Source organism: Microtus pennsylvanicus, chromosome 12 (assembly GCF_037038515.1).
Source record: "Microtus pennsylvanicus isolate mMicPen1 chromosome 12, mMicPen1.hap1, whole genome shotgun sequence".
In the NCBI taxonomy this organism is placed as follows: domain Eukaryota; kingdom Metazoa; phylum Chordata; class Mammalia; order Rodentia; family Cricetidae; genus Microtus; species Microtus pennsylvanicus.
Genome location: NC_134590.1, coordinates 64,439,574 through 64,582,837, shown reverse-complemented (window position 1 = coordinate 64,582,837; position 143,264 = coordinate 64,439,574). Strand labels below are relative to the sequence as shown.

General features: G+C 44.0%; 3 protein-coding genes across 10 annotated transcripts; 1 reads left to right on the top strand and 2 right to left on the bottom strand.

Annotated features, from left to right (window-relative positions):
- Window positions 1–22,524: 22,524 nt before the first annotated feature.
- Window positions 22,525–41,643, bottom strand: Patz1 (POZ/BTB and AT hook containing zinc finger 1). Of its 7 annotated transcripts, none has more exons than XM_075944052.1 (5): window positions 39,401–41,643; window positions 37,957–38,020; window positions 32,241–32,412; window positions 25,329–25,466; window positions 22,525–23,970 (listed from the first exon to the last, which is right to left on the bottom strand). In XM_075944052.1, exons 1-5 carry the CDS (start codon window positions 40,669–40,671, stop codon window positions 23,552–23,554), a joined length of 2,064 nt encoding a protein of 687 aa, XP_075800167.1. In that variant the 5' UTR covers window positions 40,672–41,643; the 3' UTR covers window positions 22,525–23,551. The 7 variants fall into 7 exon arrangements, with proteins under 7 accessions (XP_075800167.1, XP_075800170.1, XP_075800168.1 ...); XM_075944055.1 differs by having other exon boundaries at window positions 25,329–25,401; XM_075944057.1 differs by lacking the exon at window positions 25,329–25,466 and adding an exon at window positions 36,761–36,852 and having other exon boundaries at window positions 23,832–23,970.
- Window positions 41,644–70,201: 28,558 nt separating this feature from the next.
- Window positions 70,202–95,942, top strand: Drg1 (developmentally regulated GTP binding protein 1). The gene is made up of 9 exons (XM_075944051.1): window positions 70,202–70,436; window positions 71,701–71,824; window positions 75,157–75,332; window positions 85,518–85,587; window positions 88,659–88,828; window positions 92,072–92,202; window positions 93,875–94,042; window positions 94,211–94,333; window positions 95,499–95,942. The coding sequence occupies exons 1-9, from the start codon at window positions 70,395–70,397 to the stop codon at window positions 95,596–95,598; spliced, it is 1,104 nt and encodes a 367-aa protein (XP_075800166.1). The 5' UTR covers window positions 70,202–70,394; the 3' UTR covers window positions 95,599–95,942.
- A 5,261-nt stretch (window positions 95,943–101,203) lies between these two features.
- On the bottom strand, window positions 101,204–142,248 carry Eif4enif1 (eukaryotic translation initiation factor 4E nuclear import factor 1). 2 transcript variants are annotated; one of them, XM_075944049.1, is made up of 19 exons: window positions 141,968–142,248; window positions 141,205–141,318; window positions 131,121–131,194; window positions 127,722–127,849; window positions 122,300–122,586; window positions 121,581–121,782; window positions 121,145–121,320; window positions 117,325–117,460; window positions 116,946–117,125; window positions 115,453–115,685; window positions 110,517–110,588; window positions 109,965–110,148; window positions 108,644–108,723; window positions 107,967–108,106; window positions 105,890–105,974; window positions 104,453–104,585; window positions 103,047–103,391; window positions 102,458–102,622; window positions 101,204–101,925 (listed from the first exon to the last, which is right to left on the bottom strand). In XM_075944049.1, exons 2-19 carry the CDS (start codon window positions 141,283–141,285, stop codon window positions 101,687–101,689), a joined length of 2,940 nt encoding a protein of 979 aa, XP_075800164.1. In that variant the 5' UTR covers window positions 141,286–141,318; window positions 141,968–142,248; the 3' UTR covers window positions 101,204–101,686. The 2 variants fall into 2 exon arrangements, with proteins under 2 accessions (XP_075800164.1, XP_075800165.1); XM_075944050.1 differs by having other exon boundaries at window positions 142,152–142,223.
- Between the last annotated feature and the right edge of the window lie 1,016 nt (window positions 142,249–143,264).

Genomic DNA, 143,264 nt, shown 5'->3' with positions numbered 1-143,264 from the left:
GAAGAGCGGCAAGTACTCCTGACCTCTGAACTGTCTCTCCAACTCTCCTGAGGTGTTTCTTTAAAAAAAAAATTGTGTCAGGGTTGAGAAATGGTTCAGTGCTTAGAAGCACTTGTTCTTGCAGAAGATCCAGGTTCAGTTCCCCTCGCTTAGCTCAAAAGCAACTGTATCCAGTTGCAGGGATCCAGCACCCTCTTCTAACCTCCAGACACCAGCCTGGCCCATATCACACATGCTGACCAAACACTCATACAAATAAATGCCCCCTCCCAAAAGAATTTGCATGTATGTGGAGGGCGGTACCACGTGGGGTGTGTGATATGTGCCTGTGTGTGTAGAGAAGGGAGCCAGAGCAGGATGTCTCAGGTCTTACTGCCTTGAAACAGGATTTCTTACTGAAGCAGAAGGAGGACACTTAAGCTGGGCTGGCTGGCCAGTGATCCTCCTGAGAACACACTCAAGTTCCGGGGACCCTCCTCTCCATGCTCTCCAGTGCTGAATTATAAGGCACACATAGCCATGCCTGGCTTTTAATGTTTGTGCTGAGGATTTGAACTCAGATCTCATAAGTGCAGAGCCATGTCTTCTTAAACACCTCAGTTGATAGTGTGTTTGACCCCTAACAGCACAAACTGGGTAGGGGAGTACAACCCTGTAATCCCAGCTCTGGATGTAGAGGCCGGAGGATCACAAGTTCAAGATCATCCTTGAATATGAGCACAGGGAGTTTGAGACTAGACTAAGTTGTATGAGACCCTGTCACAAACTTTGAGCTGGGCGGTGGTGGCTCACGCCTTTAATCAAGGCCAGCCTGGTCTACAGAGCAAGTTCCAGGATAATCACAGCAGTTACACAGAGAAACCCTGTCTTGGAAAATGAAAAGAAAAAAGAAACTAAGAAGGAAAGGAAGTAAGAAAAATTACATAGCTTTCCCATTTATGAAAACATGCTCATAGGGCCATAGGAAGACCGGATACTGTAAACTTAGCTGTTAAGCATGAGATAGTTGGTAAGTATAGACCAGAGGTATTTAGATTTTATTATTATTTTTAAATTATGTGTATGTGTGTGTTGGGGGAAAGGGCTTGCTAACTGAAGAAATGGCTCATGAGTTAAAGAGCAATAGGTGCTTTGTATCTAGGCCTGGGAATCCAACACCCTATTCTGGCCTCTGTCATACCAGGCATGCAAACAATATAGACAAATGCAGAAAAACATCCATACAGGCCTGGCGGCAGTGGTGCACAACTTTAATCCCAGTACTCGGGAGAAAGAGGCAAGCAGACCTCTGTGAGTTCAAGGCCAGCCTGGCCTACAAGAACTAGTTCCAGGACAGGCTCCAAAGCTACAGAGAAACCCTGTCTCAAAAACAACAAAAAACAAAAGCAAAATTCCATACACATAAAATAATACAAAATGCTGGGCAGTGGTGTCATGTGCCTTTAATCCCAGCATTCTGGGAGGCAGAGACAGGCAGATCTCTGTGAGTTCGAGGCAGCCAGAGATAAACAGAAAAACCCTGCCTTGAAAAAACTGAAATAAATATAAAGCAAGATTTGCCAAAACCTAGCATGAGCATAGCACTGACTTACACAGAAGTTTATCAAATACTTTATGAGCATAAAGTTTGAAAAGAATCTGTGCTTTACTTATAGTGATGGTGTTAAAAAACATTAAACAGCTTGGCAGAGGTGGCTCACACCTTTAATCCCAGCACTTGGGAGGCAGAGGCAGATGATTCTCTGTGAATTCGAGGCCATCCTGGTCTACAAAGTGAATTCCAAGATAGTTGGGATTATGTAGAGAGACCCTGACTTAAAAGCAACTTGGGATAGCCAAAAAAATTGAATGAAAATGAGGACACGACCACTCCTAGTTATGGTTGAGGAGAAGATTTTGTTGTAGATGTGAGGGAGAGCTCAACCAGGGGCATCTGGAAGGTCTGGAGGGTCCAGACTGAACAGGGCCATGAGAAGGGACAAACATAGGACCTGTTTACATATAGGAAACTACTGGAAGCCAGGCACGGTTAAAAAAAAAATGCCGGTAATTACATCACTAGGAGGCTTGGCAAGAGTATCCCTAAGTTTAAGGCTGTCTTGGGCTATGTAGTGAGATGCTGTCCAAAAACAAAACCAGAAGAGAGGGGAGCAAGGGAGAGAATGAGAGAACGAAGCTGGCAAGATGGCTTATTGGGTAACAGTCCTGCAAGCTTGAAGACCTGAGTTAAGAGTCCAGGCATTAGACTGAAGGAGGACATTGAGTGTCTTCCCCTTTCATGCCACAGCAACTCTAATTTCCCATAGTGTTTGGCAGCCTCTTGTGATGGTCTTCACACAGGCTTCAGGAATGGGACAGCATGATAGCCCTAATCCTGGGGTCTGAGGCTCTTGAACTAGCTCCCTGGAATTCTTGTGACTAATGCCGCCCCCGCCCCTCCCTGCTTTTTTTCAGGTCCTCTTGAGTACTGAACATGCACTCCATTGTTAATTTCCAGCCCCTTCTTCACTTTCTTGATAGTCCTATGTACAATTTTTTTTTAAATATTTATTTATTATGTATACAATATTCTGTCTGTGTGTATGTCTGCAGGCCAGAAGAGGGCACCAGACCCCATTACAGATGGTTGTGAGCCACCATGTGGTTGCTGGGAATTGAACTCAGGACCTTTGGAAGAGCAGGCAATGCTCTTAACCTCTGAGCCATCTCTCCAGCCCCTATGTACAAAATTTTAAATCTTGCTAAACTTCAGTGTGCTCTTAAATGGTCTTAATACCCTAGTGGAAAACTAATAGTCCATAGAGCTGTCTATTTTTGGACTCTTAGTTTTATTCATTGAGGTACACACATCCTCTATACCAGTACTGTATAATTTTATTAGCTGTATAAATGTTCATTTTTATTAACCCACACATTTTTATTTTATTATTTTTTAAATGATTTTCACTGTGTCACTGAGGTTGGCTTCAAACTTCCAATCCTAGGCTCCAAGGAATCCTCCTGCCTCAGCTTATCAAATAGCTGGATTTATAGGTGCATGCTGCTTTATCTGAGTCATTTTTATTATTCCAAATATGCTTGTGATTTTAGTACTGTATACAGTAATCTGTACTTTGTGTTCTCCTTTTTGCTTTTCTTAGCTCATCAACTCCTTTGTGGATCACTCAAATAGTCAGTACTGTTACCATTTAAAGTAGTTAAGAAGTGTTTGTCCAGGGGCTAGAGAGATGGCTCAGCGGTTAAGAGCACTGACAGCTCTTCCAAAGGACCTGGGTTCAATTCCTAGCACCCATATGGCAGCTCACAGCTGTCTATAACAGTTCCAGGGGATCCTTTGCCCTCATACAAACATACCTGAAAGCAAAACACCAATGTACATAAAATAGTAACTAAAAAAGAAGTGTTTGTCCTACCGCCTAACTGCTGTGGTTGGCTTATTGCTTCATCTGTTGGTTTTTAATATACGACAAAGCCTGGCCCCATATTATGAGATCTGTACACAAACTTCTTAGGTATTGTTTCCCCCCTGGATGTCAGGGAGTGCTAGCGACTGCTTTGGGCTGCTCTGTCTCCCGTAGACAGACCCTTCCTGACAGATGTGGACAGAAGGCCTGCTAAGAAAAGCTCAGGAGCCTTGCAACAGTGCTACATGTTTTGTGGTAAATTGCAACCATTTTCTCTCACTCTCTTTCTTTTTTGTTTGGAAGGGTTTTTATGTTTGGTTGGGTTTTCTGTGTAGCCTGGACTGTCCTAGAACTCACTATGTGGACCATGCTGGCCTTAAACTCAGAAATCTGCCTGCTTCTGACCCCTGAGTGCTAAAATTTAAAGCCTTGAGCCACCACCACCTGAATTGTAAGGATTTTTGTTGTTTTCTGAGACAGTATCTTTTGTAGCCAGGCTGGGTCAGACTGACTGTGTTGATGAACTGACCCTCCTGCCTCCATCCCTCAGTGATGAGATTACAGGCTTGTGCCACCATGACTAGCTTTTTGTTGTTTGGAAGTAGAAGCCCAGGATAGCCTAGAACTTGTATTAAAACTCTTATCTTGTATTTCCAAGTGCTGGGATACACACATGAACACCTTTTCCTGAGATCCATTACTGACTGAGAGAACTTGTCTTTTGAATCTCTCGGGCTGCCAGCAATTTCTAGTCTGTCCTGTGTTTACAGAGGAACTCCCAGACGATCTAGGCCCTGTTGAAAGAACCTGGTGACCTCAGTGCTAATAGAAATAACCTTCACTCCCCACCCTTGCCAAGTCCTAGCATGGCTTACAGGCTTCCACATGACTGGGACAGCAAGGGAATAAGGAAAAGACAAACTCACTAACAAAAAAGCTTGGATTGGATGCACTGAACTGTCTAATGGAGAAGCCTCAGCATCCAGAAAATTAAGCATTTTTACTATACCCTGTTGAACAAGGAGGGCAGGGTTATTGCATGAAGCTAAACAAAGAGGCAGGTTTAGCTAATTTTGACAGGAGCAATCTCTATAGGGGAGGGGTCTTCAGGCAGTAAACATGGAGGACAGGGAGCTATGGTGGGCATTTTCTGCATACACTGTCAACATTCCCACAGGCACCAAGAGAGAAGGAATTGCCATTTCCTTGAGCGTAGTTCAGGGAAGACTTTCCCATTTTTCCATAGCTGTGCCCATGTTAAACAAAACACATTCAGGCCGGGCGGTGGTGGCGCACGCCTTTAATCCCAGCACTCGGGAGGCAGAGGCAGGCGGATCTCTGTGAGTTCGAGACCAGCCTGGTCTACAGAGCTAGTTCCAGGACAGGCTCCAAAGCCGCAGAGAAACCCTGTCTCGAAAAACCAAAAAAAAAAAAAAAAAAAAAACAATACACATTCATTCAAGACTTCATTCATTCAGTGCTTCCTCAGCCCTGCTCCCTGCCCCACCCCCGGATTTCCTTACTATCATTACTGAACACTCTTTCCCTTTTGAGCAACAGAAAGAATGTGCATCTCAGTAATTTTCCCATGGACAGTTTTGAGTTCCTTTTTACTTTCTGAAAAAGTTGGCATTCCTTTTTAGGCTCTGTGCCCATTTCAGTAAAGTTGTTAGTGCATAACTATTTGTAACAGAGCTGTTTGAGCTAGCATGGACTATACAAGGTGAAATTAAATCCTACAGGTGAGGTAGGCAAGGGTAATGTAAATTTCAAGTCCTGGCTACTTGGGAGACTGAGGCAGGAGGATCACAAGTTCAAGGCCTGCTTGGGTACCTTAGCAAAAGGAAACTAAGAAGAACTGAAGATGCAGCTGAATGGTAGAGCACTTACCTAGCATATATAAACTCATGACTCAGTCCCCAGCACCATGTTTACAAGAAAAGTCAGGGCTGGAGAGATGGCTCAGCTGTTAAGAGTACTGCTGTTCTTCCAAGGACCCAGGTTTAGTTCCCAGCACCCACATGATGGCTCACAATTATCTTTAACTCCAATTCCAGAGGATCTGGTGCACTCTTATGACTTCTGGGGCACCAGGCTTGCACAGTCATACAAGCATACTCATACACATAAAAGTTAAAGATTATGTGGAGATCCAGTGATGATTGAGGCTTGAAAGTACATGGTTTCAGATTTATTTCTTGTGAGTGTGCTTGTGCTAGTGTACTGCCAGAGGTCAGCCTCAGGGAGTGTTCCTCAGACACTTCCACTTTGGTTTTATGAGACAGGGCCTTCTCATTGATTTAGACCCCACAGATTAGGCTGGGATCCACTTGTGTCTGCCTCACAAACACTGGGACTGTAAGCAGTGCAGGGGTACACCTAGCTTTTTTTTGTACATGGGTTCTAGGGATCAAGCTCACGTCATCATGCTTTCAAGGCAAGGACTTTATTGATAGAACCATCTCCCCAGCCCTAATATTTCTTGTCCTGGATGAACAATATTGGTTTTTTTTTTTTCAGTGCTGGGGAGTGAAAAAGGGTCCATGCATGCATGCTAGGTAGGCACTGAGCTACATTTAATTTTTTCTTTCTTTTAATTTTGTTTGTTGGCTTATATTGTTTGCGTGTGTTTTGTTTTGAAACAGGGTCTCGCTATGTAGCCTTCACTTGCCTGGAGCTTGCTATGTAGAGCAGGCTGGCCTTGGACTCAGCAGTCTGCACAGCCTCCTAAAAACAGGGATTAAAGGCATGTGCTACCATGCCTAGCTTTACATTTAGCTTATTTATGTTATTTATTTATTCATTTGGGTTTTTTTTTTTGAAACAGGGTTTCTTTGTCTATCCCTGGCTGTCCTGAAACTCTCTATATAGACCAGGCTAGCCTTGAATTCAGTAATCCGACTGCCTCTGCCTCCCAAGTGCTGGGATTAAAGACATGCACCACCACAGCCTAGCTTATTGATTGTATTTTATACATGCCTTGTATGTATGTCTGTGTACTATTACATGCCTAGTGCCCACAGAGGTCAGAAAAGGGTACCAAATCTCATGGAACAAGAGGCAAGGATAGCTGCTATCTTGGATTTTCTGAACAGAACTTCAGTCCCCTGCAAGAATAGCAAGTGCTTTTTAACTGCTGAGCCATCTCTCAAGCCCTGGCTTCATTATATACAACTTCCGAGAAAGCATGTGCAAAGTTCTAATTTTCCATATCCCCCATGCTTGCTCCCTTCATCCCAATGCAACTCTCTAGCATAACTGGGTTAGTGTGCTAGTGTAGTGAATAGTTTTTTTTCTTTTTCTTTCTCTTTTTGGTTTCTCAAAACAGCGTTTCTGTAGCTTTGGCGCCTATCCTGGAACTAGCAACTAGCTCTTGTAGACCAGGCTGGCCTCAAACTCACAGAGATCTGCCCGTTTCTGTCTCCTGAGTGCTGGGATTAAAGTTATGCTCCACCACTGCCTGGCCAGTGAATATTTCTAAGCAACTCTGAGTGAGTCGTGACCTAATATCACACTTCATATACAGTTCTTTTTAAGAATCACAGCCGGCCGGGCAGAGAAACACAACTTCACTCTGTAGATCAGGCTGGCTTCTGCCTCCTGAGTGCTGGCATTAAAGGTATGTACCACCATTTAGCAGGAGTTTTTTTTTTTTTTTTTTTGTTTTTTTTTTTTTGGTTTTTCGAGACAGGGTTTCTCTGTAGCTTTGGAGCCTGTCCTAGGACTAGCTCTTGTACACCAGCCTGGCCTTGAACTCACAGAGATCTGCCTGTCTCTGCCTGTTGAGATTAAAGGTGTGTGCCACCACTGCCCGGCTTTTCTACTTGTTCTTGATGTTCTTTCCATTGGATGGGAAGAGTGTGCTTAATTTTTATTGCTGTTGGAGGTTTTATTATACCTAATGTTGTTCTCTTTCTGTGTATGTGTGTCTGGGGGTGCATGTGCTCCTTTGCACGTGTGTGTGTGTGTGTGTGTGTGTGTGTGTGTGTGTGTGTGTGTGTGACATACTGTGCATGCTAGGCAAGTGCTCTGTCATTGAGCTTTTTGTAGAAACAGTATTTTCTGGCCATACATTCTATTATTTTGTTGTTTGGGAGTGGGGAAGTTAAGATAAGGTCTTGCTATGTAGTCTTTGCTGGTCTGAAATTTGATATGTAGACCAAGCTGACCTTGACTCATAGAGATCTGCCTGCTTCTGTCTTCTGATTGCTTAGATTAAAGGCATGTACTAACATGCTTGGCTTTTATTTTTAAAAGTGTGTGTGCATGAGTCTGTGTGCACCATGTGCATATAGGTACTTGTGGAGGCCACAAGAAGCTGCTGAGTCCCCTGTAGGCAGAGTTATAGCTGTTTGTAAGCCATCTGACATGGGTGCTGGAAATCAAATTCAGGTCCTCTGGAAGAGCAGCAAGTGCTTTTAGCCATCAAGTCATTTCTTCAGGCCTCAAGTTACATTTTTTTGTCTGTCCCACTTGAGTCACATGAACCTACTACACACCACTTTGTCCAAATGCTTGACCTCTGCTTACCAATTCTTCCATGTTTTCACTGTACCACGTGAGGTTCAGGATTGGAACAGTTTATGTGGTGCTGGGGACTGAACACAGGGCTTCCTAACAAGCGTTCTGTGAGTTGAGCTACATTCCCAACCCCTTAGTAAACTGCTGACAAATGGATGGATGAACTCCGCTATTGTGCAACACTCTTGATGGGGAGATGTGAGCAGATGTTTTCTCCTGATTGTGAAGTGGTGACAGAGCAAAGTAAAGGGACCACCAGAGTCCAGCCTGGCAAACCAGTGAGTTTATTTTTAATCAACAAAAACTCACAGTGCATCGGTAGCAGCTGGAACTATGGAGCTCATAAACAACAGGCAGCTGGTCTGGTCAGAGCTGTCTCTCTCCAGTTCTTACTGCTTATGTATCTTGGGGACAACCAGACCTAGTTAATCTGGTCAGTTTCAGGAACTTGCTGAAACATTTGCGCTTACTTTCTGAGTTTTAATGAGTTTGCTTTCGAGATGGAATATTTATCTCTACTACCACCACCCAGAACATATAGCATCTTCACATTTTCCCTCCAAGATGCAGTGTTTTATCCAAGGACATTACTATACAACATCCATACGACTTTTCAGTCTCCTGAATCTTAAAACTGCCATTTCAAATATGTAGTTGGTAGTGTGGAGGGGGTGGGATGGTGGTGGTCATCATGGTGATTGAACCCAGGGCCTCACAGATGTTGGACCAGTACTCTTCCATGAACCCACATCCTAGCCCGTGTGTTTTGCCTAGCTGAAGAATATCATTCCACCCTCGTGGCTCCCCTTTCTGGTCTTTTCTGGTCAGATGCATTCAAGCACTCCTGATGGCAGAGGACTGGAACCAGAGGCAAATTCTGGGAAGAGAAAATAGAGCATTATGGTGAAATACTCTAGCCAGTTCAAACAGGTTGGAGGAAGAAGAGGACAGTTTGATGTAAAGAAAATGGAAATGTAGCCTACTGTATAAGGATCAGGGATGGTGGCTTCACGCCTCAGGTGGGTCCCCTGGTCTGAAGTACTGTACAAGCAGAATTCCAACCACTTGAGTCCACCACTGACTCAGCATTTGTGAAGACCAGACTCCACATTGAGAGCAGAGATGAGCTCCCTCTGCATCTAAGGGAAGGCAGCCTGAGGTCAGGCATAGTCACAACAGGCAGCCAGAGCTGTCAAAGTCTTGTTTGGGTTCCTACGCAATGATGGCAGAACAACTACACAGCTACATGAAAAAGAAATTAGACACATACATTATACCTTAACAAAAATTAACTTACTATCATAGAATAAAATACATAAAACTAAACTTGAAACTCTATGGGAGAAAGGGTGTCTAGATGGAGGGTCAGTGAGATGGCTCAGCAAATAAAGGCAATTTTGCTAAGATTGACAACCTGAATTGAGTATCTGGTCCAAATTGTAGAAGAGAACAAGTTCCAGCAATAGCCCTCTAACATTCACATGTGTGCTGTGACACATACATGCACACACACTGCTGCGGGAGGACCTTCCGCTCCTTCAAGCCAATAGTCGCTGAAGTACGAGCCCATTGGCTGAAGGAACACACACATGATTACATGGTTTTTTTAAAAGTCTAGATGACTTGGAGTATAGTGATTACTTGTAGAGACACCATGCCATGGTGATCAGTTCCAGCTAAGAGTCACTTCGATGCCAAGTTCAGAGCTGACCCAGGTTGTATAACTAGACAGAGACAGAAAAGCAAGGGGGAGAATGCCAAAAGCATGACGCATGAAGGAAACCATTGGTAAGAATTGATAAGATGGGCTTAATGAAAATTACAAAAGTTTATGCTCTGGGAAATACAGTATCAAGAGAACGAGAGGATGAGCCAACACACTGGAAGAAAATATTTGCATGAGACACAGTTGACTAAGGACCATTATGCAGAATATACTCAGAACTTTGTTTGGTTTCCCAGACAGGGTTTCTCTGTGTAGCCCTGCTGTCCTGGAACTCACAGAAACTGCCTGCCTCTGCCTCACAAGTGCTGGGATTAAAGGCCACGACTACCTGCTTTAGAACTTTTTTTTTTTTTAAAATAAGATCACTTCACTAGCCGGGCGGTGGTGGTGCACGCCTTTAATCCGAGCACTCGGGAGGCAGAGGCAGGTGGATCTCTGGGAGTTCGAGGCCAGCCTGGTCTACAAGAGCTAGTTCCGAGCCGGGCGGTGGTGGCGCACGCCTTTAATCCCAGCACTCGGGAGGCAGAGGCAGGCGGATCTCTGTGAGTTCGAGACCATCCTGGTCTACAAGAGCTAGTTCCAGGACAGGCTCCAAAACCACAGAGAAACCCTGTCTCGAAAAACCAAAAAAAAAAGAGCTAGTTCCGGGACAGGCACCAAAGCTACAGAGAAACCCTATCTCGGAAAAAAAAAAAAAGATCACTATATAACCCAGACTGTCCTAAAACTTTTTCCTAAAAAAATAAAATAAATACATTTTTGCCAGGAAGTAGTGGCACTTGCTTTTAATTCCAGCACTCAGGAGGCAGAGACAGGTGTTCAAGGCCAGCCTGGGCTACAGAGCAACTTCTAGGACAGCTAAGGCAACACAGAGAAAACCTGTCTCAAAATACCAAAAACAAAACAAGATTTGTTTTAGATTTATTTATTTAGGATTTTTGGAGCCAGAGTCTCACTATTATACCCTGACTTGCCTGCAGCTCACTATACAGACCAGACTGACCTCAAACTCACAGAGATCCACTTGCCTCTACCTCTTGAGGGCTAGGATTAAAGGCATGCACCACTATGCCTGGCCCTAGGTTTAGCTGGGTTTTTTTTTAATTTTTTAAAAAATTTTATGTGTATAAGTACTTTGTCAGCAGATATATTCCATTCCAGCAGTGTATTCCATTCATGTGCCTGGTGTCCACAGGTCAGAAGAGGGCTTCAGAGATTCCCTGGGAACTGGAGTTACTGATGGTTGTGAGCCAGCATGTTCTCTGTAAGAGCAACAAATGCTCTGACCCACTGAGCCCTCTCTCCAGCCCCTGCCTTAGAACTTGGAATTCTCTCTCGTCCTTTTAAATGCTAGATTACATACAGGTATGTGCCGGCACAGGTGACCTAAACTACTTGTGACACTAATTTTTAATTCTGTCTTTGATGAGACAGGATCTCTGCAACTCAGACTGGTTGTGAACTCACAAAAATCCTCTTACCTTAGTCTCCTACGAGCTAGGTTTAGAGTAAGGACCACTAAACCTAGCATATTTTATTGAGAAAAGTGCTATACAGCACTGAACTATATACTCTTAAAATTAAACAATGACCCATTTTAAAAATAAGCTAAAAACAAGGCTGGAGACATGGCTCACTGGTTGAGAGCACTATCTGCTCTTCCAGAGAACCCAGCACCCACATGGCAGCTCACAAGTATCTGTAACTCCAAGATCTAACACCCTCACACAAACACAAAATAAAATAAAAATAAATTATTTAAAAAATAAGCAGACACTGGGCGGTGGTGGCGCACACCTTTAATCCCAGTATTCGGGAGGCAGAGGCAGGTGGATTTCTGAGTTTGAGGCCAGCTTGGTCTACAAGAGCTAGTTCCAGGACAGGGTCCAAAGAAAGCAACAGAAAACCCTGTCTTGAAAAACAAACAAAACAACAACAAAAGCAGACACCAAACTGCTGAGCCTTAGTGTCAGAGCACTCACCTCAAATTCAGAGGCCCTGGTTTCCATCTTTAGCGCTCAACTTTAATCAGGAGGTAAAGGCAGGGGATCTCTATGAATTCAGAATCAGCCTTGTCTACATGTAATGAGACCCTGGCTCAAATAACAAACAATAACAAAAAGTTGTGTGTGTGTGTTTATAGTAGAGGAAGGATCTGGAATTTGGAGCCACCTTAAACTGCATATGAGTTTAAGACTAGGCTGGCCTAAATGGTACCACATCTCAAAAAAAAGGGGAGGGGCTGTGCGGATGGCTCAGTGGGCAAAGTGTTTGTTACATAAGAATGAGACTCTTGAGTTTGCATCCCTAACACATAGAAGTCAAGCACAGTGGAACAGGTCTGCAGTCCCAGTACTGGAGCTCACTGACCAGGATGCTAGCTGGTGCAGCCAAATTGCCAAATCGGTGAGCTCCAGATTCAGTGAAACCCTGTCTTAAAAAACAAAAATGTGAGGAAGAGACCGATATCAGCCTCTGACTTCCACATGTACACACATAAATGCACCCACCCACAAGAAAAAAGAAGGAAAAGGAAAACTCAACATGTTCCTACCATATGACTCAGCAAGCATGTTTCTTGGTATTTATACAAAGTAGTTGAAAGCATATGTCCGCCCACCTAGCTACACATGGATGCTTATGGCAGCTTTATTCAAATTTGCCCAAACTAATAGTGCTAAGCTGAGGACCAAGTCTTTAACACACAGGCAGGATTTTTAAGGACATTCTAGATCCAGACTATGACATCTACCTTCCACGAGTCACCCAGGAAGGGGATCTTTTTTTAAATTAATTAATTAATTTATTAAAGATTTCTGTCTGTCTCTTCCCCGCCACCGCCTCCCATTTCCCTCACCCTCCCCCAACCAAGTCCCCCTCCCTTGTCAACCCAAAAAGCAATCAGGGTTCCCTGCCCTGTGGGAAGTCCAACGACCACACACCTCCATCCAGGTCTAGTAAGGTGAGCATCCAAACTGCCTAGGCTCCCACAAAGCCAGTACGTGCAGTAGGATCAAAAACCCACTGCCATTGTTCTTGAGTTCTCAGTAGTCCTCATTGTCTGCTATGTTCAGCGAGTCTGGTTTTTTCCCATGATTTTTCAGACCCAGGCCAGCTGGCCTTGGTGAGTTCCTGATAGAACATCCCCATTGTCTCAGTGTGTGGGTGCACCCCTCGCGGTCCTGAGTTCCTTGCTTGTGCTCTCTCTCCTACTCCTGATTTGGACCTTGAGATTTCTGTCCCGTGCTCCAATGTGGGTCTCTGTCTCTATCTCCTTTCCTCGCCTGATGAAGGTTAATATTCAGGAGGATGCCTATCTGTTTTTCTTTGGGTTCACCTTCTTATTTAGCTTCTCTAGGATCACGAATTATAGGCTCAATGTCCTTTATTTATGGCTAGAAACCAAATATGAGTGAGTACATCCCATGTTCCTCTTTTTGGGTCTGGCTTACCTCACTCAGGATAGTGTTTTCTATTTCCGTCCATTTGTATGCAAAATTCAAGAAATCATTGTTCTTTAGTGCTGAGTAGTACTCTAATATGTATATATTCCATACTTTCTTCATCCATTCTTCCATTGAAGGGCATCTAAGTTATTTCCAGGTTCTGGCTATTACAAACAATGCTGCTATGAACATAATTGAGCATATACTTTTGTTGTATGATAGGGCATCTCTTGGGTATTTTCCCAAGAGTGGTATTGCTGGGTCCAGGGGTAGGTTGATCCCAAATTTCCTGAGAAACCGCCACACTGCTTTCCAAAGTGGTTGCACAACTTTGCATTCCCACCAGCAATGGATGAGTGTACCCCTTTCTCCACAACCTCTCCAGCAAAGGCTATCATTGGTGTTTTTTATTTTAGCCATTCTGACAAGTGTAAGATGGCATCTTAAAGTTGTCTTGATTTGCATTTCCCTGATTGCTAAGGAAGTTGAGCATGACCTTAAGTGTCTTTTGGCCATTTAAAGTTCTGTTGAGAATTCTCTGTTCAGCTCAGTGCCCCATTTTATAATTGGGTTGATTAGCCTTTTACGGTCTAGTTTCTTGAGTTCTTTATATGTTTTGGAGATCAGACCTTTGTCAGTTGCGGGGTTGGTGAAGATCTTCTCCCAGTCAGTGGGTTGCCTTTGTGTCTTGGTGACAGTGTCCTTTGCTTTACAGAAGCTTCTCGGTCTCAGGAGGTCCCATTTATTCAATGAGGCCCTTAGTGACTGTGCTGCTGGGGTTATACGTAGGAAGTGGGCTCCTGTGCCCATGTGCTGTAGAGTACTTCCCACTTTCTCTTCTATCAGGTTCAGTGTGTTTGGACTGATATTGAGGTCTTTAATCCATTTGGACTTGAGTTTTGTGTATGGTGATAGATATGGATCTATTTTCATTCTTCTACAGATTGACATCCAGTTTTGCCAGCACAATTTGTTGAAGATGCTCTCTTTTTTCCATTGTATACTTTTAGCTCCTTTATCGAAAATCAGGTGTTCATAGGTTTGTGGGTTAAAGTCAAGGTCTTCTATTCGATTCCATTGGTCGACTTCTCTGTTTTTATGCCAATACCAAGCTGTTTTCAATACTGTAGCTCTGGCCGGGCAGTGGTGGCGCACGCCTTTAATCCCAGCACTCGGGAGGCAGAGGCAGATGGATCTCTGTGAGTTCAAGACCAGCCTGATCTACAAGAGCTAGTTCCAGGACAGGCTCCAAAAACCACAGAGAAACCCTTTCTCGAAAAAAAAAAAATTCTGTAGCTCTGTAATAGAGTTTGAAGTCAGGGATGGGGATGCCTCCAGACGATCCTTTATTGTATAAGATTGTTTTGGCTATCTTGGGTTTTTTGTTTTTCCATATAAAGTTGATTATTGTCTTCTCCAGATCTGTGAAGAATTTTGATGGGATTTTGATGGGGATTGCATTGAATCTATAGATTGCTTTTGGTAGAATTGCCATTTTTACTATGTTGATCCTCCCAATCCAAGAGCAAGGGAGACCCTTCCATTTTCTGGTGTCCTCTTCAATTTCTTTCTTCAAAGACTTAAAGTTCTTGTCAAATAGATCTTTCACTTCCTTGGTCAGAGTTACCCCAAGATATTTTATGCTATTTGTGGCTATCGTGAAAGGTGATGCTTCTCTGATTTCCCTCTCTGTTTCCTTTTCCTTAGTGTATAGGAAGGCAACTGATTTTTTCGAGTTGATCTTGTATCCTGCCACATTACTAAAGGTGTTTATCAGCTGTAGGAGTTCTATGGTAGTTTTTGGGGTCGCTTATGTATACTATCATATCATCTGCAAATAACGAAAGCTTAACTTCTTCCCTTCCAATATGAATCCCCTTGATCCCAGGAAGGGGATCTTGAGATAAGCATTTCAACATGAATATTAGAGCTGGGATTATAGCTTGATGGTAGAACCTTTACCTAGCATTAACAAGCCCCTGCATTTATACGCATACAGAATGAATATTTTTATTATTTTTAACGATTGATTTTATAATCATATATGAGTGTTTTGCCCGCATGTATGTACCACATGTATGTGTACCACATATGTGCCTGATCTCTATGGAGGTCAGAAGGGGGCATCAGATAGACTGGAACTAGAGTTAGAGAGCTACCATGTGGGTGTTGAGAAATGACTGTGGGTCCTCTGGAAGAACAGCCAATGCTTTTCACCACTGAGCCACCTCTCCAGCCCAAAGGTGAATCATCTTATGTCTGTAAACATTTTAAATGAGTCTTACATAACAGAGACTCAGTTCTGAGAGGTTTTAAATTCTGTGTTGTTTGTGATACCTGTAGTCAAACCCGGGTTTTATTCTTGACCTTATACCAAGTGCTCTTACTACTGTGCCAACATTTCAAGTTCCTGTTTGGTATACATCAAACCACCCAATGGAAAAGAAGGGTTGGACTTGTTACAACTGTAAAGTGCTTTGTATTGATTCAGGGTGAGGCATGCAAGTAAGCCAAGTGCAATTACATTTCTGTCCAGTCTTTTCTATGCATCCTTTTTTTTAACATTGTTCAGGCCTTATAACAGAAGCAATGTTGTTTTCTTATAGCTGATTTTTTATAGCTTTAAAAAATTTATATTTTTAAAGGAATTTTTATGATTTAACTATTTTATGTGTAAGATCCCCTGGAACTGATTTACAGACAGTTGTGAGCTGCCATGTGGATACTGGGAATTGAACCTGGGTCCTCTGGAAGAACAGTTAATGCTCTTTACCTACTGAGTCATCTCTACAGCTCTAACTTTAAACATTTTTTAAAGAGCCAGTCATTGGTGGTGCACACCTTTAATATCAGCACTTAGGAGGCAGAGGCAGGAGAATCTCTGTGAGCTTGAAGCCAGCCTGGTCTACATAGTGAGTTCCAAGACAGTCAGGGCTGTTACACAGAGAAACCCTGTCTTGAAAGACGACAAAAAAAAAAAAAAAAAAAAAAAAAACCACCAAAAAAATCTTTGAGTTACTCTGTTTTAAAGTTTCCACCAGTGGGATTCTTAGGTCAAGGGAGGTAAATATTTTGAAGATTCTTGACAAGTGTGTGATTTTGTTGTTACTTGTTTTTAAGATAATGTCTTATGTGGCCCAGGCTGGGCTCATATTTGCTATATAGCTGAAGATTACTCTGAACTTCTGACCCTCCTGCCTCTACAAGTGCTGCTATTGCAAGGGTACATCACACCCAGTGTTATGTGGTGCTGGAACCCAGTGCGGGGCTTCCTGCGTGTTAGGCCAGCATTCTACCCACTGAGCTGTATCCCTAGCCCATTCTTTTTTTTTCTTTTAAGGGGGAGGTGCCATCTACAAAAGGACAGGAGGAGTTGAATCCCTGAAGGTAAGAGTAGGCCCAGGAGGAAGACAAAAAGAGGGAAAGCAGCCACCAGGGGGCAGCTGGGGACCAGACCAGCTGGCAAAGTGTTCTCTATGGCAGGCAGGAATCATGGAAAGCCTAAAGCAGTATGTGTATCTGTGCTGACTAGGGCTGTTACCCTTAGGCGGTGTCCACATCTGAACATACACTGATTTTTTTTTTTCCGAGACAGAGTTTCTCTGTAGCTTTGGAGCCTGTCCTGGAACTAGCCCTTGTAGACCAGGTTAGCCTCAAACTCATAGAGATCCGCCTGCCTCTGCCTCTACCTCTGCCTCCCGAGTGCTGGGATTAAAGGCGTGTGCCACCACTGCCTGGCCCACTGATTTAGAAGAGAATGAAGCATAGGGCCTGGTGTCCAGGTCTGAGCTGATGCTGGGGGAGTAAGGGCTCATCTTTAAAGAAAGGGAAATCCATTAAACAGAGAAAATAAAGAAAAAGAGCTCCCAAGACTCCTTGTCAGGGTTGGAGCTGACTGTTCTTACCCTGTAGGATGGACCAGTGTATTCTAGTTTCAGTTATTAGTGAGAAAAATTAGCTCAATGTGTATTGGGGGGGTAAGAGGGCAGAGTACATTACACAAATAGGACAAGGATGACCTATTTGGAGTTCCCAGTCCCCATTTATAGCTTAAAACATTTAAGATGTTCTCGAACCCTAGGGTGGGATGAATCCTGGAAAGGAGTCCCAAGTAGTGGAATGTCTACCCATCCTGGGCTTCCATCTCTCCCTTGCGTCCTGGCTGGGCCTTTGCCCTGGCTTTGCAAAGAGGCTCTGAGGTGAGGACTGTTAGTGAACCGCTTGGAGTTGAGAGGCCGAGTTACACTGTTATCCTGGCATGTAGCTTCAGGAAGCGCTCGTGCAGACTGACCCCTTTGTCCTGGTAACTGGCCACCTTTTTCTAGAAGCTCTTCTGTAATCTGACAAGGCCCTTTCTCCCATGGTAGGATGAAGGGGTTTGTACTTTGATGTCAGTTGGTATTTGTACTTCAGAGCAGTTTGTCCCACTGAGCCCCTCTGCTCCTGTCCACCCCACATAGGTCTTAAGCATACTCTAGAGACCTTCTCCAATGCCATGACTTTCTCAGACCTGACTTTTGGCTTCTCAGCTTCTGCCAGCACATCAGAGCACTTGTTTCCCCTATCCCTGTCGTGTTTCCTCTTGTAAAGACATTTATTTATGCATGTCTCTTGCCCCATAGAACTACATGCGCTCTCTCTCTCTCTCTCTCTCTCTCTCTCTCTCTCTCTCTCTCTCTCTCTCCCTCTCTCCCTCTCTCCCTCTCCCTCTCCCTCTCCCTCTCTCTCACACATACACACACACACACACTCCTAGGGCAAAAATTAAGTCTTTCTCAGCACATGGTGGCCATTCAGAAAGGAGAGCTGTTGAATGGATTAGTGACTGTGAAGGGTCAGGTCACTGAGATGTGTTGTTTTTAATTTAAAATTTTTATGTATGGCTCTTCTTCCTGCTTGTATCTGTGTACCACATGTGTGCCTGGTGCCTGAGACAGTCAGAAAAGGACACTGCATCCCCAGGAACTGGGAATGAGCCACCATGTGGCTCTGGGAATCAAACACAAGTCCTTTGGAAGAGCACTGGTACTCTTAACCACTGAGCCATCTTTCAAGCCCTCAAGATGAGTTATCTTTACATCCCATTTTCAAAGAAACTTGGTCTTATATGGGGAAATAGTCATAAAAAATGTTGTAGGATAGCTTGGTGGTGATGGCTCATGCCTTTAATCCCAGGACTTGGGCGGCAGAGGCAGGTGGATCTCTGTGAGTTCGATGCCAACCTGGTCTACAGAGAGTTTCAGGACAGCCAGGACTGTTAACACAGAAAAACCCTGTTTCAAAAAGCAAAACAAAACAAAACAAAAACCCCACAAAACAACAACAAAAAGGAACCACAGGCAAAGGAAGCAGCATACACAAGCCAATAGTTTACCACCATCCTAAGCAAAGCTGTGAAGTTAAAGGGCTGCCAGGGCTTTAATCCCAGTATTCCAGTACATAGGGAGTACAAACCAGTGGAAGCTACTTGGTGAGACAATCTCAAAAAAACCAAAACAAACAAAAACCCCTAAAGGTCTAGTGAGATGCCTCAGGTGCTTCCTGCACAAATCTTAGTTGGATTGTGGGATCCATAGTGGAAGATCAGACTCTAAAGGGTTGTTCCCTGGGATGGGCATAGGGCTGCTACCCTTTTTTTTTTTAAATGTGCGTTGGTGTTTTGCTTTCATGTATGTGTTTGTGAGTGTGCCAAATCCCCTGGTTACTCGTGTTACAGTTATGATCTGCCATTTGGGTACTGGGAATTGAACCCAGGTCCTCTGGAAGAGCAATCAATGCTCTTTAACTGCTGAGCCATCTTTTCAGCCTTTTGTGCCACCACCTTTAATCTCCATATTCAATAGGCAGCAAGCATCTCCATTCAAGGCCAGTCTAGTCTACAGAGCTACACAGAGAGACCCTGTCTCAAAAAAAAAAAAACAACAAAACAACAACAAAAAAAAAAAAACCAGGGTAGAAAGTGATTTGTGTAGGCAGCCTTGGTAATGAGCACATTGGACCCCCTTGTCTGTGCCCCCATAGAGCAGCCTTACTAGAGGATATAGCAGTGTACTGCCTGGATCAGTGAATTGATAGCAGACCACAGAATCCCAAGCTTTGGGTTTCAAATAAGTCATGAACCTTGAGCCTGCTAGCAGGAGGCCAAACCCTGGTTCTGAATAAAACCAGAGACCCTAAACAGGATTAGATCGAGCAGAGCAGAAGCTGAACTTGCAATAAAATGGCAGCTGGGGACCCAAATGCAGTCCAACCACAGAATAACTTATTTAGTTATAACACCCAAGTGCTTTACTTTTTAAAACGTTTTTGTAAACACAGCCCAAGCTGGCCTTGAACTCCCTAAGTGGCTGAGGCTGGCCTTAAACTCCTGACCTTCCAAGCGCTGGGCTTTTAAGCATCCGCCACTACACCTCTGCAGTTTTACATGGTCAAAAATAAATAAATATATTTTGGATAATCTGTTTCCTCTGAGCAGTGCCTCATACTCCTGCTACCGACTTTTCTTCAACATGGTACATCATCAAATTGTAAGCCAGGATAAACACTCCCTTCCTAAAGGCAAAAATGCTTACCTGTTGGTGCCTGCAGGAATAGCAGTCAGTCCTGCTCTTGTTCACTCTCCATTACATTGAAGGCATCTGATCAGAGGTGGTTGAGATAAATTGAAAGGAAGTTTTTTGTTTGTTTTTCTAACTAGACCCAGGTCTCTCTGAAAGTGGTAGTGTAGGGGTCTGAACTAGGTTGGCTGTTCATGGGATAACCATGAACCACAGCATAGTGATGGTTACCTGAGAAAGGACAGTGCTTAGGAGAGCAGCAAGAGTTAAAGAAGGCTGTGGAAATTGGAAGATGCAGACATGCAGATTAAGATGGGATGGGACATGCTGTGGGCAGAGCTAAGAGGACAGGCTAGGGGTAACTTGGGGCTCTAAGCTTGTGCAGTCTGTGTGGAAGCTCCAGTTGGCCAGGGCAGCTGGGGTAAAGAAAGACCAGTCCCCATGGGAGGCTGGGTGCACCGCTGGACTCCGGTCTCCCTGGATTGCCTACTGCTGTCTGGTGCAAGCTCTTTACTGCCTGAGTGGATATGAATCATACATGGACAGTTCAGGCAGGTGCTTGGCACCCCTCATGTGTCATTATTATTAATGATGACTGCATTTATTTGGAACAGGGTATGACAGGGAAAATGCCATAAAGGCCTGACATATTAAAAAAGAGAAAGAGAGACCAACAAGTGGGGACTTGTCCTTGGGGAATACCAAGTAGGAAGCAAGGGATGACGTGGGAAATCCAAAGGTAAGTTAGATGTAGTTATTTTGTGGGGATGGAGGCACTCTAGGCTGCTAAGAGAAGGATCAGGAAGCCTGTCTTGCTAGGTATCCAGGTTCTAATTTGCTGGTGATCAAATTTGTCCATAGCAATGTTCACTAGGACCCTTTCTGACATGGGATCTCCCTCACCTTCACAGGCTAATCTGCCATAGGAGCTGAGTACAGGACCTCTCTCTCAGTCTCCGCCTGTTCATGGCCCAGACCTTCCAGCAGTAGTTGAGCTAGCACTATGGTATGCCTGTGGACAGATCTACCCTTTACTTTAGTAAGCCCAGGGAAGTCTGGGGTATGGTCCCAGTCACCAGGGTGGGGTGGGGTGGGAGTGGGAGGTGTCATTCTAAGTATGAAGAGCTTGCTTACCTCTGCACCTGTTTGTCACTTGCAGGAAGTGGGTGACTAGTAACAGGGCCACTTTCACAGCTGAGCTGAAGAGTAGGTAGATCCTTAGCTTGTGATGGCAGTATGCTGATGAGGACGTTGAGGCTTGAAGGTTTGCTCAGGAGCAAAAGCATGAGTTCTCTACCCTGGACAGGCATGAAGGCCATTACCCTTCATGTTTTACAAGCCTTCTGTCTGTGGCATGGAGGGTCCAGGTAGTTGGGGGCAGGCAGGAGCACCTGCTTGTTTTGTTGTTCACTTCCTGCCATGAGGCACTGATAGAAACTCCTTTATAACTACAGTCCTCACTTGCCCCGGGCAGGGCCAGGGTGTCCAGAGGCCAAACACATTTAAGTCTTGGCTCAAGGCCAGGTCTATACTTTAACATAAGAATAATTGGGTTGCAAATTCTATAATAGTCACAAAGCCACATGTCTGCAAAATTCCAGCGTGCTAGGCCAGCCTTTCTTTGCTAACTCGCATCAAATGGCCAACCCTTGATTCTGCAGTCCACAAAGTGTAGCAAGTTACCCAAGAGTTCATGTAAATGGATGACTTACTTTAAAAATGTAGCCAGAAAAACTTACCTTTAAATCAGAATAGCAATGTGATTACTATTAATGTGGAATTATGCAGTTTTGTGCTTTGTCCCTCTAGATGTTTATCTTCTCTATCACTACTTGTTTCTTCTTGTTTGGAGATCAAAGACTTTCTATTCATTTCGGGATTTCTCAAGATCCCTGCAGTATTGTAAGCCTCCCAGTCCCTCTTGTGATTGTTTTCTTTTTGTTTTTTTGTTTTTTTCAAGACAGGGTTTCTCTGTGGCTTTGGAGCCTGTCCTGGAACTAGCTCTGTAGACCAGGCTGGTCTCGAACTCACAGAGATCTGCCTTACTCTGCCTCCCGAGTGCTGGGATTAAAGGTGTGCGCCACCATCGCCCGCCTTGTGATTGGTTTTTGTTTCCATTAATTCTCCTTTTAGGGGCTCAGTTGGTAAAATGCTTGTCTTGCAAACATGAGGACCTGAGTTTGAGCCCTTGAGCCCATGTCAGTGCTGTGCACTTGTAATCCCAGAACTGGAGGTGGATTCCAGGGGCCTGCAGGCTAGCCCACTTGGCGAATTCCAGGTCAGTGAGAGAGCACCTTTAAAAACAAGGTGGATGGTTCCTCTAGAACAGCACTGGAGACTGTCCTCTGGCCTCCACATGTGCACATGTGCATATACATACACAGAACTAAGACTATCTTCTCTTCATACATTCACAACTAATGAACAACAAAACCAGCTACAACATGTGAGGACGAACCTCCTGGTCATGTTTTTCTCCCTGCCATATTCCCCCAGTTGTAACAGGTCATTGCTTTGAGGGGGCTACCCTACCTACTAGCTGTCAGCAACCCATCATCACCTTTTGCCATTTTCCTCTTACACTCCTCATTGCCTGAAAGCCATACTTAAATCTCGTAGTCAGGCCAAGGGCTGTTTTGTTATTACAGAGCTTAAAAACATACCTGGTACACAGCAGTGCAAACAAGAACTGAATGAGTAAATGAGTCCTGGAAACCTGTCTTTTGGTGGGAACATCTACCCATATGAGGCACAGGGAACTGGTGCAATGGAGAATCATTTACTGCCCCTCCCTGACAAGGGGTATAGACTGCTGATGTCCAGGTCCCAAAGACACAGTTGAAAAACTGGACTCAGGGGAGCAGGCAGAGTATCATACTAATGTTTTTAATATAGTCTGATCAGATCAATTCACATCACAAGGTCAACCTGGGCTTGCTCAAGTGTAACACAACCAAGGTACACAATGTCTCTACCTGAGGCTCTTCCACTTTCCTGGCCCCCAACACCATTGAAATCGCTTCCTGATCAGACTGGAATTTTTTTTTAAAATTTTGCATAAAACTATTTCTTCCATAGACTTCAAACAACTAGCCAAGTTTATTATGGTACATCTAAACAAAGTTTAATACTAACCCTAAAGTGTGACTGCGGTTTACAAAGAGCTCTGTGTCACCTGGGGTAGCTTTCAGTAGCAACTCACTACAACTGGTCCTAAAAATAACAAGAATAAGAATTAGAGATCAAAACCCAACAGCAAGTTGAATGGCTAAAATCAAGTAAGAAACTGGAATTTGGGGTAGATGTGTCCTCAGTAGATAAGCTTGTCCTGGCAGTGAAATGTTAGCTTCCAGTATCTCAGGAAGACCAGGACCAACCTCAAAGGGCTCTCAGAGGACACTCATACTATGGTCCATGGGATGCTGTAGGTTTCTGGCTTTCTTAAAAATAGTTGGCCATGAGAGGGCAGAGACCCAACTGTAATTTCCTTTTGAGGACATAGGAAGGGGGATGAGGAATGAAAGAAGTTGGGGGTAGGGGGCACCAAAACCACTGAGATCCAAGATCACCAAGAGCTGAATACCAGAAGCTCTCACTCAGAACTAGAAGAACCAGGACCGGTGCTGCCGGAGAGGCCTATGTAGTGTTTTCTGCCCTTGTCCCATACCTGGTCTCTCAAATATTTCTGCAGAGAGTATCGGATGAGAGTCTATTTGTTTCTAAGGCCATCAGGAGAAATGGGTGATGGACAGGGAGGGGAGTAGGGTAGGGGCAGGGATGGAGGTTAAAAATTAATAAAAATCTCTCAGCTCCAGAACCCAAAGACATCACTTCCCTCCACATTTGCAGCATTTCTTGGCAGTCCCCAGAGGCTGTTCTGTGGGGACACAGCACGTCTCACTTCCCTTCAGGCCCCATGGGCTGCTGGTCCACTTCAGGATCCACTAGAGATGACGCAAACGCTGACTGGACAATCTGAAATCCAAAGGACTCAAGAAGAGACATGTTCTGCTGGGGAGAGAAAGGTGAGCCAAGGGCAGGGCCTAGGTCCCCTAAGGGACCCCCGAGGGCCCGGACATGCACCTTCTGGATGTGTTTGTTCAAGTAGGACTTAGAACGGAAGAAGCTCCCACATTCAGGGCATGGGTACTTCTTCTCTCCGTCAGAGTCCATTTTGTTTTTAGGGACTGCCATGTCACAGGAGAAAGAGCCGTTGGCACTCTGTTTCTCTGGTGTCTTCAGGTCACTGGCGTCTGAGAGGTCACCATAGGAATCAGAGCTCTCAATCAGATCCTGATGTGAGCATTTCTGGCCTTCTATGAAAAAAAAAACAAAACAAAACAGGAAGAGATGAGGTCAGGCACTGGATCTGTCCCCTCCTGGAGGGACCATGAGAGGCCAGATCACAGGCTCTGGAGGGATAGTTGGCCATTAACTAACCTGGCAGAACCCACGGAGGTTTGGCTGGTCTGTCTAGGAGTCTAGAATGCCTATAGGAGCAAGATGACAGTGCCCGGGGCCACCAGCCTCCCTTCACTTTAAACTCTTCATGCAGATGTGTGTGTAGAGTTCACCATCATTTCAGCCTGCTCAAAGGAAGGAAGGCTAGGAGGGGGATCCCTCCTACCTCTGCCCAGAACAACCCAGAGACGCCCAATTCCTAGGTGCTTCCAGAGGTGCCTCTGGAGTAAAACTATTCTGATTACGATGAGCAGATGTGTCAGTGGCCTGTCCGCTGCACTAGGCCAGTGGCTATCCTCACAAAACAGGCAAAACTAGAACCATGAGATCCTCTACTCAGCTAGATCTTCCTGACAGCTCAGATAGCACCAACCCTTACATGAGGCTTTTACAACCTTTCCACATCTGCAGAGACCCTTCCAGGACCATACAGCCAAAGTACACAGAACAGCAACTCTGAACAACTCTGTCAGCTGGGTAGCCCCATCCATACCAAGAAATGCCCCTTACTGTCCTACCTTGCCTGGCCTACACTGGGGTCTACTGCCAAATAACAGCTTCCTGCCTGGGTCCAGAGAGCCATGCCAGGATGGGAGGTCTGTGATGGGAGCATGGAGCATGCCATCTCTACCATCTGCCATGCCCCTGGCGAAAAGGCAATAACAGCGAGACACCAAACAACATGAACCAAGTTAACAGTAAGCCTGGAACTCTTGTCAAACAAACCAACTCGAAATCAGAGGCAATCGGGTAGCTCATTTACTGCCATGCATCTCACAAATGCAGCCAGAGGCTCCTTGGAAAAGGCCACTTGTGGCAACAAACCACCGATACCATGGAAGAAGCCAGCCACTGGCTCCCACCCACCCATAGTAACAACCAAGGAGAAAGCGGTCAGCCACAGGTCCATACCATCCTACAGGGCAACAGGCAGTGGGTAGACCCAGAGTAATTCATCATGCAGTGCTCCTCTTCCGTCCCTAGGGCAACCCTGCAGGGCTCCAGACAATAGGGGCTACCCAAGAGGAAGGCTGGGGAAGAGGAGGCAGGCTGGATCAGCAGTACCCTAAAGCCTCACTCACTTGGGAGTGAGATACCCATGATAACTTTGTCCTGGAGAGCACTGCGATTCTTGCCTCCCCACCACCCGGCCCAGCGCCCCCACAACACAGTCTGCGCAGAGAAGCAAAGTGCAGAGCAAGGGGTCGCTTGCCTTTGTTGCCATAGGTCCTGGCGCAGTGGAACGCTGCTCCCCCATTCAGGATGGGTTCCTGGTGCCTGGAGACCTGGGGAAGGGGAACACCGTGGTGGGTTTTAACATGGACCTTTAAGTAGGAGGCAGAGGAGAAACCTAAACAAGACAAAAGGAGATGAGATCCCACAGCCAGCAAGAGATATCTCTCTGCTCCCCATGCCTTTTCTTTGGCAGCTCTGGCTAGCATTTCCTGGTCAGCTGCACCTGGAAGGGGTCCTCTCCTTGGCTCAGAAACATCCGCAATCACGTCAGGCCATGAGGTCAGGATGGAGAGTGCCACTGTCCATGAGTCAGCTTCTCTGGAAAGGCTATATTGAAGGGCCCAGGCCAGCCAGCTTGGCTCACTTGGTGCCTCAGTACCAGGTGATTTGAGTGATGTCGCACAGGCCCATGTCAGCTGCAGAGACCATGGCTAGAAATGTGGTCAGATAAGCATATGGGGTTCCAGCCAGCAGAAGCCTGCTTATTATCACTTACAGGGAAACCCGATGGAGACAAATGAAGTCCCCAAGGAAGCTTCCAGGGGATAGAGCATGTTGGAGCATGCTCTATTTTAATTTTTCCACCTTCAGAACAATAATTTAAGAACCGATTCCACCTTCTGAAGAACAGAAACAGGGAGTTACACAAAAGTGGCAGCATGGTCATCCCTTGTCCATGGTGGTCTTCTGGATTTGGTCTAGGAACATCTGTCAGGTTCTCGTAGGATGATCTCCAGGCATCGCAGAACTGCTCCACTTTACTCCTTGTGTGCCAGTCAGTTTAAGGTACGAGTATCTCAGGCTAGAAGAACAGGTCTTGAGCCAGTTTCCACAAATGTCACAAGGCCTTGCAAGGACGACAGCCACAGAGTCAGGCAGGCCAATAAAATGACTGACTTGAGTTTGACAGGGAGGAAGTGTGTCATCAAATCCCACCATAGTCAAGGATCAGAAAGGACCGTTAGCAGGAGCCAAAGCTTTTTACTATAATGCTCACTTAGGTCAGTGCCCTCATTTTATTCCTTTAATCCACTCCAGATCTGGCCAGCACATTTAGGTATTTCAGCTTCCATTTAAGTTTGTTTCATTACATTTATTTATATTTTTGGTTTTTTGAGACAGGGTTTCTCTGTGTAGCCTTGGCTGTCCTGGAACTTGCTCTGTAGACCAGGATAGCCTTGAACTCAGAGATCCCAGAGATCCATCTGAGTGCTGGGATCAAAGGCGAGTGCTGGGATCAAAGGCGTGTGTCATCACTGCTCCACCAAAGGTTCACTTTTAAATGCTCTTAGTGTGCGAGGGCCCAGCATGCTGCAAGAAGTACTCTACAAAGTTCCCCAAACACTCTACCTGTTGTAAATTATTATTTTATACTCATTTTACCGATTAGTAAATAAGAGACTTAGTAATTTTCATACGTGTCACATTCTTTTTTTTTTTTTTTTTTTTTTTTTTGGTTTTTCAAGACAGGGTTTCTCTGTAGCTTTGGTGCCTGTCCCGGAACTAGCTCTTGTAGACTAGGCTGGCCTCGAACTCCCAGAGATCCGCCTTCCTCTGCCTCCCGGAGTGCTGGGATTAAAGGCGTGCACCACCACTGCCCGGTGGGCATGTCACATTCTTAATTTAAAAGGCAAGACCGACTTTTCCTCCTGTTTTCCCAGCAGCTACTTGTCTACCTGTGTGATGGCTATTCTTGGTTGTCAGCTTGACTACATCTGGAATTAACTAAAACTCCAGCAGCTACGTATACCTGTCAGGGTTCTTTTTTCTCCCCTGAGACAGGGATTCTCTGCCTAACAGCCCTGGCTGTCCTGGAACTCGCTCTTGTAGATCAGCCTGTCCTTGAACTCACAGAGACCCCAACTCTGCCTCCCAAGTGCTGGGATTAAAGGCTTACGCCACCACCGCCTGGCTTTGTGAGGGATTTTTTTTAATTAAATAATTTGAAGTGAACCCACTTTTAGTATGGCTCTTCTGAGATGGGAAGATCCACCATTAATCTGGGCCACATCTTCTGTTGGCAGCTTATATAAAAAACTTGGAAGAAGGAAGCTTGTTCTCTCTACCTGCTTGCTCATACTCTCAATACCTATGAAAGGTCCAGCTAGTCCACTGTTGGACTAGCTGGACCACAGCCTGTAAGCCATTCTAATAAATCACCTTTTCTTATACACACACACACACACACACACACACTTACATTCTATCAGTTCTGTTCTTCTAGAGAACTCTGCCTAATATACCCTGATAATTTTCTTTCAAATTCTAGTAAAAAACTGCCCTTGAGCTTTAAAACAAACAACAAAAAAGTCCTTTGGACTTGTGCAATAGGGTTCATTATCATCACCACAACTGTGCGGTAATGAATGTGTTAGAATGGGCTGCCAGGAAACAGAGGGCTGGCTTATGGGAACTTTCTTTAGCAAAAACTCCTGAGGATAGCAGGTGGTGGTGGTCCTCAAGGGAAATGTGTGATTAGGAGAGTATTTCCTTTCTTAATACAGTTACTTCAAAGATTGACCTGGACCAGGTGCTAGTTGTCTGGCCTGCCTGGGGAGCTGTTTGGGCTGTACTTAAGTGCTTGGCCTGAGGCCAGACACTGGAGGACAGATATTCCTAAGAAGTAGGCTATAGCCAAGAATGGGTAGGCAAGGCTAAAGAGAAGAGAAGGAGGCTTTTAGTCCTACCCCTCCAGGTAGCATTGTAAAACCCAAACACACCCAACAGGACACAGTGGCCCTGGAAACCAGTATAAGACAACAGAACTTTCTGATGATACAATGCTACCAATTCACAAGAGAATTTTTCTTTGGTTTTTCATTCCTTTGGGGCCTCTGAAGTAGAGTGAAGCCCCCTCATGGCATGCCAGAACAAGTCTACTACAGTCAAAGTGAATGGAAAGAAAAGCTCTCTGTGTAGGGAGAGTGATCTACCAAGAAAATACAGCAGATACTCAATAAAAACATGCTGTATATTCCCAGAAACCATTCTGTGGAATATGTGGCTGGATTCCCTTGACTTTCTCCTGCTTGCGGATGGTACTACCTATAGCAAACTTAACTAGAAAGTGGCAAGAACAGACCCACAGCTGCCACTTAGAGCCCAGAGCTTAAGCATAGCAACTCAGCAAGTCAAGTGTTGGGATGAAACAGAAACTGAGTTTCTGGGCAGAACATATCTTTGAGGCCAAGTGTATTTAGCTGAAATTCTAAGCTCACCCACCTACTCAGCTTGATGTTGGGCCTCCATGATGGAAGCACTGAGCACACATGTGATTGCTGCCAGCAACTCTGTCCCTCTCCAGAAACAGAGTTTGTTATGGCGCGAGGCCACTATTCTTCAGTTGTATTTTCTCATCTGTGTCCCTGCAGAGACTGGGGACTGCCTTTTCTGTGTCCAAACCCTGGAGGGGCCAAATCTAACAGTGTATTAAGACTGCCAGGGCAGGAGAGTGGCACAGCACCACCTTGCTGCCCTCGTGCTCATCTGACAAGAGAAAGTTTCCTTTGTGTGTGTTTTGTTTGTTTTTCAAGACAGGGTTTCTCTGTGTAACCGTGGCTGTCTTGGAACTCACTTTATAGACCAGACTGGCTTGAACCCAAGAGATCTGCCTGCCTCTGCCACCCAAGTGCTGGGATCAAAGGTGTGCATCACCACACCTGGCCTCCACTTATGTGTTTGTGTGTTTATTTATTTTTATTTTATGTACATTGGTGTTTTGCCTGCAGGTATGTCTGAATGAGAGTGCTGGATCCCCTGAACAGGAGTTACAGACAGCTGTGAACTGCCACGTAGGTGCTGGAAATCGAAGCCAGGTCCTCTCGAAGGGCAGCTAAGTGCTCTTAATCGCTGAGTCATCTCTCCAACCCCCTCTTGTGTATTTTTGTTGTTGTTTGTTCTGTTTTATGACAGAAGGTCTTGTCTGGCCTAGTAATTGCCATTTAGCCCAGGCTATCCTTGAGTTCATGAGAATACTCCTGCCTCAGCCTTGTAAGTGCCACAGGAGCAGGCCACTAGGCCTGACCTCTTCTCCTTTGTGACAAGAGCTCGCTGTGTAGCATTGGCTGGCTTGGAATTTGAGCTGTTTTCTTGCCTCAGTCTCTCCAATGCAAAGATCACAAGCAATTCTGCAAGCTGAGGCCAGCCTGGGCTTCACAGTATGATGGAGGAAGGTCATTGGTTAAAAAATAAAGAAACTGCCTTGGCCCATTTTATTGGTTAGAACATAGGTGGGTGGAGTAAACAGAACAGAATGCTGGGAGGAAAAGGAAGTGAGCTCAGAGACGCCATGCTCCCCTCTCCCGGGCAGACTCGACAGCTCTGCTCTCTGGAGCAGAGGCCATCCTCCCCTCTCCCGGGCAGACGCACGCAATGAAGCAAGCCGCCAGGTCAGACATGCTAAATCTTTCCCAGTAAGACCGGTGCTACACAGTTTATTAGAAATGGGTTGAGCATCAGGGAACCCTGATTGCTCTTCAAGCAGATTAGGGAGGGTGACTTGATCGGGGGAGGGGGAGGGAAATGGGAGGCGGTTGCGGGGAGGAGGCAGAAATCCTTAATAAATAAATAAATAAATAAATAAATAAATAAATAAATAAATAAATAAATAAATAGAAAAAAAAAAAAGAAATGGGTTGATCGGGATATCAGAATTAGCCAGTAAGGGCTAGAGCTAATGGGCCAAGCAGTGTTCAAAAGAATACAGTTTCTGTGTAATTATTTCGGGGCATAAGCTAGCAGGCGGCCGGGGTGCTGGGGACACAGCCCCGCTGCTCCTATTACAACAACAGTAGGGCTAGAAAGACGGCTCAGTGGTTAAAAACAATCCTCTGTAACAGCACCCAATTTTGGTTCCTAGCACCCACATCCTGGCTCACTACCTCCTATAACTCTAGTTCTAGGAGATCCGATGTCTTCCATGGGCTCCTGTAGATACATGGTACACACGCGCGCACACACACACGCACACACACAATTTAAAAATATTCCAAAAAATGTAACAAAATATTATTGGACTAGAAGAAGATAGCTGTGAGTTCACCTGATTCAGTCTCACCTGAGACTATTCTGCAGTGCCTGGGACTGGACAAAAAGCCATGACATGCCAGGCAGGTGCTCTACCATCAATTCACAAGCCCAGCTCCAAGAACATTCATTTATTTAAGCCTGATTCCTTGGTGGCACAGGGCAAAGGATGACACAGAGCCCCCTCATCCTCTTCCACCCTCTTGTTTTGTTGGCGTCTGTGTGTTGCTGTCCGTTTGGTCTTCCAGAGGCGGCATCCAGCTTTTCCTCGCCTGAGAATGGCTGCAGCTGTTTTCTCTTCTGAGCACTCAGCACAGGTTGGTCCTGGAGGAGCGGGTCTTCCTGCTGAAGACTGCTCTCGAGCCTGTATCCACAGTCTTGGTAGGCTCTGGCTTTACTCTGTGAATGCCACACTCTAGTCACATGGCTTGTGGCTGGTGTTCAAGTCCTCTTTGCAGCTCTTGAGGAAAACTGTCCTGATGGGTGAACCTCGCTGCTGCCCCACCTGGGCTGCTGTGCAGTTCTTGCCTGAGCCTGTCATCCGGGCTGGACTTGCGGTTTTATTAACATCCTTTTCACAGCGCTCAGCTCTGCCGACTGAACCAGTCCAGGATAGGGAAAACTTGACAAAGTCCTTCTGAGGGTGCTTTTCGGCAAGTTTAGAGGTATTTGGAGGTACTCTCTGGAAGCCAGGTTAGGATGAAACGAGGCAGAAACCAGCTTTCTAAGACGCCTGCCCTCACCACCCCAACATTTGCACCTCGAGGGAAACGAAGCCACTGAAGCTGCTGAAGCCGCTAGTGGCTGCATTCAAGGCAAATCAGAGAGAGGTCTCTGGAAGGCACCTGGTTCCAGGACTCCAAGAAAACATCTACCCAGCAGTGTGCCTCACGGAGACAGCACCCTGCAGGGAGTCCTGTGCCTTGTACAAACCAGACTATCAGGAAGCAGCATCAAACCGTTATTTTACCCTTTTACAGTATAAGGAGGGGTGTCCCAAAGGTACAAGAATTCTCAGTTACTTTCTCTTAGGGTACTCAACAGCAACCCCATGAGATGGAAAGGGGAAGGCTCTTAATCACTTTTAAGAGAAGAAGCAAGGCAAGGAGAGCCCAAAGCTACATAGCAAAGGCTGAAACTGAACCCTGTCTCCTGATTCCTGGTTCAGTGTTCAACCCATTAAGTCAGATACTAGACTTACTAAAACACTGACACAAGAGGCCCCAGGAAACAACAAGCAACATGCCCAAGTGGCCAAAGCCAGCAGCAGCCTCGCCCCAACCTCCTTCAGCACAGACACTGCTTGCAAACAAACTCCCAGCACTTCCGACAGCCAACTCTACCCAGCAGAGCCTCAGGAACATGGCGGACTTCATCCAAAATAACACTGCTGCCACAGCTAGACACCACACAGGCCAACCTTGGCCTCCACGCACTGTCCTCTCAGAGCACCTTCCATTTTGCCTTTCTTTCATCAAGACCACAATCTGTTTGGAATCTTTTAAACATTTATGCTAGAAAGTTTTTGTCTCTTGCTCATCTCCAGATCCAGCCTCCTTCCCTGGCTGTTGAGTCTCATTTGCTAGCCAACCTCTGTTTAGTGTATTTGTGAATTCATCTATCCTGCCACTGTGGAAGGTGTATTTGACCCCGAGTTGGGGGATCACCTCTTTCCTTCTGTTCCCATTTTTAAGTCTCTTGGGCTCTTTTAAGCACCCAAGCCTCTTGGAAAGGGAGAGGCTTCAGACAACTAGCTGAGAGATGTGCTCAAAGCCTGGGTGAAGGCATTTCTCAGTCCGGGAAGAGTGGGCTCTCCACAAGATCAGGCCCATCCTCTAAAGTGAGGAGACAATGGGAAAATTACCTCGGTTACAGATACTGCAGAAATTGCTGGGTCCCTCGCTGTGCTTCTTCAAGTGATCTGCCATGTATGCTGCCCGCAGGTACTTCCCACACACCTGGCAGGGTACCTTGTCTTCGTGACAGGCCAGATGGGAGCGCAGACGGTCTCGAGTAGCAAAAGAGGCATTGCAGGTCTGAGTTCAGAAAGGAAAACAGGATGAGGAACAACAGACATCTCACACTTGGCCGAGTACACCAGGAAGCAAAGCCGTTTCTGTTACCTTGTGCAATCAGTCCCTTTAGAAAGCTGGGTGGTTCAGGTAAGGCTCTACTCACAATGCCAAGGGGCTGCCCTTCCTTGCCACAGTGCTATTTCATGGGATATGAGGTAGAATTGTTGGTTCTTTACCACAGACAGACAAGCTCAAGACATGACCAGTTAAGTCCTATGCTCCTCTACTGAGTGAAGAGTTAAGTATTTGTTCATTTTCTTTCTCCCCACCTTTGATTTTCCGAGACAGGGTCTCATACATCTCAGGCTAACCTCAAAGTCCATGTAGCTGAACCTGACCTTGAACTGCTCATCCTTCTGCAGAGTGCCGGGATCACAGGTGTGCACCTCTACATCTGCTCGTTCTTAACCACAAAGCACTGACTTGAGGAGCAATGGCAATAAGTGAGTTACAGTACATAAACCAGTCTTCCTGCTCCCTATCCCAGGGTTTCCCCTTATTGCTTTATTCAAAGACTCCAGTGTTTTTGCTTCATTCAAATATGACATTTGTCTTGGCCACAGGGAAATGGAAAAGGCAGGACAAAGTACAAAGATAACACTTCATAATATTCTTGTAATGTGAATTTAAAAAGCAGCTTATAAAATGATAGTGTCAGTTCTGCTAATGTGAGAATGGAGGAAGTGGGCTGCAGGCATTGAGGACATCTGTGCAATGTTATGGTGGAGAAGGGTTGCTAAGAAGAGTGACACCAGCGTGGCGGGGCAGGCTCTGAGCTCAGACTGATACAGAGACGTTGGTGTTTTGTGGCTCACGCATATAGCAGGCCCCTAAGGCAGGCTGTTACCCCTGCACACTCTAGGAATGTACAGCCACTGAAAGATACAACCCAGCACGACTCGCAGCTTGGCTCTGTAACTGTGAAGTAACGGTCAGAACCCACACCCTGAGAATGAGGATCTAGCTCCCTAGCAATTATCTCTCCCCAACATCCCTTCCTCTGTTGGGGCATGCAAAGGCTGGGGTGCCTTGGGGAACACAGAATGTCACAAAGCCTTGAAAAGAGGCAGACCCAGTGGCTTTCAAGCTATTTTGGTTCCATGGAAATGCCTCAGGGGCTAAAGTCAAATTGAACTTAAATTTCTTTTCCCTGTGTGTGCTTTGCTTTAGGGCTGTAAGAGAAAGCAACCTTCACAGTGGAGGGTGCTGCTATTAATCCGCTACCCCATCAGCTTGCCAGAAGGGAGCTGCCTTTATTTCCTGTTAGAAGTGGGTCTCGATAACCTGAAATCTCAAGGTAAGTGTCTGACCACTGTCCTCACATACACATATGTATGTCCTTACTGTACAGTCAAAGCATGAAGCTGACAGCAATGCATGGAGGTAGATGCCGCCACCATTTCCCTCCTCAACACCAGACACCTGCACCAGCACAAGCCGGCTCCTGTTCTCTGTCATCACAAGTAAACAGTGCTAACTTAAACAGGTCACCCTAGTGTCATTCTGCTTTTATGTTTTTCTTTGACAAATGTGGAAGCTAACATTAGATAGTGTACTTGCCCAAGGCTCAAATAGCAGAGAAAGGAACAATCTAAACACCCTGACCAGATCAGTCTCCAAGCCATCTTCCAGCTACACAGAGGTCTTTTTGTCTTGACCAATGTATAGCTGGGCAGACAGATGCCCTGTGAGTTGAGAACTGACCTCAAGTCTATACCCTTTCCGCTTCTGAAGGCAATACAGGTGCATTCTAGAAAGAAAGGTGTTGACACTGACCCTGTGTACTTGGGGCAAGGATGTGCAGGCAAACTCCAGCACCTGGACAACCTAGAAAGCATCTTGGCTATTCAGTCTCAAGGTTATTTATCATCATGACCCAGTGATAGGCCACAGTGAGAGGGCTGTTCAGACTCTGCCACCCAGGCTAGCGCCCTGTAAATCACAGCAAGGGCTCTCATAAACACACCTCTGGGGGAGAGGGACAGACATGTGGTCATCCAGGGACAAGAGCTAGCTCCGCTGTGAGAGTGTGGGTGCTTGTTTTCAATTTTTGAAACATGGGCTCACCATGTAGACCAGGTTGACGGTGAACACAGAGATCCACTGCCTCACTCCCAAATACTGGGATCAAAGGTGTGTGCCACCTCAACTACCAAGAACATTTTAAGCCTCAGAACTCAAACATGATCAGGTGGAACGATTGTCTTCCTCTTTCTGGAGAGTAAGATACCTTGTTTCTCTTGACAACCATTTCCCATCTTTCCTTTAAAGGCTTTGCCCTGTCGTACTTTGGTACCTAAAATAATGGACAGCTAACCCTAGATTATCCTCAAATGGATTAAATATTTGGTGATTAATTAAGCAAAATTAAAACTGAAGATGCAGCTGGCATCCTCTACCTTGTCCTCCACTCTCCTATTGGGATAAAGAAGGCACAACAGAAACTACCACCTTGATACACATCCAAACTAAAGTAACTGTTGGCTTTCCTGTTCAATTGGCCTCTGTGGCTGGAGTCCCCGGGCTTTTCTGTGTGTGAGTCCAAGTCTGGGCCAACCAGAACTTCTGACTGCACAGAACACAAAAGAGGCTAGTCACATGAAGGGGCTGAGGGAGACAGACCTTAAAGAGGAGACCCAGAAGAAAGAACTCCCCATTCTTCAGACAGGAGTAAACAGAAGGGCCCTGAAAGGAAGCCAGCCAACCAAGAGCATAGTGTGACTGCCTCCTGGCTTGAAGTGCCTACTGTGTGCTCAGCCAAGGCTCACAGTCTGCGATTGTTAACAGGCCTGTCATCACTACTCCCCACTGAGCCTGTCATGCTTAATGTCCACCCCACCACATTTTCTAAAGCTTTCAGTCCTGATTGGGGCAGCTGGAGGATGGGACCCCCCAACCCTAAGAGGCCTTAGCAGTCAGAAGACATAAGGGGTACCTTGAAAAGCCAGGAAAAAAAAATCTAAGGGTAACACATAAAGTCCAGCTCCACTGGCTTAGCTCCTTTGTCTTGAATGTTACCCCCTCCCCCATCCTTGTCTGACCAGCCTCAGACATGGGGTCACTAGAAGCAATGGAAGAGGGCTAAGACACTCCAGCCTCTTAGCTCTGGCTGAATTCCAGGCCAGGACAATGGCTGGGGCATGTGAACCAGTTAAGGAGACTCAAGCCTGAGGCTCCCTGCCCCTTACCTTCAAAAGGCTTTTCTATCAGTCTGAGTAACCGACCCTTTTCATTCTCTGTGGCTGAGGAGACCCCTGAGGTTTAACTAAGCCTAGAGTGTGACAGCCAGCAGCACATACCTTGCTGGGTCTTCAGAAGGTTCTGGCTACAGGGTCAGGTCTATGAGAGAGTGTGCGGAAGGGCAGAGGCAGGGCAGGAGCTGGCTCATACACCAAGGGACAATAATGCCAGTTGTTATAACAGACCAAGGACAAAACACACAAAGCCTCAAATGTTAGAATGAAAACTTTTATCTTCACTCCTGATCTCCCGGCAGAGTATGCAGGGCTTAAGGGACACACCAAGGGACCTGGGGGAGGGAGTGTCTATCTGCTTTGTCAGCCCCTAAAGCCATGTATCACAATACAAAGCTACTGGTTAGTTTAGTTCTGAGCAGAGCAGCTGGAAAAAAAAAAAAACCTCAACCATGAGCATCTAACTCACTAGGCAGAAATGGAAGCAGGACCTTGTGAGGAGGAAGAGCACAACAGCACAATGGACCCTTGTTGAAGCTGTGCCAGAGGCTTCTCGGGAGGTGGAGTTACTCCCAAGTGGGAGGAAGGTGGCCAGAAACCCCAATCAGTATGAGAAGTGAGGCCATGGAAAGGGAAGCACACCAGGGGGGGCTTAGCTCCTGACAATCACCAACTTCCAGAGTCACCCAGTCAAGGTTGCTTGCCCAGGGTATCCCCTGTCAAGGTAGGGGGAGGGGAGACAAGAGTGTTCAGAAAGAGACTGGGGAGGGGGCATTCAGAAAGGTGTTCCTTGCTAATCACTATTTGAGAGCTTTCAGCTGGGGGAAAGATCTGGGAATGGTGGGCAGGAACCATCTTGCTGGCTTCTCCCAAAAGCATGGTTTCCAGCCAGCCACCACTCCCCTCCACCACTCCAGAAGGACCCAGGCTAGCCTACAGGCCACTGAGTAAAGGCCCGGCTACCCTCTGGGGTTGTCCAACCCTGCCTCAGATATCCTGGCGGGGCTGGGCAGAAGAGAGCATTGCTGGAGTGTGCTGGGCTCAGGTTTTCAATGGCTGGGAAGGACTTTTTTAGAGAGAGGGAAAAGGCGGTATCAGGAACTGAATGGGACGACCTCCACAAAGCTGGCTGGGCAAAGTCCCATGATGGCAGGTCGCTAGGAAGAGGTTCCAGGGGCGGCAGGCCGCTGCTGCTCCCAACCCACACCTGGAAAAAGGGCAGAGAGTGCAGGTTACCCCCCCAGGCCATCGGGCACACCCCCATTGCCCTCTGGGATCCTCCTATCCTGCCTGGGGCTGCTCCGCACACTACCTGGGAATCAGAATGTGCTCTGTGACAACAGAGTCAGAGACGGAGAGGCAGAAAGCAGCAAGGCAAAGACAGATTCCAGCAGCCTGTCTTGAGTCAGCATCCTTGGGAGAGTCTGCCTAGCCATGCCTCTGTGAAGAAGGCTTACCCCTAGTCCTTGGAACTCTGCCCTCCTGTGCACATCCATTCCTTCCTCTCGTCTCCCGGAACCTGCGCTGGCCAACAAGTTAGAAGTAGCTATCCCTGTCAGAGACTATAGGAGTATCTCACGACACTGTCTTGAAATCAGTTGAAGACACTTGCCATAGCAGAGGGGAAAACAACCAAGAAGACAGTGGTGTATACTTCATCACACAGAAATGCTTAGAGGCCAGGAAGGAAAACTCATCTTCTAGGTGCCCATAGAGCCTCCAGACAGAATTCAAGCAGACAGGAGAAAATCCAGTCCAGCCTTCCGTATGAGATTCCACACTGGAAGAGAATGCCTTGCCTTGCTCCTGCTGTTTGCCTTGGAATGGGACCACCCTCTCCCTACCTCCAGCCTCTCCTAATGCCATGCTTTCTCCACTGATGGAACCTGAGTTCCCACTCAGCTCAAACCAGGGGAAGGGTTGTTAGCTGGGCCAGCAGAAGCCCTTTTGAAATCCCTACAGTTCATAAAAACTACTGGAAACCAGCAGCCAGGCCCAGCAAGGTGTCAGACTCACCAGGACAACACTTGTGGCAGTGTGGCCCACCAACCAGAAGCCTGCAAAGGCCAGGACAGGAAAGCTAAGCAACAGAACCAAGTAACCAAGAAAGAGGATCTCAGCCCTGGGGGAAGCAAAGAGGGCTGGGGTCTAGAACAAAGGAGGGCAGAGGGAGACACTGGAGAGACAGAGTGGGAGGTGTGTGCAAAGCAGTGGTCAGTCAGCTGGCTGACACAGCAGCCTGCCCATGGCCAAAGGCTTGGAGCACAGCAACACATTCTTCCACCCAACTCCACCCTGGTCCCATCCCTACCTGACACTTGTGAGGTCGCTCAGAAGTGTGCACCTGCTTGATGTGTCCATTCAAGTGATCAGGCCTGGAGAAGAGAGCAACAGACTTTAAGAAGAAGACATCAAAAAAGATGGACCAAACTTGGTCAGTCTCCCTCCCTCCTCCCCACCCCCCTCCTAGGGAGGACTCCACCCCAGCAAGACAAAGACAAAGTCACCACCCAGCTCTGGCTCCAAGCATCTCACCCCCCCCAAGGGGGAGGGGAAGCAAATGTTTCACTCTGATCTAGCTAACCCCACCCCACCCACTCCACCCCCAGTAGAAATTCAATGATTCCTAGGACCTGAGGCAGCAGCTTTAGAATGACACAGGGATGCCTTGCCCCAGCCTTTCTGGGAGGGGGGTGTGGAACTCATTGTCCAGACTAAAGCCCCTTAGAAGCTCTGCATTCCCCTCCCCCAGCCTCTCCCGCCACAGCAGCCAATGAATGCCACCCGGATGGAATTCAGTCCCCAGAGGCCAGGGATGGAGCCTTAAGTCCCCAGCTGGGCTGGCAGGCCAGATGCCCGCCAGAGCAGGTGGGCAGGGGCTGTCTGACCGGTAAGACTGGTTGGAAGTTGGGGCCCCTCTGAGGGAATTCCCTGTCCCTAAGCTGACACACACAAGGTCCTCAGGATTCCAGTTAAAACCAGCCTTTTATTCAATATTCTCAAACTGGAAAGAAGAAAAAAAAACAAAACAACCCAGCCCCCTGCTCCCAGGAAGTCCTCAGTTACCAAGAAGGCTCACTAAAAGTTTAAGAGGGCCTCTGCCTTTCATCTGTCGAGAACAGACACAGGACCTGTGGGCTCACTGGATTCTAGGGCCAGCAGGCCAGAGCGCGAATCAGATTCTAGTATTACTATTGCAAAACAGCCTTGATAGCCGGCTTTACGCCTCTCGATCCTAGGTCACATGAGGGGCAAAGCTGGGAACTACAGCTCCTGGCTGACCTACTCAAACCGGTGAAGGATCTGGGCCTCGGGAGTATAAGGAGTCCTAGACGCACTTGTTCAGGCCCTCCCTCCGCAGCCATTCAGGCGGGGGAAAGTCGAGGGAGGAGCCCAGCCTCCCGCCCCCAGAGGGGGCCCCACGCCTGGTGCCGGAAACACAAAGGGAACCAGGGGAGAAGAATGGGGAGGCCCAATGGCCCTGGCCTGAGGAATCCGGCCCCTTCCCGTAGGCCTCGGGAGGAGGATAGTAGTGCCCGAGTGTCGGAGAACTTGCCTGAAGGGACAGATGCAGCTCTTGGCCACACCATCTCTTAAACCATTTTGTCTAAACATGGCATGCTCTGTTAAGGTCCAGTGACCCTCCACCCCCCACAAGATCCACATCCCCAGATCCTTGTCCTGGCAAGGAATTGTCTCAAGAGGCATAACTAAGATAGTACACGGTAGAGTGTGGGGGAAGGGGCCATTCTCACCTGGAGAAGCCTTTCCCACAGCTCTGGCAGATGTACGGCTTGCCCACTGACCCATCATGGGACCTCACATGGTAGGACATGCGGTCTTTTCTCTTGAACCGCAGACCACACACCGGGCAGGAGTACGGCTTCTCCCCAGAGTGGGACAGCTTATGCCGGTTGAGATGGTACACGTCTCGGAAGATCTTGCCACAGATCTCACAAGCCACCTGCTTCCTGGTCCGGCTCCTCTTTCTGGGGCCGTCGGGGTCCTCGGAGATGGGTAGCCCATTCTCACCCAGCCTTGGAGGAGGAAGATCGATATAGCCCAACTGTAGGCTAGTGACGCCGTGCTGGGCCTCATGTTGCCGGAGCCGGTTGGCATCAGTGAACACTTTCCCGCACAGACCACATGGAAGAATGCCTGCTTCCCTCAAGCCCCCTGGAGACCCAAACATGGAGTCTAGCAGGTTGGCCTTCCTGGGGCGTCCCCGGCCTCGCTTGCCAGTCAGTGGAGGAGCACTGGATGCCACATTGGGGAATGGAGAAGTCAGCAGTTGGGGGGATAGGGGTCCAGCCACCATGGGCAAGCGGTCTACCCCAGGTAATACAGGCAGGGAAGCTTGGCCTGCAATAGCTGCACCTGTGGCCCTGGCAGCCTCTTCCTCGGGCTGCATGCTGCCAGCAATACCGTTACTGTTGGCTGCCAAGGCTGCCCCGTTGGTCATGTCCAAAGGGAAGCCCAAGTCAGAGGTTCCAGGAGGGCGAAAGAGCATGATATCAGCCCGGGCAGGGGGCACCAGGATCTGCACGTTGGACTGTTTGATGACTTCCTGGCAGATCTCGATGACCGACCTCATCAGTAAGAACTTGGCGGCCGTCATGAGCTCAGGGAAGCTCTCTAGGCGCACTACAATTCGGGACGTGTAAGCGAAGTCCAGGATGTCTCCGAACACTTTGGAACTGATGGTGTGCATCTCCAGCTCACGGCTGCCTCCAGTTCCGCCGCCCGGAGCCGCCGCCGCGCCTCCCACATCAGCAGGACCCCCGTCTGCAGCTCCGCCGTCGCCCAATTGGGCGCTGAACACAGACTCGAAGTACTCGCTGCAGGCAGCCAGTACGGCGCGGTGCGCCGGGAAGCTCTCGTCGCCCACCCGTAGCAGCACGTCGCAAAAGCGCCCGCCGTTTTTGCGTTGCTGGTTCAGGTTGTGCAGCATCTCCGTACTGTGTCTGCTCACCTGGTAGGTGTAGCAGCCCGACGGGCCGCAGGAAGCGTCGTTGACCCGCTCCATGGCCGCTGCCCGCTCCCCGTTAGTCGGGCCGGGCACTCGCCGGTCTCCAGTCCCTTCCCCTAGGCAGCGAGACGCCTTGCTCAGCGGACAAATCACACTCCCGGCACGTGCGGCCCGGTGCTGGGTAGTCCTCGCAGGTGCGCCCAGCGCACACGCCCCCTGCCCGAATCAGAACGTCTAGACCCAGCGGTGCACTGCCCCCCACATAGCTAACCCACCCCCCGCCGAACCCGGCGCCGCACTCGCTCTCCTCCTACCCGGCTCCTTTTCTCGGTCTACCTTCCAGGGGGTAAACCAGCGAAGAGGTGCGCCCCTCCTGCAAACGCGGCCACCACCTCCCCTCCCGCCCGCCAGGCGGCGCCGGCGCGCAGCCAAAAGGCGCGCGCGCGCAGGGAGGAGGAGGGGTCCGCCGCGCAAGCGCAAGCGCGCGCTCCGAGGCTTTTCCCGGGCCCGCTGGGGGCGCGCGCTGCGTCCCCTGCAAAGCGCGAGCCGGGGCGGGGGCGCCGGAGCAAAGGAAACAAAAGGCGAAGGCGAAGGCGGCGGTCGGCGCGCACGGGAGCGGTGGTGTAGGCCGGGTCTTGGAGGCCGGCGAAGGCGGCGGCCGAAGCGAGTGGGTGGCAGTGGCAGAGTGGGCCCTTCCCCAGGCCAGGCACGGGTGGCGGCGGAGCGGCGGCGCTGCGGCCCCAGGCTCAGTGCGTTCGGAACGGAGGAAAGATGGCAGCGGCTGCACTTCCTCTTGCACTTTCACCCCTGGGGGGAGGAGAAGGAGGGGGCGATACCAACAACACCCCCCCCCAGCTTGCAGAAAGAAAAAAAAGCAGTGAGCTCGGCGTGGGGGGTCTCGGTGGTCCCTGCCCCGCACGTGCGCACCGGGCTCCCTAGCCTGGGCCGCCTAGCGCCGCAAACTTTCCACTTTCTTTGTGCCGAGCACCCCCCCTCACCAAGCGGAGGATGCACGTCCCCCCATTCCCTATTTATACACCCCCCCTGCAGCTCCGCTCCCCCCCCGCGCTTCCTGCCCCCCCTCCCCACTCCCCAGCTCCGCCAATGTTAGCGCAGCCTGAGCCCCCGCCTCCCCACCCCGCCCGCGGGGCCGGGGGCTGCAGCCTCAGCGCCCCCCCTTTCCCGACCCCGACCAATACGATCCGAGCGCCGAGCCAGCAAACCAGCAACAGCGGCCCCTCCGCTGCCCGCCCAGAGTGTAGGCGAGCGTGCGGGAGGGGCGGCCAGAGCGTGTGGATCTGAGCCCCCCCTCCAGTCTGCCTTGCGCACCCTCAGGTCGGGCGGGCATCAGCACCCTGCCTAGCTCTCTTTTGATGGCCGAAATCCCCAGAAGTCGGCTGCGACCTTCTCCCGTTCTGCAGCCCTAAGAAGGACGCGGGGTCCCGGCCCGACGCAGGCGGAACCTTCTGCCCGCCTCGTACTGACCGAGGCAAATGGCCTGTGTGTCTGGATAACTAGGGAGATAGGTCGTTTTCCCCACCCACCGCTCCTTGGGCTTTGTGCCCCAGGGAGCAGTAAAGTCGCCTGCTCAAGGAAGCAACCTAGTGATGGCGATGGACAAGACGGACAAAACCAGAGGCTCCTGCACGTCCAAGCAGTTTTGAGGGAGAGTAGGGAACCTAGGGATCGAGAAGTGTCCTCGATCTTCCCCAAGCCAGAAGCATGCCTGCCGCCCGCCGCCCAACAAAATGCCGGGCACTCTGACCGCAGACCCTGCGGCCAGGCCTGAGCGCTTTGTCCCTAACCCGCCTGAGGATGCTACCAGATGAGGGTTGGACACGGAGGTTGCCTTGCTGGGGCCGCCGCTGAGCCTTTGGGCTCAGAGCCTGAGACTAGGCAAGGCACGTGTACCGGCGCAAAGTTCCCACAGTTGCAAGAGGAGCGAAATACACATTCCAAACTTTACACGGCTCCAAACTGAGCGCTTCCATTAAATGAAGCGGTGTCTGTGGAAAAGCATTCTGGGTATTAACATGCAAATGAACGGGCCAGGCTTTAAACTCGGCGCGAGGTTCCCACCACCGCGCGCCTAACTTGAGCCTAGCCACGCGCTCTCTGAAGCTTCTTGGCCTGGCACTGTAAGAGGACCCTAGTTCAAATCCTAGACCTGAGCTCTCTGGTTGTGTCTTGGTTCCAATTACTTGACTTCTATGTGCCAGTTTCTTAACCTGTACACTGGACAAAGCAGCATCTCTCTTAATGGAGAATTCACCCTCTTCAGACAGTACAGTCCAGATTTACTAGAGAAAATGATGGATAAGATTTGAGGAAAACTCCCTGACCCTAAAGAAAGATCTGTTTCATTGGGCTCAAATCCTGTTTTTGCCTTAATCTGTCGGTCCGAGCATTTTTGAGGCAGATTCTGGGAGCCAGAAGTGCTTGCTGTTGAGGGTTCCAAGAAAGAGCATACATACATCTAGTGTTTTCTAGGGCCCTGTTCTTTCTCCGGCAGGGCTGGGGAGCAGAAAGAGAAGGGTCTTATTTGTCAGCGTCCACCTTATCCACTTCTCTCCAGGTTAGAGGTGCATGTTTACATTTACATCAGACAAAGTGGAAAAGTGAGTGACTTGCCCACACCCACACTGTTGGTGGTAGAGTCAGGAGTCAATTCAGCTATGGGTCCTCCTGGCCAGGGGTCTGAACCCCGTTAGTGGCTCCTATGATTAGGCGCTGGATCTCAGTAGGCTATGTATAGAAAACTGATGCTGCCGGGTGGTGGTGGCAGCCCACCCCTGTATCCAAGCATTTGGGAGGCAGAGGCAAGTGGATCTACAGATAGGAGTTCCAGGACAAGGTTTCCTCTGTGTATTCCTTGTCCAAAAGAAAAAGGAAAAAAAGAAAGAAAAGAAAAAACTGGGTACCATATGTACCCAGAGGGCTCGCCTTGCAAAAGAGTTCTCAGGACTCCTCACCCATAGTGCTCTAAGGAAAACAAAGGATACAGCCCCATTTTGCAAATGCAGATTCTGGAGAAAGCCTAGTGACTCAGGAATTCCTTGGAGAAGTAGCTGGAGGCAAGGGAAGATACCAAAGTTGACCACGGAGTTGCTTCTGCGAAGCCAGAGATTTTCCATAACCCGGTTCTCTATCTCACCCATCTCTTGGGCCCACAGGCATCTATAATTTTAAACGTCCAGATGTTTTTATAGAATCTCAACACACGGCTCAGACTGGCCTAGAGCTGGCAATCCCCTGCCTTGGCTTCCTGAGTGCTACAGTTACAGCATACACTGCCATGGCCAGCTTCTGTATTTAACTTCGTGTGGAACCAGCAGACCTTTCCACAATGGCTGCACGTTCACACCTCCACTACACACCTTTTCATCAAACTTCCCCTCTTATGAAGGAGACTCAGAGGGGTTAAAATGCTTGTTCAAGGTGACGTGACACCTCTGGGTCCAGACTAGAGCCTCCCATCCTTTATAGCTCACCTACCTGAGCACTCATTGACTGGCTGAACCAGCCTGCCCGGTGACAAATGGGATAACTGTTTATGAAGATCTTTCCCCCTCCACTTCTGTTGACAGAGCCTATTGCCTTGTTCCCAGTTTCTAGGCTACACCTTGAAGAGAAGCAGAGCTCACAATCCCTGAGTCTGCCTCCTGCTGCTGGCCTATTGGCCCTTCTTCAGTTGCCATGGAAACTGTGTACCTCAGTTTTGGCTCTGCACCAGCTGGATAGCAAACTGAAGAGCATCATTGTCTCTCAGGCTAAAGCAGAGCTGTGGAGGTCATTCACTCATTCATTAGATTAGCATTGATTGAGCACCTACTAAGCACAAGACTTTCTTGTTTTGTTTCGTGGGTTTTTTAGATGCTAGAGAATACATTAGTAAACAAACTAGACTTCAGATCTTGCCACCAGGAATTCCAAAGCCCAGAGAAGCAGACAGACAAGAAATAAGGACACAGAAAAGTCTTCTCTTGACTTCTCTCCCCAGTCCCAATTCTCTCTTTGCTCGGACCCCCTTTTCCTGGACCACCCTCTGCAGAAGCCCAGACAAGGAAAGCCCCCATTCAGTCTTTACAGCTCTGTTCTTCTTGTCAGTTTTTCCTGGCTGTGGAAACCATAGGAATTTCAGAAAATATATGGGAGCAACAGGAAAAATTCCATAAGAACCCATGATATTACCAAGAGTTAAGAGCTCGGGGCTGGAGAGATGGCTCAGTGGCTAAGAGCATTGCCTGCTCTTCCAAAGGTCCTGAGTTCAATTCCCGGCAACCACATAGTGGCTCACAACCATCTGTAAAGAAGTCTGGTGCCCTCTTCTGGTCTTCAGGCATACACACAGACAGAATATTGTATACATAATAAATAAATAAAATAAATATTAAAAAAAGAGTTAAGAGCTACAAACCGGGCCGTGGTGGTTTACACCTTTAATCCCAGCACTTAGGAGGCAGAGGCAGGTGGATCTCTGTGAGTTCAAGGCCAGTCTGATCTACAAAGCAAGTTCTAGTATAGAGAAACCCTGTCTTAGAGAGAGAGAGAGAGAGAGAGAGAGAGAGAGAGAGAGAGAGAGAGAGAGAGAGAGAGAGAGTCTTCTGCATATATATATAATAGTTTTCTTTGGTTGCTGCTTATTTCTCTCTGTCTCTATCTCTGGTTTTTTGAGACAGGGTTTCTCTGTAGACCAGGCTGGTCTCAAACTCAGAGACCCACCTGCCTCTGCCTCCCGAGTGCTGGGATTAAAGGTGTATGCCACCACTGCCTGCCATTCTCTTTTATTTTTTACTTATTAGTTTTTAGAAAACTTTTTATTCCTATATATAGTGAACCTTGATCACATCTAATCAAAATGCTCTCTTTTATACCTACCCCCGTACTTCTCCCCCCGCATCTCATATCTTTTTATTTTTCTAATAATTCACTGAGTCCAGTTGGTGCTGTTTGTGCCCGTTGGTGTGGGGTATCTACCTGAGCATGGATACTCTGCCAGTGGCCACACCCTCCAAGAAAAATGACTCGGTTTCCCCCGGCAGCCATTAACAGTCAATCGCTCCTCAGCTAGTTTGGGAGCCCTCCAAGTCCTCGCATCCATGTTGGACTATGGAGTGGCTGGATCTCGCTGTGCAGATGATGGTAGCTGCTGTGCACTCTTGAGTGTCATGATGCTGTCAGGTCCAGTGGACAGCAGTTCACAACACCCTTTCCACTTTAAAACAAACCAAAAGGAGCTTGCTGGGTTGCCTAGGCCGGCCTCAAACTCAGTCTCATGCCTCTGCCTCCCAGATAGCTAGGAAAAGAAGGATGTTGGATTTTTCCCAACATTTTTTATTATTAAATTATCTATATGTTATTTTGTAATCTTGTTTCAAAAATGTATTTTTAGAACTAGTAAGATGATTTGGCATAAAAATGTGTTGCTGCTAAGCCTGATGACCTGGGTTGAATTCCCGGAGCCAGCATTTTGGAGACACAGAGCCAACACTTCAGGTTGTCCTCTGACCTTTGTGACTTCCTCATACACAAATAGATAAATTAATTTAAACCTTTTTGGTGGCACATGTCTGTAATCTTAGCACTTAGGAAACAGAAGTAGGGGGTTTACCCAAAAGTTCAAGGCCAGCCTGCTCTATGTAGTGAGTACCAGACTAACCAGGGCGACATAGTGGGACCCTGTCTAAAACATAATAAAAATGACAAACAAAAATGTGTGTTTTCCCAACACCTTCCAAAGCCCCACAAGGGCAAGGCCTGGGCACGGATAATAGCAGCTAATATTGTTGACTGTGCAGAATACTAAGTCTGTTCTTTGGTTTACCCTTTACCATAATCCCAGGAGGTACCTGCTCTGATGATCCCATTGTACAGACTGCTGAATGGGCAAATGAGAAAGGCAAACACTGTGGCAGCTCCTGAGGCTTTACCTCCAACACCCAGGCTTGACTAAGCGGACCCTCGGGGATATGAAGAGAAACACAGGTATGAGACAGCCAGAAACCAGCCTGCTCACCCTTATCAGGCTGGACTGACAGGCACGAGGAGCCAGCCCACTTTCTTCACCCTTGGAAAAGCTGATTTTCTGGCCACAGCAGCAAGAGGGCCCTTCAAGTGGGAATAGAACACAGTTTGAAGACAAGCAGACCCAAGTTCAAAGTTCAGGCCACAGCTTTCCTCTGCCAACTGTGTGGCTTTGGGTAAAAGATGGCCACTCCTTTGGTCCTCTCAGCCTTCCTCTGAGGAGCAGGATCGTTGGCACTTTGTTAGTATAATGTGTGTGAGTTGGTTGTTTCAGACACTCTCTCTGGTCTCAGAAACCCTGGGAATTTTGTGATCTGGGGATGACACCCAGGACCTCTAGCTGACGAGATGACTGCCTTTAATCCTAGCACTCGGGAGGCAGAGGCAGGCGGATCTCTGTGAGTTTGAGGCCAGCCTGGTCTACAAGAGCTAGTTCCAGAACAGGATCCAAAGCTACAGAGACACCCTGTCTCGAAAAACCTAAAGAAAAAAAAACAATTAGGTCTCACTCTGTAACCCAGGCTAGCCTTGAACTTACAAGTCTTCTGGCTTCAACCTCACAAGTGCTTGGGCTGCAGACATGAACCCCCACACTTGGTGTTTGTTGTTCCTGACTGAAAGGTCAAGGTTTGGGGTTTTTTTTTAAGGGGAGATAGGGCATGGAGGGGGATAGGGCGCACACACACACACACACACACACACACACACACACACACACATATATATATAATTCTCTCTCTGTCTCCACTCCCAGTCCAATGATCAACCAAAGAAAATTTTCTATATATTATAGATAAATAATATCTTTAATAATAAAATTGAATATCAAGTATTTCTTGTACTTGTGTGAGCACACATGGAGTTCAGAGGAGAATGTCCAGTGTCCTGCCATCATCTTTCCTTTAAGATAGGGCTTCTGTTTCTTCCTGAGCCTAGAACTAAGTGGTTGGACAGCAAACCCTGGTGACCCTCCTGTTCCCCATTCCCATCCCCCAGAGCACCGAGGTTACAGGGGCACATATGTTCCTGTGTGACTTTTTACCTGGTATCTGGGATCCAGACTCAGGTCCCCATGCTTGCACACAGTTGCTATTAGGAGTGCCGCATCTCCAGATCACCTCACCACCAACTTTTTGTTTTGTTTTTACTTTTCGTTTGTACATTTGTTTTGCTTTTGGTTTTTTTATTTGTTTGTTTGTTGTCCCCGCCCCCAGACTGGCCTGGAACTCATTATCTAGACACAGCTGACCTCGAACTCACAGAGATCTGCCTGCTTCTGCCTCTTGAGTGCTGGGATTAACAACACATGCCATTGAACCTGATGGTGGTGGCGTCTCACCAGGCCTTACTTTTTGTTTGGTGACTTGTGTTTGGTTTGTGCGTGTGGAGTACCTGTGGCTGCATGCTTTTCCTATGTGGGGTGCTTAGGTGTGTGGGATTGAATACATAAAAGTGCACGCGCATGCGGAGGCCTAGGTTGATGTTGGGAATTATGTTTGATTTTTCTGCCACCGCATTCATGAGTCAGAATCTGTCCCTCAAACACAGTACTCACCAACATGAACAGAGTCACTAGGGAGCGTGCACTGACTCTACTTTTCAAGGCTGGAATTTACACCTAAGCCACTTAGTTGGGTCTTTGGGGATTCAAGCTCTGGTTTTGAGGATCCTCCAGACTTTGTTTTCCTTTTTGAGACAGGCCGTAAACTCATGACCCTTCTGCCTTAGTCTGCTACATACTGAGATCTACAAGTCTGTCATTATATACAGTTTGTATTTTTCTTTTTTTTTCTGTTTTTTTGTTTTTTGAGATAGAGTTTCTCTATATTCTATTCTGGAACTGGTTTTGTAGACCATACTGGTCTCAGAGATCCACCTGCTTCTGCCTTCTAAGTGCTGGGATTAAAGGTGTGCACCACCACCCCCCAATATATTAATTTTCTTTTTTATTAACACATAGCCCTCATTACTTCCGCCTCCCAGCACCATACATTGTACATAGAAGACACTCATAAATACTTGTTGAATAAATGAAAATAAAATCATTTTGAGGGAGTAAGGGTGAGCCCAGCAGTGGAGTGTTTGCCCGGCATACGCGGGGTACCAAAACACTGAAACCATTTTCAGTTTTCAAACCAGCAGACGTTTGTCTTATCGCCATCATAGCTGAGGTAAGCCTGTTCAAGTAGCACTGCTCTGAGCATGAGTTGGTGCCGCTCTCCAGAGAGGTTTTGCACTCTATTTTAAAGCTCTGGAAACACATTTAGCTTTGGATCCAGTAATTTCATTTGTTGGTATCAGGTATGGTCAGTGCAGCTGTGTTCTAAGGGACAGGCTAGTGTGTTTTCAGGGTACCGAGGCTGTAGCTTGGGTGGGATAAGGAATCACTTGCTTAGCTAAGGCCAAGACCCTGGGTCCAGTTTCCAGAACCAGATAAACAAAATAAAAAAGTCTTCTTGGGAGCTGGGCTTGGTGATGCACTCCTGTAATTGAACTTGGGAACATGCAAGTAGCACCCGTGGGGTTTCGAGGACGACGTGTAGAAGTCAGGTCTCCCCTTCCATCATGTGGGACTCAGGGCTTTAGGCTAGGCAACAGTGCTTTTTAACTGCTCAGCCATCTTGCCCACCCACCTTGACCTCCCTTGGTCTTCCCTCCCTCAGCAGGAAATAGCTGAGGTTACATGTGTTACCACTACACCTGACCTAGTTTTTGTTTCTTTACTACGACATGTGTATGAATGCCTGCAAATGTGAACCACATGCCCATGGAAGTCAGAGCTGATTGGCTCCTCTAGAACTGGAGTTACAGATGGTTGCAGGCCACCATGTGCAAGCTGGGAATTGAACTCAAGTGCTCTGCACGAGCAGCCAGTGCCCTTAACCACAACCTAGCTGAGCTGTGTCTCCTGCCCGACCTGACCTAATTTTTCATAATAAGAACTGAAAACCATCTAAATGGTCAACAACAGGGTCCAGTTGTTGATGACAGAGGGTGACAAAGGTAACAAGCCTTTAACTGGGATTCCTGAGTGATGTTTCAGCGCCTCCAGCTCCCTTTGTACGTCTTGCATAGCCAAATTGGAAGAAACGCTAAGAGGTCAGCTAGGGCATTCCTGCCACGTGACAGGTACATGACAACTTATGCTGGAGAGGTTGTGGGGAAAAGGGAACACTTTTTGCATTGCTGGTGGGAATGCAAGCTGGTACAACCCCTTTGGTTGTCAGTGTGGTGATTTCTCAGAAAATTAGGAAATAACCTTCCTCAAGACCCAGCAATACTACTTTTGGGTATATATCCAAAGGATGCTCAATCGTGCCACAAGGACATGTGCTCAACTATGTTCATAGCAGCTTTTTTGTCATAGCCAGAACCTGGAAACAATCTAAATGCCTCTCGACCAAAGAATAGATAAGGAAAATGTGGTACATCTAAACAATGGAGTACTACACAGCAGAAAAAAATAATGACATCTTGAATTTTGCAGGAAAATGGAAGGAGCTATAAAACATTATTTTGGGTGAGGTAACCCAGACACAGAAAGACAATTATCACATGTACTCACTCAAAGGTGGATTTTAAACATAAAGCAAAGAAAGCCAGCCTACAAACCACAATCCAAGAGAACTAAGACAACAATGCGGACACTAAGAGAGACTTACATAGATATAATCTAAATGGAAAGTATAAAAAGACAAGATCTCCTGAGTAAATTGGGAGAATGGGGACCTTGGGGGAGAATGAAGAGGGAGGGGAGAGGCAGGGAGAGGAGCAGAGAAAAATGTAGAGCGCAATAAAAATCAAGAAAAAAAAGAAAAAAGTATTGGTTGATATGAGTGCCAAGACACAGGCTTTTTTTCTAACTTATTAAAACAGATCTTAAATATATTCAGATCCAGATAGAGGAATGTAAATGCTTTAACTGAAGCATGATTAATAGGAACTCAGAGAAATTGGGGTTCAACCTGAAGATGCAAAGCAGCCAGCCAATGACTCTTACCTCTACCTCAATCAGAAACGGTGATCCTGCCTCCAGGAATCTCGGAATGAGAGTATGAAAACGAGCTGTCTCCTCCTGTTTTATAATCCTCTCTAGGGCTGGGATAAAATGCCAGCACCACCCAGTTTCTCTGGCAACTAGTGTGGCTACTGGGATTAATTAAAGGTGTGTGTTACCATTGCCTGGTCTCTAAAGCTGACCAGTGGGTCTGTTTTACTCTCTGATCTTCAGGCAAGTTTTATTTATTAAAATACAAATGAAATGCCACTACAGGGAACCAATCTCAGCGTTGCACTTTAAGGTTAGAAGGAACAGCCGAAAGTTTTCAAACAGCCAATTTTAATTTATCAGGTAGCCTTACAGAAACAACTGCCAAATAATAGATATCCCCAAGGTTGTGAAAGAACTGAATGAACTCTTGTGGAAATGTTACATTTAAGGCGACTCAAGGAAGTGATAGTCTCATATGGTATGCATTCACCCTTTGTGAAGCAGATGTTAAACTCATGGTTAATGTATAAAGAATGGGGAGGTTTGGTTACAGCAGTCTTGGAGCCTGGTCCTCAATTACAATGGAGGGCCTAGTGGAAAGATGAGGCTAAGACCATTGGACAATGAAGTAGGGCTAGAGGTATGGAAATCTCCCAAAACAAACTTCTTGGAGAGAGAGATTACACTAATGTACAAAGGCAATCTCTATATAATGACCACACATTGGATTTATGTCATGCAGCAGCTTTGAATGCTTGCCAAAATTGGAGAAGCAGGAAAGAAAATTGAGTCATTTACTAAAGTTACACAGGGCCCGAAGGAAACCTTCATGGATTTCTTACAGATTGACTTCAGCAGTAAATAGAATGATACCAAATTCAAAAGCTAGACAAATAATAATTAAATCTCTGGCATTTGAAAAGGTTAATGCACAATGCAAAGGGTAATTAGGCCATTAAAGATAAGCACCCTTGGAGGAATGGATCTGAGATACAATCAATATTGAATCTCATGACCATGATGATGCATGGATAGGAAAAGGTTAGAAGAAAAAAATGTCAAGTGTTTCAATTGTGGTAAACAAAGTCACCTAAAAAGGATTGTAAACAGAGAATTTCTAGAAACAATGTTTTTTCTACGCATAATCCAAACAGAAACCCCTTCCTTCTGAATTATGCAGCAGGTGTGGCAAGGACAGGTATTGGACTAATGAGTGAGATCAATGATGGACAGTCAAGGTAACCCTTTGCAATTAGGAAACACATTGAGGGGCCAAATTAAGTTCAGTCATTTCCTGTCATCCTGGAGGACACTCCTTCACAGAGCAATTAAAGAACCTAATATCTGTTGTAAGAAATCATATTGTTCTGGATAATAGAACAGCTATAGAAGAGAGAACAAAAATTCAGGAGAACTGTAAAGCAAATACTTTGGCAAACTTCTATAACTAAACAAAGACCAGGGGCTGGAGAGATGGCTCAGAGGTTAAGAGCACCGACTGCTCTTCCAGAGGTCCTGAGTTCAATTCCCAGCAACCACATGGTGGCTCACAACCATCTGTAATGAGATCTGGTGCTCTCTTCTGGCGTGCGGGCATACATGGAGGCTGAACACTGTGTACATAATAAATAAATAAATCTTTTAAAAAAATCAAAGACCATAATTAAAAATACAAATAAATGATGTCATTGAAGGTCTGATAGACACAGGTGGAGAAATAACAATAATTGCACCAGAACCTTGGAATCAAAACTGATTTCATCAGGAGGTAAATGTTCAGCTTTTAGGGACTGGAACTTTATCTCAGGTAAAATACAGTGTGAGATGGGTTGAATGTATATAGGGCCAGAAGGACAGAGAGGAAAATTGAAGTCATATGTGGCTACCATAGCAATGACTTTGTTGGAATGTGATTTGTTACAGCAATGAAATACTCAGATTAACATCCCTCCAATATTAGAAACTAACCATAAATTAATGTATGTTTCTGGGAAAAATATTAGAAGGTATTAAAAGAGCAGCCACTGACCATTCGGAATATATAAGAACATGGCACAAGAGTTGCTGATCTCTCTTTTTAAATTTGTTTGGTGTTTTGTCACATGTATGCCTGTGTGAGGGCAGCAGATCCCCTGGAACTGGAGTGATAGACAGTTGTAAACTGCCATGTGAATACCGGGATTGAACTCAGATACTCTGGAAAAACAGCCAGTGTTCTTAACCACCAAAGCATGTCTCCAACCAACTGCTGATTTTTCAAAGACACCAACATCCCTACCTTTAAAATGGTTGGTGGACAAACCTATATAGATTGAGCAATGAACTTTAACAACGGAGAAACTGCAGGTCATAGGGCAGCTGTTACAGGAGCAACTAAATGCTTAGCATATTGAAGAATCAACAAACTCTTGGAATTCTCCTATATTTGTTATTAAAAAGAAATCTGGAAACTGGAGAATAGTATTAGATCTAAGAGCTATTAATAAGGTGACTCAACCATTGGGCTCTTTATATTCTAGCATTCCTTTGCCTTCTCTATTATCTAAAGGATGGCCTCTTATAGTTATTGATTTAAAAGATAGGTTCTTCACTATTCCTTTACAAGAAAAAGACAGAGAAACATTCACCTTCATGGTGCCTACTTATAATAATTCTCAGCCTGTTAAGAGATATCATTGGAAGGTTCTCCCACAGGAAATATTAAATAGTCACACCCTGTGCCAATATTTTATATGCTAGTCATTGGAAATGATAACCAATTTCCTCAATCTATAGTTAACCACTATATGGACAGTATTTTACTAGCTGACTCAAATGTAGATACTTTAGAAAGAATGTTTGAAGAAGTAAAGAAAATTTTGCCCTATTGGGGATTACAAATTACTTCTGAAATAATACAAAGAGGAGATTCTGTTAGTTAGTTATTTAGGATATAAAATAGGTTTACAAAAAATTAGACTCCAAAAGGTGAAAATCAGGAGAAACCAAGTACAGAACTTAATGACTCCAAAAATTGCTAGGAGACATTTTCCTACCTATGGCCCACTATTGTGGTAAAAAATGATGAACTGAGTAATATGTTTAAAATAAAACCTTAAATGGTGACTGTAGAATTATTCTAATTATTCTTAATAAAACCCAGAGTCAGATATTAGGGGGTGAAAGCTGAGAGATCAGAGAAGCAGCATAGCCAATGACTGAAGAAACCTTTTACCAGGGGCTGGAGAGATGGCTCAGAGGTTAAGAGCACTGGCTGCTCTTCCAGAGGTCCCGAGTTCAATTCCCAGCAACCACACGGTGGTTCACAACCATCTGTAATGAGACCTGGTGCCTTCCTAGCCAGCAGTACTTTGTATGCTTAATAAATAAATAAATCTTAAAAAAAAGAAACCTTTTACTGTTGTGGGGAGCTGCGGGCCTGCTTTTTGTCCTGCCCAGCTCCCACACGGCTAGCTTTACACCAGAAATAACAACACACAAATTGTATTCTTTTAAACACTGCTTGGCCCATTAACTCTAGCCCTTACAGGCTAATTCTCATATCCCGATCAATCCATCTCTTATAATCTGTGTAGCATCAGTCTTACCGGGAAAGATTCAGCATGTCTGACCTGGCAGCTTGCTTCATGGTGTCTGCCCGGGAGAGGGGAGCATGGCCTCTGAGCTCACTTCCTCTTCCTCCCAGCATTCTGTTCTGTTTACTCCTCCCACCTATGTTTACTCCTCCCACCTATGGGGCCAAGCAGTTTCTTTATTACTTAACCAATGACCTTCCTCCATCATTTTACCTCTACCAAACCCTCAGACCAAAAGGACAATCTGCCTCCTCAGACTGCTTCCTCTGATTGACTGCTTCAGACTGCACCTCAGACTGCATCCTCAGACTGCAATTAGCTCCTGTCTTCTCCTACCTTATATTCCTCTTTCTGCCATCCATATCACTCCTGTCTCCACCTCCCTGGTGATGGGATTAAAGGCGTGGGATCCCAAGTACTGGGATCACCTTTGTGTGAACTCTGTTTCTCTTATAGAGTGGATTAATTTCAAGTCACCCAGTGTGACCTTGAACTAACAGAGATCTGTCTGCCTCTGCTTCCTAAATCCTGGGATTAAAGGTGTGTATAACCACTGCCTGGCCTCTGGTGGCTTAGCTCTGCATTCTGATCTTCAGGCAAGTTTAATTTGTTAAAGCACAAACAAAATATCACTACATTTCCCATTTTTTGTCTAAAACAAAAAAGACTATAACTAATATAAGAAAAACTTTACACAATAAGTACACTAACTATATACAATATATACAGGCAATAAGAATATCAACAATGTCTAATCCATCACATTTGACAAATACAGAGAAAATACTGCATTATCTATTCTATCTTTGTGAGTCCAAGGTCTTGTACCTAATTTACTTTCTATTATAACTTGCATTACCATCCAAAACTATCTTTTGATACCTCTCAACCTTGTACACTTTATACCTCTTTAGTGAATTTCTTTTCTTCATCTGAGAAACAAGTAAAAAAATAACTATTCAGTCTTCAACTCTGTCAAAGACACGAGAAGGAAATAATATTAACTGAGTAAGCAGGAAGTGCAAGCAAGTGACTTCCAAAAGATGTGAGAAATGGCAAAAACAATTTGAAAAAGCCTGGGATAAAACCGGACTCGCTGAACATAGCAGACAATGAGGACTACCAAGAACTCAAGAACAATGGCAATGGGTTTTTGATCCTACTGCACGTACTGGCTTTGTGGGAGCCTAGGCAGTTTGGATGCTCACCTTACTAGACCTGGATGGAGGTGGGTGGTCCTTGGACTTCCCACAGGGCAGGGAACCCTGATTGCTCTTTGGGCTGACGAGGGAGGGGGACTTAATTGGGGGAGGGGGAGGGAAATGGGAGGTGGTGGCAGGGAAGAGACAGAAATCTTTAATAAATAAATAAATTTTAAAAAAAAGAAATGGCAGAAACAGCTGGCTGCCTGGACAGTCACCCAGAGTTCCTCTGCAACATAGGTTCATCCTTCTTCGGCCTACAGGCCTAGAATATTCGACAGACTTTTCTATGAAGCAGGATTTTAAGGACTGACCCACCTTGTCTTGACAAGGTTTAGTAGTCACTCTCTTTTGTGTCCTGCTTGTCCAGTTAGGACAGCATGCCATCAGTAATGAAGGCAAGAGCACTTTCTTACCCAGTGGCTTACTTTTGCCACAAAGAAAGTAAACTCCATGTGGAGCTTCTTTGATGCCCATTATCTTCTCTGAAGTAGATTGTTGTTGCCAGGAGTAGACATGTCTCATTGTCATAAAAAAGAACCTATATTATTTTTTTAAAAATATTTATTTATTTATTTATTATGTATACAATATTCTGTCTGTGTGTATGCCTGCAGGCCAGAAGAGGGCACTAGGCCTCATTACAGATGGTTGTGAGCCACCATGGGGTTGCTGGGAATTGAACTCAGGACCTTTGGAAGAGCAGGCAATGCTCTCAACCATTGAGCCATCTCTCCAGCCCAAGAACCTATATTATTAAAACATCTTAAATGCCATATTATATAGAAGTCTGAAGTGTTTGAAGACGACCTGTCTATTTAAAATATAACTGTTTGACCTTGAAGACATACATAATGTGAGTAAAAGTTTAATTGTAATAAGGTGACTAATTTCTAACCTACATTTCCTTATTATGCTAAACAGCTGGTAAAAACTTCTAAGAACTTGCATTACATCATTGTTTTCTTCTCTCTTTTTTTTTCTTTTTTCTTTTTTCTTTTTTCTTTTTTTGGTTTTTTGGGACAGTGTTTCTCTGTAGCTTTGGAGCCTGTTCTGGAACTAGCTCTTGTAGACCAGGCTGGCCTCAAACTCACAGAGATCCACCTGCCTCTGCCTCCTAAGTGCTGCCTTTAAAGATGTGCACCGCCACCACCACCTGGCACACTTCCTGTTTACTTAAGTAATATTATATCCTTCTGGGTTCTTTGATGGAGTTGAAGAATAGATACAGTTTTCCTTAGTTATGATAAAAGATAAATTAGATATAAATACTGTAACTATAATTCTTGCCTGATAACTGTATTGTTTTATGTAATTTTACTATGTTAAATTTAAAACCTTTTGCCGTGCCAGCGCAGCCTGGATGCCGAGTCCGAGCAAAGGAAGTCAGGATCAATGAAACATGCACTCTGGATGTTGCAGAATCAGAAGCTTTTATTGTACATCACCAAGGGGGTTTTATACCTAACCCAGACAGGTGTGCCAACAGGATGAAGACCTCATTGCTGGATCCTGGGGTTATGGCCAAGGCAATGCGTACTCAGGAAGCAGGGTTGGTAAACAACTCTGAGAGCATAGAACTTGCAGTTTCTCAGAAACCCAGAACAACAAGGGCAGGAAAGGTCACCAATAGGGGAGGTGAGTAGGAAGGCCAGGACTCCTTTAGGTCCCAATACCTTCCTTTTTATTTAGACAGAAAAGGGGAGGTGAAGTGGGATTCTCCTCTGTATGCTGTGAATACCATTGTTCAATAATCTGCTTTTGCCCTATTGCAGCACAGAATACGGCAAGGTGCCAATTCCAAGCAGATAGAGGAAGAGACAGTGGGTGGAGTCAGAGAGCAGCCATGTAGCTGCTGAAGGAGAAAGATGCCCTCCGGAGCCCACTGGAACTTTGCCAATAGGCCATGACCTTGTGGTGATGCACAGATTAATAGAGATGAGTTAATTTAAGATGTAAGAACTAGCTAGAAATATACATAAGCTAATAGGCCAAGCAGTGTTTTAATCAATATAATTTCTGTGTGATTATTTCATGTCTGGGCATTCAGGAAATGAACAAGCAGATCCTGCCTACAATTTATTCCTTAAGAAAAGCATTTAAGAGTCAATATAAAACCAAAGGATTATGAGATTAGGGGCAATAAAATAGTCCTTAAATTTTTGTTTTGCTTCTTTCTTACATCAGGTGGCTCTTCTGATATGAGACAGAGATATTGGATTTCAGGAAGGAGAGAGCCACATTCCCAACTCTAAAGCCAACTTTAATCTTTATTAGGACTGGGACTATAGAACAACACTTACATTATATGTCTGTAGAAGAAACAAATATTTGGGAAATTTTATGAAATTTTATCTTGTTGGAAATTATGATCAACCAATAGGTCAGTTTACTCTTTTACTTGAGACATTTTTTTTCTGGATATTTGTCCTTTTCTTCAGATGTCTCATTTGTCCAGTGGGCTTCAGATTCCTTAGCTAGATACTTTTATTCTCCTGAAAAGACAGAAACAAAACCCTTTCCCAACCCTAATTTTGGGGAGATTTACTTTTGGCAAGTTATATCTGATCAAATGAAAAGTGTTTGTTAGTTTTATAGGTTAGTTCAGATTAAACGGTCACGGTTCCTAATGATAATTCTTAGTGAGTTATCATTATTGTAATTAAGAGGTGTCTCTTGTTTAAATCAAATCTTATCAATTTTGGAGGTATCCATAGCTTTTCTTCTCCTGTGGAAACAAAATCAAAACTCCTTCCCAACGTAAAACATGTCCTAGTTCATTCTATGATTTGTACATCTTTAGAGTATGTCAGCTAATTTAATTCTGTAGTTTTTTTCTACTATCCATTGTCTCTCTACAGCTGTTGTTCCTTTCTCATTTGTATTTAGAAAATTCAAAGTTAATAAAGAATTATGTGATCTATTTCTGGGGTCTTCATTATCCCTTTCTGTTTATTTAACATATCATTTAGCGTTCGATTTGATCTTTCTCTAACTTCCTGCATTTTAGGATTGTGTGGTATACCTGTAATATGTTTTATGTTATAATATGCAAAAAACTGTTTAGAATTATCTCCAAGACCTTTCCACGTAAGTTTTAAATTTTTTACTCAGTTCATGTGGGGAAAAGTTCCATTCTAAGATAATATCTTCCCTCTGAATTAAAATCTCTGTAGGGGAATGTTTGGAAGGCAGTGTGACAATAATGCAGTTTCAGATCCGCATGGTCCACACGAGCCTTCTGTAATTTCTCTTCAATCAAAGCCAATTCTCTCTCAGCTTCAACTAACAATTCACTGGGACTATTTAAGTCTTGTCACCATCAGTGGTTTTGTTTAAATTAATCATGTCATCATGACCATTTCCGATGGAGTGCTTGCTATAGATGAGAAATGTCTCCTAGCAATCTTTGAAAGTCATTAAGTGTCTGCAATCGATCTCTCCTAATTTGCACCTTTTGGGGTCTAATTTTTTTTAATAAACCTATTTCATAGCATAAACAATTAATAGAATCTCCTATTTGTATTTTTTTTTTCAGGAGCAACTTGTAATTCCAACAAGGCAAATTTTCCTTTATATTTTAAAACATTCATTCTGAAGTATCTATATTAGTATCAGATAGGAAGATGCCATCCATGTAATGGAAAACTATAGATTCAAGAAATTGCTTGTGTATCATTTCCAATGGCTGACTTACAAAATATTGGCACAGGTGTGGCTATTTAACATTCCCTGTGGGAGAACCTTCTATTGATATCTTTTTAGCAGGTTGAGAATTTTTATTAATAGGCACTATGAAGGCAATTTTTTCTCTAGCTTTTTCTTGTAAAGGTATAGTGAAGAAACAATCTTTTAACCAGGTAGTGGTGGCACACACCTTTAATCCCAACACTCAGGAGGTAGAGATAGGCAGATCTCTCTGAGTTTGAGGCCAGCCCAATCTACAGGGCCAGTGCCAGGACAGGCTCCAAAGTTACACAGAGAAATCTTTTCTCAAAAAAAAAAAAATAAAAAGAAGAACAAGAAAAAATCTTTAAATCAATAACTACAAGAGTCCATGCTTTAGATAATAGAGAAGGCAGAGAAATGCCAGAGAGCAAATTGGCTAAATCACCTTATTAACAGCTCTTAGATCGGTTGCCATTCTCCATTTTCCAGATTTCTTTTTAATAACAAATACAGGAGAAATATTAAAGATTTCTGCCTCCTTCCCGCCACCGCCTCCCATTCCCCTCCCCCTGCCCCAACCAAGTCCCCCTCCCTCGTCAGCCCAAAAAGCAATCAGGGTTCCCTGCCCTGTGGGAAGTCCAACGACCACACACCTCTATCCAGGTCTAGTAAGGTGAGCATCCAAACTGCCTAGGCTCCCACAAAGCCAGTACGTGCAGTAGGATCAAAAACCCATTGCCATTGTTCTTGAGTTCTCAGTAGTCCTCATTGTCCACTATGTTCAGCAAGTCTGGTTTTTTCCCATGATTTTTCAGACCCAGGCCAGCTGGCCTTGGTGAGTTCCCGATAGAACATCCCCAATGTCTCAGTGTGTGGGTGCACTCCTCACGGTCCTGAGTTCCTTGCTTGTGCTCTCTCTCCTACTCCTGATTTGGACCTTGAGATTTCTGTCCCGTGCTCCAATGTGGGTCTCTGTCTCTATCTCCTTTCCTCGCCTGATGAAGGTTAATATTCAGGAGGATGCCTATCTGTTTTTCTTTGGGTTCACCTTCTTATTTAGCTTCTCTAGGATCACGAATTATAGGCTCAATGTCCTTTATTTATGGCTAGAAACCAAATATGAGTGAGTACATCCCATGTTCCTCTTTTTGGGTCTGGCTTACCTCACTCAGGATAGTGTTTTCTATTTCCGTCCATTTGTATGCAAAATTCAAGAAATCATTGTTCTTTAGTGCTGAGTAGTACTCTAATATGTATATATTCCATACTTTCTTCATCCATTCTTCCATTGAAGGGCATCTAAGTTATTTCCAGGTTCTGGCTATTACAAACAATGCTGCTATGAACATAATTGAGCATATACTTTTGTTGTATGATAGGGCATCTCTTGGGTATTTTCCCAAGAGTGGTATTGCTGGGTCCAGGGGTAGGTTGATCCCAAATTTCCTGAGAAACCGCCACACTGCTTTCCAAAGTGGTTGCACAACTTTGCATTCCCACCAGCAATGGATGAGTGTACCCCTTTCTCCACAACCTCTCCAGCAAAGGCTATCATTGGTGTTTTTTATTTTAGCCATTCTGACAGGTGTAAGATGGCATCTTAAAGTTGTCTTGATTTGCATTTCCCTGATTGCTAAGGAAGTTGAGCATGACCTTAAGTGTCTTTTGGCCATTTAAAGTTCTTCTGTTGAGAATTCTCTGTTCAGCTCAGTGCCCCATTTTATAATTGGGTTGATTAGCCTTTTACGGTCTAGTTTCTTGAGTTCTTTATATGTTTTGGAGATCAGACCTTTGTCAGTTGCGGGGTTGGTGAAGATCTTCTCCCAGTCAGTGGGTTGCCTTTGTGTCTTGGTGACAGTGTCCTTTGCTTTACAGAAGCTTCTCGGTCTCAGGAGGTCCCATTTATTCAATGAGGCCCTTAGTGTCTGTGCTGCTGGGGTTATACGTAGGAAGTGGTCTCCTGTGCCCATGTGTTGTAGAGTACTTCCCACTTTCTCTTCTATCATGTTCAGTTTTTTCGGACTGATATTGAGGTCTTTAATCCATTTGGACTTGAGTTTTGTGTATGGTGATAGATATGGATCTATTTTCATTCTTCTACAGATTGACATCCAGTTTTGCCAGCACAATTTGTTGAAGATGCTCTCTTTTTTCCATTGTATACTTTTAGCTCCTTTATCGAAAATCAGGTGTTCATAGGTTTGTGGGTTAAAGTCAGGGTCTTCTATTCGATTCCATTGGTCGACTTCTCTGTTTTTATGCCAGTACCAAGCTGTTTTCAATACTGTAGGTCTGTAATAGAGTTTGAAGTCAGGGATGGTAATGCCTCCAGACAATCCTTTATTGTATAAGATTGTTTTGGCTATCCTGGGTTTTTTGTTTTTCCATATAAAGTTGATTATTGTCTTCTCCAGATCTGTGAAGAATTTTGATGGGATTTTGATGGGGATTGCATTGAATCTATAGATTGCTTTTGGTAGAATTGCCATTTTTACTATGTTGATCCTCCCAATCCAAGAGCAAGGGAGACCCTTCCATTTTCTGGTGTCCTCTTCAATTTCTTTCTTCAAAGACTTACAGTTCTTGTCAAATAGATCTTTCACTTCCTTGGTCAGAGTTACCCCAAGATATTTTATGCTATTTGTGGCTATCGTGAAAGGTGATGCTTCTCTGATTTCCCTCTCTGTTTCCTTTTCCTTAGTGTATAGGAAGGCAAATGATTTTTTTAGAGTTGATCTTGTATCCTGCCACATTACCAAAGGTGTTTATCAGCTGTAGGAGTTCTTTGGTAGTTTTTGGGGTCGCTTATGTATACTATCATATCATCTGCAAATAACAAAAGCTTAACTTCTTCCTTTCCAATACGAATCCTCTTGATCCCCTTATGTTGTCTTATTGCTATTGCTAGAACTTCAAGCACTATATTGAAGAGGTATGGAGAGAGTGGACATCCTTGTCGTGTTCCTGATTTTAGTGGGATGGCTTTGAGTTTTTCTCTGTTTAATTTAATGTTAGCTGTCGGCTTGCTGTAAATAGCTTTTATTATATTTAGGTATGACCCTTGTATCCCTAATCTCTCCAAGACCTTTATCATAAAGGGGTGTTGAATTTTGTCGAATCCTTTTTCACCATCTAATGAAATGATCATATGGTTTTTTCTTTCAGTTCATTTATATGGTGGATTACATTGATAGATTTGCATATGTTGAACCAGCCCTGCATCTCTGGGATGAAGCCTACTTGATCATAATGGGTAATTTTTCTAATATGTTCTTGGATTTGGTTTGCCAGTATTTTATTGAGAATTTTTGCATTGATGTCCATGAGTGAGATAGGCCTGTAATTCTCTTTCTTTGTTGGGTCTTTGTGTCGTTTTGGTATCAGGGTAACTTTAGCTTCATAAAAGAAATTTGGCAATGACTCTTCTGTTTCTATATTGTGAAATTCATTAATGACTATAGGTATTAGCTTTTCTTGGAAGTTCTGGTAGAATTCTGCATTGAAACCATCTGGTCCTGGGCTTTTTTTTTGGAAGGGAGATTTTTGATAACAGTTTCTAATTCTTCGCGACTAACAGGTCTATTTAGATCGTTCACCTAGTCTTGGTTTAGCTTTGTTATATGGTACTTATCTAAAAAAAATGTCCATTTCTTTTGCATTTTCCAGTTTTGTGGCATACAGGCTTTTGTAGTAAGATCTAAGGAGTCTCTGAATTTCCTCTGTATCTGTGGTTATGTCCCCCTTTTCATTTCTGATCTTATTTATTTGCGTGTTCTCTGTCGTTTAATTAGTTTGGATAGGGGTTTGTCGATCTTGTTGATTTTCTCCAAGAACCAACTTTTTGTTTCATTGATTCTTTGAACTGTTTTCTGTGTTTCTATTTTGTTGATTTCTGCCCTCAGTTTGATTATTTCCAGTCTTCTACTCCTCCTGGGCGCGTCTGCTTCTTTTTTTTCTAGAGCTCTCAGGTGTGCTATTAAGTCCTCAATGTAAATACAGGAGAATTTCAAGGGTTTGTTGATTCTTCAATATGCTGAGCATCTAGCTGCTCCTGTACCAGCTATTCTAAAGCCTGCAGTTTCTTTATTCTTAAAGACCATTGCACAGAGCTAGTTCCAGGACAGGCTCCAAAGCCACAGAGAAACCCTGTCTCGAAAAACCAAAAAAAAAAAAAAAGACCATTGCTTAACCCATACAGGTTTGTCTGTCAACCATTTTAATGGTCGAGCTGTTGGTGCCTTTGAAATATCAGCAGCTGCTGTGCCCTGTTCTTGTACAACCTGAATGGTCCATAACTGTCCTTTATAATATCATGTAACATTTTTTCCAGAAACATATGGGGTTTTTGTTTGTTTGTTTGTTTTGCTTTGTTTTTTGAGATAGGGTTTCTTTGTAGTTTTGGAACCTGTCCTGGAACTAGCTCTTGTAGACCAGGCTGACCTCAATCTCACAGAGATCTGCCTGCCTCTGCTTCCTGAGTGCTGGGATTAAAGGTGTGAAGTACCACCACTCGGCTCCCAGAAACATTCATCAATTTATGGTTTGTTTCTAAGATTGGGGGAATGTTAATCTGAGTATTCTATTGCTATAACAAATCACAATTCCCCCACAAATTCATTACTATTTTATCCTCCTATGGTTCTAATATTCCTGTCCTTATGGTCCTATATATTCAATCCATCTCGTACTCTCCTTTTTCTGAGATAAAGTTTTGATTCCTAAAAATTGAATATTTACCTCCTGAAGAGACTAATTTGTATGCCAAGTTTCTAATGAAATTATTGCTACATCTGCATCTGTGTCTACCAGACCTTCAATGACATCATTTTTATATTTTTAATTTTGGTCTTTGTTCATTTATAGAAGTTTGCCAAAATACTAGCTTTATGGTTTCTCCTATTTTTTTTGCTCGGTCTTTTATCCAGAGCAATATGGTTTCTTTTCTTTTATTTCTTTTCTTTTCTTAGACAGGGTTTCTCTGTAGTTTTGGTGCCTGTCCCGGAACTAGCTCTTGGAGACCAGGCTGGCCTCGAACTCCCAGAAATCTGCCTGCCTCTGCCTCCCGAGTGCTGGAATTAAAGGCGTGTGCCACCACCACCCGGCGCAGTGTGGTTTCTTACAATAGTATTAGGTTCTTTAATTGCTCTGCGAATGAGGTTCCTCTACGATGACAGGAAACAATTGAACTGGATTTGGCATAGGGTCATGTGAGAGGACCCTCATGGAGTTTCTCCAATGGCAAAGGATTACCTTGAATATTCCTCATTGACCTACATTCATTAGTCCAATGCCTGCCTTTGCCACACATTCTTTCAGAAGTCTTTTAAATTTCCAGGTGGATATACACTTGAGGCCAGAAGTGTTGGGTCTTCTGGAGCTGGAGTTGGAGTGGGTTGTAACCTGACTGATGCTATGCTGGGAACTGAGTTGGGTCCTCTGCAAGAGCAGTATGAGTTGCTGAACCATCTTTCCAGACCATGCTTAAAAACTTAAAATAAAATTCTCTTCATTTGGATGGATGGTTACTTGCTTGCATGTATGTCTGTTCACCACGTGCATGAAGTGCCTGCAGAGGTTAGAAGAGGGCATTGGATCCCCCTGGAAATGGAGTTAGACAGTTGTGAGCTGCCATGTGGACACTGGAAATTGAACTCATGTCCTCTGGAAAAGCAGCCAGTGCTCTTAACCACTGAGTTGTCTCTCTGTGCTCTCACCAGCATTAAACAAATATTGTGTTTGGTGTGTTGAACATCCTGTAGCCTGAGTGTGAAAGTTAGAAGACAACTTAATGGGGTCAGTTCTCGCCTTCTACTTTACATGACTATGGGGGACCAAACTCACATTGTTAGGAAGCAAGAACCTTTGTTCATTGAGCCATTCTGTAGGCTCTTTAATTTTGTTTATTTGGTTTAGTTTTGGAGGGAGGGACAGGGTCTCTCTTCATAGTTCTGGCTGTTCTGAAACTTACTATATAAATCAGCCTGATATAAACTAGCCCTGAACTCACAGAGATCCACCTGCCTCTGCCCTGAGTGCTAGGATTAAAGGTGTGCATCACCACGCCTAGCTAAATGTTTTTTAAACTGGGCATTGTAGCCCATGCCTGCAGTCCTAGCACTGGGGAACATGGAGGGAGGAATATGGAGTGTTTGAAACCCTGGGTCATGTAGCAAGACCCTGTCTGGAAAAAAAGGAAAAGGAAAAATACAGTGCTTGCCTAGCACACACAAAACCCTGTACTCAGTGGAACTAGTACATAAACCCAGGCATGATGGCACATGCCTTTTGCTCAGCTACCAATTTGAAAGTTGACAGAGTGCCTTGCTTATAAAAACAGGATTCCTATGATATTACAGCTGGCCTTGCTCAGCCGTTATTAGTCAGCCCCAGCCTGGAGGGGAATGTTTGCTGAGATTGAACAAGACAGCTCAGATCCACAGTAGCCCCCTATAGCTGAGTGCTTCCTCATTCCCTTAGTCTCCAGATAAACTCCAAATATGCTCCTCCTCTTGGTAGAACTCCCATCCCCAGAGAAGGCTCTTGTCCCTCACTGTGTGTGCTAATAAACACAGTCTTATCTGAGGAGGTCAGACTCTGGGCTCTTTCCTGCCTTTTGTCTCTGTACTCTGTGCTTCAAAATCTAACAAAGGTCAGCCTGGGCTACATGAGACCTTGCCACTCCTCCACCCCAACCCCACTGAAAGACCGGCAGATGGTTCATTTGACAAAAGTGCTTTCTGCTCAAACTTGATGACAGGAGTTCCAGCCTGCGTCTCACGGTGGGAGGAGAGGAGCTGTCCTCTGACCTCCACTAGCCTGTCTTTGCTTGTACACACACAGACATACATAGATGTTTAAAGTTCGATTTATTTAATTTTATGTACATGAGCGTTCTGCCTGTGTGCTTGTCTTTGTGTCTCATGCATGTCTGGTCTCCTTAAGACCAGAAGAGAGCATTGGTCATCCCTTGGGATTGGAGTTACAGTATTATGAGCCCTCATGCATGGCTGGGAACCAAACCAGGATCCTCTGCAAGAGTAGCAAGGGCTCCTAACTGCTGAGTCATTGCTCCACACAGCCCCCGTTTTTTTTTTTTGTTTTTTTTTTTTTTTTTAAAAAAAAGGAACAAAAAACATGCTACTGGGGAAGCCAAAGATTAGAGCCCCTATCCAGCCTTGACTACCAAGGAATGTTTCTCAGAGACCATAAGGATCAGACAACTATGAGGCTAATCAGATAGGCCTGATGAAAAGGCACGGTCAGAGAAAACAGTGTTGAGGTCCTGAGTTCCTTGCTTGTGCTCTCTCTCCTTCTGCTCCTGATTTGGACCTTGAGATTTAGGTCCGGTGCTCCAATGTGGGTCTCTGTCTCTGTCTCCTTTCATCGCCTGCTGAAGGTTAATATTCAGGAGGATGCCTATATGTTTTTCTTTGGGTTCTCCTTATTTAGCTTCTCAAGGATCACTAATTATAGGCTCAATGTCCTTGGTTTATGGCTAGAAGCCAAATGTGAGTGAGTACATCCCATGTTCCTCTTTTTGGGTCTGGCTTACCTCACTCAGGATAGTGTTTTCTATTTCCATCCATTTGCATGCAAAATTCAAGAAGCCCTTGTTTTTTACTGCTGAGTAGTACTCTAATATGTATATATTCCATACTTTCTTCATCCATTCTTCCATTCTGCAAGGGGTGCACCCACACACTGAGACAATGGGGATGTTCTACTGGGAACACACCAAGGCCAGCTGGCCTGTGTCTGGAAAAGCATGGGATAAAACCGGACTCTCTGAACATAGCAGACAATGAGGACTACTGAGAACTCAAGAACAATGGCAATGGGTTTCTGATCCTACTGCACGCACTGACTTTGTGGGAGCCTAGGCAATTTGGATGCTTAACTTACTAGACCTGGATGGAGGTGGGGGTTCCTTGGACTTCCCACAGGACAGGGAACCCTGATTGCTTTTCGGGCTGAGGGGGGGGGACTTAATTGGGGGAGGGGGAGGGAAATGGGAGGCGGTGGCGGGGAAGAGACAGAAATCTTTAATAAATAAATAAATTTTAAAAAAAAGAAAAAAAATAAAGAGAAAACTCTTTACTGCCAAAAAAAAAAAAAACAGTGTTGAGCATGAAAGCATGTGCTACGCCTGGACTACACACAAGACCCTGTTTCACAAATCATTCAAAACCCACAAGTGCTCAAGAAAGCGAAGACATATAAAACACTGCAGTTCGTTTACAATGGGTAAAATCTGGCAAGAGAGGAAGGAGGCTTCTGCTTTAGGTTTTTTTCCTTCTTGAGATGAGGACCCATGTAGCATAGGCAGCCCTTGAACTCCCCATTCTCCTGCCTCCACCTCTCAAGTTTTAAAATTACAGATGTGCACCACATCTGACATTAGTGTTTTACTTATTTTTTTTGAGCTAATCTAGTCTGGAACTCACCGTATATCCTAACTAGCCCCAAACCCACAGCAATCTGCGTCAGCCTCCCAAGTGCTGGAATTATAGGTGAGAGCCTCCACAGTCGGCTCCACCGGCTTATTCTTGTTCTCTGGAAAACAGGATCTCCCTGTCACCAGCAGCTAATACCAAGGGGACCTGGGCTATGTCTGTAAAGAGCTGAATTTAAGGGCCTACACTTGCTCCTGATATGCATACTTAATAACACTAAGGACAGTATCACACTCTCTGTTGTCCCAGACCTGTCATAGTACCAGGTACCATCAGAGCTCAGTAAATGATTATTGGATGAATACAGTGGCCACCAACACTCTGAAGATGAACATTACCCTTTGGAACACTATGGATAACAAAATGGTTAACTTAGCTGCGGACCTTATGTGACAGATTTGTTAAGGAGCACCCTCCTCCCAGAGCAGTGATGCCTTGAAATTGTCATCCAATTAATTCCACGAGCAAGCACTCCAGGTTGGTAAGGGCCGCTGATTTGATTTTATCTGTCTTTTAAGATGCATTTTTTGATCATGCCCCACTCCAGCTGGACTTCCTTGCCTAGTCTTCCCTTCTCCATTACTAATGGTGCTGGATGGAGTTACCTCATTATTCCTTAATTTATTTATGAAAAGGCTGAGGTTAAAGAGAAGAAGCAAACCCCTGAGTCTTTCAGGAACTTTCTGTAAAAGCTTTTCTTTCCCGTCCCCTCTCTTCAGCCAGATACAATTTCTCATCGTTATCCCTGGCAAGCTGGAATAGTTTTTATTTACAAACTTATATAAATAAACCTTGCTCTGGCTGGGTGGAGGCCATCTGTATGGGCTAAGTCTGGTCTGTCAATTCCCAGTAGATTAATCTATCAACAGGAACTCACTCACACGGAGCAAGCTGCTTTCAGAAAAGCACAACAATCCTGGACAAGCTGGCTACTTTGCCACAAAACACTTGAGGAAGAGAAGGTTTTTAAAATTTAAATTGTATTATTGCACAGTAATTTGAATCAGTCTGGATAAAATGGAAACACAGAACTATGTGGAGGGCCGGTGAGTTGGCTGAGTGCCTCCTGCCAAGCCTGAGGATCCAAGCTGATCCCTGACACCCACGCTGTCTTATGACCTCCACATGAGCACCAAGCTCTAGACACAGGGTTGGAGAGATAGCTCATTGTTTAAGAGCACGGGGTGTTCTTCCAGAGGACCCAGGTGCAATTCCCAGCACCCACATGGCAGCTCATACCTGTCTGTGATTTCAGTTCTAGGGAATCTGACACCCTCACAACAATGCACATAAAACAAAATAAATTGTATATAAATAGAATCTCCAGAGACATGACATGCTCTAAGTAAAATATCTAATTTTCAAAAAAATTTAGAAACCAGTCGGTGGTGGCACATGCCTTTAATCCCAGCACTCTGGAGTCATAGACAGGCAGATCTCTGTGAGTTAGTTCAAGGCCAGCCTGGTCTACAGAGTAAATTCTAGGACAGGCTCCAAAGCTACGGAGAAACCCTGGCTTGGGGGAAAAATTTAGAGACAAATAGAACCAAGCAAAATTAGCTAAAAAGAAAAAAAGAATCAAATCAAAAGTGAAAGGTGGGTCAGGAATGGTGGTATACTCCTACAGTCCCAGCAGGCCAGAGACAGGTTCTGGGTGAGTTCCAGGCCAGCCTGGTCAACATGAGTTCCAGGTCATCCAAAACTACACAATGAGACACTGTCTCATAAAAAGAAAATGAAAGACACCCCTCCCCCCAAAAAAACCCAGCCCAAGTAAATAATAACAAGGCAAAAGGCTCCCTTTGTCTTATCCCGCTGATAAGAGGCTAAGCACTTTCCTTTACAGGTTTGTGTTCAACTTCTGGGTCCAAGGAACCCTCCAGGCTTAAGCTTCCTGAGTGGCTGGCATTACAGGAAACAAGAACCTTGCTTTAGGATTGATTCTTTTCTTTTCTTTTCTAAGAATGTACTTTTTAGCCTGGTGTGTGGTACTCAAGTGCTTGCCTTGAACACTCAGGACTCTAGGTTCCATCCTGGGCACCTGAAACAGAATGTTCCCGTACTTGTCTAACTACGCCTAAGTGAACTTCTAACAAGCAGCACGGAGGGCATCACTACGGGGCGCAGTTGCCTGTCCGTCCATCTAGCAAACCCGGGACAGTCTTCCAGGCAGACTACATGTGCACATTTCAGCGGCTGTAATTATATTTTACAGGATACAGGTGCCTTTTTATTTATCTATTCCCTTCTAATGAGTGCTAACATAATTTCCAATATTTTCAGTGTTACAGCTGTTATAAGTAACGATTCTCTCTGGAGTTCCTCATTCAATCCACGCATTAACCGTGGCTCATCGAGTGCCACCCTCTCTGCTCAGGATGTCCGGCAAACAAAGGATTCCTCAAACTCTTTTTTTGTTGTTGTTAATATTAATTTTTTCCCCCTAGAGGTTGAAGATTGGGCTCTCGACAACCTAGGAAGCCAAAGTATCTGAAGACACTTAGCCGGGCGCCGGGTCTGGGTCTTTGGCGGCCCGCACGCTCCGCACCGGCAGATCCGGCGGGGTGGGGCCGAGCTGCGCGCGACCCTCTGCGCGCTCTGGGAGTCCAGCCCGAGTGACCGCTCTGGTCACCACGACCGCGGGCTCTATGACTCCGCACAGGCTGGCGGAACGGGGCGGAGTCGGCGGGGAAGGCGGAGAGGGTCGGGCACCATGAGTCTCGGCGCGGAGCTCTCGCGGAACCGCGTCGCGAGAAGCAGCAAGTCCCGCGCTTGCGCAGTGCGGCGGTGGCCTGTGGCGCGGTCGGCGAGTGAAGGGGTTTATTAGGTGGTGTGAAGGCCAGCGCCGCCTCGACCTGTGGTCACCATGAGCGGGACCTTAGCGAAGATCGCGGAGATCGAAGCCGAGGTAAAGGGCGCGCTGGGCGCCTACCTTCCCAGGCGGTGCCGCTGCTCCTATGTACCGTCGACGGCGTCGCCCAGTGCCTGCCACCAACTCCCTCCCTCAGCCCTAGCTTGCACCTCCTCGGCTCCTTGCCCCCTTCCTGAGCGCCTGTGGGCCTGGGCCCCTCAGCTAACATTAGGGGCTCCCTCTTCCACCTCCTGGCCCCACACCTAGTCCTTGGCAGGTACCCTATCTGGTATTCAGCGTATGTCTTGCTATTTCTGTTTTTCTTGCTTTTACACCGATCTCTTCCAGACTCCGTGACGTGATACCACAAAGTCTTGCCTACCCGCCACTCTAATCCCGATGATCCCCCCCTTTTGCACGTCATGGATGGTGGCGGTAAAAAAGAAAAAAAATCTAAAAGTAAATCGATTCTACCCGGATAGTGTGTGATGCCTGAGAAGTTCAGAGCTTTTTGATTTGTTTTGTTTTTGAGATAGGGTTTCTCTGTTTAGCTTTGGAGCCTTACCTGGAGCACACTTTGAAGACCAGGCTGGCCTCGAACTCACAGAGTTCTCCTGCTTCTGCCTCCTGAGTTCTGGGATTAAAATCTCCTTCTGCCTCCAGAGTTCTGGGATTAAAGGCATGCACCACCACCACCCGACGAAGTTCAGGGCTTTTTAAAGTTTGTAAAATGGTGATCCTGTTTTTGACCGGGTCCAGTAGAAACGAATCCTGTAGGTCGGTGTTAGTTCCATTTGTGGATAGGAATTGGAGTGACGTGGTGCTATCACATGGGCTCTCATTTTTTTCTAGTTGAACCTGGGTTTTCGCCTCCCCTAACTCTTTTTTTGGAGACAAGATCTCTCTACGTAAGCCCTGGACGTTCTGGAACTATGGAGACGAGACTGGCCTTGAACGAGAGAGAGAGGGAGACAGAGAGAGAGCCACTTCTGCCTCCAGACTGCTGGCATTAGCCAGTCTTGAATTTTTCTTTTTAAAAAAATATTTAGGCAGTGCTTAGGAGGCAGAGGTAGAGGCAGGTGAAACTGTAAATTCAATGCCAACCTGGTTTACATAGGGAGTTCCAGGACCCTCAGGACTACATAGAGAGACTCTATCCCAAAACTCCACAAATAAATGAAATGAGGTGAAATGGGCACACTGACATTAGTAGGACCTCGAAAAATAAAAGATTATGCATGCTCTCAGCTTTTGGGAAGATTCGGGATACTTTCTTTTCTGAAGTGCTGCAGGTTTATGGCTGTGTTTCTTCCCTTATTAGATGGCTCGGACTCAAAAGAACAAGGCTACAGCGCATCACCTTGGGCTGCTTAAGGCTCGCCTTGCCAAGCTTCGAAGAGAGCTCATCACTCCGAAAGGTGGCGGTGGCGGTGGGCCAGGAGAAGGTTTGTGATTCCATCTATTGTGTGTGTGTGTGTGTAGTTTCTATTAAACTAATATGTCAGAGGTGTGTGTATATGTATGTATACATATGCCTGTGAATTATTTATGTTTCTTTTGAGATAGAGTCTCACTGTCTAGCTCTTGGCTGTCCTGGAACTCACTATGTAAACAAGGCTGTCCTCGAACTCACAGAGATCCACCTGCCTCTACCTCCCAAGTGCTGGAATTAAAAATATGCACCAGGCCAGGCGGTGGTGGTGCAAGCCTTTAATCCCAGCACTCGGGAGGCAGAGGTAGGCGGATCTCTGAGTTCGAGACCAGCCTGGTCTACAAGAGCTAGTTCCAGGACAGGCTCCAAAACCACAGAGAAACCCTGTCTCGAAAAACCAAAAAAAAAAAAAAAAAAAAAAACATGCACCAGTTCATCTGGCTTCTGTGAATGCTTTTTGTTTTTGTGTAAACCCAATGCTTTGGGTTTCTCTGTAACAGCTCTGACTGTCCTAGAACTCCTCTCTGTAGACCAGGTTGGCCTAGAACTCACAGAGATCTGCCAGGCTCTACCTCCCAGGTGCTGGAATTAAAGGCCACCACCATGTCTGCCTACTTTATTTTTACTTATTTGCCTTTATTTTTTTTTTTCCAATTGAGGTAGATCTTACTGATTCTGGAACTCACCAGTTCAGCTAGACTATTTGTCAAGCTCTGAAGAGCTGCCTGTAAGCCAGCAATGGGTTACAGGTGTGTATAGCTGTTGCTAGGTGTCACAGGTATGTGTAGCTGTTGTTAGGGGTCACAGGTGTGTGTATCTGTTGCTAGGCTTTTTTACATGGGTGCTGAGAATCCACAGTCAGGTCCTCATGCTTGTGTGCCAAGCACACTGACTTCTAAATCATCTCCATAGCCCCATTATTTTTAAACATTTAAAATTTATTTTGTGTATGTAATTAATACTTTTAGCAGGGCAGTTTGTGGTGCAAGCCTTTAATCCCAGGCAGAGGTTGGTGTATCTCTGTGAGTTCAAGACCAGCTTGGTCTACAACACAAGTTCTAGGGCAGCCAGGGCCACACAGAGAAACCCTGTCTCAAAAAACAACAGCAACAACAACAACAACAAAACCAAATTATTAAAGTCTATTTGTATTTTCTAAGTTTGACATATTTTCTTAGTACTGGGGATCAAACCCAATACCTCATACAGGCTAGGCAGATGTTTTATTACTGTTCCCAGCTTTGAAGCCTAAAGTTTTGTTTATTTATATATTATTGCAGTACTGAGATTTGATCCTAGGGGCCTTGTGCATGTTAGGCAGGTCTTCTACCGCTGAACTACTTGTCAAGTCCTTAAGCCTTAAATCCTGAATTATATATTTTTTTATTTTAGTTTTCTGGTTTCAAAGACAACTGAATATAATGCAAGTAAACAGTAGTTTTGTTTATACCTCATGCCCCCCAAAATAGATGTATTGAAATGGATACACCTGCTGCTTTAGTGAGGTTGAAGTAAGAAGTTGGTGCAAAGAGGCTGGACTATGAAAGCAGAAATAGTAAATTGGAGATAGCTGTGATTAGGACTCAAAGGAATGCGGTATATTTTGCATACTTGCTAGAAAGACCCACCAACAGCTCTGAACTTAGTTGCAGCCATTGTTAAAATACAAGGAAGGCCTTAGTTGGTTCAGTGCTTGCTGTGCAGGTGCGAGAACTTGAGTTCAGATCCCAATCCCATGGAAAAAGCTCTTCTACTCCCAGTGCTAGAAAGGTAGAGGTAGGGTTCCTGGGGTTTTCTGGCCAACAGTCTAGCTGAAGGTGAGTTCCAGGTCTTAACAGGTAAAGTAAAAATTGATCCAGGATAACATCTGATGTCAACCTCTGGCTTACACATCACAAGCTTAAGAACACTGGCATAGACACACAAAATCCCAAAAGCTGGTAACACAGTACTTGGGACTAGAGGCAGGAGGATTGCAAGTTCCAGTGTAACCTAGACTACTTAAGTATATCCTTATCAGAAAACATGATTACACTAGTCTCAGATATAAGATAAAATCCAAACCAGAGTTAAATGTAGAGCTCCAAGTCCACACCCTGTTTTTGTGTGTGTGTGTGTTTTTGTTTTGTTTGAGACAGGATCTCTATGTAGGCCAAGTTGGAATTGACCTTTCAGAGTGCCACCTTGCTTCAGCCTCTGAATTGCTGGGATTAACACTATGTAACACTATGTCTGACTTTATTTATTTTGATATTTTAAATTTTTGTTTGTTTTTTTTTTTTTTTTCTAAACAGGGTTTCTCTGTTAGCCTTGACTGTCCTGGAACTCACTCTATAGACCATACTGGCCTCATTCACAGGGATCTGCCTACCTCTGCCTCCTGAGTTCAGGGATTAAAAGCATGCACCACCACTACCCAGATGATACTTTAAATTTATGTATGTGTTTGGCATAGTGGTGCACACCTTTGATCCCAGGACTTGGAAGGAGAGGCAGATAGATCTCTGTGACTTCCAGAATAGCAAGATGTGTATAGTAAGATCCTATCTCAAAAAAACAAAACAAAAAGTATGTTTGTGTGTCTGTCTGTCTGTGTCTGTGTGGTTACTTGTATGTATGTGCACCGGTGCTTTCAGAGGCCATAAGAAAGAATCAAATCTCTTGGAACTGCACTTAAAGCTGCTTGATGTGCGTGTTAACAACCAAGCCAGGGTTTTTACAAGAGCAGCAAAGAGCCATCTCTAACTCCTGTGTTACTTGTTGGGTGAGTGGTTGGGTGTTTTGCCTGAATGTATATATCTATGTACTCTGTGTGTGAAGTGTCCCCGGAGGCCAGAAGAGCTTATCAGATCCATTAGATCCTCTGGGACTGGAGTTACAGATCATTGAGGGCTGCCTTGTGAGTGCTGAGGATTGAGTCTGGGCCTCTGCAAGAGCTGTTAGTGCTCCAGCCACAGCATGTTGTGGTTTTGAGAGATGACCTCAGATATTCCAGCCTGGCCTCCAAACTTGGGATCCTTCTGCTTTTTACATCCCAGGCACTGGGATTACAGGTATACATCACCATACCTGGCTAACCTTCATTATTTAAATATTATATCAAAAATAATTTAATAATTATTATAATTTAATTATAATATAATAATTATAATTTAAGTAATAAAGGATTACCTTGTTTTAATTAAGTACTGCATTAAATTGAATTGTAAATTTTATGCTTGAATTCTATTTCAGAAGTAAGCCTCAGAAAGTTAGAGAAACACTAACAAAAATGTGTAAGGACTTAGGTGGGTGGTAATGCATCCAAGGATAACTGCTGTCTTCTGATGTTTGTTAATGTTTCAGGTTTTGATGTGGCTAAGACAGGTGATGCTCGAATTGGGTTTGTGGGTTTCCCATCTGTGGGGAAGTCAACTCTGCTAAGCAATCTAGCAGGAGTGTATTCTGAAGTGGCAGCGTATGAATTCACTACTTTGACCACTGTGCCTGGTGTCATCAGATATAAAGGTGCCAAGATCCAGGTGAGTAAGATTCGCGGTCCAAGAAAGGAAAGAAATCCATTTTTTTCATGCATTTCAGGAGCTCTTTATTAGTGATCCACAGTGTGTCAGGTATATATTTTTATTTCCTAGGCCTCTTGGTTTTTCAAGACAGGGTTTCTCTATGTAGCTTTGGAACCTGTCCTGGAACTCACTTTTTAGACCAGGCTGGCCTTGAACTCAGAGATCCACCTGCCTCTTGAGTGCTGGGATTAAAGGTGTTTCCCATCGTTGCCCAACTGGCCCCTCATCTCTTAACAGTTGCTACATTAAATGGTTTAACAATAGTGTAATACAATGAAGAAGGGCCTATGGAGATACATTAAAAAACGGGACTACTGGGGCTGGAGAGATGGCTCAGCGGTTAAGAGCATTGCCTGCTCTTCCAAAGGTCCTGAGTTCAATTCCCAGCAACCACATGGTGGCTCACAACCATCTGTAAAGAGGTCTGGTGCCCTCTTCTGGCCTGCAGGCACACACACAGACAGAACATTGTATACATAATAAATAAATGAATGAATGAATGAATGAATATTTTTTTAAAAAACGGGACTACTTCTAAAATCTGATAATGGGGGAAGAACTTCTGAGACAAAGTACAAAGTGACTTTTGGAAGTGACTTTTTAAGATTTATGTGTACGGGTCTTTTGCCTATATGCCTATACGTATATGTGTGCCTGGTGTCATCAGATATAAAGGTGCCAAGATCATGCACAGGCACTTGTGCATGACTGGTGCGTAAATCCCTGGGACAGACCGTCCTGAGCTGCCATGTGGATGCTAGGAATTGTACTCAGGTCCCATAGAGGAGCACCCAGTGTTCTTAACCACCGAACTATTTCTGCAGCCCCAGAAGGGAGTCTTTTGAGAAAAGATCATATATAGTCAAGGCTGGCTTGAACTCCAGGTTTGTCCTTGCTTTAGCCTGTGAGGTGCTAGAATTATAAGTGTTTGACGCCACACCTGGTTGGCGGGGTGTCTTGAAGTTAGCATATGTTTTTCTATTTTTGTGATAAAACACCATGACCAAAAGGCAAGTTGGGGAGGAAAGACTTTATTTGGCTTGCACTTCCATATCACTTCGAAAGAAGTCAGGACAGGAACTCACACAGGGCAGGATCCTGGAGGCAGGAGCTGATACAGAGGTCATGGAGGGGTCTGCCTACTGTTTTGCCCCCCTTGGCTTTCTCAAGAAACTAGGACCACCAGCCCAGGGATGGAACCACTTACAATGGGCTGGGCTCTCCCCTATTAATTACTAAAGAAGAGAATGTCCTACAGGCTCACTAATAGCCTGATTTTCTCAGTTCAGATGCCCTCCTTTCAGATAACTCTAACTTGTGTTGTGTTGCCAAGAGACTAGCCAGCACAGCATAGAATTTGACCAGCTAGAAAAATAAAAGTACATTTAAGGCAGCTATCACACGTCTTTAATCCCAGCACTCTGGAGACAGAGGCTACAAATCTTCGTGAGTTCAAGGCCAGCCTGATCTACATATCGAGTTCCAGGACAGCCAGGGCTAGGTAGAAAGACTCTGTCTCCAAAGAAAAAGAATTAGAAACAGACAAACCAATAAAAAACAATGGTACTGGTACATCTTATAGTGATTAGCTATCGGGTATCTTTTTTTGTTTGTTTGTTTGTTTGTTTTTCGAGACAGGGTTTCTCTGTGGTGTTGGAGCCTGTCCTGGAACTAGCTCTTGTAGACCAGGCTGGTCTCGAACTCACAGAGATCCGCCTGCCTCTGCCTCCCAAGTGCTGGGATTAAAGGCGTGTGCCACCACCGTCCGGCTGCTATCGGGTATCTTAAAGATAGGTTGAGATTGAATTTATATAGGGTCTTTGTATATGCTAAGGAAGCTGACCTTTATCTGTATAAGACTTGAACATTACTCTAAAGGCACCTGAGTTTCTGTAACCCTGGCTATCCTGAATCTTGCTCTGTAAACCAGGCTGACCTTGGACTCTTAGAGATCCTTTAGCCTCTGCGCACTCCCCTCCCCAATGCTGAGATTAAAGGTGTACACTGCCACCACCTGGCTTTAATTTTCTTTTTTCAGTTTAATGTAAAAAAATAATGGTTTTGTTCTTGAATGATCATAGGTGCATGTCATTATGCTTTGTTCTCCTCTGTCCCCTCCCCTGCTCCTTTCCTCTCCTCAGTTAATCCTGATTCCTGCTTTTATTTACTTTGTGGATTCTGTAGCCTTCTGTTTCCTACCCCTTCCCCTCATCTCAGTCTTTCTAGTTTTGTGACTCCCCTCCTATATAACTACACACATACACACTCACAATTTTATTTTATTTTTTTAATATTTTTATGCTTTATTTAACTTTATTTTATGTGCATTGGTGTGAAGGTGTCAGATCCCCTGTAACTGGATCTTCAGACAGTTGTGAGCTGCCATGTGGGTGCTGGGAATTGAACCCCGGTCCTCTGGAAGAGCAGTCAGTGCTCTTAACCACTGAACCATATCTCCAGCCCCCACACTCACAATTTTAAATCTAAACTCTATACAAGAGAAAACATGAGGTATTTGTTTTGATCTCTTAATATTTTCCAGTTCCATTCATTTTCCTGCCAGTGTCCTGATTTCATGACTGTATAATACCCTGTTTTGCATAATATATTTCACATTTTTACATGTTTATCTGTTGATGAACAGACACATAGGCTGCTGCTTTGGTTAATTGTGAATGAATAGTACAGCATATACTTATATATTTTAGTAATAAAGGATTTACTAATCGATAGAAATAGTTGATAGATTCATTGGATGGCTTAAAGAAATATTAGAAGTGCTGAAGACTTATCACTTGCTAGCTACTTTATTATTTATTTATTTTTGAGACAGGGAGCCTCTGTATAGCTCTGGCTGTTAAACTCACTTTGTAGACCAGGTTGGCCTACAATTAAGAGATTTGCCTGGCTCTACTGGGATTAAAGCATGTGCCATCACACCTAGCTTTACTTGTTAATTTATACTAAGTGGTCGTGAACTTTTTGTTTTAACTTGTGTTTTTTTACTACAAGTTTTCATATAGCCAGATTGGTCTCACATTCAGTTTGTAGCTACTGATGACCTTGTATAACTCCTGATCCTCCTGCCTCTACCTCTGAAGTGCTGTGGTCATAGGCCTGCGCCACTGTACCTGACTCTCATTTTCCATAAAGTATATAGTGTGTATATTTGAAGCTTTTTTTTTTCCTGTGACAGTATTTCTCTGTGTAGCCCTGATTGTCCTGAAACACACTCTGTACCAAGCAGGCTGTGGACTCAGGAGATCTGTCTCGCTCTGACTCCCATATGCTGGGATTAAAGGCATGTGCCCACACTGCCCAGATTTCTTTTTTTTATTTTTATGTCCTTGGGAATTGAACTGAGGACTTCGTTCATGCTGAATATCTCACCCTAATTTGAGAGTTTCTCTCTCTCTCTCTCACACACACACACGAAACTGCCACTACAATCAGCATAGTGGCCGTATGTAGTCAGCCCTTTGTATTTATCGGTTCTATATTCAAGGATTCGACCATGGATTGGATTGAGTATATCTAGGAAAGAAATTGGTGTATATATTGTTTATATAGTATTTACTTTGTATTGGTATTAAATGTAACCTATTGATTGTTTACTGGTATGTGGAAGGATACATATAGGTTATATACAACTATCATATTTTGTTGTTTTTCAAGACAGGTTTTTATTGTGTACTCTGGCTATCCTGGAACATATCCTGCTTTATAGATTAGACTGGCCTTGAACTCAAGAGATCTTGCCTGCCTCTGCCTCCCACTCTGAAGGTGTAAGTCACAAACAATCCCACACCAGTTTGGAATTAGATTATTAGAGAGGTTTTTTATTTTAAGGGGGAAAAACTTACAGATCACCGTCCCAGACAACAGCCCTCTGTGCAATCAGGAATGGAGCCTACTCGCCCGGAAGTGGAGCCAAAAGCTAGAGCGCCAGAGCAAGAGCAGAGGGAAGTGGCCCCTTTTTTAAAGGGAGAGAGACCACGCCCCAGTGGGCTGGCATCTCAGTGGCTATTGGCTGAAGGAGCAGAAGGAGCTCCCACAACACCACTCTGCCAAAGATTTATTTGTGTGTGTGTGTGTGTTTTATTTTTTTGAGACAGGGTTTCTCTGTGTAGCTTTGGAGGCTGTCCTGGAACTAGCTCTGTAGACCAGGCTGGCCTGAACTCATAGAGATCCGCCTGCCTCTGCCTCCCGAATGCTGGGCTTAAAGGCGCACGCCACCACCGCCCGGCATTATTATGTGTTTTGTCTGCACACCAGAAGACATCATTGGAGTCCATGGGACTAAAGTTATATAGTTGGTTGTGAGAAGCCATCTAAGTGCTGGGACTTGATCTCAGGAATGCTGGAAGAGCAGCCAGTGCTCTTTACCACTGAACCATCTCTCCAGCCTGTCATTTTTATATAAAGGATTAGAGCACCTCTTGATCTTTGTATCCACAGATATATGGGTGCGTATGTGTTTTGGGAGGCTGATTTTGGCGCCAATCTTATACACATATTGAAGGACATCTGTCATGTGACTTTTCAAAGTTTTCTTATGCCCCTTCTTTGTTTGCCTCTTCCATTAGTGAGTGATCACTAGTCAGTTTTTGCCACTGCAAATTAGTTTACATGGTAAGAATTTTATGTAACTGAGAAACTGTAAGGGCTACTGAGATGGTTAAGGCGCTTGCCTCCAAGGCTGATGTCTTGCATTTGATCCCTTGGACCCACATAGTAGAAGGAGAGAATTGACTCTTGCAAGTTGTCCTCTAACCCTTAGAGCGTTTTTTTCTCCCTCTTTTTTTTAAGATTTGTTTGTTTATTATAGTGTTCTGTCTGCATGTATCCCTGCAGGCCAGAAGAGGGCACTAGATCTTTTTTTTTTTCCTTTTTTTTTTTTTTTTAGTTTTTTTTTTTTCGAGACAGGGTTTCTCTGTGGCTTTGGAGCCTGTCCTGGAACTAGCTCTGTAGACCAGGCTGGTCTCGAACTCACAGAGATCCGCCTGCCTCTGCCTCCCGAGTGCTGGGATTAAAGGCGTGCGCCACCACCGCCCGGCGGCACTAGATCTTATTACAGATGTTGTGAGACATCATGTATTGAACTCAAGACCTGGAAGAGCAGCCAGTGCAGTGCTCTTGACTTCTGAGACATCTCTCCAGCCCTTTCCTATATTTTTTTTATTATTTTTTTATTTTATTTATTTTTATTTTAAAAGTAATTTTAAAGTTAAAAAGTATTACACACAATTCTCTTATATTGCTGACTTGCTTCCCTTAATCTTAATTTTTTTTTTTTGTCTTGGCCAGGTTTCTCTGTAGAACAGGCTGGCCTGGAACTCAGAGATCTGCCTGCCTCTGCGTCCTGAGTGCTGGGATTCCAGGCGTGCACCACCACTACCAGGCTGGAAGTGAGTCTTTTTGAGAAAGGGTCTTTTTTTTTTTTTTTTTTTTTTTTGGTTTTTTGAGACAGGGTTTCTCTGTGGTTTTTTTTGGAGCCTGTCCTGGAACTAGCTCTTGTAGACCAGGCTGGTCTCGAACTCACAGAGATCCGCCTACCTCTGCCTCCCGAGTGCTGGGATTAAAGGCGTGCGCCACCACCGCCCGGCGAGAAAGGGTCTTATTAGTTTTGCAGGAATACTGCAGAAATTATGTTGTGTCTTTGTCCTTATCATGGGGCTTATAATGTTAGTTATGTTGACATTATGTGATGTATATACTGCTCTGTGTTTATATGTGTGTGCACTTACTTGTGTGTGCATGTAGAGATCAGAGATTGATATCAGAATGTCTTCCTTTATTGCTTTCTGCTTTAACTTTTTGAGATGGTTTCTCACTGAACCTGGATCTGGTTGTTTTTGCTAGACGAGCCCTTGTCTATTGAGCACTGGGAATTTCCACCCCCAATGACCTGGTGTTATATGTACATACCTCTTTGCCTTGTTTTCATGTGGATTCTGGGGATCTGAATGTAGGTTCTCTTGCCTTTTTTTTTTTAAATCAAAAAGGTCTGTAGCCAATCAAGCCCCATCACTATTTTTTGTTTTCAGACATATTCCTTCTATGCAGATCAACCTGGTTTTGGTGTTTTTTTTGTTTTTTGTTTTTTTTTTGATTTTCAAGACAGGGATTTTCCGTAGCTTTTTGGTTCCTGTCCTGGAACTAGCTCTTGTAGGCCAGGCTAACCTCGAACTCACAGAGATCTGCCTGCCTCTGCCTCCTGAGTGCTGGGATTAAAGGCGTGCGCCACCACCGCCCGGCCTTTGTTTTATTATGATGATGATGATGATGATGTATACAATATTCTGTCTGTGTGTATGCCTGCAGGCCAGAAGGGGGCACCAGGCCTCATTACAGATGGTTGTGAGCCACCATGTGGTTGCTGGGAATTGAACTCAGGACCTTTGGAAGAACAGGCAATGCTCTTAACCTCTGAGCTATCTCTCCAGCCCCTCAACCTGATTTTGAGCTTAAGATTCTGTCTTTGCATCTGTAGTGGGAGTTCTAACTGGTTTGATATTAATTTATGTGAGTTCATTAAGATGGTGTTTGCAGCTGGGTCGCTCACACTTTTAATCCTAGCATTCAGGCAGAGGCAGGCAGATCTTTGTGAGTTCCAGGACTGTAGGGGAATGTGTTACAGTTGTAGTGTTGCAGAGATATCCTGACTTACAGGGAAGCCAGGCTATACTTAGAGCCCCAATATGACAGCTCTGGAGGGGTAGAGCCCCAATAGGACGACAGCTCTGGAGGCTGGAGCCGTAATATGTCCTATATACGGCTCAGCCCTGGAGGGACGGTGTCCTGACAATTGGGAAGCCAGGCTACCTGAAGATAAGGGTGCAGGATGTTGGGATCCTGCTCTCCTGCAGAGCCAGTACAGCTGAGCTCTGCTCTGTTCACTTAAGGAAGTGTCCTAGCAGAGCTATCTGCTTCTTCTCCAGCCAAAGATGTTTCTTCTTTGCTAACACTCTGCTAAAGGGGAAGCCCGTGTAGAACTGTAGCAATCTCCTGCTCTGTTGAAAAGTTGTTACTTTTTTCTGATCGGCCTTGCTCAGCCCCCTTAAGGAGCATCCTAGCAAAGTTCTTTTCTGTTCCGCCTTGCTCAGGCCCTTTAGGGAAGCTTCTCAACAAGGTTTTTCAGCTCAGTCCCATAAGAATGGTTCTTCTAGTCTGCCTAGCGAATGAAGGTCATCCAAGACTGTTTTGGGAAAGAGATTTATTTGGGAAGGAGTCCAGGAGAGTGGTGGCCCCTAACTGAAGGGGACAGAGAGACTTATATAGGGCTTCTTAGGGGGCGGAGTTTTCACAGAGAGAAGAGGGATTGGTTAATTTTAACCTGCTCAGGGATTGCTTAGCTTAGTTGGTCAGGGCAGAAATAGCTCTGACTTTATGGTCAAATTGTGTTTCTTTCACTGGTTCTTTTTAGCTTTTGACTCCAATCTTAGGACCAGAGCGTACATATTTCTTTCAGTGGCTCTGATTCTGGGGACAAAGTATGTTTGACACTAGTTTCATGTGTCTTTAGTCCTGGGTTCAGTGATAAAGATGTTTCTTTCCCTGGTCCAGGTCTCAGATCCAGCATGTGGTTTTTTTTTTTTCTGACTCTGGGTTCAGAGTCAGGGTGCTCAGTGATTGGTTGGTTTCCTGCTCCAGTTGTCTCTTACCTTACAAGAACAGCAAGGGACCCTGTCTGAAACAACCATAAGAAAAAAAAAAAAAGAGGGCAAGCGATAGATGGTGTTTGCAGAGCTTCTGAACGGAGATGTTTTCTTTACAAATCTAGTTACTAGTTCAGGGAAGATACTCTGAGAAAATCCACATTCCAGTTCTGATTCTCATGCTTTCATTTTATTATTAAAATTATTTATTTTTTTCATGTGTTTTCCTGCTTGTGTGCCTGCGTACCACTTGCATGTCTGTTGCCTGAAGAGTCATAAGAGGTTATTGGAGTCCCTGGAAGTGGAGTTACAGATGGTTTTGAGTCACCATGGGGGTGCTGGAAAATGAACCCATGTCCTCTGCAAGAGCGAGTTCTCTAACTGCCTAACCGTCTCTGTATTGTTACAATGTTTGTATATCCTGTGCAATCAAGCACATTCCTTAAACTTTTGTCTACTCATTGTGGCGTCTGTTTTTGCAACAATTGTTGCTGTTATATCACTTATGTCACCTAATGGTGACATTCAGTTTTTTCCATTACATTTGTTATTTGGATTTCTGTATGAAAGAGCTGCCCTTCTTTTACTTATTCAGTAATTTATAACAATGTGGGATTATGGATATTTTATTTTATGTGTTATAATTCAGTACTATTAGCTGGTAAATGGTGGTGCATGCCTTAAATCCTAACACTTTGGGAGGCAGAGGAGGCAGATCTCTTAGTTTGAGGCCAACCTGGTCTACAAGTGATTTCCAGGATAGTCAGGGCTACACAGAGAAACCCTGTCTTAACTCACCCCCAAAATTCAGTACTATTATTACCTAGGTTTTACCAGCTTTGACCATTAGAAAATTCCTTTTGTTGTCTCCTTATGTTTTTTATATAAGCCCTCACCTTGTTTCCTTTTTCTTTGGGGATGTGGTTTTCTAGGTAGGCTAAGCTGGCCATAAGCTCAGTGGCCTGCTTTGCCTTTGCCTCTTGTGTGCTGGGATTGTAGTGTGATTTGTTAAACAGATTGAAAATCACAAGAAAAAGTGCGAAAGGATGTCATGGTCAAGATGATGTAATGTGTGCTTGCTTACTCTTATTTTACCTAGTCATGTGTATGCATGGTGTGATGTGTGTGTATATACGCTTGTTTGTGGGCATGTGTGTATGGAGGACAGGTATCTTTGCCATTCATTCTCCCCCTTATATATCAAGGCAGGGTCTTTTACTCGAACTCAGTTTCCCATTCAGCTAGTCTAGATAATCAGCTTGCAGTGGGAAGTAGCCTGTAGCTGACCTTTAGTATATGCTAAGGGAAATAGCATTCCCGCATCACTTACTAGTCAGGAAGATTGGATTTGATAAAATGGGTGTTTTAGTACTTGCAATTCCAGAACTTAGAAAGTGGGTGGAGGTATGGAAGGTCCAGAAGTTAAAGGTCATCTCAGGTACTTACTGATTTCAGGAACAACTGGGATTCCATAATACTCTGGGATCTCAAATATGGGGGGTGGGGGGTGTCTCTGTGACCACCAAGCCTGGGAAAGTAAGGATTCAAATGAAGCAAAAAGGAAATCTAGCCTGTGGTGGTGCACACCTTTAACCCCAGCACTTGGGACACAGAGACGGAGTTAGAGGCCAGCCTGGTCTACAACGTGTATAGCCAGTGCTACACAGAGAAACCCTGTTTTGGTAGAAGAAGAAGAAATTGCAGTTCAACACTTAAGAGCTGGTGTTCAAGCTTTTTTTTTAATTTAAAGATTTATTATATATTTTATGTATGTGGATGTTTTGTCCGCATGTACTTTTGCACATCAGAAGGGGGCATTGGTTCCTCTGAGACTACAGATATAGACGGTTGTGAGCTGCCACCATGTGGATGATAGGAATTGAATTCACAACCTCTGAAAAAGCAGCCAGTGCTTATAACCACTGAGCTTCTGGTTCAAACATCTAGAGTTTCACATTGAGTGATTTATATTAAGCGTAATTAAACAGTACCATTTGGAAAAACGTTTTCTGATGTAACATAGTTCCCTGTGCACACGGAGGCATATTACATCAAAGTCCTCTCAAAGATGGATTCTGGAGATAGGATGCCTGTATTATCTTAAGGGCCTAGGGGAAGATCTGGTGTGATCTGGTCGTCTGGGCTGTCAGCCACCTCTGGTCCTACTTGTGGGAGTTTGGTATGACCTGGCCCTTACAGATAGTGCAAAGATCCCCAGGCTCTTAGCCACCTCTTTCCCCAGCCTTCTGGGCAGAAAACATCTTTTCCTTTAAACAGACAGCCCTGCGTGTTTAACATTCCTGGTCTCCCTAGTGATACCTGTGAGCACAAGGATCTCTGCTCCCAGCACAATGAAAGGTTGGATTTGGGTCTCATAAATTTTGGAGACCAGAGAAATAGTGGTGTTCAAAAGAGGATACTTGTCAGTATGATTGATCCATTCACATTTATAACCAGTTCCTTTTCCCTGTTCTTAATCTTGCAGCTATTGGATCTCCCAGGTATTATTGAAGGTGCCAAGGATGGGAAAGGCAGAGGTCGTCAAGTCATTGCAGGTAAGTGGTCTGGGGCTGCCGTCTGCAGATACTACAGGTAGCTTCTGTTGGATGGCAATGGTCTAGTTCTTCACCTCTGTAAGTTCTGGACGTTTCAGATGTCATCTTTATTGATTTTTTCCAGTGTGGGTTTTTTTTTTTTGTTCAGTAGAAATCTTCTTTAATTTTGATAGATTCTAATTTGCCTTTAAAACCTTTTTAGGTTTATTTTTTATGTTTTGTTCATAAGTAGTACTTAGCCTGCATTGTATGTATGTGCCCCACATGTCTGCCTGGTCCCTGGGGAGGCTGGGGAGGTGGTTGTATCCTCTTGAACTGGAGTATATAAGTGCCTGCCACCATGCCTAGCCTGGTTTTGTTTCTTGCTGTTTTGTTTTGTTTTTGTTTTTTTTGTGCATGAATTCTGGGATCAAACTCAGGTCCTGATACAAGCACTTTACCTACTGAACTATCCCCCCAGCCTTGAAGATGTTTTATAAATCCATACCTCCTTAGTTTTGTTCATTTTTATTTTTGTGTGTGCTTTGTCTGTGTGTGTAGCTCATTAACCATGGAGGTCTGAAGAGAGCACATTGCATCCCTTGGAACTGGGATTATGGATGGTTCTGAATGCCAGGAACCAAATCTAGGTCCTTGGCAAGAGCAGCATGTGTTCTCAACCATTGAGTCATCTCTCTCGCCCAGACTTAGATTTTTGGGGGGGGGGTTAAATATTTATTTATTTATTATGTATACAATATTCTGTCTGTGTGTATGTCTGCAGGCCAGAAGAGGGCACCAGACCTCATTACAGATGGTTGTGAGTCACCATGTGGTTGCTGGGAATTGAACTCAGGTCCTTTGGAAGAGCAGGCCATGCTCTTAACCTCTGAGCCATCTCACCAGCCCCAGACTTAGATTCATGATGCATTTGGTGCATCACATTAGAAGAAGGGAATATTGATTTTGATTTTCTGTTTCAGAGCTGTCAGTCCAGTATGTCAAAGAGGACCAAACAGAGCTTACATAGGTCAGATGGTCAGAAGAGAGGTGGAGGGCAGTAAAGAGGATGAGAGGGGATGGTGTGAATGACCAGTGAGTACACAGGAAGATTCAGCATTGTTGGTCTTTTTTTTTTTATTTTTATTTATTTATTTTTTTTGGTTTTTTGAGACAGGGTTTCTCTGTGGCTTTGGAGCCTGTCCTGGAACTAGCTCTTGTAGACCAGGCTGGTCTCGAACTCACAGAGATCCACCTGCCTCTGCCTCCCAGGTGCTGGGATTAAAGGCGTGCGCCACCACCGCCCGGCTGTTGGTCATTGCCACCACGGAGAGCAGTCATTAAATACTGGTAACACCACTGCCTGCGGGAAGTGTGTGACGTACTCCGCTAGTGGGAATATAAACTTAGAAACACTCTCAGTTGTTTAGCAGGTTCTGGTCACTTTTATTTGTGATGTGCAACAGTTTCACTGGTGTCTATCTAGGAAAAATGAAAACATAACAACAGAAAGACCTGGGGATGAGCATTCTCCCCCTCCCCACCCCAAGGTTTCTCAGCATAACAGCTCTAAGTGTTCCAGAATTTGCTTTGTAAACCAGGTTGGCCTTGAACTCACAGAGATCTGATTGCCTCTGCCTTCCAAATATATGACTGTTTATAGCAGACCCAAATTATGCTTTCAAATTGAAAATTATATATATTCCTCCATAGGTGACTAGCAGGTAATAGTATACTACTCAGTTATAAGACACAAGTTGCTGGGCAGTGGTGGCGCACGCCTTTAATCCCAGCACTTGGGAGGCAGAGGTAGGCGGATCTCTGTGAGTTCGAGACCAGCCTGGTCTACAAGAGCTAGTTCCAGGACAGGCTCCAAAACCACAGAGAAACCCTGTCTCGAAAAACCAAAAAAAAAAAAAAAAAGACACAAGTTTACTGATAACAAACACAATGTGCTTGAATATTAAGAAGTGCTAGAAGAAGAAAAGATTTAAGCAGAAAAGAGGACATTTTTATTTTACTCTATGTGGAATTTTAAAAAGTAAAACTTCCTATGATGCTAGAAAGTGCTTGGCAAGGAAGTGGTCTAAAACTAGTGTAACTTTCCAGGGTGATTTGAATGTTCTGTATGTTTTGACTGACTTTTTTTTTTTTTAAGATTTATTTATTATGTATATAACATTCCATGTATGCTTGTACGCCAGAAGAGGGCACCAGATCTCTTTATAGATGGTTGTGAGCCACTATGTGGTTGCTGGGAATTGAACTCAGGACCTCTGGAAGAGCAGTCAGTGCTCTTAACCTCTGAGCCATCTCTCCAGCCCCTGACTGACTTATTTTTGACAGGGTCTCTCATAGTCTAGTTGTCCTGATCTTCATGCTGGGATTGCAAGTGTCCACCACCACAGCTGTCTTGACTATCTTGACACTGTATTTTGACGAGTGTGCTGATATTATTAAATCATCTGCTAAACAGATCCAGTTTGTTTTTGTAAAGTGTAGTTTGATAAGGCAGATTAAATGTATGTTACTTGAGAACTGGAGAGATGATTCAGTGGTTACGAGCACTGACTGGCCTAACAGAGGATCCAAGTTTGATTCTGAACACCCACATGGTAACTTACAACCCCCTGTCTCCAATTTCAGGGGATCTTCTGGCCTTTGTGGGATATTCGGGCAAACACTTAACACCAAATCAAAACCAAACCAAATACATGGCTGTGCTCATGTAATACAGATAATGTAGTCTGGATTTTATTTTAGAGTGTGGATTTTAAGGTTTATTATTTTAAATGAGTTTGTATTTTAAAAACATTTCTAAGTTTCTTGGTGGTTTATCCCTCAGCTGATATCTTTAGTGTGATTGTCTTATGTTTAAGACGGGCCACTTTTCGGGGGATGGTTTGACAACTTTAAATCATGCACTACGGATTGATAGCTAGTATAAATCTTTGGTAACTTTCACATTTTATCTGTATATAAGAGCAAGAAAAAAATCTCAGTCTGGGGTTAGATAGAAAACACCTCAATTTGAGTTTTTGGGTTGGTAAAGGCTGTATGCATTCAACTTAGGGTGTCATTTTTACCCCCAGTGGCCCGAACATGTAATTTGATCTTGATTGTTCTGGATGTCCTAAAACCCTTGGGACATAAGAAGATAATTGAAAATGAGTTGGAAGGCTTTGGGATTCGCTTGAACAGCAAGCCCCCCAACATTGGCTTTAAGAAGAAAGACAAGGGAGGCATTAATCTCACAGCCACTGTAAGTGGGGAAGATGACCTGGGTAGAGTACTGACTGGAGGGTTGGCGTGAAAGGGGATTCACATGTGCAGAAATTGATAACTTGAAACTGTTCTCCTCTTTTCCTGTACTCATTGAGATAATTCAGTGACCTTGTATTAAAAGATAAGAAAAACAAGGTCCAGACAGGAGTCATCCTCAGACTGACTTTTTCAAGCATTTGGAACAACATTCCCATGAAATAGCTCCCAGGGCCCTGTGCTCTCGTTTGTCATTGACTTATACAGCCCTGACCAGAGACCAAGCATTGGCCTACGCTCTGGAAGTGGCGCCAGGAAGGCATGGAGTAGTCGAGAACCCTCATTTTTGGGTAAATGAACAATTAATGAGAAAGATGCAGTGTGCTAGATTAATAAAGCAGGGAAAGGTGAGGAAGCTGTGTGTTCCCCATCTCCCCCGACTGTGTTTCATGTATCTCAGGGTGGCCTCAAATTTACAATGTAGCTGGGAATAATCTTGAACTTCGTATACTCCTGCTTCTGCCTCCTGAGAGCTGGGAGGACAGATGTTTTCCAGCATGCTTGGTTTCTGGGGTTTCTTGGGATTGAATCCAGGGCTTTGTGCATCCTGGGTAAGCATTCTACCCCCCAAAACAGGGTTTCTCTGTGTAACAACCCTGGCTGTCCTGGAACTCACTCTGTAGACCAGGCTGGTCTAGAACTTAAGATCCGCCTGCCTCTGCCTCCCGAGTGCTGGATTAAAGACTTAGGCTACTGTGATCCGCAGGGTTACCTTTCTAAGTTCACAGAAACACTGGCTGAGGTGACATGAGAAGGGCAGTCAGTGAATATCTTGGGGAAGGATGTGTGTTGGAGAGGAGAGCCAAGTGTAAGTTCCTGAGATTGAAACATGAAAGCAGCAGAATGAACAAGCTAGAAATGAGCTCCTTGCATAATATTATTCTGACCTGTGGAATGACCTTGACTGCTTTTTGTTTTTGGTTTCTCTGAAGATTTTTTTTTCATTTTTGTTTCAAGTGTTTTGCCTGCATATGTGCATATCATGTATGTGTGGTGCCTAAGATGCTTTTGTTGTTTTTATTCTTTACTCTTTTGGGGGGCCCACCACCCAGCCCCAAATAATCACATACGGCGACTTAAGAATAACTTGTGAATGTCCGCCCTTAGCTTAGCTTGTTTCTAGCCAGCTTTTCTTAAATTATCTCGTCTACTTTTTGCCTCTGGGCTTTTACTGTTCTCTGTTTTACTGTTCTGTATATCTTTTCTTTCTTTCTTATTCCTTGTCTATTTGTGTAACTGGGTGGCTGCCCCTCAAGTCCTCTCCCTTCTCTTGCTTCTCTGATCTGTCCTTTCAGACCAGATTTCTCCTTCTATTTATTCTCTCTGCTTGGCAGCCCTCCTGTCCTTTCTCCTGCCTTACTATTGGCTGTTCAGCTCTTTATTAGGGCAATCAGGTGTTTTAGATAAGCAGCGTAATACAGCTTCACAGTGTTAAACAAATGCAACATTAAAAAAAGGCAACTCATCTTTGTATCATTAAATAAATGTTCCAGAGCGTAGATGGATGTAACACATCTTACACTAATATTCCACAGCACTGAAAAGACTGAAAGAGGGTATCAAATACCTGAAATTACTGGTGCTTAGAGGCCAGAGGAGGGTTCTTTGGGCAGCATCACACTATGAAGCTGTAGCTGCCCTGGAAGTCTCTGTGGAGACCACATTGACCTCGAACTCAGAGAGTCCTGCCTTTCACTGCCTGCTGATTCTGTCCTTAAAGGACAAGCTAAGCAATGACTTCTTTAAAAAAATAAAAAGGAGGGGAGGGTCAGGTGGGAGGGGTGGGGTGGGGTGGGGTGGGGTGGGCAACACACACCATGTATTTGTGGCGGTTGGAGGTTGGAGGAGAGGCTGCAGAAGTCCGTTCTCTCAGCCGTGTGGGTCCTCAGAATGGCAGCAGGCCCCTTTACCTACTGAGCATCTTACTGACCCTGAAAACTGCATTTTCTTTTTTTCTTTTTTTTTTTTAATATTTGTTTATTTATTTATTATGTATACAATGTTCTGTCTGTGTGTATGTCTGCAGGCCAGAAGAGGGCACCAGACCTCATTACAGATGGTTGTGAGCCACCATGTGGTTGCTGGGAATTGAACTCAGGACCTTTGGAAGAGCAGGCAATGCTCTTAACCACTGAGCCATCTCTCCAGCCCTGCATTTTCTTTTTTAAAATTATGTGTATGGTGGACAGTGGTGGCGCACAGCGCACGCCTTTAATCCCAGCACGTGAAAGGCTGAGGCAGGCACTTCTCCGTGAGTTCGAGACTACCTTGGTAAGAAAGAAAAGAAAACTGTTTAAGATAAAGTGGGAGAAGGAAAACTGGAGAAAATTAGACTGTCGGAGATCCAATAAAGACAGTCTTTCTGACAGAATGAGAGCAAGCAGCTTTATCAGTTGCTGTTTTGGTCAGTGAATTAAGGTCTTAGAATTTCCTCAGAGTTCAGATTAAAATAGGTTTAAGCTCTTTTTTCTGAAAGATCTTCCTGTTTATTTTGCCTTGATACCTGACCTTGAGAGTTCTTTGAATTGGTGTGCTGTAACTTGTTCATAGCTATTTGGTGGCTTGATGGACAAAGGTGATTGCTAGATTGATATTGAATTAGGACTTTACCTTAATATCCTGTTCTTGTTATCTTCTTAAAGATGGTGTCATCGATGATTGTAACATAAGACTTGAGTGTATGAATTATGGGGACTGGGCTGTGTGCAGGACACAGCACATTTTACACCTGCCTGAGTTTAGAAAGCTTTGTAGGTCTACTGTAAGTTAGTTACTCTCGTCAGGGCAATGTAGTGAGTTTACATTTTGGCTAGAAGTTTTCAGGCACAGGGCTGGAATGTAGCTCAGTAGATAGGATGCTTGCCTAGCATGCACAAAACCTTGTTTAGTTCACAGTACCACATTGACAGAGCCTGGTATTGCATGTCTGTGATCCAAGCACTTGGGAGTTAGTTATACTTAGGAGGATCTAGATCATCCTTTGTTTGAAAGCAGTCAAAAAGAGAAAAGTACAGAGAGACTGGATATGATGGTACCTGACTTTAATTCCAGCACCCACGCAGAGACAGGTTGATCTCTTTGAGTTCCAGGACAGGCAGAGCTACATAGTAAGACCCCGTCTCCCAATAAAGAAGAGTACATCGTCCCCATCCTCCCTGATTGGTCTTTTTTTCTCTCCATTCAGTGCCCTCAGAGTGAACTAGATGCTGAAACAGTGAAGAGCATTCTGGCTGAATACAAAATTCACAATGCTGATGTGACGTTGCGGAGTGATGCCACAGCGGATGACCTCATTGATGTGGTAGAAGGAAACAGGTACTTGTTGTGTTGTGACTGGGTTGAAGTTAGAGGGAGACTAACAGTGGTTAGGTAGGAATTGAGTGGCACATGCGGGTTGAAGTTCATTTCTGACTTCTTCCTTGCTCTGCAGTTTGATTAAAGATGGTGTTATTCCCTGCTCGGGTTATTTGCTGCTTACTTAAGCTCTTCTGTCAGCAGTAGTTGGTCGGGTCAGTCTGCTCTCTCCAGTTACTACTACTTGAGCCATCATATAGGCCACCTTAAGATGCGTCTCTTCCATGCATCCTAACTATGTGGCTGAACACTTGTTGTATGAAACACTGTTACTGTTAGCACTTGAGTGATTTAAACCACTTTGTTGAAGTTATTCCTAACATTAACACAGAATCTTCTTATTTTTTTATTTGAAGAATTTAAGTCAAACGGAAACAAATGAGTGCAGTTGGACAGTTTACGAGTGAGTCACCTGAGTCTGAGAAGCTGCAGCTTGTGTGACTACTAGTGATCTTAACTGTCGCACTGATTGGACACTAGGACTGTAATAGTACTAAATGCTCTACTTAGAGCCACACGGCGGTGGCGCACGCCTTTAATTCCAGCACTGGGGAGGCAGAGGCAGGCGGATCTCAGTTTGAGGCCAGCCTGGTCTACAGAGTTCCAAGATAGGTTCCAAAAAGCTACCCAAAGATAAACCCATGATTCCTTCCTTCCCGCCTTCCTCCTTCCCTTTCTTTCTTCTTCTTTTTTTTTTGTTTTTTTTCTTTGACACAGGGTTTCTCTATGTACTTAGATATCCACCTGTCTCTGCTGAAACTACAGGTGTGTTACCACCACCAGTGCTCAGCATATATACCTGTAATTTCTGTGTTCCTTCCAGCCGGTGCTGGACTTTGTGCATGGTAGGGGAGACTGAATCATGAGTTATAGCTCCAGCTTACGACAGTTTTTAAACACTAAACTTTTTTGGGGGGGGGGGGTGGAGGGGTTGACAGTAGTTCACTATCTGTCCTGGAACTCTGAGTCGATCATCAAGCTTCCCCTTAACTTTTGGTGATGCCCCTTCCTCTGCCTTCCAGTGCTAGGATGGCAGGCATGTGCCACTATGTTTTGTCTTCTTTAGAAACAAAGAAAAAAATTAATTCCAAGGACTGGCATTATGTTTGAAACTGGGGCCTGAGTTTTATTTTACAATCTATAATTCAGATTTTGGACTTTTACTTTTATGTGTATGTGTCTGCACCAGTGTGCAAGTGCCCAAGCAGGCCAGAAGAGGGTGTCCCCACTGGACTACAGAAAGTAATGAGCTATGCAGTGTGGGTGCTGGGAACCAGTAAGTCCTCTGGGAGAGCCAGGGCTCCTGTCTGCTCAGCATCATGCATACTGTGGGTTTGTGTTTGTAGTGGGGGGTGTGTCTGTGGGGGTGGCGGTATTCTTGAGTGCGTGTCATGGTCCCTACTTGGAGGTCGGAGGACACTTTGAAGTTTGTTCTCTCCTTGCACCTCAGTGAGTTCTAGGATCATCCTGGGTTCAGGTTTGCTGGAAGGTGCTTTGCCTGCTACTTCCTGTAAATGGACGGTGCTGATGGCTTTTGAGGCCTCTGACAGGGCCTCAGGTGGGGAAGTGCTAAGTATTCAGGCTGTTTTATCAGCAGCTCCAAGTTAATAACTTTTCTTCTTCTCCTCTGTAGAGTTTATATCCCCTGTATCTATGTATTGAATAAGATTGATCAGATCTCCATTGAGGAATTGGATATTATCTATAAGGTTCCTCACTGTGTGCCCATTTCTGCCCATCACCGCTGGAATTTTGATGACCTGTTGGAGAAGATCTGGGACTATCTGAAACTAGTGAGAATGTGAGTCCTAATGGTGGCGTCGGGGCTCCGTAACAGAACGTGTCTGTTTCAGAGGTAGAAGTAGCCTGCTTCCTGTTGAGGAGATTGGAGGTCACTTGGCCTGCTGGCAGAGGTGGTAGAGGGTTGTGTATATTCAACACATGGCAGCCTGTCTTTCCTCTGTTGTAGTTATACCAAGCCCAAAGGCCAGCTACCAGATTACACCTCCCCGGTGGTGCTGCCATACTCCAGGACCACGGTGGAAGATTTCTGCATGAAGATTCACAAAAATCTTATCAAAGAATTTAAATAGTAAGTATCATGACATGTGGTACTTCCCTGTGAGTTACTGGTTTCACTAATAGTAGTAGTAATTCTTAGAGGAGGATTATAGAAACCAGGTAACAAAGATGCCGCTGAAGGGATTTCTTGAAGGGATCCCTCCCCCCCGCTTTTTTTAAAAATAATTTATATGTACTATGTATCCCTGGCTGGCCTCTGCTTCCTGACAACTGGGATTATAGGCTTGTGCCAACATGACCGCCTTCCCTCTTGCTGTTTATTTTTATTTCATGTGTATGTGTATATGCCTTAGTATGTATGTGTACCACATGTGTGCAGAGCCTAGAAGGTATTATCAGATCACTTGGAATTACAAGGAATCAAGCTTGGGTTCTCTGAAAGAGCAGCATATACTTCTAACCTCTGAGCCAGCCCCCTCTCAGTGTCTCCTTAAAGGCAAGCCTACCTAACTGGAGCAAGAGAGTTCCAGAAGCCTCTTTAGTTTAGCTCAGGAGTGTTTGCTGGGACTCAGTTTCCTGCCTGGCCCTCCCTCACTCACCTTCTATTTGGCAGATATTGATTTTAGGGCATGGCCAGTGGCTTAGTGGATAAGAATGTGTGCATTGAAAGCAAGAAGACCTGGGTTCAAATCCCCTGCTCTCACATAAAAACTGCTTGGCCCCGATTGCCTGTAAGCCCAGCATTATTGGTTAGAAACAGGGGGTGCTGCAAGCTTCCCTGGGTCTTCTGAAATGCACTTAACTGCTCAGCCATCTCTTTTGTTTTGATTTTTGTTTTGTTTTTCAAGACAGGATTTCTCTGTATAGTCCTAGCTGTCCTAGAACTCACTCTGTAAACCAGGCTGGGCTTGAACACACTCAGATCTGCCTGCGAAGTACTAGGATTAAAGGTGTGCGCCACCACTCTTGGTTCAGCCCCCTCACTGTTTTGCCTTTCTTCAGTTGACTATGGAATGAGAGCAGTTCTGAAAGCATTGTCTTGGTGTATGAAGTCCCAGTGCGCGACACTACTGTGGAAGTAGCTTTGAGTGTCCCAGTTTGGAAGAAGGCTTTTGTCTGTTGTAGGTCTGTGTCTTAAGAGTTAAGATGCTCATTCTGCTAAGACTGGAACCTAGGCAACTAGAGCTAAAGCTGGTTGTTACTGCCACTGACTGCCTTTATTCCTTTTGCTACAGTGCTTTGGTCTGGGGTCTCTCTGTGAAGCATAATCCTCAGAAAGTGGGTAAAGACCATACATTGGAAGATGAGGACGTCATTCAGATTGTGAAGAAGTGAACCTGCCTTCCCCTTCTGCTGGCCAGCCACAGCAATGTTCCTTTAGCACCAAGTACCCTTCTCAACCTTCTGTATTTAGCAGCCATTGGATTGGGGTACAGGAATGGAGATGAAGGCTCCAAAGTGGAACATCATTTGTCTTTGTTGGGGGCGGGGGTAGGGTCCCATTTATTTCAGGCTGGCCTTGAACTCTGTAGCTGAGGCTCACCTAGAATTCTTTATCCATCAGTTTCCATCTCCCAAGTGCTGGGCTTGCCAGTGTGTACCAGCATCTCAGCAACATTGCCTTTCTTACCTTGGTGTCACGTGTCTTGAACTGTATAAAAACTCTGGTGGGCCCATTGGCTGTGTGTCATTGTCAGATTTGCTGTGGGTCCAGCTGAATGAGGAAACAGCTGTATGTACAGGCAGGCGACTGCAGAGCGGGAACCAGATAACGTGCTGTCCTGTGTGATGGACAGTAATGAGAGGCTCTTTCACATGGTGTGGCCTCTGCCTTCAGGTGATCTTAGGACATTGGTGAGGGGAAGGATATCCTGAAGTTATCTGCTTATTTCCTCCAGTGCTGATCTGTTACGGAAAATAGCAGTTGAGTGGTCGAGGAGCAGAGTGGGGTTTGAGTTGTATAGGAACCTAAAGAGATTACTCAGCCTTTGTAAGCCTCCATTTCATCATGTAATACAGGGATAATGGCATTAACTGTTAAGGTTGTGGTGCTGGTATTAGGGGTGGGTTTTGGAAGTTGCTTAGCACAGTGTCAATCTTATAAAAATACTCAGTATATTTTGGTTCCTGTTGTTGCTCAGTTTTTGTTTTTGTTTTTTTTTAAACTGGGCTCATTGCCTGCCATAGACTTAGCACAGATGTGTATTATCACAGTCATGTCACCAGGACCTCCAAGCTAAGACTTTGACTTTAATCCTTTGGCAACCTCTTGTTGAATATGTAACTTGGAGGAAGGCAGGGGACATGAGAAGTGAGGTGGCTGCTCTTACCAGAATAGGCATGTGGATACACATCCCTGGAATGGGAGGGGAGGTTCATTAAGACTACTGGAGAGATGATTGGTGGTAGTGCGAGCCTTTAATCCCAGTACTTGGGAAGCAGAGGCAGGCAGAGCTCTGTGAGTTTGAGACCAGCCTGGTCTACGGTGACTGCCTGGACAGCCAGGACTGTTTCACAGAGAAATCCTGTCTCGAAAAACAACAAAAAGCAACAATAACAAAACTACTGGCGAGAGCACATGCGGGCCTGGGAAGACGAGAATGTCAGCTGACTGTCCTGATTATCTTTTGATGGTTGGCAATAATCACGTCATGGCTTAGTGAGAAGGTGGGCAATAGGTACAAGAGAATTCTTGCTGAATCACTTGTCTGGAAGATTATTTTAATGTGATCTGCAAGGACGGTAGAGGAGGCCTTGAGAAAAACAAGAACAGGCTTGTTTGTCTTCAAGGGAGATGAGCTAGAACCTTTATCAATCTGAGTGAAGGTGTGGCCTCCCACGAACTCCCCTTTGCTCAGGCTTGCCCTCCTGCTGCCCTAGAGTGGACTCTTCCCTTTCTTTGGGTTCAGCACCCTCTTTGGGAGGAGGTAGAAATTTTTAATAAATAAAAATTTAAAAAAAAGGAGGGTTTGGGGTTCTCTATCTACTTTGTTTTGAGACAAGGTCTCTGCAGTCCTTGACTGTTCTGAAACTAGCATTGTAGACCAGGCTGGTCTTGAACTCAGACACTATCCTACTGCTTCTACCTGACAAAGTGCAAAATTCAAGGCAAGTGCCACCATATCTTGCTTTGGGGTTCTCCATTTCATTTATAGGTTGTATATTCAATTTTTCCTGTTGTGTATGTCACTTCCCAAATTATATTTGATTCTAGCCATCTGTATGACCAATAATGAATAAGTATATTAGATTTTCTCTAATAGTTATTTAGAAGACAGTTGCATTACTGCATATGCACCCAGAATCAGGTTAGACCAGTCCAGCCCTTCTATTCATAAACAGTAGGAGTCAGTTACTAACTATGGGCAAATCCATATCATTGTTCAAAGATGGGAACATGTGTATCCTGATTCAGGTGAAGGTTTGAAAGGGGTTCTGGGGTAGCTAGGGTTTGGTTTTTTTTTTTTGGATTTTTTTCGAGACAGGGTTTCTCTGTAGTTTTTGTGCCTGTCCTGGAACTAGCTCTTGTAGACCAGGCTTGCCTCGAACTCACGGAGATCCGCCTGCCTCTGCCTCCTGAGTGCTGGGATTAAAGGTGTGCTCCACCACTGCCCGGCTTAGCTGGGGTTTTTTTGAGTAGTATGTGTGGTTCAGAAACTAGGCTACCAAGTACATTATCACAAGATAGGCATGACCTAAACCAAATAGGGTCTCAGGTTAAACTCAGGCTTTACGGCCTCAGTCTGCTGGAGAGGTGTACTCTTTTTTTTTTTCTTCTTCAGATTTTAGAGGGTCTCAGCCAGCAGTGGTGTGGTGTTACTTACCTTTAATCCCAGCACTTTGGGAGGCAGAGGCAGGTTTCTGTGAGTTTGAAGCCAACCTGATCTACAGAGTTGAGTTCAAGGATACACAGGGCTACACAGAGAAACCTTGTCTATAGATGTCTATAGAGGAGAGAGAGAGAGAGAGAGAGAGAGAGAGAGAGAGAGAGAGAGAGAGAAGGTTTATATAACTGGCTGACCTCAAATTTAGAGAAAGCCTCCTTCCTGCTTCTGCATCCCAAATGCAGAGATTAAATGTATATAATCTACCACATCCAGTGAGGTGCATTCTTAGAGCCAAAGACCTTTCTCCTGAGGTCTCAAAGAGACTGGAGGTGTGAGTTAAACTCACGACGGGTTTAATTTCCCATTTTGTTTTCCTGGCTTTAGTATAGCTAAGCAGACCCACTATTCTGCACCATTTTTTAGTTAGGTCTGAAGTGCTAGGGTAATCATTGAAAGAGCATTTTCATAGAAGTCATGCCTTCATTAGGTCTCTCACCTACTCTACTCACTACAGCTTGGTAGCTTTTTCGGGCAGCTGGCTACCCAAAATCAAAAAATGCTAGAGCCTTGAGTTGAACATCATAGAGGAAATACAGTGATTTTGAGACATGCTCTTACTATGTAGCTCTAAGACTATATCAATCAGTTTGTTTCATTAAATTGTTGAAGGGACTAGAACTGAAGAACTTTTTTTTTTAAGATTTATTATGTATATAACATTCTGCCTCCATGCCAGAAGAGGGCGCCAGATCTCATTACAGATGGTTGTGAGCCATGTGGGTGCTGGGAATTGAACTCACCTCTGGAAGAACAGCTAGTGCTCTTAACCACTGAGCCATCTCTCCAGCCCAAGAACTGTATTTATTCCTGCAAGTGATCTTTGTCTCATTTGTATGTATAACTCACAAAGAGGCTAGTGTCTGTCTATGAGTAGCCTGACTAGCCTCTTTGTAAATGGACACGTTAATAGAGGGGCAAGGCCTGGCCCCTTCTGATCCCTGCTGCCTTCCCAAGGACCCCTTGTTCCTCAGCTTATTTTGGGAAACAACTGTTACTCTCCTCACCTCACTTGCCCTCTCAATCTTGGTGTTTTTTTGTTTGTTTTTTGTTTTATTTTCGAGACAGGGTTTCTCTGTGGCTTTGGAGCCTGTCCTGGAACTAGCTCTTGTAGACCAGGCTGGTCTCGAACTCACAGAGATCCACCTGCGTCTGCCTCCCGAGTGCTGGGATTAAAGGCGTGCGCCACCACCGCCTGGCTCAATCTTGGTTTTCATCTTTTAATACGTATATGGGTATTTTGCCTTTGTGTATGTCTGTGCACCACATGTGTGCCTGGTGACTGCAGAAGCCAGAAGAGGGTGTCCTATGCCCCGAACTGGAGTTAATTGCGGATGAGAGCCATCAAGTGGGTGTTTGAAATGGAACCTGAATCCCCTGGAGGAGCAGATAATGGTCCTCAACTGTGTGAGCCATCCCTCCAGGCCTGAAGGTAGGTTAGTGTGCTTCTCTCACACTTTCAGCTTCTCTTAAACCTTTCCACATCTTCCTAGTCTCAAATGCTTCTAAAGTCAGTTATACATGCCAGATGACCACACTGTTGCTCCAAAGACTCTTTTCCCCAACGGGAATCTCTGGATGTCTACCGTGAGCTGCAGATAATCCCTCATTTCAACCTTATGGAGTAATTGGGTTGCATGTATGAGGCATACTTCTGGCTAAGATATCTAATCTCTTTTGCCCCATGCATTTCTGCCTACTTTTCTCTAAGGTTCTTACCTGCTAGAAGACTTTTTTCTCTATTTTTTGAGACTACATTTCAGGTGGGCAAAACTGGCCTTGAACCTCACTACCCAAGAGCTGATTTTGAATTCTTACGATTCTCCCACTTTTCTCCAATTAATATAGTGGCTTTTTTTTGTTTGTTTGAGACAGGGTTTCTCTGGTTTTGGAGCCTGTCCTGGAACTAGCTCTTGTAGACCAGGCTGGTCTCGAGCTCAGAGAGATCCGCCTGCTTTGCCTCCCGAGTGCTGGGATTAAAGGCGTGCACCACCACCGCCTGGCGTTAATATAGTGTTAACGGCTATCTATCTCACTTCTTTATACTTTGAATCTTGCTTGTTTCCTGTGGGCTTCTACCGTGCCAGTTAGTCTGTGCCTTCATCTGTCTCATCTGTTCCAGCAGCTTTAGCCTGCAGAGTAAAATAATTCCCTGTGGACAGTTCTTCCTTACCTCACCCCACCACTCCTGGCTCACATGTCTGTCTACACACCGAGTTTCTCAGTCGGTGAGGTTACCTAATTTACAAGTAGCAGATTGCCCTCATGCAGCCACGTTTTGTTGAAAGGCAACCATTTTCTTCTCCGAGTAGGGCTGAGTAGGCAATTCAAGGATTACAATCAGTATCACTGAGACTCAAGACTTGGGAGCCACAGGTTGTATTAGACAAAATCTAACAGAGTTGAGAGCCACAGTCTATATCCTAAGTTTAGGAGCTGGCGAGATGGCTCAGAGGTTAAGAGCACTGACTACTCTTCCAGAGGTCCTGAGTTCAATTCCCAGCAACCACATGGTGCTTACAACCATCTGTACTGAGATCTGGTGCCCTCTTCTGACCTGTAGGCATAATTGTATACATAATAAATACATAAATCTTTTAAAAAAAGTTTAGGACTGAAAAACCATCAGGATAACACTATCCTTCAGAATGCTTTTCTTACAATTTATATAATACTTTAGATTCTAAGTAAAAATTTTGTGTGGAAAGACTAGATACAGTATAGGAGGAGCTAACACAGCAGAGGCAAGGGAAAGACAAAACATTAACAGGTCAAAATTGAGTTAAACTGAATTAACAAGGTGGAATAGTAAGTTTCAGAGAAACTATCATATACATGATTTCCCTAACAGATTTTCATGTGGTCAATTTGATTTTGAAAAGGGTAAATATTGATATCCTTGAGGTTTACAACTTAAACTAATGCAATGGGAACTTTACATGCAGGAAAAGTATAGAACTTGTAAGACAAAATGTGAAAGAGAAACCTACTAAGGATGTGGCACTGAAGTGTTAGAAACAAGAGACTCATGGAGGAAATAAACACAGAACCAGTCATTTTGTTCACACACGTGGCATATGCAACTTTTAATAAATCAAAAGAAAAAGTCCCAAATATACAAGTGAAAAAAATTCCAAACAGTTGACACAGGCCTAACTAATAGCTACTTTATGTACAGCTGTATAAGTTCAAAAAAGCTATCCTATATGTATGTACAAAAGTTTATACACAGGTCTGTACATAAGGGTCTATACATTTTTTTTTTCAGAACCCTTAGGTGTCACCTCTAGAAGACACCAACACTTCATTCACATATTTTATAAAAGAAAGATTTCAAGGATTGATAATATTGTGTCCCTTGTATTTGGACCATGTAAGCTCCATTTGATTGGTTGACAACCTCATAATGTAGATCACGGTAGGTATGTGGGTCCCTTCACAATGTGCTCCAATGTAAAAGCCCATAAATAAAGATAGGGAATGAGCATCATGGCCAGGATGCTACCATAGGTCCAGATGGGTAAGCTTGTCTGCCCTGCTCACTGTCTGTACTCCAGTTCATCTACACTGATGACTTTGGTGGGCATAGAGGGCAGAGGCTGCTGTAGCACATCTGAGCCAAACCATTTTGCAAGGCCCACAGGGGAGCTGCTCCTTTGGCTGGTACGATGCTCCATCTGGGAGTGCATATGGGGCAGGCCTGATCTGCTGGGCACATTAGGAGGAGTCTGAACGTTGATAGCTGCTGCCTGGGAACCAGAGCCTGGAGGATGCAGAACTATGGAGAGAAGAGTGTCACCTGGTGCTGTAGCAAGGAAACTGCTCACACTCCACCCATTTCTATATTTACAGATCTAATAAGAGGGCCCTTGGATACTCACTCCCAAATACTATTGATAGTACTTTATGGCCTACTTTGCTCCAATAATTTCCTGTTACTTTTAGGGGTGGGGTGTCTACCAAAGGATTTACTGCAGGGTTTCCTAAAAAAAAAATGCAGAATGCTAGATGATTTTATATAGGAAAGCTAATGCACTCGGAAGCCAGTGCTATAAACCCACCAAGGCTGACCTGACTACGTCAGAATTATCAGCCTTCAAAGGGGTGAAACGAACGCCAAAGCATTCCTAGCTTCCATGGTCCTCGCAGCCATAGATGGCATGATCAGTCCCCTTCACCCATTTCTCTAGGGACACCTGTACCTACTAGAACCAGCTAAGGGATGAGGAGTTGGTGATAAGTGACTGCTACTAGAAGTATCTCAGAAACATCAGTGTGGTTAGCTAGCCTGGCTCATTGCTGAACCTTACCTGAGCGCTGCAGCTGCTGCTGCATCATTGCCAGGTGCAGAGGGGTTCCAGGACGAGGGTTTAGGAGAGGGTGACTAGCAGCAGAGAAAGGGTACAAGGGTTGTCCCAGAAGTGGGCCAGTTATTCCCTGTAAAGGAGCCACGTCTATCCCAGGGGGAAGCACACCTGATAGAAAAAGAAACTTCTGAAAAGTTGTGTCGAATGTACCTAAAAATTTCAAGTTTTACCACAAATTTTTGCTGATTTGGAAACTTAAGAGTGTTGGGTATTGTGGCACACTAGTTTTTTTTAGGGTACTGAAAAATTACAAAAGGCCACTTCATTTTATTTTTCAAGACAGGGTTTCTGTGTAGCCTTGGCTATCCTAAAATTAGCTCTATATACCAGGCTGGCCTTAAACTCAGAGATCCGCCTGCCTCTGCCTCCATACATGTGTCAGGACACACAAGTGTACACACAAGAGACAATTTTAAATGAACGCCAAAGTCAGGCTCCCTAATCTTAATGATCTAAAGGGAGCAGACCCCTGTGTATACCCACCTACCATGATGCAACATTACTGACCACCCGCACCCAGTCAGAAACTCACCAGCTTGGAGCAAACTTGGAAGATGCTGTGGATGTATTCCTTGGGCTATCAACCTTTGGACTAACCCTGGGTGAAGCTGGTGAGCAGGCCGAACAATAGGAACATGAGGGACCAGGGGAACTTGGTGGGGAGGGCGAAGAAAAGGTGTTCCTGGACCTGGGGGTGCTAAGGTGGGTGTTTTTCTCCCGGCTGCTTTAGGTCGGTAATCTTGCTCTTTGGTATAACGGTTGTTCTGGGACAGTGGAGTGGAGCACGAAGACCACTGTGATGTTGAGAGTTTAGGATTTGTCGTAGGAGAAGAGTCTTGATCATTATTGGGCATGGGATTAGATGACAGCAGGTTCTCTGTAAGGATTCAGTCATAGAACATTTTGGTACTGACACCAGTTCCCAATTTATTTCAATCCCCAACAGACTAACAAACTTTTTTAAAAAGCTGGCAATTCTTATTTGATTCCTCTTCAGCAGTTTAGTGAGCAGCCACATGGGTGCTGGGAATTGAACCCAGGTCCTATAAAACCAACCAGTGCTCTCAGCCGTATCTCTGACCTGTAGATGCCAAGTTTTAAGGCCTTCCAATTCCATGCTGGAATTTTTGTTTTGCTTTTTCATTTTCCTTTCTTGAAGGGTGTTAGACATGAACCCATGGTCTTGCATGTACATACTAAGCAAGTGTTCTAACACTGAGCTACATTCCCAGTGCATAACGAATTTCTGATACAACACAAAAGAACTTAAAGAGACTTGTGACATATAAAAACAAACGGCACAAGTTGCCAGGCTTAGGAGGTAGTTCCTTAGATCCCAGGACTTTGTGAGGTTAGGACTACACAGTGAGATTCTGTCTCAAATGAAACTACCAATCAACCAAACACCTGTAACAAAAAAAGGAAGCCTGTGTCTATTCTATACTCCCTTCAGCCAAAGGACAGCTATTAGTAAAACCAGACCACAAAAACAGCCCAATTTAGTTAAGTGTCTTGCTCTACACCAATGGTGGAGCAAATAGTATCTTTGGTTCATATGGAAGAGCTGGGGTTAGAGATACAGATCAGCAGTTAAAAGCTCTGGATGTTCTTGAAGACCTAAATTCATTTCCAGCACCTACATGGATGCTCATAACCACCTATAACTCCGGGCCCAGAAGATCTGATGCCCTCTTGTGGAGACATACCTCGAGGCAAAGCATATAAAAACATAAAAATGTTAATAAGAACTGAACTGTATTAATATGCTATGAATTTATCATTCAACCTGGTAGACTAATAGGAATCCTAAGCTAGAGTACACCTGTTATCCCAGCTGGACAGAATATCAGGTGAGCAAGTTTGACTGTGAGCTCACCCAACCCATCTCCCTGACATTGCAGTCATGCATGCCTACGTTCTGACACAGGTGAGCAGTACCTTCACTGGCCTTCTGAGCATCCTCTTTAGCATCCCCAGGAACCACTGTTCCAGGTGTTATTTCCTCCTTGCTTTTCTCTCTGCTTTCATACATCTTCCGAATCACTGAGGTAGGGGTGAAGGAAGGAGAAAGCTGCAGAGAAGAGAGGCAGAATTAGTATACTCAAGTGCCTTTCTGTAATGTTAAGCCAGGATTTTTTGGTTTTGAATACTGGGATTTAAACCTAGGGTCTTGCAAATGCTTGGAAGTACTTGACCACTATGTATGCAGCACCCACCTTGGGCCTGGCTTCACCGGTGAAGCCATTCCATAGAGGGAGGGAAGAGTCCCCATTTTGTCTATGTAGGCAGAGGGAACTCTAGCAACTCTAATGCTCTGGTCTATAGACATTGGAAGAAAACACAAAGAGGCAAATAGTCACTATCCCAAGAGCTTCAACCCTTGTTCACCTGTAAAAATGTCTCTCTTCTCATGCTTATCAAGCCTGGGATAGGATGGGGAAGAAGAGAAGGGCATAGCTGGAACTGTACCTTAGTAAACACAGAAGGGATGCTTCATAGACAACCTCAAAACATATGATACTCCTTGTTCCTGGTATTTTTCTTTTAAAAATATTGTGTGTAAGAAAATCCAATTATCTTAAAGCTTCCCTCACTTACCATTGAGAGTCCTTTTGTTCTTGTTTCTGTTGTTTATTTTTTTTAATGATTTTTATTATGCATGCGCCCAAAATTTGAAAGGCAGGAGACAAGATCTAACTGACAAAGCTTCCAGAATCTCTCTAAAACAAGAGCTTTGAGGTGCTTAGTGCAGAGACCCATATGGAGTCCTGAACCACAAAACAATTGTTTTTCCCCCTTGTCTATCAGCTTTGATAGGATGATAAAGGTCTGTAGAGATGAAATTAAAAACTATTAAAAAAAAGGCAGTGGTAAAGCTAGACTAGCACCTCAAATAACAAACCCACGATATAACAGAATACAATCTGTGGACCTGCCAGCATGCTCACTGAACAAGTTACTCTTCTGATATCCTGCCTCACCTCTGTCCTTTACTTTCCCACACCAGCTATGCTAGTTTGTCTTTTAGAAAGGTTCACACTAGGCACAGGTTGGCCTTCCACTCAGAGATCCATTTGCCTCTCTGCCTCCCAAGTGATGCCATTAAGTGTATGTTACCAGGCCTGGCCCAGCTTTATTTTAAGCAGTGATGTCTTACTGTATCCTGGCACAAGTTTGTCTATCTCCTAGAGCATACTTTTCAATGTAGGGACTTTAGCAGAATAATAAATTAAGGGAGGGAAGACATAATAAATAGACAGGCATAGAAAGTCAGTAATCCTGTGGAAGGCATTCAGAGACACAGGGAGCACACTGGCCTAACATATAACCAGATGCAGAAATCTTAGAGCCATTCAGTTACCAAAAGTCACTGACCATGCTTGTGATGGAGGCAGCAGGAGCTGGGGAAGAGGAATTTCCTCGGTGCATGGGTGCTGGTGACTTTGAGACTCGCTGTTGCCTGGGAACAGATCCATTAACAGTGTCAGTTCTCAACTACTTAATGCCAAGTCTAAAACCATGTAATTCAGTAACAGTCCAGGAACTTAGCACACCTTTCACTTATCCAACTTAATTCCTTTTTTTGGTTTCTAGACGAGGTTTCTATATAGCTTTGGAGCCTGTCCTGAAACTCGCTCAGTAGACCAGGCAGGCCTTGAACTCACAGAGATCCATTTTTCACTACCTCCTGAGTACTGGGATTAAAGGCATGCACCATCACTGGCCAGTGGAAAAAGTTCTTTTTTTTTTCTTCTCTCTACATAGTCCTGTCTACTCTGAAATTCACTATGTAGACCATGCTGGCCTTGAATACAGACGTTCTCCTGCCTCTGCTGGGAGGCACTATCCCCAGCTATTCTACTTATTCTCCCTTAGCCTGGAGGAAAATGGGAAACAGAGTTGGCATAGAAATAGGTTGAGGAATAGACTATGTGTACTCCCTGCACTTATACCAATTGTTAGTGACTGAAACCCTCTGAATCCCAGGCAATGATGAGATCCTGAATCTATAAGCTTTCCAATCAGTGTTCATAAACTAGGCAATGTATCTTAAATGTACATGGGGGTTTCACACAATTTATCATTTACACCTTTTATGTTTTGTTTTTTTTTTTTCCTTTTTCCAGAGGGCGTTTTGAGACAGGATTTCTCTGTGTAATCATCCTGGCTGTCCTGGAGCCTTTATTAACCCAGCACTCAGGAGGCAGAGGCATGAGGATTTCTCTAAATTCGAGATCAGATTGGTCTATGAAGTGAATTCAAGGACAGCCAGAGTTGTTACACAGAGAAACCCTGTCTCGAAAAACAAAAACGACAAAACCCAAAAAACAAAACTAAGCAATGATGTGGGATTCCTCTCTGTATGCTATGAATATGTTTTATTACCAGGGGTTATTAAAGAAGCTGTTTGGGCCAACGGCTTAGTAAAGCCAGGTGGGAAATCCGAACAGAGATATAGAGAGAAAGTAGGCAGAATCAAGGAGACGCCATGTAGCTGCCGAAGGAGACAGACATCAGCTGGTAGCCTGAACCTTTACCGGTAGGCCACAGCCTTGTGGTGATACACAAATTAATAAAAATGGGTTAATTTTAGATGTAAGAGTTATTTAATAAGAACCTGAGTTAATAATTCAAAGAGTGTTTATTAATATTAAACTATTAATATATTAAAATATCAATATAGTTTCTGTGTGATTATTTGGGTCTGAACAGCGGGGGGAAATGCAAAGGCAGTCTCCACCTAAAAAGCAACAAAATAAAACAGAAACAAGGGCTAGTGGTGGGGGTATGAAAGAGTCTAGTATATCCAAGGCCCTGAGTTCAATCCCTGGCACAGTAAAAATAAAAGAAATTAACCAGTAGAAGCATTGTAAAATTTAAAATATATTTACTTGTAGCAAATTAAATTATAATATCAAATTATGAGACTATCATGAATTAGCTAACCGAAACTCAAAAAATGTAAGATATAAAATATATAGAATAAGGGGGCTGGAGAGATGGCTCAGAGGTTAAAAGCACTGCCTGCTCTTCCTGAGATCCTGAGTTAAATTCCCAGCAACCACATGGTGGCTCACAACCATCTGTAATGAGATCTGGTGCCCTCTTCTGGTCTGGTGGCATCCATGCAGATAGAACACTGTATCCATAATAAATAAAAATAAATCTTTAAAAAAAATATATAGAGAATAAAAAAATTAAGGTAGTGCTTATTTTTAGAGGCTAGACAGTGGGCACTTCAGAGGGGGGCAAACTGATAATATCAACACAGGGCACATAGCAGGATTCTGTACAATTCTACTGAATTTTCTCTATAAACAGAATCTGCAGTGGGATGGAATGCCCATCTTACACTGGATCAGCATATACAACCATATATATGATTTACCAATCTCAGAAGGCTACTTATAAATCAGTACCCAAATCTGCATAAGTAGCATTAGAAGTTTACCTGTTTCTCAGTCCATCTCTGGTTCTATCCACTTGTGGTTTGTTATAACCAGGCTGATAGAAGGATGCTGCCTGTACTGCAAGGTCATGTGGGAGGGCCAGCCCCTCCAAGGCAGCCTGCTGCAATTCTAGCTGGCTCATCTGCTCAACAGAATGGCAGGGGACAATGAATGAAAAAATGAGGAAGTTCAATTTTCCACAAAGGTCTGTCTTATGGTTTAAAGGGTAGCTAAGAAAACAATATGACAAATATTTAAGTTATGCTGCTGTCCACTAAATATTTTTAAAATTTAAATAGTGGGGTAAGAGATGGCTCAGTGGTTAAGAACATTTATTGCTATTGCTGAGTATCCAGAGGTTCAATTCCCAGCACCTACATGGCAGTACACAAATGTCATAACTCTAGTTCCAGGGGATTTGATGACTTCTTGAAAACTCTCTGGGCAATGAGCACCCATGTGGTACACAAACATAAACCAAGTATTCATATACATAAATCTAAAATTTTTTTTTAATTTATATACTACTCAGCAATTTTCTCCTATGAATGAACTTGAAGTAAAGTATCATTGCAGAACAAACTATGTATTTCATTGTTGCATATCAATCTCCACCCTACAAGCAACAGCAAGTGTGAAAAGGCAAGGAGACTAGGTCTGAGAAAGAGCTCAGCCTGACCTGGGCTGTGACAGGGCTCATGGGCTTGCGCATGCCTTGGAATGGATCTCCAAGTAGCTGCTGGGGTCCTGATGGGAAACCTGCCAGAAAATTTCCAGAATCAATAACTGTCAAGCATTAGGGCCAAGGACAACGTAAGCACCCCCACCCTGTTGTGCTTGCTTAACGGGGAAGTCTTGCTTCTTTGGCCCGATAAAACATCCCCTTTAGTCTCTCCTCCCACAGTGTATATATGGACCTTAAACAGAGTTATTCTGGCCTCAACTGCTGGTGTAACCTTCTTCCCATTAAGCTGTCACCTTTGTCCTTTTCAGAGCTGGGAGCTCTCCGGCTAAAATTTTCTCTTCAGCAATCTGGCCATGCTTGACAAGCTAGCTGGCACTAAAGTAGAGTCCAGAGCTCTGAGGGTCAGTTCCCACACGACTCTATATGATTGCAAGCAAATATTAAGGTATCTGATTGGCAAAGGCAAGGTGCCGGCAGTCTCCAGTGGTTTGATGGAAGAGACACTAACACAGCTTTCTGGAAGTGCTTCTTTTAGGCACATACTGAAGCAACACAGGATTTCACAGTTCACTGTGAACCAACTTCAACTGCTCTTCCAGAAAGTCATTACTCTGACTGGCTCCTTCATGTAGCTTCAAACTCACTACGTAGGCCAGCGTGGCCTTAAAACTTGAAATCCTCCTGCTTCATCATCCCAAGTGCTGAGATTAAAGGAGTGTATCATCACTTCCTGGCTTTCCTCAAGTTCTTTATCAAAGACAGACCTAAGAATCCAAATTAACTTTTCAGCTGAATTCTCTTAACAAGAAAACTAAAGCCGGGCAGTGGTGGTACACACCTTTAATCCCAGCACTCGGGAGGCAGAGGCAGGCGGATCTCTGGGAGCTCGAGGCCAGCCTGGTCTACAAGAGCTAGTTCCAGGACAGGAACCAAAGCTACAGAGAAATCCTGTCTCGAAAAAAAAAAAAAAAGAAAAGAAAAAGAAAACAAGCTATACTTGTTTACTAGGAACATACTGATTTAAAAGGGGAGCTCAAAAAAAAAAAAAAAAAAAAAACCCAAAAAACTATCTTCCACTTTGACTGCACACTTTCTACATAAACTGAAAGGAAGGACTTATTTCCTTTCAGATTCTTTAAGCATACCCTTCAAAGACTGCCAAGTCCAGGGAAGAAATCTAACCTTCTTGGACACGAGGGGAAGACACACATGCATTAAGAGCAGGTACTGAGATGGGAACCTAGTCAATGGTGGAGTGCTTAACTGGTAGATACGAGGCGCAGGGTTCAATCCCCAGCAGTAAGGAACTAGTTACCAATTGGTGATGGTATCCTTGGATGAAGATAGTCTGCTGACGCTGCTCGAGTTTGAAACACCTGTGACATAGGAGGAGAGGGCGCTCTTTGGCTCAATAAAGATGCAGTAGGTTCCAGGCTCCCCATAAGGCCACTGAGAAGATTGGAAGAAGCAGGTCTCTGAACCGGTTGACCAAGGAGTTCCTATAGGCAGAAATGCCAGATCCCTGTGAACAAACCTACTTCTTTCTAGTCCAAAGTTTTGAAACAGGAATCCAGTTTTAGAAGCTAGTCAATGTCTCTCATGCACCATTGAGGAGCTGGCATCTGTACATGTAAGACATTTCCCCAAATGTTTCAGCTACCAACATTTGCCTTAAGTTAGTGCTAGAAAAACAGATCAGGTTCTCAAATTCCACAGAAACTGCAAACTGGCAAACCAGAACCATTTAAAGCATCACAGCCCACCCACTTGGATTAGCAACATAGCAAATGAAGTTAGGTAGCAATAGTACATCCCTGACTGCCACACAAAGGTCACTCTGAGGGATTAGTCTAAGACTATAACATACCTGTAGGATGTTTTTAGGGACAGGCTGGCCTGGAATTTCAGCCGGAGCCAACAAGTGACTTTCAAGGTTTCGCTAAAAAAGAAAGGAAGAAAACTGGTTATAACTTTAAGACAAATTTTACTGGGGACCACATAAAAAACAGCAAATATTCCCAAGGGAGTTGACAGTTAACAGCAAAATGATGCTCAAATCACAGAGAACTGATTTCACCAACTCACTCCTACTCTCATCGCGTGTGTCTCAACAAATCCCTCCCATGTACATGAAGAGGTATTAGGAAAGATTCTCTAAGCCAGCACTAGTCCATCTTTGAAGAAACCTTTACTGATCATTATCAATAAGATTTACTGATGAAAGAGAGTATTAAAAACAAGGAGTTGGAGAGATGGCTCAGTGGTTAAGAGCATTGCCTGCTCTTCCAAAGGTCCTGAGTTCAATTCCCGGCAACCACATGGTGGCTCACAACCATCTGTAATGAGGTCTGGTGCCCTCTTCTGGCCTTTAGGCATATTAAAAAAAAAAAACGAGCTGGAGAGATGGTTCAGTGGTTAAGCTGCTCTTTCAAAGGTACAACCTGGGCTTTATGGCTAGCACCCATATGATGGCTCACAACCATCTATTACTCTAGTTCCAGGGGATCACACATATTCTAAAATCCATAGACATAAGACATGCACATATATACACACAGATAAATAATCATACACTTAAAACAAAAATAAATAAAACTTTAAAAACAGACCAGAAAGCCAGTATTCAGGAGGCAGAGGCAGGCAGATCTTTGAGTCCAAGTCTGAGAGAGTTCCTCAACAAGCTCCAAAGTTATACAGAGAAACCTTGTCTCAAAAAAACAAAACAGAAAAAAAAAACCCCACCAAAACCAAAACCAAACAGACAACAACTAAAAACAGCAGCACAACAGGCTGGGCATGCCAGTGATGCACACTATTCTTTCTAGCACTCTGGTGGTTGAGGCAGAACAAACAGGAGTTTGAGAAGCTTGGGCTGCATGAAACATAGCCAGGAGATAGGCAAGAGGCACAGCCTTTGTCTAGAAAGCATGAGAGGTCTGAACATGATGCTGAGTCACAAAACTAAAACAAAAATAATAACATTCCAAATTTGGCAAGAATTGTTAATGTTTCAGAGTTTCGGCCAGGTGTGGTAGCACATGCCTTTAGATCCAATCACTTGAGACAGGGGCAGGTAGATCTGAGTTCCAGGCTATCCTGGTATACATGGTGAGTTCCAGGACAGCCAGGGTGACATAAAGAGACCCTGTCTCAAAACAACACCCCAAAACCCTGGAACTATTATTATTATTACTATTACTATTACTATTTCAAATTAAGTTCCTAAAAATGTTTCTCATATGCAGAAAAAAGTTCAATCTCCATTCTGCTTTTAATCTGTCAATGTTCTTTTGCTTTGTACAATTAACCTGCACCCTACTGCATGTCTGAGTACTGTGTGGCCCTTGAGCTTAGTCAGCAGGACTTTCTGTTGCAATTCCCCTTCCTTTAGAGGGAGCTGTCAAATCTACAGCAGGTTCAAAGACTTCTATTGTTGGCTTTGGAACTGAGGCTAAATGAAATGATTTTAAGAGTAGGCAACTTACTACATGGCTTAGCATATTTGCAGCATAATCTGCAATTCCAAGAAATACAGTTTAAGAGTGAACTTCATTACTTGGAAAGACAGTGGCAAATGAGAACTGTTATTCAGCAGTAATGACTGAAGACTCTGACTTTAGTAGTAGACCAGGACCTCACATGCAAACCGAGCAACATGATATATTCTAAGTTGGTGTAAATATCAATCTATCCACTTTATATCTCAATCTTGTTAGCAGGTGTCTGAGGTTCATTCCCACACCATAACTGAAACTAGATGTATGTAAGAGCACTTGAAACTCCAATATCAAACCAAGTGCACTCACGACTCAGGGTCAATATTGTGCAATAAAGCAAAAGGTTGAAGCTGGGCAGTGGTGGCGCAGGCCTTTAATCTCAGCCCTCGGGAGGCAGAGGTAGGTGGATCTCTGTGAGTTCGAGGCCAGCCTGGTCTATCAGAGCTAGTTCCAGGACAGGCTCCAAAGCCAAAGAGAAGCCCTGTCTCAAAAAAGCAAAATAAAATAAAATGAAATGAAATAAAAAAAAAATAAAAGGTTGAGACATGAAATACTGAGTTCCCTTCTTTCCCTCTCAAAACACAGTCTATTTATGTAGCCCAGGCTGGTCTCAAACCTGCCATTCTCCCCCTGCTTCCTCCTCCCAACTGCTCCTAGCTGCTTTGTCTCCACTTGTTTGGATATTCACACTAAAAGGAAAAAGAAATCCTATGATAAGATTCAAATGACAAAACAAGTTAGTTCTGAAATACCAAGGTGGGGGCAGGAAATTCCATGCACAGCCCTTAGTTTTATGAGCCAGGTCTTGTTCTGTATGTAGCTCATGATAGCAAAAACCCATGTTGGCCTTCAATTTATAATCATTCTACCTTAAATCCCCCAATACAGGATGTATGCCATGGCTAGAAACGTGTGTCCTTCATTTTATAGCATTTATACCTATTGTGTGGAAGTTAACTCTGAAGCAGTTTATAGGATCATTCCCTTTGAGTTGTATGTTATAGCCGGAAATGTCCTTCAAGTGGGCAAGAGGACGGCACCTCTGTTTGACCTTAACTGTTGATCAGGTAAGAAAAACTGAAAAATCATCCCCTTCACTGGGTATAAAAACAATCAGGGCTGGAGAGATAAATCAGCAGGAAAAGTACCTGTTGCATGACAACCTGAATTCAATTCCAGGACTTACAAAGTGCAAAGAGAAAACAGACTCTCTCAGGTTGTTTTCTAACCTCCACATCCTGGGGGACAAATATGCCCACAAAAACATATAAATGCGGGCCGGGCGGTGGTGGCGCACGCCCTTAATCCCAGCACTCGGGAGGCAGAGGCAGGTGGATCTCTGTGAGTTCGAGACCAGCCTGGTCTACAGAGCTAGTTCCAAGACAGGCTCCAAAGCCACAGAGAAACCCTGTCTCGAAAACAAAACAAAACAAAACAAAACAAAAAAACAACCATATAAATGCACACAAAATATCTTTAATACATTTTTTTGGGGGGGGAGGGTTGAGACAAGGTTTTTCTGTGTAACAGTTCTGGCTTTCCTGGAACTTGAACTCACAGAGATTCACCTGCCTCTGCCTAAGCGCTGGGATTAAAGGTGTGCGCCACCAGCTACCATCATCACAGTTAATCAATCATTTAGCTACTTGTAGTTGCTAGGCAAAAAGGATTGAAGAAAGAGGTAAATTCAATTTGGCAGATCTGATATAACATAGTAACTAAGACTAGACTTCGTTCTTCAGATCTACCCTGTCTCCCTATTACTTAGTATCATAAAGGAAGAGTGTAAGAAGAAGACTATGGCTAAAACTCACGCTTTAAACACTGCTATGATATTTGATATGTACTTTTAAAAAAGGAGATAGGGTCTTTCTAGACCCTTTGAGCTTGTGACTATCCTATAATCACTTTCCAAGTAGTGATAGGACCACCAGCCTGCCCTATCATGCTCACCTCCATTTTTGGTATGTCAATAAATCCGTGTGACTGTTTAATCAAGAACACAGGTAATCCAGATAGATACAGGGAATACAAAGTGCGAAAAATAAAGATTTTATATTAGGGGGCTGGAGAGATTGCTCAGTGGTTAAGCACACTTGGCGGCCCTTCCAGAGGACCTGGGTTCAGTTCCCAGAACCCACATAGTGACTCACAATCATCTGAAACTCCAGTGCCAGGAGGGTCTGACACCCTTCTCTGGACTCTGTGTGTACCAGGCATGCAAGCAGTACATAGACAAAATGTTAATATATAAAAAAATTAAGTAAATCTTTAAAAAATTTTACTATAAAATCTTGTAGGGCATTTGTGGCTTATGTCTTTAATTCCAGCACTTCGGAGGCAGAAACAGGTAGAACTCTAAGTTTGAGGCCAGCCTGGTCTACAGAGCAAGTTCCAGGAGAGTCGGAGCTACACAGAGAAACCTTATCTCGAAAAGCAGAACAAACAGAAAAATCTCGTATTAACAGCTGAATAACTAGAAAATTTTCCATCGAGCACCTCTAAAAACATAGCATCTTTACATACATATATATGTATATATGTGTGTATATATATCTATATATATAAAAGATATATATATGTATATAAGTATACATATACACACACACATATATATATATATATACACATATATATCTTTACTTTTTTTCCCTTTGGTTCTTTTGACAGTTTTTTTTTTTTGATATTGCCCGTGTGGTGAGATTAAAAGCATGTGCCACCACCGCCCAACATATTTATTTACTTTTGAGACAGGGTGTCACTATGTAGCTGAGACTGGCTTTGAACTCAAGAGATATACCTCCCTTTTCCTGAGTGCTGGGGTTAAGCACGTGTCAGCATACCTGACTTGATCATCACTGGCCCTGGCTGTCCCTGAGCTTCTGATCCTCTCAGATACTAGGATTACAGTATCTGAACATCACTATGTTCAGTTCAGCTCGAGGGACAAGTTTCTCTTTTGCAATGGTGATCCTACATATTAGGTTGTATTTCTCCCACTGGGCTACATCCACAACGCAGTTACTTTTCTTTCTTAGGAAAGGACTTCATAAAGTTATACAGAAATGAGTTAAACTGAATTATTCAATCATCCTATTGTACCAGACATATACATTATCCACAGATATGCTTTTTTTCTACTAACAAATAGCATATCCATAATCAAGGAACAAATAAACACCAAAGACCAAACAACTTCTAAAGAAATTTCCAATCTACTCAAAATATCATTTATTATTGCAGTGGGAGGTCATACCGAAACAGGAAAAGAAGAGACTGACTGGGTGAGGTTTTCTGAATACTTACACTGACTTTGGGCTGAGTAGGCAAAGTCCCACTTGCCTTCATGGTGCTCACTAGTTTGTTGAATGCAGTCATATCTCCATCTTTCTTGAGCTGTCGATTGCTAGTTACAGCACTCAGTGTCTCTTCTAAATGTTCCGCCATGAAGGGAGTTGAATTCTTCATTTGCTGGTCCACCTTCAAGCCTTTGAGCCCTGCTTCTACCTCTTCCACTGAAAGTACAACCCCTGAATGTGCTGAGAAGTTGAGAAAGCTCTGGTTACACCAAGCAAACGGGTATTTGGTAAGAATTCTCATTGGCTGTCATGACAATTATTTCATAACTGAAGTGAGGCTGTCAAAAAGGCTGCCAATGAAAACAGACAAACTGAACACTTAAAATCATAGTATTTTAGTAGGAATAAGGCTATAATTATGTACACAGAAAGACACGGATGGGCAAGGTGGCACACACCTTTAATCCAAGCACTAAGGAGGCACAGGCAGACAGATCAAAGGGAGTTTGAGGTACACTGTACATACGGAGTTCCAGGACAGCAAGGACTAAAAAGACCCTGACTCAAAGAACGAACGGATAGGGGTACACACCTGGAAAAAAATGGCTCAGTGGTTAAGAACACATATTTGTTCTTACAGGACCTGAGTTCAATTACCAGCATTCACACCGGACAGCTCACAACTGAACTTACTGGAACTCCAGTTCCAAAGAACCTGTACCTCTCTCATCCCCTTGGGCACATACACAGACACACATTCACATGATAATAATAAAGATAAAAGAAACAGAATAAACTACACCAAAAATATTCAAATGCTAGAAACTGGGAGGGCAGAACTATGGAGTATGAATTTTCAAAACTTGGTAAGATCTTACATAGTGAGTTCCAGGACAGCCAAAATGACACAGAAAACCCCCATCCCCCGCAAACAAACAAACAAACAAAAAAGAACAAACAAAACGAAAAACATTTGACAAGACCCTGTGTGTCAGGCAGAAAGACACCTTATAATAACTCTCTCCAGACTTTGCTACCAGGGTAAGAACCCAGACAGCTCAACGGCAACTAACCTGTGCTGTGGTCTCACAGCGCTAACTGATGCTAAGGACTTGTTGCCTAAGTGAGAACATGGTAAATGGAGGCACAGTAGTGAGGAATAGGCAAACTATGCTTGGGAGGATAGAAACAGTCCTGGGTTGTTACCACTGGACCCTAAGTAAAAATCGGAGGGAGGCTGGGTATAGTGTATACCTTTAATACCAGCACTGTAAAGACAGAGGCCAGAGCTTCTCTGTGAGCTATAGGCCAACCTGGCTTACACAGCAAGTTCTAAGGCCAGCCAGGGCTTAAAAGATACAAGGTTGTATGGCAACACGCCTGAGTCTTTTTGAAAAACCTCAACTAATCCCCACTATGCTTCTGAATTGATGAGAAGCAGTATATTAGAACCACTGCTTAAGAATGGGAACTTTACATAGCTAAACAACAAACACTTACAGCTCTCCTTAAGCTTTTCTTTGTTTGCAGAAAGGCTAGAGAGAAGAGGTTTTAAATCCACTTTGGCTTTCTGAAGCATTTCTAAGATGTCCACTTTATTTTCAGCATGGTCTTCCGATGGAATAGGAGCAAAATAATTCCCAGAGTTCTGTCCAGGAGAGAGGACTGCTTGTTCCAGACCTGATTTTGTAAATAAACATACCCACAGTTGGTATTGAACATACATACTTCCCTTCAACAACATAAGAAGAGCAGTAACTGAAGGGTTTTCAGTATCCAAAACTCCTTTAACCCTAGTGGACCCTGAGTAAAGGACAAAATGATCCAGGCCAGGGGAGGCTCAATTCACATACAAGGCTAGAGTGTGAAGATCTCTTACCTGCGAGTCTCTCAAGCTCTTCATGTGGTGTAGATCCAAGGCTACTAGATCTGCTCCCTGACCGGCTTGGGTTAGAGAACCACCTACTGAAGCGGCTGGCAGAGACTGACCCTTCTCCCAGAACATCTTCTATCATCTGACAAGAGAGACAAAGGGGTTAAGGTGACAGTCTCCAGGTGAAAAGGACATGGAGGTTCAATGTTAAGACAAAGACTCTGAAACTTCCTTTGACACTGCTGACCCAAAATCACTTTCAGAACTTAGGAGTTGAGCCTTTTTCTTCCCCTTTCGGATCTTTCCTGAGCAACTCAAATTTGGGCATTAAAACAAATAAGCAATAATCAGAAATAAAACAAAAAACACAGACCTCCTAAGCATATACAGCATAGTCTCTATGTTACTTAAGAGTTCTCTACCGTTTGCCGCATTAAAAAAGGTATCTTAGGAGATCCAGTTTCAAAACCACAATAAGTACCAGAGTGAAGTACTCTGACACCATGTTGATGGCTTCCATGAGATTGTTTATGAAGACATGATTAAAGAAAATCCCTGGCTCCAAACTGGTGGTCTCAGGATTGAAAGGAATATTATGATATTCAACGCTGACAAATTCAAGAAGCCAAGATATAAAAATGTAGAGCTAAGAAATGATCACTATAGCCAGTAGGTGGGCACACATCTCTAGTCCAAGAATTTGGGAGGCAGAGGTAGTCAGATCTCTGAGTTCAAGGCTAGCCTGGTCTACAGAGTGAGTTTTAGTATGGCCAGGGCTACACATTGAAACCCTGTCTCAAAAAACAAACAAACAAAAAAAGAAAAGATCGGGAAAAAAAGAAAAAAGATCATTATTCCAGCCAAGGGAGGTGCAACACAGGTAATCCAAGCACTTGGAGGGGTTGAGGTCAGCTTAGGTCACACACTGATGCTCTGTCTCAAAAAGTAAGCATCAAGAAGAAAAACACACAGGAGAATAACAACTCCAGTTGGAAAATGGATATAAAAGTATCATAAGTGATATATCTCAGTGGAACAAGTGAGTGCAGGCAAAATACAATTTAGTTTAAGCAGGAATTTTATTAAAACAAAAACTCAAAATCCACTAAAACCCCAAACAAACAAACAGCCTGAAAGGTAGTTACTATTTCAGTGTTTAAAAATGAGAAACTTTAGGGCTGGTGACATGGCTCAGCAAGTAAACGCACCTATATGGTACAAGCCTGATGACCTGAATCCACATAAGATAGGAGAACCAACTCTAAAAAGCTGGCCTCTGACCTCCACATACGCACTGTATCACACGTGTGCACTCACCCTTACTAAAAATAATACATTTTAAAGGTAAATTACTTAATCTATTCAAAAAGTTTTAATTTACAAAAAATGATGACTTTGTATTTTAATGTTTCTAACATAATCTTACTAAATAGGAAAAGTCAAAGACAAAAATAAAGGACATAAAGTATCTGGGCATTTTCTAAAAAAATTAAGTAAATACTGAGAAAACACTTTCTCCCCCCTGCCCCACACAGGGTTTTTCCCATGTAGCCCAGCTGTCCTGGAATTCACTTTGTAGACCAGGTTGGCCTAGATATCAGAGATTTGTCTGCCTGTGCCTCCACAATGCTGGAATTAAAGATGTGTACCACCATCACCAGGCGAGAAAAGTAATTTCTGTTTTGCTCAGTTATAGACTTTGCTTCCTTTTTCTTGTTTTCTTTTTTCTTTTCTTGAGACAGGGTTTCTCTATATATCTATATAGACCTAGCTGTACCGGAACTCACTCTGTAGACCAGACTGGCTTTGAACTCGGAGGCCTCTGCTGCCACCCCCAACACACACACACACACACACACACACACACACACACACACACACACACACACACACACACGGGCTAGGATTAAAGGCACTGTCCACCACTGCCCACTTTTGTTATGGTTTTTTGAGAGAGGGTTTCTCTATAGTATCCCTGGCGGTCCTCGAACTCACATAGATCTACCTGCCTCTGCCTCCTGAGTGCTGGTATTAAAGACATGTGACACCATTGTGCAGCTCTTTTTTAAATTTTATTTTATTATTTAATACATTATGGATGTTTTGCCTGTGTGTATGTCTTTGCACCATGTATGAGTGCATTAGATATCCTGGAACTGGGGTTAAGAGACAGTTATGGCTGCCATGTGAATACTGAGAATCAAATCCAGGTCCTCTACAAGAGCAGACAGTGCTCTCAATCTACAGCGCTAAATTTGTGTTCTGTTAAATTTTATAATCAAGAGTAGAAACAAACTTGCTCTTAGACACATTTGTAGAGATACTCATCTCAAAAAAACAAGGTGCTTGAGTCCAAATCCTTTTGAACTAAAAGTTTGATCATTTTTAAGACACGACAAAGCAGGGACTCGGACAGCAGAACCTCATCCTGTACAGGAAATGGACACAGCTGACTTCTGGATTGGGACATCCTTCACTGTATCCTTTCAACTACCAGCTGATGAAGGAGCTGGGAGCTATATTTCAGCTGTACCTAGTAGAGGTTTTTTTTTTTTTAACTGCGTCTTCTCTGTCTGTCTGCTTGCTGGCCAGAAGAGAGCAGATCTCATTATAGATGGTTATGAGCCACCATGCGGGTGCTGGGAATTGAACTCAGGACCTCTGGAAGAGCAGTCAGTGCTCTTAACCGCTGAGCCATCTCTCCAGCCCCCTAACTGCGTCTTCTCAATATATATATACACATTTGGGGAGTGGTGGTACATGCCTTTAATGTTGGCACTCGTGAAGCAAAGATACGTGAATCTCTTGTGTTTCAGGCCAGCTAAGGCTACATAGTGAGTCACTGTCTCAAAACAAAACAAAAGATACCCTTCCCTGGAAAAAAAGAGAGAGAAAAAACACTAAGTCAAATTTAACCATAATTAGCTGTTTCATATTATGTTGTTTTTCTTTCTTTCATTCTTTTTGTTGTTTTTCAAGACAGGGTTTCTCTGTGTAACATTGGAGCTTTCTCTGTAGACCAGGCTGACCTCGAACTGACAGGGATCTGCCTGCCATCTGAGTGCTAGAATTGAAGGCATGCACCTAGGCCCAGCATTTTTTCTTTTTCTGAACTAAGAAAATAAAAAAAAAAGTTGAGGCAGGTTTCACCATGCAGTCAGGCTGGCCTTGAAATGACTATGTAGCTCCAGTTAATCTCAGACTTAAACTCCTCTTGTCTCAGTCTCCCAAGTACTAAAATTACATGTGTGCACCCAAATTCCATATATGTTAATTAAAATTTTTTTTTTAATTTTTATTTTTCAAGACAGGGTTTCTCTGTGTAGCCCTGGCTGTCATAGAACTCACTTTGTAGACCAGGCTGTCCTTAAGCTCAGAGATCTGCCTGTCTCTGCCTCCTGAGTGCTGGATTAAAGGCGGGTGCTACCACTGCCTGGCTCATATATGTTTATTTTTATTTTACGTGTATGTAGTATGTATATAAGGATGTTCCTGTGTATAGGTACACATATGTTTGGGTGCATATGCACATGTGCAAGTGGAGGTTGATGTCCAGCATCTTCCTTAATTACTCCTACTTTATAAACTGAGCCAGGGTATCTCATTTGGACTCACAGCTGAGAAACACAGCTAGCTCTGTTAGTCAGCTTGTTTCAACTTCCTGTGTGCTAGGTTTACAGGAGGCCACCACACTGCACCAACGTTTACTTGGGCTCTAGAAATTTCAATCTCATTTAGTCCTCACACTTGCACAGCAAGGGTTTTATCTACTAAGATTTCTCTGTAACCCCTCCATGTCTATTTGCGAATGTGCTGTTACACTCACCGAAGCCAAGCATGGCACCTTGTCAAGGTTAAAGAACTCATTAAAGTCAAATTCTCCTGGGGACTGCTCAGGTAGGACAACATCCCTTGGGACTTCCTGATCAGCAGAGGGCTCCTGGGCCAGGATGACTTCAACCTCGTCCTCTTCAGCCACCCCTCCATTACATTCCACTATGCCTGAAAATAAAACCAGGACAGAAAGCACCTATTGAAGTACACACTCCAGTCTCATTCTGTGCCTTTAGATATAAGTACACATGCAAAAGTCACACATACTGTCAAAACACTTCTTGTCTTTACAGACCCTGTCACAAAAACAAAATAAAATGGAACTAAAACACTAAAAACTTGCTATTAACTAGCACCCATCGATAGATGTGCAATTAAAGCAGTAATCACCACATATTATTTTAAAACAGTTCACAGTTCCTACTGACCTTCCTTCACAGAGGCAGTCCGTCGTCTTGTTCTTTTTCTCCCTTTGTGATCTTCCTCTAGTATCTTATCATCGAAGCCAGTCAGTTCAATGGTTTCAGACTGACTTGTGGGTCCAGCTGAAAACCATTCTGGTTCTTCCTCAGTGTACGAATCATTTCTTCTACGCTCACCAAAGACACGTTTACTATCTCCAAACTCCCTCTGAAAAATTAAAAAACAAAACAAAACAAAACAAAAAAACCAAAAAACAAGAATGAAAAACTGTAAAATGCTAGTAGAAGCATTGTAGTCAGTCTTAAAAGAATTAATATTAGAAGCCGGGTGGTGGTGGCGCACGCCTTTAATCCCAGCACTCGGGAGTCAGAGGCAGGCGGATCTCTGTGAGTTCGAGACCAGCCTGGTCTACAAGAGCTAGTTCCAGGACAGGCTCCAAAACCACAGAGAAACCCTGTCTCGAAAAGCCAAAAAAAAAAAAAAAAAAAAAAAAGAATTAATATTAGAAACTGCAGTGCAGATGCTGTGATGGGAAATTGAAGGACGTTAGTTTCTCCAAGTAACTGGCTGGGCTAGGAGGATGCAACTCAGAGCTAGGGCACCAGTCACAAATGTATGGCCCTGGTTTTGATTCTGTACCATCATGAAAAGAAGAGTAATACAGTATAAAGAGGTGACCATCAAATTTCAAGCACTTGAGAACTAACAGGGCCAGAGGACACACCCTGAAACGCTTGTCCTTGTAGTCCCGCTCTCTGTCTCTGTCTCTCAAGTCCCGTAGGTCCTTCTCACTGAGACGGTGGTCCTTCTCAAAACCCCGGGCAGAGATTATCCTCCCACTGCCAATTCTTCGTCCACCAAGCAAGCGAAGTCCATCACTGTCTTTCTCCAAGGGACTTCCAGAGCGACGGGAGCTAACAGCAGCTGTCACATGGCAGCCACCTCCAAAGCTTCGTCTCTGTGGGCTGAGAACAACATCTAAGTCATCTTCTTTCACACGCTCTCGTGGATCTGGAAAGATGCCATAAAAAAAGGTAAGCAAACCAATATCTCTAGAAACCGTGCCCACAGCTGGCAGGAGGACAGAAAATGTCAGAAAGGAGATAATTCTAAAACTGGGCTTATCAACAGATTCAGAGTAACAAGTACATAGTCATTGGATTTTTAAAACTTGGTCATTAAGGACTGAACTCAGATTGTTAGGCTTAGCAGCAAGTGTCTGTTGAGTCATCTCACTAGCCCTTTATAATTATTTTTTTACATTAAACTTAAAATTTTTAAAAAATATTTAGTCCTTTTTTCTCCTCAGAAGAAGATCTACTTCATAATGACTTTCTATGACTAAGATTTTTTAAATAATTTATTTTTTAATTCATGTGCATTCATGTTTTTTTGTGTGCATGTATGTCTGTGTGAAGAGCTGAGATCCCCTGAAACTGGAATTACAGACTGTTATAAGATGCCATGTAGGTGCTGGGAATTGAACCCAGGTCCTCTGGAAGAGCAGCTAGTACTCTTAACTTCTGAGCAATCCCTCCAGCCAAGACTAAGATGTTTATTTGTTTGTTTGTTTTGGGGCAGGGTCTCACAGTAGCTGCGGAGCCAGCCCTGGAACTCACTTTATAGACCAGACTGGCCTTGAACTCCCACAGAGATCAGTCAGTCTTTGCTGGGATTAAAGACAGATGCCACCACCAACTGGCTTTTTTTTTCCTGTTGATTATGGCTAAGAGAAAGATTTTCATGTATACAATTTTTAGCTAATCTATTGTCCATTAATAAAATGTCATGTCAGTATTTGAAAAAAATAAAATGCCTAAAAAATAGTAAACAGCCAGACGGTGGTGGAGGGTGGCTATGAGTTCAAGGTCAGTCTCATCTACTGAGTGTGAGTTTCAAGACAGCCAAGGCCACACAAAAAATTCTGTCTTATAAAACCAAACCAAACAAACAAACAAAAAACCCCCACACTTTACATTCAATTTGTCAGTCTGTAACCCCAGTACTTGTGATGCTGAAGCACAATTCCTGAGTTCAAACCCAGCCTGAGTTAGAATAAGACAGAATAAGACACTGTTTCAAAACAGATAACTTTAAACTGGATTTCATATTCAATATTTAATTTAAATGCATCAAGAGTGAAACCTAAAGTGAAAGAGAACATCTTTGCTGTGCTTAGGTGTAGGAGCAGGCTCCTACAATTAGACAAAATGTTTTTTGAGGCCCAGCAACAAAGTGTCATCCATTAAGGCAGCCTGTTAAGCAAGGTTTGCTCTGAGATTAGTACTGTTCTTTGAAGACACTGTTTAGATATCCAAGACTGGGAGTAAACATTCAAACAAAGCACATTTCTCAGGGAAGACCTGAATCCACAGCATATAAAAACGCAGTAAAATAAATAAAAAACTAAAAAATGAATCAAGGGGCTGGAAGGGCTGTTCAATTAAGGCTGATCTCCAGAAGTCCTGAGTTCAATTCCTAGCACCCCTATAGCAACTCACAACCATCTCTAACTGCAGTCCATGGGATCTGAGATACCTTTCTCTGGTATCCAAATGAATATACAGATAAAACACAAACAAGTTTGGGGGTTTTTTTTCCCTTTTGAGACAGGGTTTCTCTGTGTAACAGTCCTGGCTGTCTTGGAATTTGCTCTATAAACAAGGTTGGCCACAAACTCACTGAGATCCATATGCCTGGGCCTCCCAAATGCTGGGATTAAAGGCAGGTACCACCACCAACTGGCTTTTTTTTTTTTTTTTTTTTTTGAGACAGGGTCTCTCTGTAGCTTTGGAGCCTATCCTGGAACTTGATCTGTAGACCAAGCTCTACAACCTCACAGAAATCCATCTGTCTCTGCTTCAAAAGTGCTGGGATTAATAGGGTGCACCACTACCACCCAGGTCCTTAAATAAATCTTAAAAATAAATACTAGAGGGGCTGGAGAGATGGCTCAGTGGTTAAGAGCACCGGCTGCTCTTCCAGAGATCCTGAGTTCAATTCCCAGCAACCATATGGTGGCTCACAACTATCTGTAATGAGATCTGGCGCCCTCTTCCGGCGTGTGGGCATACACGGAGGCAGAATGTTGTATACATAATAAATAAATAAATCTTAAAAAAAAAATACTAGACCAGTGAGCCGGGTATAGTGTAGAATACCTATAATATTAACACTTGGTAGGTTAAAGTGGGGATTGCTGAGTTTAATTGAGGTTAGTCTTGGCTACACAGTGAGACCTGTCTCAAAAAACTAAATCAACAAAAAAGGATAAAGACCTGAACAGACACTTCAGCACATGTACAGCACAATCTTTAATAAGCATACAGTGTTTATTAATCACCAGTAATACAAATGTTATGGAATAGTACTATACAGTACTATATAGTATATACAATAGTACTATATAGTACTATTGTAGCCACTAGATGGCTACAATTAAGAAGGCTAACCATTCCAAGTGCTGCCAAGATGTGGAGCAAGAAGAACCTGAAACCACAGCAAATAGGAATATCAAATGTCTAACCACTTGGAAAAAAAGGAGTCTGAGGGGGGCTAGGAGATGTGTCAGTGGTTAGGAGCACTTGTTGCTCTTGAAGAGGAAGGATCCAGGGTCAGTTCCCAGTACCCACATACTGGTTCATGACCATCTGTAACTCCAGTTCCAAGGAATCTGATGATGCCTTCTTCTGGCTTTCTTGGGCACTATACACATGCAAGCAAAACACTCATATATATAAAGCAAAACAAATCTAGAAAGAAATTTAAAAACAAAGTTTTCTTCTGACCTGCTTAGACACTAAGCATTGCACATGGTACACATTACATATGGTAGATAAAACACACAAAAATAATAAATCTATTAAACTTTTTATTAAAGTTTGATAGTTTCTGGAAATATTAAATATACATAACAGCCATTATACTTCTAAGTATCCACCCAAGAGATAAAAATTCCCATGATACTTACACATAAATGATCACATCACCTTTGGTTAGAAACAACTCAAATTACTATTAACAGATAAATGGACACAATGACAGATTCATATCATTAAATACTAAAAGCATTAAAAAGAAAGTAACTATACATGCAACAATATGGATAAAGCCAGGTATGGTTCATGAGAGACTGAGGCAGAGGGATAACTCAAGCTTGAGCCCAGCCTGGGCTACAGAGTAGCCTTTGTTCTAGAATGCAACTTCATGTGAGAACATACTGTGATGATTCTAGTACAATTTTAGTAGTGTAAGCTCACCTAGTGAAGGAAGGGCAGTTCTCTTGCAGGGAGTGAGAAGGGGTTAGAAAAGAGACATTCGGACATGAGAGCACTTATAGGTGACAAGGACACTTATTATTGATTGTGGTAATGGTTTCATACAGATATACATGTGAGAGCATCAAAGGTATGTTGTATGTAAGGGTTCTTATATATAAATGCTATTTCAAAAAGAAAAACATGTCACAAACAGAAAAACTAGAAACTGAAGTTGAGTTCAAATATGAAAAACCTGTCTTAGTCTTTATTTTTAACCAGGAACAGCTTTTCATCTTATCTGAATTATTTTTCAGACAGTGCCTCTATGTTGAAGTCACAAAGATTCGCCTGCTTCTACCTCTGGAGTGCTGGGATTAAAGACATGAATCATAGAAGCATAGGGTAAAGATTTGTTACTCGTATTGGTTTAATAAAATTCTGATTGGCCAGTAGCCAAGGAGGAAGGATAGTGCGACCAGACTAAAAGAATTCTGGAAAGAGCAAGGCAGAGAAGCAGTCGCAAGTCAGATGCAGAGGAAGGAAGAAGAAAATGCCTTACTGAGAAAAAGTACCAAGCCACATGGCTAAACAGACTAGAATTATAGGTTAATTTAAGTTTAAGAGCTAGTTAACAATAAGCCTGAGCTAACAGGCCAAATAGTTTATAATTAATAGAAGCCTCTGTGTGCTTCTTTGGGACCAGGCAGAACAGAAACTTCCATCTACAAATGGCACCCAAAATGGCAGTGGTGGCACTTGCCTTTAATCCAGCACCAGGAGGCAGAGGCAGGTGGATCTTTGTGACTTTCTGCCTGATCTGCAGAGCAAATTCCAGGACAGCTAGACCTACAGAGATAAACTCCATCTCAAAAAGCCCAAATTCGTGAACCACCAGCCTTCAACAACAGTGAGAGAGGATTTCATGGAGTTCAGTCTCTAATTTAGTACTTAGTTGAAGATGCTTTCAAACTTCTGATCTCTTGCTTCTACTTCCTGAGTGCTGGGATTAGGGCTTGCACTACGATGTCTAATTCATTCAGTGCTAGGAATTAAACAAAGGCCGTCACGAATACAAGGTGACCATGTAAGTTATAGCCTCAACTGTCTTAGTTTCCTTTCCTGGTGCTGTGCTAAAAAGCACTGAAAAACTTAAGGGAAAAAGGTTTATTCTGGTTCGTAGTTCAAGGATATAGCTCATAATGGCAAGGAAGTCAAGGAAGCAATAGCTTCAAACAGCTGGTCACATTTAATACATAACCAAGAAGTAGACATGGATGAATGAATGCTAAATTCTGCTCACTTTCTCCATTTTATATAGTCCAGGATCTCAATAGAGAATGGTCACACCCACAATTAAAATGGGTTCTCCCTATCAGTTAACCTAATGAAGACAATCCAACACAGGCATGAACAGAGGCTACTAATTCCTGAAAGTGTCTTGGGGCTAGCCTCCTAGGCAACTCCACATATATCAAGTTGTTAATCACACCAGCAAAGACGGTGGTACTTTATAATTCAAAAGCACATAGCCTAACACGCCATTGTTATAAGAAGACTATTATTATGATTTTACTCTGCTTATTATGAAAAATACAACTCTTAAATCAATTTTCTCATGACATTTCAATAAGTAAAATTCTGAGGACTAAGAATGAAACCAGCATGCAGGGAGGTGGTGGTGCACACCTTCAATCCCAGCACTCAGGAGGTAGAGGCTGGAGGATATCTCTGAGTTTGAGGCCAGCCTGGTCTACAGAGTGAGCTTCAGAACAGCCAGAGCTGTAACACAGAGAAACCCTGTCTCAGGTGAGGGGTGAAAAATGAAACCAACAGCCAGGACCATGTTCCCCAAATCACACTACTATTTATAAACATCTGCACACTTGCCTGCTATTCTGCGCACCAGGGAAGGACGGTCTGATTCTGGCTCTTTCTTCAGACTTTCCACTGGTGAGCTCCTCCCTGAAGCAGGGTAGAGAGAGGCATGCCACTTCTCAGGGTCCCAGACACCATCACTACAGGTTAAAGGATAGCATTAGTTAGTGTTTGCAGGTTAATTCTAATAGGTCCCAATTTCTAAACTCCAGGTTACAAGGAAATTTCCTTCAGAATGATTACCCTATTCAAGATAAAAACAAACAGTTATTACTTCAATAATTCCTAGCACCAACTGGTACTTGAACAGGAGTCTACACAAATGAAACTAAGTCCATAAACCATGGGCCCTATCTGCAAATACATAACTGTTTCACACCAAGATTTTCTCCAATGCTGCAGAGACAGCTCCAACTCTTTACCAAAAGTACCTGCTAGAAAGCATTCTAGAATTTTCTTAGCTTAGGTTTGTTGTTATTTTGAGAAAGAGTCTCACTATATAGCCCTAGTGGGATTGGAACTTGCTATGTAGAGCAGGCTGGCTTCAGATTTACAAAGATCCTCCTGCCCCCAACCCTGAGTGCTAGGATTAAAGCACACACCACCACACTGGCCTATAATCTCTATATGTAATCTCAGTTTTTTTCAAGTAGGACAGCTCTTAAATTTGTTTTTTTTCTCAGCCCCACTATACTCTACCTGCTTTACACCCTTAGTAATGAAAGCTGCTTGAAAGAGTGAGTCAACATCACCCACCCCTCACAACAGGGAGATATTACCTACCTTCTAGGGTCTCTGTGAAGAGTCCAACAAATGCTCATTCTCAAATGAGAAGAGAGGTGACAGAAGCAGCTCTTCCCTCTCTTACCTTTAGTATTGTCACTAGGCACAATACTCAATTTAGCATGAAAGCTAATATACTTGTTCAGGATAATTTTGTTTTATACAAAGAAAAAAGTTTTAATAATAAAATTTCAACTATGCAAAGACTTTACATTTTAAACACAACAAGCCCATGAAAATTCCTAGCCAATCAAAATGGCCACTATTCTGGTATCATTACCATCAGGAGAATGTGGTGATTCCTCTAGATTCAACAGTCCATATATAGGTTTTAAAAGTCTGTCTAGACTAAGGATGAAGTGTAGTGATAAAAACATTCAACTAACATCAGTAAGGCTTTGGGTTCCATCCCTAGCACTGGGGATGAGGGTATGTGGCACAATGAACCAAAAAAATTAAACGTGATACTTGATAAGTAAAAACACAGGCCCTTAATGACTGCAGACTCACAGTTGAGACTCACAGGGGTATAAAAGGAGTCTCTGACAACTGGCACCTCCCTACTCCCCCAAAAAGTAACAACCTAGAAAGAAGTCATTGAAAAGAACTCTTAAAAATTATGAGAAGAATGCTTAAGTGTAGCATTCTGGCTAGGGCAGAGATGGGGAGAGACTCGGTTTTCTTTAAGGGGCTGTCCACTGGGATCTGAACCATGCCAGTTGAGTATATGGGCATCACAAATTGAACTTTTCTTCTTTTTTTCGGGGGGGGGGGCGCGAGTCACTCACAAGGGTTGGTGGGGGCTGACCTGGGAGGATTGGGAAATGGGTGTAATTGGGAAATGGGTGTATGATGTGAAATTCCCAATTAATCAATAAAAATTTTATGTTGAAAAAAGAAATACAGAACCACGATAGTTAAGAAATTAATAAGACTGCCAGGCATTGTGGTGCATGCCTTTGATCCCCGCACTTGGAAGGCAGAGAGAGGTGGATCTCTGTGAGCTCAAGGCCTGGTCGACAGTGAGTTCCAGAACATCCAGGACTATGTAAAAAGATCTTGTCTCAGACAAAAACCCCACAACAACAACAACAAACTAAGATAACCTTAAGAAATATATTCCAGAACAGACACGGCTAAACAAAAAAATCCTGTCTTGAAAAACCATACACACATACACACACACGCACACACATATGCATGCAAATATACACTTATATAAGTATATATTCATATGAATATAGATAAGCAAACATATTTATATAATTCATACAAGCAAATATAGTTATATAAATACATATAAATAAAATACAGGGTTACTGTACATTTTCAAACCATTTTTCTCTAGCTTCTTCAAACAAAAAAAGACGCCCTTTACCTTTTCTTAAGGGCACAATAGGCTAATCTGAATGACTCTTTGATAAAGATCTTAGAGCCCCACTTTAGCATCCCCAAAGAACTGCCCTGGCAGAAGCATGAAAGGACTCCAGAACTAAGACTCCTCCTAGGCTTAAATATGCCCTGTGACTGTAACTGAGTCACTCTGTAGTTTAGTTTTAGTACAAGTCAGTTGTGGCCATGCTATTAACTCTTGAAATACTTCCCTCAGTCATAACCCTACCATAACAGCAGCATTCTAACCACATAATTCTTTTTGCTTAAATAAATTTTATTTAATTTTAAAATTTATTTATATTATATTAACTTGTTTATATTATTTTCGTGTGTGCATTTGTGTATGTATGTACACATGAATACAAGTGTCTACATCAGCCGGGGTGTTGGATGCCCCTGGAGCTGGAGTTTACAGGTGGTTAGGATCCTGATGTGGCTGTAAAGAATTCAACCCAGGTCCATGGAAACAACAGGAAAGATGCTTTTAACTGCTGCTGAGCCATCACTCTAGCCACAACGAGTGTGTGTGTGTGTGTGTGTGTGTGTGTGTGTGTGTGTCTGTCTCTCTCTCTCTCTCTCTCTCTCTCTCTCTCTCTCTCTTTCTCTCTCACTTTTTTTACCCTGAGAAAGGGGAAAGGGTTTCTCTTTATAGCTTTGGAGCCTGTTCTGGTACTCACTCTGAAGAATAGGCTGGTCTCGAACTCAGAGATCCGCCTGCCTCTGACTCCCAAATGCTGGGATTAAATGTGTGTGCCATCACCGCCCAGCACCCCAACAATTCTTTTTTTTAAAGAGTTTATTTATTATGTATACAATAAAGTGTTCTTCCTCCATGTATGACTGCATGCCAGAAGAGGGCACCAGATCTCATTGTAGATGGTTGTGAGTCACCATGTGGTTTCTGGGAATTGAACTCAGGACCTTTGGAAGAGCAGTCAGTGTCCTTAACCTCTGAGCCATCTCTCCAGCCCCACCCCAACAATTCTTTTTTTTTTAATATTTATTTATTATTATGTATACAATGTTCTGTGTGTGTAAGCTTGCAGGCCAGAAGAGGGCACCAGACCTCATTACAAATGGTTGTGAGCCACCATGTGGTTGCTGGGAATTGAACTCAGGACCTTTGGAAGAGCAGGCAATGCTCTTAACCGCTGAGCCATCTCTCCAGCCCCAACCCCAACAATTCTTAATTAATAATTCTTAACTCTAGCCCCAATGCAATTCTTAACATACCTGTCATATTTTTCAGAGAGGCATGACGGCCTCTGTTTGGAGTAGGGACGTTCTTTTATATCCAAGAGCTCCTCCTAAAGAGAGAAATCACACGAGGACTTTGAATCACATTTCTCAGGCAACATACTTCCAATTTATTTCCCTTCTGTGTGTCTTCTTTAAGAATTTCACATAATTTTTTGGGAGGGAGATGAGACAAGCTCAAGACTAGCCTTGAACTAATTCTCCAACCTCTACTCCAAGAGTGCTGGGATCACAGGTGTTGTTTCCACATGATTCTTATAATTTTGGACTTGAAATTCCAAAAAGACTAGAACCAAATCAGAAAGCTCAAACAAGATTATCAAACAGTAAAGACTGCTACAAGTGGTTTCTGAAATACGTTTCCCCATACTTCCTGTCCAACAACAAAGTAAAAACACTGAATGCTGAGAAAGGCATGGAAATGCAGCCTTAAAGGAAACACAGATAAGTCACTTTTAAAAATTATTTTATGTGGGTGTTTGCCTGCATGTTTGTGCACCACATGAGCTTGGTGCCTGCAGAGGCGAGAAGAGGGTGTCAGAATCATTAAAACTAGAGAGAGGTACAGACAGTTGTGAATTGCCTTATAGATGCTGAGAATTAAACCTGGGTCCTCTGGAAGAACAGTCAGTGCCCTTAACCACTGATCCATTTTCTCCAGTCTAAGGATAGATTTCTCCTCTCCACATTATAATAATTTGCAAGAATGAAAAAAAAAAGCAGAAAAACCACCCACGTACTTAAGAGAAAAAACTTTCATTTATTCATGTGTACGTATGCACATACATGTTTATGTATGAGAATGTACATGTATGTATTGTATAGGAACATGCAGCATGCATCTTCAGAAACCAGAAAAGAACTTCAGATCCCTTAGAGCTAAAGTTATGGATGTTTATAAGGTACCCAAGATTGTTGCGGGTGTTGGGAAACTCTGGTCATCATGACTGCACAACAAATGCTCTTAACTGCTAAACTAGTCATTTATTACGTGTGTGTCTGTGTGTGTGTGTGGTGTACATTTATGTGTGGCCACTTGTATGTGAGTGTACATGTGTTTGCAGGTAGATATGGAGGCCAAGTACTAGAGTGCCTTCTCAATCTTCACAATATGCTTCACTTAAAAAAAAAAAAACACACAAAACAAAACAAAAGATTGGCTAGTCTGATCTACAGAGCAAATTCCAGAACAGTCAGGACTGCTAGCCACACAGAGAAAAAAAACCCTGTCTAGGGGTGGTGGGAAGTGAGCAGTGGTGGTGCACAGCTTTAATCCCAGCACTTGGGAGGCAGAGGCAGTTCTTCTCAGGACTTCTGGAAGAGCAGCCAGTGCTCTTAACCACTGAGCCATCTCTCCAGCCCCTCTCTTTAGTTTTTTTTTAACCACTCAAGAGTGAGTAGCTTAAATTATGTTCCCTTACTCTGACATTGGAGTGTTCGTTTCTAAAGAATGAGGATATTCTCTTAAGATTTATTTTACTTTTATTTATGTGTACATACATGCGTGTATGGGGGCCTGAAGAGACTAGAAGAAGGCATCACATCTCCTGGAGCAGCTCCTGGAGGAGGCAGCTCTCAGTTGAGTGAAGTGGATGCTGAGAACTGAACTCTTCTGTAAGACCAAATAAACTCTTAATTCCTGAACCCTCTCTCTTTCTAGCACTAAGAATGAGCATTTTTTTTAAAAAAAAAAATGTTTATTTATTCATTATATATACAATATTCTGTCTGTGTATATGCCTGCAGGCCAGAAGAGAAAACCAGACCTCATTACAGATGATTGTGAGCCATCAAGTGGTTGCTGGGAATTGAACTCAGGACCTTTGGAATAGCAGGCAATGCTCTTAACCGCTGAGCCATTTCTCCACCCCATGAATGAGCATTTTTAAAAAACAACTTTTACCTAATTTCCTAAGAATTTGATTTTACAAAACATATTTTTTCTTTCTATCTTTTTGTTCCCCCCTGAAAGAAGGTTTCTTTGTATAGCCCTGGCGGTCCTGGAACTTATTCTGTAGACAAGGCTGGCCTTAAATTCACAGAGGAACGGCTTGTCCCTGCTTTCTCTGAGTTCTGGGGTTAAAGGTACGTACAACACAGATTCAACGTAATGCCCATCAAAATCCCAGCAAAATTCTTGAAAGACCTCAAAAGAACGGTATTCAACTTCATTTGGAAAAGCAAAAAACCCAGGATAGCCGAAACAATCCTGAGCAATAAAAGAACTTCTGGAGGCATCACAATCCCTGACTAAACTCTACTACAGAGCTACAGTACTGAAAACAGCCTGGTATTGGCATAAGAACAGATAGGAGAACCAACAGAACCGAATAGAATACCCGGGTATCAATCCACACATTTTCGAATACCAGATCTTTGATAAAGAGGCAAAAAATATCAAATGGAAAAAAGAAAGCATATTTAACAAGTGGTGCTGGCATAACTGGATATCAACATGTAAAAGAATGAAAATAGACCCATATCTATCACCATACACAAAACTCAAGTCCAAATGGATCAAAGACCTCAACATAAAGCCAGCCACACTGAACCTTATAGAAGAGAAAGTGGGAAATACACTTGAACGCATTGGCACAGGGAACCACTTCCTAAATATAACCCCAGCAGCACAGACACTAAGAGAAACAATAAATGGGACCTCCTGAAACTGAAAAGCTTCTGTAAAGCAAAGGACACGGTCAACAAGACAAAACGACAGCCTACAGAATGGGAAAAGATCTTCACTAACCCCACATCAGACAGAGGTCTGATCTCCAAAATATACAAAGAACTCAAGAAATTGGACACCAAAAGATCACATAATCCAATAAAAAAAATGGAGTACAGACCTAAACAGAGAACTCTCAACAGAGGAATCTAAAATGGCTGAAACACACTTAAGGAAATGTTCAACATCATTTCAGAGAAATGCAAATTAAAACAACTCTGAGATTCCATCTTACACCTGTAAGAATGGCCAAGATAAAAAACACTGATGACAACTTATGCTGGAGAGGTTGTGGGGAAAAGGGAACACTTCTGCACTACTGGTGGGAATGCAAGCTGGTATAACTCCTTTGGATGTCAGTGTGGCGATTTCTCAGAAAATTAGGAAACAACCTTCCTCAAGACTCAGTAATATCACTTTTGGGTATATATCCAAAGGATGCTCAGTTGTGCCACAAGGACATGTGCTCAACTATGTTCATAGCAGCTTTCTTTGTCATAGCCAGAACCTGGAAACCACCTAAATGCCCCTCGACCGAAGAATGGATAATGAAAATGTGGTACATTTTTACACAATGGAGTACTACACAGCAGAAAAAAATAACAACAGCTTGAATTTTGCAGGCAAATGGATGGAGCTAGATAACATTATTTTGAGTGAGGTAACCCAGACCCAGAAAGATAATTATTACATGTACTCATTCACAGGTGGTTTTTAAACATAAAGCAAAGAAAGCCAGCCCACAAACCACAATCCCAGAGAACTTAGACTACAATGTGGACACTAAGAGAGACTTACATAGATCTAATCGACATGGGAAGTAGAAAGTATAAAAAGACAAGATCTCCTGAGTAAATTGGAAACATGGGGACCTTTTGAGAGGATTGAAGGGTAGAGGGGAGAGACAGGGAGGGGAGCAGAGAAAAATGTAGAGCTCAATAAATACCAATTAAAAAAAAGAGTAACCATCAAAAAAAAAAACTGATGTAGTATGGTAACCAAGAAGTAACCTTCAAGTAGGGTATTAGTTTTAAAAAACACATGTAATACAGACTTCAGTTAACAACAGCAAATATCGGCTCATTAAGTACAACAAAGGTTTTATATACTAAGAAGATACTACAGAAAATGAAGCAAGGGGCATATAGGAAGCCTCTACGTATACAAATATTAACTAAAAATACATCAAAGGGTAGGGGTTGTAACTCAAAGTTTTTGCTTAGCCAGCCTGTGGAAAAACTAGACAGGAATGTAAGGTGTTGTGGCTGCTGTGGATTACATTCACAGTTCCTCAGAAAAGTTAAAACAATTAACAGCAAGCAATTCCACTCCTCAATCGATACAGAAGACAAATAAAATGGTCCATCCCAAAACGTACTGTGTGTACAGATGCTCATAGTGGCAGCTCATAATAACAAAGAATAAAAGCAACTTGTGTCTACTGAGTACACTGCTGTGGAATAATCATTTTGTACACTGTGAGGATTTAACACTTAGACTGGTTTAATAAAAAGCTGAATGGCCAATAGCTAGGCAGTATTTTTAGGGCAAAAAAGATGCTGGGAAGAAAAGGGCAGGGATGCAGGAGAAACCAGACAGATGCAGAATGAGTTGGACACACAAAATAGAATAGAGGTAAAAGTCATGTGGTAGAACGTAGATTAATAAAAATACGGTCTAATCTAAGTTATAAGAGCTAGTTAAGAGAAAGTCTAAGCTGTCAGCCGAGCTTTCATAAATAATAAGTCTCCGTGTGCTTATTTAGGAGCTGGCAGGCAGGACAGAGAAAGACTACTTACATGCAGAACACACAGTGAAATACTTAGCAATAAAAAGGGCAAAGTTACGCCGGGAGGTGGTGGCGCACGCCTTTAATCCCAGCACTCGGGAGGCAGAGGCAGGCGGATCTCTGTGAGTTCGAGACCAGCCTGGTCTACAGAGCTAGTTCCAGGACAGGCTCCAAAGCCACAGAGAAACCCTGTCTCGAAAAACCAAAAAAAAAAAAAAAAGGGCAAAGTTACAATACACAGAATACAATGAAATATTAAGTAACATGGGGAGAAAAGATGAATTAAGAATGAGCCTGGAAAGTATTACACTAACAGCTTGCTCTTTAACTATATACAGAGCACTTTCCTTGTCTTTGTATTTCTGTCAGTTACTCAAGAGAGACAGATGTTCTTTTTTTTGTTGTTGTTATTGTTTTGTTTTTTTTTTTTTTTTCGAGACAGGGTTTCTCTGTAGTTTTGGAGCCTGTCCTGGAACTAGCTCTTGTAGACCAGGCTGGTCTCGAACTCACAGAGATCTGCCTGCCTCTGCCTCCCGAGTGCTGGGATTAAAGGCGTGCGCCACCACTGCCCGGCTGAGATAGATGTTCTTAAAGTTACCATAACATCAAGAGTCCTTAATTTCAATTATTCCTTGAAAGGGACCCCTTTTAAAGATATTTTCAAAGGAAACTTTATTTTAGCCAAATATAAAATCCTTGGAAAGTCCTCTCAAGCATTTCAATAGAATGTAAGCACTCTTGTAGACTTTACACACTATGGGCCTAACCTCTGGACTCATCCCACAGATACTAAAGGCTTTTAATACTTTCTTTTCACTTTTTGCACAGGTCACTAAAACCTGACCAGGCAAAAACAAGCTACTAATTTCCCAAGAACCACACACCCATGGAAGCTGAGTCAGTCTCCCTTAAAAAAAAAAAAACAAAAAAACTTGACAGCTGAGCCATGGTGGCACACTCCTTTAATACCAGTACTTTGGAGGCTGAGGTAGAGGCAGGTGGCCTCTGAGTTCAAGGCCAGGCTGCTCTATAGAGTGAGTTCTAGAACAACCAGGGCTAAACACAGAGAAACCATCTCAAAAAACCAAAAATCAGCTGGGCAGTGTGGCACACACCTTTAATCCCAGCACCTGGGAGACAGAGGCAAGCAGATCTCTGTGAGTTCAAAGCCAGCCTGGTCTAAAAGAGGACAGGCACCAAAAACTACAAAGAAACCCTGTCTCGAAAATTAAAAAAAAAACAAACAAATAAGAACAAAAAACAAACAAAACGAAAAGTAATGGGAGCTGGGGAGATGCCTTGATAAAGGGAGTCACCCAAAAAACTGAAGAACCTGAGTTTAAATCCTCAGCGCCCATCTAAAAAGCAGAGTATGGCTATACCCCAGTATGGGGAATGGAGAAAGGTGAACTCCAAAAGTTGCTGGTCATCCAGGCCTGCCAAAAAGTGAGGGACTGTATCTCAGGATAATGCAGATAGCAATAGAGAAGACACTCACATCCTGACTTGACCTCTGCATATGCACACATGGGTGTCACTACCTACATACACACACAAATAGCACTGGGATAAAAGCACCTGTAGCTGGCAATCAGGCCAATGTCATTCATGAAGTGAGGTACTAAAAGGGACCCGAGAATAGTTCTTGCAGATGGTTAGGTTAGCACCACACTGAGTGAAATCACTCTAACCTAACAGGTTGACCTGACATAGACACTTTTCTAGTGAAGAATGCATACTAAACTATGAAAACACTACCAGAAAAAAAAAATCAGAAAACCTGGTTTTCTTGTTCAAGATCTTCCCCCTGTACGCCTGATCAATGTAATAAAAGCAATCCTTGCCTTTTAAGTAGTCAATATAACTGATTAAAATAATGTAAAACTGCAAAAAAGTAAACAGGTTGATAAGTATTAGAAGGAAACCTAAAACATTAAAGTTATTTTTAGAGCAATCTGCTTCAGTGTTAGAATGGAGATGAAGGTGGGCAGCACAGCTTAGGTACAGAGGGTATCCAAAGAAGCAATTAGGCTATGCAGGCTTCCTGCTCAGCCAAATAACAGCAAAAGAAGGTTACTCACTGCCATTTAGAAAGTCATTGCCTTGATTCTAAAGCTGGTATTTATAGGATGGTCATCTTTGAGTAAGCCTATTTATCATCTAGTTTTTAGCATTTGCTGTGTAGCAGGCACTGGACCTGCACTTTCCCATTTATTCACCATAAAAGCTCCTGAAAGATCAACTGTATTCTATCTTCACTTTCTAGAGGAAAAGAATGAGATTAAGAGAACCTAAATGGCCGGGTGTGTTGGTGCATGCCTTTAATCCCCGCTCTCAGTAAGCAGTGGATATGTGTTTGAGACCAGCCTGGTCTCTGGAGGGAGTTCTAGGACAGTCAGGGCTACACAGAGAAACCCTGTCTGTCTCAAAAAAAACAAAAACAAATAAATAATAAAAAAAGGAGAGGAGCTAAAGCTAAGTGTAAGACTGAAGGTCACACAGGTTAAAGGTAAAGCAGTAATCTAGTCATCCACTCCATGAGCGGTGCTCAACAATCTTTACTGCCTCTTTTCTTCTCCAAAGCTTGCATGGACAGGAAGATGCATCACCTCTTTCTCAAGCTGTGTCACTAATTAGACTTGCTCCTGTCTGGTTGGACCACTGGGAACTCTCAGCCAAACTTCTTGGGTAGGTTGTCCTTAAGCCCAGCATCCTATTATAGCACACTTTCTTGAATTAAAGGTTCCTTCTACAAATTTCTATATGCAATGACTGGCTTCTTATCTAGCTAAAGTTCCTACATTGCTGGGCAAGAAGCACACTCATGGGGTCAAAGAACCTGAGTCCCAACTTTTTAAGTTAAAATGGAAAAGGCAGGAAACAACAGTCAGAACCCAACCAACCAAGAATTTCCAGTTAGCTATATATTCTGAACAGGTGACATATTAAGATTGTTAATGATTTTTCACACCCTAACTCTGCCTTTGGCAAAACAGGCATCCTTATTTGTATGCTAGCTTAAACACAACACTGAAATGCCACCTGTTAGAGGTTAGTACTTAAGTTAGTTTGCGGAAAATATGTATAAAATTAGCAAAGATGATTTTTTCTTTTTTTTTAAATATTTATTTATTTATTTATTATGTATACAATATTCTGTTTGTGTGTATGCCTGCTGGCCAGAAGAGGGCACCAGACCCCATTACAGATGGTTGTGGGCCAGACTGTGGTTGCTGGGAATTGAACTCAGGACCTTTGGTAGAGCAGGCAATGCTCTTAACCTCTGAGCCATCTCTCCAGCCCCGCAAAGATGATTTTTATACAGGAAACAGATCATCTGATTCTTGACTTCTACCTGAAATTTAAATCTTATTTTTCTCTAACAAAACAAAACAAAAAAAATCTTACTTTTTTCTGAGGCTCACTTTCCTTCTTTTTTCTTTCTTTTTTCATTTTTTTTCCCAAGACAGGGTCTCACCATGCTCTGGCTGTCCTGGAACTCACTATGAAGATCAGGCTGGCCTCAAACTCATAGACACCCACCAGCCTCCGCCTCTGACAGCTGTGGTTAAATATGTGTGCCACTGTATTTACAGCAAAACTTCTAGTTCTTAGAAATAAGGTTTAGCAAAACAGATCAGAAATTAAATATTAATGACTTAAAACCCTCAGAATGACAGGAACACACGATCAACCCATTCATAATATCCTACTTAACTGTCACAAAGGCTCAAACGTTGGTGGGAATATACCATGTGACTCTAACCAGAATTCCTATACTTGGAAGGAAGCAGAGGCCACTCTGAACCTTAGGGAGCAGCTATCTATCTAAGTCACCTGAAAAACACCATTTATCAGTCTTCCACAGAAGAGACTACTTCAAAAAAGCCAAACAAGAACTAAGAAATTTAGAATCACATAAGCTTGTTCAAAGCCATTTCCCTTCATCTGATACACTCAGAATTCACCTGTCAACATTTTAGGCAATGAGTTTAAGTTGTGGCGTACTTCTCAAGCATGAGAGCCTTTATATTTGGAAGATAAAATCTGAAGCACAGTCCAAAAAGATTTCTGACAAATGCTAATCCCAGCACAGGGAGGCAGAGGTGCCTGGTCTACAACTGACTGATAGGAAAGCACTCAATCAAGAACTCACATTAAACACTCCCTTCCAGGCATACTTACTTAATCATTCATTTCTTCATCCATTCATTCTCTCGTCCTTTAATGCTGAAAATTACTGTCTGACACGTTACCAATCAGGGAAAAGTAAAGGCAGTACAAAACCAAGGCCCAGCTTTCGTGAGTGTCCCAGAAGGCCAGGGACAATACGGCATGCTGGAGTTCAGGACACTGTTCATAATAAGGAAATATGGACATGGGCTCAAGTAGAGCATAATCCCTGTCACTGGCCATTTCAAAACTTTCCACTAGCCAGGTGGTGGTGACACGCCTTTAATCCCAGCACTCAGGAGGCGGGGGCAGGCAGACTTCCGAGGCCTGCCTCATCTAGAGCTAGTTGAGGACATCTAGCGCTGTTACACAGAGAAACAACCCTGTGTCAAAAAAACAAAAGACTTTCCACTTTAGGAACATTTTATATACTCTAGCCCAAGGCAGTTTAGAAAGCCAGAAATGAACTTATAGTAAATTCACCGCAACTTGTTAATCTGTTCAGAAACACTCAGCAGCCAATATGACACAGATGCAATTATCTTTACTAAGTACAAAACCTTGACGTGGTTGCTGAGCTAGGGAAGATAGCAGACAACCAATCTGAAACCACCTGCAGTAGTGCACACCTCTAACTTCACACTCTGAAGGCTGAAGCCAGAGAATACTACAAGCAAACCATGTCTCCAAAAACAAAAAGAGGAAGCTTAAAATCATTATGTATTCTTTTTGTTTGTTTGTTTGTTTTTCGAGACAGGGTTTCTCTGTAGCTTTTCTCTGTAGCTACAAGAGCTCCGGAACTAGCTCTTGTAGACCAGGCTGGCCTCGAACTCCCAGAGATCTGCCTGCCTCTGCCTCCCGAGTGCTGGGATTAAAGGCGTGCGCCACCACCGCCCGGCTCTCATTATGTATTCTTAAGTAACAAATTATGACTAAAGGCTTGCTTTTGTGAGTCCATACCCAATTTGTAACAAAAAGAAAAAAAAAGGATTAAAAAAAAATCCACAATTATTACTGACCAAGTCACTCCTACAGGGACTGGACTCTCAAGGAAACGATACAAGAGACACTGATTCTGTGAAGCACGCCAGAGCCGGAATCCTTGCCTGGTCCTATGCCACCCAATCACACAACTGCTACAGAACATCTGGGTGCAAACAAGAACTTATCTACAAATGTCACATAGGGTCTGAGGGAACAGCTTTCACCTGAAACCTACAGTTTAAACCCAGTAGTCACATGTCCAGAAAAATGACCAAATTGACACTTTACTAAATGTATTTAGTCTCCAGTAAGTCAGAACAAGACTACCAGTTTAAACACCACCAATGAAAGTTACACATTTCTTCGTCATTAGTAACAGGACTTACCTTTGTATAGCGATGGGGGGATTTCTTTAGGTCAAGGAACACATCTCCATTTTCTGTTTCATCCACACTTCTCTTCTCCATGGCTTCTTGGTGTACAATTTTTTTTTTTTGCACCTGGGAAGATAAATTTCAGCACAAAACTTGACAGTTTCCTTTTGACAAAGGGAGAGTAAATATTCAGAAGACTTAGTTGTTTATGAAACTTTTAACTTTGAGGGGGAAAAAATCTAAATAGTTGTGTAAAGAAATCCACCCCAAAAATCATGGTATGAACCAGAACTGAATTGGAAAATGGACCACCTTAAGTATTAAGTATACACAGCGTAAGGAAAGCAGAAGTGGAAGGGGCCCAACTCAGAGTACAATCTTTAATTATCGTTAATACAAAGAGAAACCAAAATAGTCGCTGCCACCCACGAGAACCGACCAGGCGGTGCTGGTGAAGTTTCCCGGAGTAGAGAGTAGAGGCAGGACTAGTTGGGCTGCCAATCCGGGAAGTCAGGCTGCTGGAAAGTGCCTGTCACTTTTCAATGGATGGCCCCAGCTGCCCCTCATTACCCCAGTGTAAGAGGTTGGGGAACCGGCCCGAGCGCACCTCTCTCAGCCGGCCACACCTGTGGCCATGTGAGGGGCGTCCGCGGCGAGGTAAGGGCCGCCGCGGGCCTCCTCGGGGAAAACTCCGCTCCTTGAATCAACCCCCGGCCCCACACGCAAGCCCCGGGCCAGAGGCCTCCTCTGGAAGAAGGGCGGGGACGATACTCACGGAGGGAACAGGGACTAAGTCCACGGGCCGGCCGCCTACAGCCGGCGCAGGCCCGCCTGCTGCCCGCCCGCCGGCCGCCCGCGCGCCTCGCGCCTCCGCCGCCCCCTGCGCGCGCCCTGCCGCCCGCGCTCCCGGGGCAGCGCGCTGTCCACGCCCGCAGGCCGGGGCCCCACTCTCGCCGTACCCTTGTTCGGAGCGCCCGCCGCCGGGCGGCCCCGCGCGTTGGCCACCGCGTCCCCCCGCGCCCGCTCCAGGCCCGGCGACTCTGCCTGCGGCCTGCGCTTGCGCCCCCACCCCCCCACCCGCTCGGGCTGGCTCTCCTCAGCCGCCGTAACCGCGGCCCGGCCCTCCGGCGCAGCTCTCCGCCCCCTCCCCCTAATAACCCCCGTCGCGCACCGCGGGCCCAGGCACCGCCCTCGCAGAGCTCAGGACCTGGGGTGTCTGTGGCGGTGCCTGTCGGAAAAGCCGCATTGGGCCGCGCGCTCCGCCGCGCGGAGCTCTGCGTGGGCCGCACGGCGGGGGCATAATAGCCGGACAGGCACGGTGGCTGCGGGGAAGTGGTCACGACCGGAGCTGCGGGAGTCGGCGCCCGAGCGCTCAGGCGGCCGCTGTGGACAACTCAAGGAAGCGCGCCACGTTCCCACGCATCGGGAAGGGCGGAGCCAGTAGCGTGCTGTCCGGGACCCGCGCCACGCCGGCGCGAGCGTGGTTCCCTGGGTGGGTCTGCTTTTTTGTCCGGTCGCTGGCGGTCACCAGGCTGGGCCACACCTGGGGCTTGGGCAGCAGGAGCCCGTTAGAAGGACTTAGCGGTGTTCTGTGTTCACTATTGGCGTGGCTAGGGTAAAGCTCTGAGCTCCCTGATTTTTCGCCCCTCCCCATGACCCTTACTAAGAGGATTAGCCACAAGGGCTGGTGCATTAAAAAGCAAGTTTGTTGCAATTATTCTTGACCCTACATGAAGGAAATTGACAAATTGATTGAAGTATCTTCGAGTGAATAATCTGAATCTTGCCTTACCCTGCACGGGAACGGAAGAGTTAAGTATCTGGGAGAAATTAAATGGCCGGTATCTGGCGCTTAGCCTTTGCCCGAGTGCCAAAACTCAAGTTGACGGAGGATGCAGATATGCATATAAGTAAATAACCCAAGAACTGCTGCTCTGGGAAGGCGGCTTGTGAGCTTGGTCTGCAGTTGACTGCTGAGCTGTTTCTGCACGGTGGGACGCCCTTAGTTGATATTTCTTTGGCGTAGAGGGAGACTTAGTTTTTTCGTTTTTGTTTTGTTTTTCTGTAAAGAA

Bases quoted from the DNA above. Each gene is read 5' to 3' on its own strand.
- Patz1 (XM_075944052.1), bottom strand. From the start codon at position 40,671: ATGGAGCGGGTCAACGACGCTTCCTGCGGCCCGTCGGGCTGCTACACC. The intron at 32,413-37,956 runs GTAGGGATGGGA...TTCTGAACTCAG, and splicing joins AGCGACCTCACAAGTGTCAG to ACCTGCAATGCCTCTTTTGC. The intron at 25,467-32,240 runs GTAATTTTCCCA...TGTCTTGTTTAG, and splicing joins CTGCAGTATCTGTAACCGAG to GTTTCTCCTCTGCCTCCTAC.
- Drg1 (XM_075944051.1), top strand. From the start codon at position 70,395: ATGAGCGGGACCTTAGCGAAGATCGCGGAGATCGAAGCCGAG. The intron at 75,333-85,517 runs GTGAGTAAGATT...TTAATCTTGCAG, and splicing joins ATAAAGGTGCCAAGATCCAG to CTATTGGATCTCCCAGGTAT. The intron at 94,334-95,498 runs GTAAGTATCATG...CTTTTGCTACAG, and splicing joins CTTATCAAAGAATTTAAATA to TGCTTTGGTCTGGGGTCTCT.
- Eif4enif1 (XM_075944049.1), bottom strand. From the start codon at position 141,285: ATGGAGAAGAGAAGTGTGGATGAAACAGAAAATGGAGATGTGTTCCTT. The intron at 115,686-116,945 runs GTAAGTGTTTGT...TCAACTTCTCAG, and splicing joins AGAAAAGCTTAAGGAGAGCT to CACATTCAGGGGTTGTACTT. The intron at 104,586-105,889 runs GTCAGTGACTTT...TCTTCTCTGCAG, and splicing joins CTGCCTCCATCACAAGCATG to CTTTCTCCTTCCTTCACCCC.